This window comes from Temnothorax nylanderi, unplaced genomic scaffold, assembly GCF_030848795.1.
Source record: "Temnothorax nylanderi isolate EJ_2023f unplaced genomic scaffold, tnyl_v1.0 TNYL_tig0223_pilon, whole genome shotgun sequence".
NCBI classification, from domain to species: Eukaryota; Metazoa; Arthropoda; class Insecta; order Hymenoptera; family Formicidae; genus Temnothorax; species Temnothorax nylanderi.
Window position 1 is genome coordinate 29,997 of NW_027249285.1, and position 144,179 is coordinate 174,175.

The window sequence follows — 144,179 nt, forward strand, 5'->3', positions numbered from 1 at the left end:
AATTTTGGTTACACTAATTTTTCTCTAGGCCTTAAAGTTTTCACACATAAAATCCACGTAAGAACGTGAACCGTAAGCGTAAGAAAATCGACCAATCCCAATCGAGTATTGTGCTGTCCGTAACCCCAGTAGGAGAAAATACTCGAGTGGGATTGGTCGATTTTCTTACGCTTACGTTTTACGTCCTTACGGAATTTTATGCGTGAAGGCCTTTATAGATTTAAATATATTTAAGGTGCAATGGTAACAGTTATTGCCTCACCCTGTATGTATACAATATGTATACAATATACAGTTGTATTGTAAAATTTTATGTACATAAATACCTAGTTGCGGAAGTTATAAAAAATATGCTTATAAAATTTTCTCTCTATCTCTTCCTAATTGATTACACATAATTGTTATTATTTTAGTACATATTATGAAACATCATTATGTCACATTTTAATTAAAGCTTATGTTTATCGTTTATTTGTTAACATAGCCTCTCGATTACATTGCGCATTTACTTAGACACAAAAGCGAAGGTTTATTATTATCGGCTTTAAAGGCCAGAGGTTGGTGTAACACTATAGTAGCTGGAAATGATTCTGCGGACACAAGCATACATATCTTTAAAGTTATATTTGATCTAACTGAAGAAGGTATTAAGCATGTAGAAGATATTATTCAAATAATGTTCCAATATATCAATATGCTGAAGAAGAATGGACCGATGAAATGGATCTACGATGTAATTAGTGAAAAATAATATAATCTTTCGTAAAATGCTCGGCAGATTGTAGGACTGCAATTTGCAAGACACTTTGTACTTTAATATATTGTATATCAGATATGGAGTTATATGGAACTTTTACATTTATATTTATATTTTGTAGGAACATCTACATATTTGGAATATGTGTAATAGGTACAGAAGCGGGAAAATACACTCTTGGACTCCTAATAACATAGCTACTACAGCCTACCTGCTGCACATATATCCCATGGAAGATATCATTTCGGTGCGACGTGATTTCCCTAAATGGCGACCGGATTTGATCGACGAGCTAATGGAATATTTTACGCCGCAAAATATTAGAGTTCACGTTGCCGCAAAAGCGTACGAAAGTATAGCGAATAAAACCGAGAAATGGTTTGGCACTAAATATATGAAAGAGAAGATATCCGAGAAAACAATGAAAATGTGGAACCACGCTGGCTATAGCATGGGCCTGAAATTGCACCCTAAAAATGAATTTATAGCGACCAAGTTTGATATTAAGACAGAAACTAACGTAAGTGAAATTATCATTTTTCGCAATATTAATCCTTGAGCACCACTTCGTGATACTAACAATAAGCAAAATCTCCATGAAGCATAAACCATGTCATGAAACTTGATATAAAATATAAAATGTTAATGTAGTTTATAATAAATTCTATTCTTATGCATATTTCTTATATAATAAAAATAATTATGGTGTACTATTTAAATATATATTTGCATTAACTTTATAAAAATATACGTTAAGATTTAGATTATTAAGATTTAATTTATATAATACAGAGCCGAAAGATTGTAATATAAGTAAAAAAATTGTAATGCAAAGAATGTTTTACACACGCTCATTTTTGCATACGGAATTGTCCTTTGCTCTAATAAATCACCAATTTTGATGTCATTTGTGTATTTTCTACATATATTGACAAGTAAAATTTTACAGGACCAAGAGTTTCCTCCAAGAGTTGTAAAGGATACGTCGTTTGTAAGAGTTTGGTATAAAAAAGATAATGTATTTCGTGTGCCGAAAGCGACGATGATCTTCCACTTCGTTAGGTATGAGATAAGTGTTGTAAAAAATACATTGTTGTTCTAATCAAATATGGAATATTGAGATGATTTTAAATTAGAATTTGAGATATTCTAACAACTTATACAAATTGTAATTGTGAATTAATTTATTTAATTATCATAATAATGAGATTAGTATACATATATATTAAATATACGTACTAAATAAAATTAAAATAATAAATTGATTATCTCTGAAATGTTATCAATACTAAAATAAATCTAAATTTGTACATTTATATATTTCTGAAAGCCGTAATTTCAAAATGCCTCCTTAATTAAAGAATATAAATTAAAATGGTGCTATATAATCTCAGGGAGAAATAGAAAATGTTTTTTTTTATAATTATATATAACGTTCGTGTTTAATTTATAGTCCGTTCGCCTATATGGATCCTCTCCATTGCAATTTAACTGATATGTTTGTCAACCTACTTCGTGATTTCCTTGATGAATATGCATGTATAGTTAATATACGTAAAAATGAATATATACATACAGTTGATATAACTTCTTTAGAATGGAAAATTACTACTACGAAATATGGAATAACAGTAAGCATATATATAATAACATTAATAAAATATTGTATATTATTTAAATAGATTTATTCCAATAAATTATTCAACTTGTTAATATTATTAGTAACGTTTAAGTATATGCTTCTTCATGTACATCAAATATTACTTATTATTTAGAAATCGGATTTTATTTCTTATTAATAATTATTGTTATTCGTAAATATGACCAGTTATGCTTTTTAATGTTCTAATAAAGTTTATGGAATGTTTTATAAATAAGCATTAATTTAATGTTTTATGTAAAAGCATATATAATATTATAATAAAGAAAAAACGGATTATTCTATTAGCTGAAAATAGATGGTTTCGACGACAAGCAACGTGTTTTGTTAGAAAAAATCATGGACCAAATGACAAATTTTAAACTTAATCCGAAGAGGTTTGAAGTCCTGAAGGAAAAGGTATGTATAATTAATAATGCAGTCAATTTCATTAATTTAATTACATATCAAATTTATGTGGAATGGCTTACAGCATATCAAGCACTTAAAAAATTTCGCTGCAATACTGCAAACTCCTAAACATGCAAAGGATTATCTTCATATACTGTTGTCAGAACGACATTGGTCTAACGATGAATTATTGGAATCTACTGCTCGTAAGTGTAAGAAAGAACTAATGTTTATTGTTAAAAACCATTTTCTTTTCTTTTTCGAAAATTCTTTTTAGTCCTTAGTATGCTTATTGTACTTATTAATAATATATGTATGTATATATATATATCATTTCTATAATATATAGATCTAAGTGTCGATAGACTCGAGCTCTTTATACCAAAGTTATTCAGCAAAATGCATGTAGAGTGCTTAATATATGGTAACGTGACTGAAATGGAAGCTACAGATATAGGTGAACTAATTGAGTCTAATTTAAAAACTAGAATGCCTCACATAGTACCCTTGTTGCAAGAGCAATTAGTATTGTATCGTCAAATTAAAGTAGAAGATGGTAAGCTCATGACACGATCAAATCTTATTTATGATAATTTAAAAGAATTTATATGCTTAAAGGATTTCAGTTTATATTATGAAACATTTCAATATAAATATTTTAGTGTATATTCAAATAATCTTATGTTGCCATTAGTATTGTTATGGAGATAAAGAAAAAAAAAACTAATAAAAGTAAAAAAAACAATTTATTTAAATCCATATAGAAAATAGATTTTTAAAAATATAAGAAAACATTACAGATCGCTACCATTGCTCCTATTTCGCTCACAAAGCTCCTCTTATGAGGAAGTTTGTATTTTATTTGATGCATAATTATTAGTATTTATTAGTTTGGCTTCCTCATAGAGGGAGCTTTATGAGCGAAATAAAATAGGAGCAATGGTAGCGATCTGTAATGATGAGGAAGCAATGTGCAAGTTTCTAATTTGCACATTTTTTCAAATTTTAAATTTAACCTTTTTATGAATTGAAAGAGGGTCAGCTTAGTAGCATAAGTGCGGTTTTACAATCGACGCAATATCAAATCGATGTTGACTTTGGGAATTCAGACTACATATATGGTCCATATATGGACTTCGCATATGGACCTTTGATCTTGTATAAAGCTGGGTCTAATCAATCAAATCTTAAAGAATTATATATAGAATAGAGGTAGAAAAGATTGAAGGATAAAAGAATTAGAAATAGCCCGATGTCTCAAAATTTGTGGAAGTTAGAGCTATACTACAGACATTTCTAAAAAAATTATGGAATTTGAAATGTTATGGTAGCTCTAACTTCCGTAATAACTCGAAAAGTACTTAATAAAAAATAATTTTTATAGTGTTTTGAAAAGCTCTCGAAGTAAGCTTTAAGAATATGTAATAAAAAATGGGAGAGTTTAATTGTTTTAAAGGTGTGTGTGTGTGTGTGTGTAAGTGTATGGTATTTGAAGTGTTGTGGTTGCTCTAACTTCCGTAATTTTTTAGATATCGGGCTCAATTTTTTTTTAAATGTAGAGTATCATTAAAAGAATATTGGTAGTGAATTTGGCGATGATCGGTAAAGGAGGTCATTTTTTATAAAAGTTTGAATTTTTTGAGAAATGTCTGTGGTAGCTTTAAAACCTTTAAAACAATTAAAATCCCATTTTTTATCGCATATTTTTAAAGCTTACTTCGAGAGCTTTCCAAAACACTATATAAAAATATTTTTTTATTAAGTTACTTTTCGAGTTATAAGTGTGTATTACATACATAAAGACATTTCTTTTAATGCGATTTTCCGACGTTTTAGAACATTCAAAACACATTGGCATCAAAAAATAAAAAAAAACAATTTTTTCTTCGGTCTTTTCTACCCCTATTTCATATACATATAATTCTTTAACATTTGGTTGATTAGACCTAGCTTTATACGCGATCAAAGGTTCATACATGAGGTTTATGAAAACAAAGCTTCCTCTATGAGAAAGCAATATTTATTATTAATGTTATTTTATCAGCATTACAATTTGTTCTATAAATTTTAATAAGTTAATATTTTTTATATGATAGTACGTAAAGTGTTGTGTATCGATATAATCACTGTAGGTTGCCGTATTCTATATGAAGAGGAAAATAAAGTGCATGAAAATTCTTGTACCATGGTGTACTACGCAACTGGTCTACGATCAACAGAGTCGAATATGCTCTTATCGCTTTTAGCACAAATTATTGGTGGGCCTTGCTATGATATCTTAAGAACCACGGAGGAATTAGGCTATATGTTGGCTAGTGATGTATGTACAATAAACGAAACACAATATTTGACAGTCGTTGTACAAGGTGACCGTAACCCGCAAAATGTCGAAGAACGAATCGATTCATTTATAAACTTTATGTTTGTAAGTATAATAAGATCTTATATAACAACATGTCTTTTTTTAATTTCTCAGGCAATAATCTAATATTATGATTATATGAATCAATTTATCACACCAATTATTATGTGACGTAGTAATTGGAGTATATTTCTATTAAAATATCGTTAATATCACTATAACAACATTTCAGGAACATATAACTAATATGCCAGGAGAGCAATTTAACAACTACAAGGAAGGTCTAGTTTTACGTTTAAAGGCATTCAATAAAGGCAATACGATAACTAATCAATGCTCTTTATATTGGAAAGAAATTGAAAGCCAAGAATATAATTTCGATCGAGTAAATATTGAAGTACCTTACTTAAGGACAATAACGCAGCAACGATTACTGCAATTCTTTGAGGTAACCACTTATTTTTATATGCGGACTATAGTATTATTCAACCAAAAAAAAAAGGTTTTATAGAGAAAAACAAATAGAAAATATAATTCTTTTTATATGACGTACAATTTGTGAGAGAAGTGATTTTGATAGATAATAAATTAATTATATTTTTTAAACATAATTTCCATTAGGAAAATATACGTAGCAAGTTGACTCGTCGTAAGTTGTCGGTACATGTGATGCCTACGGCTATGGCAGTGGAAAGGAATTTGCCTGATACATCTAGAAGAATTACCGTTACTTCATCTGATAATAAAATTAAGAAATTTGACAATTTAATGTCATTTAAGCTAACAATAAGTCAAAGTTTATATCCTTTACTAGAACCGATCGACAAAAATTTTGTCAGAAAGGGCATAAGATGCTCTTTTAAGAAGTAAGAAGAAATGATACAATAATAGTTTTAGTTTGTTATACATTTCGTTATTTCTTCAAAGAGAAGCTAGTTTTTAATTCTTTCGCTTTCTTTCTCTCTCTTATAGTATTACGATATATTTCTGTATCAAATCTTGTTCACGCATAACAGTAAAATAATTTTCTATTTCTATAAAATTGAAATCATTGTACATTAGATAAATAAGTAATAACGTATAATTTATACACATTATAAAATACCGCGTGATACATGCAGAAAGTAATTTTTTAAGCTATATCATTGTTCGTTATATCATTATCTTTATTTTATCTTTGTTGTATTAATATTTTCGAATCTATTATCTTTTTATGAAATGTTATAATTTAACCATTTGATGTTTTATAACTTTTAAATTGCGCAATAAAGATATTTCGATATCAAATAACCTTATTAATAACTTTATTTACATTTGAGATATCCAGAGAGAATATAATCCTCAAATGTAATAAAATTGTGCTACGTCCCTCATATTTGAACAAAATACATAAGTTATTAACGTATGTATACAAATATATAATACCTCTTTTTATTAATTACACATTACACTATTATCAGATTTAAATTGTTGTTGTATGTGAAGGTATTATATATATTCTTATACAACATCAAAAACATGCACGATAAAAATCGCTGGCCGTAGCAAGGCTACGCAATCGATCTCATGTGAAAAAAATGAATTATCATCTCCTAGTTAGAGCTGTCAGAGTTCTACATTAATCGAAATAGAAAGGAGGAGGGAAAGAAAAAGGGGGAAAGAGAGGGAAGAAGAGGGAGACATGGGAATAAAGAGCACAAAGTGTCGGACGTAGGTGATTTTATTAAAAATACATGCATTTGAGAACTACTGTCGGAACCGGACTTGCTAGACAAGAGTTTAAGCTGTCAACCTTCTTGTTTCTATATTACATGTTACATATCTTATTTATTTCTGTATTTTCAAACAAAACTGTATTTTAATACAGTATGTAATTAGTGCAAAATATTAATTTTTTCTATTTAAATTGAACCTATTGCATAATTATATATGCCATCATTAATCTCTTTCCTGAGTTATCCAAATTTACAATTTGGATTTCAAGCATTGTTTGAAAAGCCGGGAACAAATGTGTCTGATTAATATTCTATTAAAAATTAATAACTGTCAACCTCATTCTTGGTAAGTTCCCCGTTCTCATTCAGAATTAGCGCGTCACTGCAGATCGCACTAAGCCGTGCACACGCCAATTAGCGAATCGCGAGGCACAAAATACATCGGCCGCACAGGTAAATTCTTTGCCTTGAGCCTAATATCGGCAACTCATTATTGAGAATCCTCTGGAAGGTCGAGTAAATAAAAGCGCTCGGGAGGGTCGCGACCCGCAATTTACAGTCACGTAGTAACGACTCTTGTCTAGCAAGTCCGGTTCCGACAGTAGCGCGTAACAGTTCGCAGCAGAGAATCTTTTTCCACTCCGCTTTCGCTGATTGTGCGCCTACAGAGTCCGTGTGGTTCGTACGTTCGATCTGACAGATCTTCCGATTGAACTATTATTGCTCTGATAATTCCACCGGTCTTCGAAATCCAGCCACCGCTCAGTATAGTGTACCGCGAATAGACCGTAAGTTTTAACAAATTTTTCTTCTTATTTACTTCTGCACTTGCACTTCATATCCATCACCGCAAAATCGCGCGCGATCTTATTCGCACATGCAATAATAAAAATCAAATATTAAAGTTCAGGAACCATTAATGAAGGTGCTTGCCGTTAGCGTTTATTTTTATAAAAAACAAAAAGTATTACTCGGTTGAAACTGTTGAAACGTCCCAGATAAAACCTTCTTTATTTTCAGAAAGATCGGCCAATGTGAAACTTGCTGGCATTACTGTGCAACATTTTAATTCCTTTAATTCCGCACCCCTCTGACTTCCTTCTTTCTGTCGCTGCTCTTCCCTTTTCTTTCCGGCTCTCTCCCTCCTCGTGTTCGACGCCTTCCTTCTTTCTTATTCTACCTTCACTCTGAAAATAACTGTATTAAAGATTATTCTTACAGTCTTACAATCTTACCTCCTTTTCCTTCTCCCCTTCCTCTCCCTTAACGCTTCTCTCTTTATCTCCTTTCATCTCTCCTTTCCATCCTAAATTTCTCCTATTCTTTTTTCTTCCTATCTGCTTCGTCCTCATCCGTATCCATAAGGAGATTCTCCTCCATCCTTTTCGCTCTCTCTTCCTCCGCGGTTCTCTTTGGCCTCCCGCTTTTCTCTCCTCTCCTCTCTTTTTTCCTTTCTTTCTCCTCTCTTTCTTTTACCCTCGTTTCCACTGATTTGTCCTCATCCATTTTCACCCTCAATCTGCTCTCTTCCTTTCTCCTTGCATCCAATACCTTCCACTTATCCTCCTCAACAAAAATCATCTGTATTATTCTCTAATCTTTCTGACTAACTTACCGCTGTATTGGCCTGCCTTCTTCTTCTCTCCAGCTCTGCCATCCATTTCTCTCCCTCTCCTTTACTATTCAGTATCCTTATGATTTTCTCGCCAATTCCTTCTGGCTTCTCCTCCTCCTCTCCTCTTGTGCACCGCTCTAACACATGCTCCCATGTCTCTGGTTCTGCACCACATATTCTACAGCTTCTTTTCTCTATTGGTTCCCAATATCTTCCACCTCTCATCTCATTATCTAGCCTAAATCTCGCTATCCTGATCATGGACTTCTCTTTCCCTTTTTTCTCTAGGTATTCTGGCCTTCTGATTTCTGCTATCTCCCTGTACCACCTGTTATATCTATAGACTCTCTTACTCTTTCATCTCTCTCTTGACTCTGAATGTCTTTGTCTCTTCTTGTTAACTCCTCTATACTGCTCCAGCCATCTCCTCTTTTCCTTTCTATCTCCTCAGTTGCATATCCTCTTTTTTCATAGAAGCTCCTTCTCTCTTCTTCCCATTTTGCCTTTTCCTTCCTGACATTCCCTTTTATTTCTTTCCAGCATTCTCTTGCAATCTCATTTCCCTATCCCCTTTCCAGTTTTTCCTCGTATTTCATCGCCCTTTTACCAGCACTTACTCTCATTCTGTCCCTCTTGGTTTCCTCCCTTATCTTATAGTGAAAAACAAATAGAAAATATAATTCTTTTTATATGACGCACAATTTTAATGTGTTAAAACACATAATCTCCATTAGGAAAATATACGTAGCAATGCTCGACGTAAATTGTCGGTACATGTGATGCCTACGGCTATGTTAGTGGAAAGGAATTTGCCTGATACGTCTAGAAGAATTACCGTTGTTTCATCTGATAATGAAATTAAGAACGTTAAGAAATACGTTCGTATCGGCGGGGAGTCGTAGTGATTTTCAATGCGAGGGCGTTATTAGTTTGATGCCCCGTTAAAGATCAAAGAGCCTTGTTGCAGAACCAGAATTAATCCCTGGTTTTCTTATATCTCGGATCCTCGGAAGCAATGGTTTCGGCACGAGTACGCGACATCGATTCGCGAAATTAATTAAGAACATTATAAAAGAAGATTTTGTTCTTCTCAATAAAATGTTCTTCCATTATCGCTAGTATTAATCATGTTTCTGTCTTGCTGATAACAGACAGTAAAGTGGATATGGATAAAATAACTATTTATGAAATAGAAAAAAGAAGAATAAAAAATGATAGTGAAAGAGAAAAAAAGAGAAAAATAAAAAAATAAGGAATGGGTTTAAGGTAAAAAAATAAAAAACCAGAATACAATGATACATTTTTTATGTAATGTACATAGTTACAAACAAATATATTTTATTTTTAATTTTTTGTTTCTTATAAGAAACCATTTCTAGACACTAGATTCTACCAGCCTAGAATATAAATATTACTTAAAGAACGCATATGACTCATGCATTTTATTATTAAATATACTTGTTTGTAACTATTTCTCGATAACAATTATTCTATCCATTTACTTTTTTAATGAGAGAAATATATATCGTAATGTATATATATTTTAATTATAAAAAAGAAATATATTTTAATAATGGAAGAATATTTCAATACGTAAATATAGATGAGATGCAATAATTTGAAAAACGATCGTCGTTAACTCGCTGCCAAAATGACCGCTATCGGAGACAATCCGGAAGATCTGGGATTTATTCCTTCCTGCAGCGGAGCCCTCGACGTTTAACGGATTGTTAATTAACTTAATTTTCTATTTTATTTTATTTTATAGGGCTCGAAAAATCAAGGTATATTGAGCTCACTTTCCATCTTAAGAATCGTTCTTCTCTACGTCGACAACTGACGTGCGTATCACCCGGCGGAGGAACTGCGATTTTTGAAGACTAAAATAAAACATAAGACCTTAGAAGATAGAACTTTTTATTTAGTCGTTGACTCGTACCTTGAAATTTAATAATAAAAAATTGATTGTTTTTGAAATATTTACAATAATTAAATACCTAAAATACCTGATCTAAAATAGTAAATTTTTGTATTATTATATTTATTTTGAGCGTTTTCGTGTAATCTCTCTCTGGCATTAGTAAAAAAAATGCAAATATATGTATTTATAATATAATTGTATATCTATGTATATAAATATCTGAAAAGCAATTCTTTATAATGAACAATGTTACAATTCCGTATACTTTCTACTTTTTGATGTAAAATGGATTGTAAATTATAAATTATGTTAAATAAATTGTAATTATACATTGTTTTCTGTATTGCAAATTCTATAACAAGAAAAAAATTATAAATAATAAAAAAGCACTTATTATTCAAAGAAAAGAGAACCGCCGATTAAAGTTGGCGGGGGTGGTGGAAGGCCTCTACAGGTTGATCTGTTTTTACTGGATAAAATTTTAATTAAATTTCAAAATAAAATAGCAATATTTATTGGGTACGTAAAATTACCGCCGTAGTGTATATTCTATTTCAGAAAAGTATATGTTTGTTCCGCCAATAGGTGATTAACAAGAAAAACTCTATTTTTAATCGACACATTTGGCAATGTCGTGACAATTCGACCATTGGTTTTGGTCGGATTAATCGTCACGTTTCGACCATGGGTTTTGGTCTTTTCTAAATTGAGCTAATTTGGTTAATGTTAACAAATTTGGTTAACATTAACCAAATATTTTGTCATAATCACTGAACCTTTTAGTTGAAGCTATTTCACCAAGCCTTGGTTATTATAACCAAAACCTTTTTTCAATGTATCAACAGCATTAGAGCTTATTGGAAATTATCTTGTTAATTCAATTGTCATGCTTTTTTTTTCAATAAAATAAGTATTTTTTTAATAAAATAAGTATTGTTTCATTAATACTCTTTGTTATTGAATTAACAAAATTATTTCTAATTAACTCTAATGCTGTTAATACAACATCATTTTTTTCTCTGTACACTAATATAAAAATATTATTTACGCTAATCTGATTTGTTAATTTTTCATGGCATGCTAAAAATTGTGCCTAAACTAAATAATAGTAACTAAAAATTAAATTGCAAACAAAATATAAATTTCCGATATTTCGAAACTTGAATGTTCGATGTTCTATGGATTACTCAATGTTTACATGATTACGTTCAACAATTTACATTGTATACATGTAGATGTAGATTATTTATATTTTACGCGTAAACGCCCAACCCTCTGCTATTAAAGACCGACAATATCTTATTGAATTTCACGTGACTGTTAAAATTTAGATAGCTTATAATATAATCTTATAATTTATTATTATCCTGTTGTTTCGGAAACTTACAGCCCGATAATATTCAATTTTTATTTAAAACTACAATTTTAATATTATCACCCGAGTTTGATTATCCATCGAATGGTAACTGCGTAGAAAAAAAATAGTTTCGTGATAATATATGATATTATTGTACAAATATACATTCTTATTTATAAAAGCATATGTACAATAATAAATCACGAATTTAAAACTGCGTTAAAAACTATTTATTCAGTTATAGTTGTTACTCGAAAAATTTATATCTATAGTCGGCAATATATCGATACTTTTCGCCTAGATAGAACAGCAAGTCACAATGAAGTCAAAATAATGTCACAATGACGGCAAAATGACGATTTTTAGATTATTTTACTATCATTTTGACTTCATTATGTAACATTTTATTTTAATTAAATTTAACATTATCCTATAAATATGTTAATTTAACATAACCTTTGTTTCCAGATAACGTCCCTATGATACAATTTTGTGTTAATTTTTCACATATTATTTGTATTATTTATTTACATATAATTACCTTTTGTTAAATTAACATAAAAATCGGAGTGAATAAATTAGGACCTGTAAAATATGTTAAATTTAGTACAAAATTTTTCGTTGTGTATAATTAGACTGCTTACTGTGATTATTTCACACGTGATAGAAAGAATAAAACCGATATATGTAATATGTATAAAACTGTTTAAATTTTAACAGTCTTGCATAAGAACTTCCGTAAGATTATTGATTTTCAAATAGTACCTTGCCGATACTAAAACCTCTTATTAAATTTCAACATTATCCACCGTTAATAACAAGATCTCGATCGTAACATATATACTTCATATCTGTCGAAAAAGTTTATATATTCTCCCGGTAAATTTACAACAATATACTTGATGTGGGGGTCATTCATACGTAGAATAATTTTTTAGAATATACTGATAAAGAATTAATTATATATATAATTATTTATGAATATTCGAATCTCTTATTAGAAATTCTGCGTATGTTAATTTGAATTATAATTTGAGAGTTTACTGATAAAGTTACTTGATTAATATTTATACCAAAATGACATTCGTAAAAATATAAACATGGGATGGATATAATCAGATAGCCTAATAGGGATTTTGAAACCTAATGGCGGGCGGTTCTGACCGTTTCTAAAAATAATATGGTAACACGTATAGCACTTTCGCGCAATTTTCGTCCAAGTGGAAGCTTTTACCGCTTCGTTGGCAAAGTTTTCTATCGATTTTTAGAAAGGTTAAGTGTTTAACCTCGATAGAGCCTGCGTCGCGACGTTTGGCGCTGCGAAAAGGGCGACGACCAGAATATCACAAGCTTTACGATTCAAAATTCATTGTAAAACGCATTTCCGTCGTGGAACTTCAGCAATGACAGTGCGCGATACATCAAGCAGTAATATTTCTGATTTTTAATTAATGTGCGTTATCGGCGTATTAATCTTTGACAGTTTTCAAAATTAATAGATGACGCAACAGAATTAACAATCATCATCGATATCGAGGAATAAACTTCGCGACAATTTTGGCTGAAAATGATAAAAGAAATGAGAAAATGTAAAATATGAAAATGTAAAAATGAAAGTCAGTCGAAAAGAAATGATGAAAGCCAAGTCATAATTACGCCTTGACATGCGGTCTCTTGTATCAAGAATTTGCATGTGATAGCCACACGTGTATCACGTGTGTCACGTCGTTTCCCTTGTTTCTGCACATACACGTCGCGTGCATCATAATTTTATACGGCACATAGAGTGTACGACAAATTACAATGCAATAATGAAATATTCCATCCTACCGCACGTGGCCCCGTACGGCCACGTGGACCGCACTCTGAATGCAAAGACGAAATGGAGCCAAAACGCAATTACGATTCCCTCCCGCATTGTTCCGAATGATTGTTTCATTAACGCGGCAATTTCGCGGAAAGGAAACCGCCAACGACGTTTTGGCACACCCTCTATCCTTCCACTCGCGTTTAACGATTAAACAAACACACGGTGAACCAACAACAACTAAGTAGTAAACAACAAATAGCTAAACCGGTGAATAAAGGAACAGCATCGTTATGGTTCAGTCGTCACGTTTAGCTCTAAATTTGAGATTTGTGTACGGATCGCGAAATGCCAAGGAGGAATTCGTCGTAAAGATGAATTTTTCTTGGCCACGCATCGCGCGAGCAATCGTTATTGTTGATTTCAATCCTAACGAAAGATTGGGTTCTTGTAAACAGGAAAAGGAAAACTGTTCTTGGAATCGATCTCATCCGGCGATCGTATAACGTTCATTTATCACGCGTGTGTCATCAGCCGTGCTCGTCGACCGTCGCTCGCGTAACGAAAAGAGATCCTCTTTGCGAGCCAGCCGCCCGACGATCTTTGCCCGTGCGTGAAATGTCCGAATGCGTGCGCGATCCATGAAAGGCCAATCGCGATTGTAAACCGAGAGTCTCGTTTTACCTCGACAATGCGTTTACGAATCGCTGTCCGTCACGCGTTGCTTTCATTAATTAGGTAAGCATGTCTATCCGCCGCTACCGCCGATCCTTGCCCGAAATGCGCATACAACGGTTTATCGATTTTACCACGTGCGACAAACGCGTTCCGATCCTTTAATTTGATTTGCGAGTCAGGAGTCAAGCCACATGCATTTCAATCGATATCGTAATATTAAAAGCGTACGATGCATAATAGCGCCTGCAAACCTGCAGCTTTCATTCTTTGTTTCTTTTTTTTTGTTTGGAACTACAGACTTGCTAGATGATTTACTGTTTGCTCGATATTGAATATTAATGTCCATTTCTATCAATGCCGATTAACTTTAATCTCGGTTTAACTTACTTTTTATCTTTTTCTAGTTCTGAGAATTAGACATAAATGTTTCAAGCCTTATAATATTTGTTAAATAAAGTTCACAAATTAAATTAATAATTTTATTAATATTTTTGTTAAATCAAGTAAAAAAATGTGAAATTAAAAGGCAAAGCTTATTACCTACTCTTTATGTTTCATTTTCTCCAAACTTTCAAATAATTTTTTTCGAGATTTTTTTAGTTCTTTTCTCATATGACTGACTATATTTTGATCGATGCTTTGTTATAAATAACTTCTTTCTAGATTTTAATTATTGTTTGAAAAAGAAATTAGTTCTTTATTCTCTTAAGTTATTTGAATGAAAATTCGTCAAAAGAACTTAAGCATTTGTTCTTCTCTATGAAGAGATTAACAAACTATTGGCTCCCATCATTATCATATATGACGCAAGTTTCGTTTGTATAAGAAAACTCTTTAACCTCGCTTGTCAATGAATAGTAATGAGATTGCCTTTTGTGATGTTTATATGGTGCAACTTGCTGACTACGTTGTTTTAAATAGTGAGTCATTTTGAGTAACAATTCAATAATTAAAAGTATTTCGTTAATTTATATTAAAATATTCTTTGATTTGCTACATTTGAAAATGTATCAATATCATCGATCAATTTTTTTATCTATACAAGGCTAGAATGATAGTAAATAGTTTCATAAAGAAAAATACTCCCGATTGATTTTTCTATATATACAACGTTCAATTAATTCCAAACATCATAAATAAAGATCGATTTGATTTCATTTGGTTTCATATCAGAGTACTTGATACACTAGTATCAAGTACACTGTTAAATAAGTTATTACATTTTTGAACTGCGATTAAATACATTTTGATATAAGATAGCAATATTTTTTTAGAAGAATCCCGATGATATACTTTTAACGTTTTGTCAAAGTTTCAATTTTTAATTGCGTATAATCCAACCATTGAATTCGTGATGTTAAATTAGAATCATCGTTATTTTTATCATTTGCCATCAAATGTGTGTCTTCGGAATTAATTGCGACAATTCTGGGACACCCAACAGGGATTACGCGTTTTACGAAGAAACGACTCGTTTGTCCGTAAGAACGGGGACAGCTGACGGTCAATAAATACCGATGAGTCTACCGAGAGATTATTTGGCAGCGGGACACACGCGAACCCTCGACTCTGAATCACGCGCGGGCCCCGAAAATTCGAACGACCCGTACCGAAAACTGAGCGAAGCTGAGGGAAATTCGGCCGCGCGCCAAAAACTCTCTTCTGCGAAGAGAGCGGTGACAAACAACGGCGTCGTCGTCGCGAACCTTGCACCCGAAAGGACCGCGTCGGGTGCAACGACCCGATGCAACGATTAATATACAGCGCGACAGTAGCAATAAAGTAACGAAAAACCGTTATCGATTCGCGTCCCGTCACCTGATACGAACGACACCGTCAAATTCTATTTCAGTTTCCGAAACGAATCAGCGAGCGGGATACCTAATCCGATTTCGCAACTTCGTTTCGTACAATAAATTTTCCCGATAACATGTGCGACATGGACGATCGAAATGCGTGCCACAATTAGAGATTTCGATCGTGTCCGTCTATTGTCCAACGGAAACGTTGATCGCGTATTGCAGTTGGTGTGCCCAGAATAGCCGCCAGGACGACGGAAAAACTGTAACTTAATAATAGCTTGATAAACCGGTTCTAATCGTGACAGAGGATCGATTATCTTATCGTCTCCCCATTGCGCTAATTGAATGCCGGATCGGAAGGTAGTATATATATGTATTGGTTTTATCCCCTGTTTGAACAGGAGAGACTAATTAATTGTCAATTGAAATTTTCACGAGCAGACAGGTGCTTTATATAAAATATAAAAGGTGCGGCTGAGTGCTCAAATAATCTAACAATAGATTGTCAAATTAATTTTTTAACAGGCGAGACACAATCTGTTTCCAATATAAATGGTTTATAAAATAACAAAAAGGATTATCTTTAAATATTTCCCTTTTGCTTTATCTCAATGAATAAAATTAGCGTGCTACAAGATAACATTTGCCTTTATGACATATATAAAGTTTTTTAACGCGCGTATCGAGTTTAAATACGGATACCTATATACCTACCTATCGCTATACGGTTCCTATCCGTAACGATGATTGAATGCTCAAATAATAGATTATTCAATTAAACGCTCAAATAAACGGAGCAAAATCTAGTTTCAAATAGTTTACAAAATAAAAGAAAAAATTAGTTTTATACCTATAATTCTTTTTTTATTTATCTCAATAAGTAAAACCAACGCTTATTCAGAAAAGAAATTTTTCACTTTTAAAATTTAACGCGAATCGCGTAAAAATGCGGAAGTAACTCCAATATCCAGAAGAAACGTGTGTCACACGCACGTACATACGCACTGTTTCTATAAATAGCCGTTAACTAAATGCAGTACTTGAGAAACCTATTACGTGAGATAATACGTAAATTAATCCTACATAATAGATGGAACGGAAATAGTTTTCTAAGAAAAGAAAAGCGTTTTATTCTACTGATTTATTTTTATCAAAGTCTAAGACTATATCCTATTGTGATTCACATGAAGCGAGAAACATTTAATCTTACATAGTTTGATGTTATGTATATTATCAGGCTTAATGAGGTGAGGGAGAGATTATCATATTATCACGATTCAATGATCTGAAAAAAGTTCGGTAGGTAGATACTTCCGTTACACATTTCTTATCTTCCTTGATGTCATTATTTGTCGATCGATTTTATTCAACATTCCTGTGATAATATATAATAAGTACACGCATACACGCGCGCATGTGATATCACTTTGAGGAAGGAAATAGATGATCATAGAAACTTCCGTTTTGCGCTGGATATTTGAAATGTATCCATAGTTAAATAATTCTATATCATAGGAAATTTGATGAAATAGAAAATTGTAAACATTTTTGCAAGTGTGTTTATTTTAACGTCAGTCACAAACTTTTCGATAATCACGAACGAATAATTTCTAATATATGCATATAACTTGACTACATCAAAACGGATTCCGTCAATGCATTCACGTGCATTGTGAGTCCCTTTAAGACTTTAAGAGAGCGGTATATTGATAAATTGATGAATGCTTCGCGGGATCTTTTCAATATAATATAATTGTTCTCGTCTACGTCGTCATTTAATATCTCGTCAACTACCTTTTGACATTTTTGTAATGTTGCTGTATAAAATCTGATTACAAGTGATACATGAAATATCGTTTTTAAATAAAAAGATTATGTTATAAAGTAAATTTTTTTTTAATGAGTTTATATTTGCTCATAGTCTTCATGGAGAAACGAAAGGAGGGGAAGGAGGAGGGAGAGCAGAATGAAAAACTATTTTTAGGAGCCCGGACTCGCTCTTAACGGCCCTGCATATTATATCGGTTAAGTTTGCCTTGCTCGCTTTTGCGCTAAAAGCGCTCACAAGCATTGCTATCATCGGTTGACGTAACGCTTCGAAGCGCTTTCATAAAGCAATGACGTCATAGTTTCCTAGCTTATAAATACGTCATTATTTTCCACATTCATTCACTTTCTCAAAAGAAGTAGTGCAGCGTAAGGGCTTTTAATTAATTGTAAGACGAACGTGACACTACTAGTTAAGGTGTTTCGAACGAAAAAGAAAAAAGAGAGAAATTCAAAAACAGAAAATATTTTATTTAATATAAACATATGAAACATGTCATAAATAAATGATTCACTTAATAATAAAAATTGTAATTAAAGAGTAATAAAGAAAAGTGGACGTTGAGAGTCAAGTGCGGCTTGTCATGCGTGAGTTGGCGTTATGTAACATTGAATTAATAATTTAATACAGATTATAAATTACGTTTCGGCTCTATTTTAAGCCATCTTCAGCGACCCGGTAATAAATAAATTAAATAATTTCAAGCTCTCTGATAATCATAAGGAGAGTATTTAAAAATTGAATGTACAAAAATAGTGTAATTTTTAAGAGAAAATACCAAAAAAAATTCTACCAATACTGATAGTCTGCAAAATATTCGAACTAGAAATGAAAATTGGGACTAACTGGCAAAGAAAAGTGAAATCCTCTCACTAAACCAAGTCCAGAGAACGTGAGATTGACAAAAACGAAATTCAATGGATAATCATTGTCTAGCAGAATATCTACTATTAGCTCAATGTTTCTTTATGGAATTTTAAGTGTGACAGTAAAAATGTTTTATCTACTATATGCTCATTATTGTGCCTCTTTTTAAGAAAGTGGATCCTGAGATATAAAATTTAAATATTTTTCCGAAAATATGAGTTTGAGATACGAAATTTTGCGATACGAGTGAGTTTGTGATCCGAATTCTAAATTGTTGCTTTTAATAATCGTAACGTCTAGAAAATTTAGCTTCACCTATTTTAATAGTAAATTAAATCCGAGGATGGAAGCAATTGATCGAAGATATTAAGTATATTATTGATTAAGCTAGAGGGACCTGCTTTAACAATATCAACATATTTAAAGTAAAACGGTAAAAAAACCTTAATAATCTCCAACACCTTTCTCTTCAAATCTTGTAAAGCGATGTCAGCAATGATAGGGGACAATGAAGAGCGTGAGAGTCTTAAATTTTTGTTTATATATGTATACTATTGTCAAAGGTAAAATGTGTAGGTGCAGAATTAAATATTAATTGTAAAATTTTTAAAAGTCCTTTCTCAGGGATATCGCAAAGTTTAAAAATAATAACCATCTATTGAAAACATTTTTAAGTGCCATCAATGGGGATATTAGTAAGGAGAGAAATATCATCAAGGATAAAATTGCTTTCTACATGTGTTTCAGTTAATTTTTGGACTAATTTGAAGCTTATCAATGTGACTAAAGAGTATAGATATGTTTTTTTAAATAATATTATATCTTCTTTTTCATCTTCTTCCAATAAAAATAAAAATATAATAATATAAAATTCAATCATTATTAAAGTGAATAATTGACGCTAAATACAGCTGTTTTAAAAAATATTTTTGTCACACTAGACATGTTAATTGCCGTGCGACTTGCAAATTACGTTTATACGTTAGCTGAATGAACAAAACGCTACTTCTGAATGTCAATACTGACAGCGAGCTATACTAAAAGCGAACAAAATGTACTTAGCCATTGTACAAGAAGGAAACGAAGTGGGAAAAATAGCATTTTAAGAAATACAACGTAAGGAACGCGAGTGTCATGTTGCGACGCCACGTTTATCTTTCCATCGACAATGGATGAATTATCGCTACACGATATTGTCATTTTACTTGCAATGCGTTTCAACGAAGCGACACAACGTGTCTCACGTTGTATGTAACAAGAACCACAACGAAATGCACACATTTCATACCATATTTCGTAACGCGTAATCATGCATAGCCATCTTTTATCCGACATCATGCGATGCCGAAATTTAAATGCACATATTGCTCTCGCAATCCAGTTTTCTTATTATTTATCAAATTATGAAACAAACAGAAGTCAAAACAGTTAAAGTAAATATATATTAATAAAACGGCATAATTACAGTTTATAAATAAAGGAAACAGAGCAAATCATAAATCAGAAAAACTATAATAATAATTAAGTAATTCCATTAAGATTGGTATCATCTGCAATATATAGATACAGACTCATTAAATTAGATTTTAAAGTATTTAAAATAATTATTTGTACAAGAAAAATAGTACAAGTAATATTAGAACTTAAATAAATTATTTATTATTTATAATATATATTTTTAATAAATAACAAGTAAAAAGGTGGGTTTTAAAAGTTCAACGCGGTTAACAGTGCATAATTATATCAATCTTTAATTATTAATAAAATATTTATATATCGGACATTTTTATTGTGCTTTGAGTCATCTTCAGCGATGCGGTAACAATGAAAATTAAAATAATCTCACGTTCTCGGGCGAACATTAAGTACTTCTAGATTGAATGATCTAAAAGCAGTGTAACTTTTCATGTAGAAAAATTTAAATAAAATTTGGCTAATAATTAGTTGTAATATAATTGAAACAGAAATGACAGTCAGAATGATAAAGGGAAGTAAAGTCTGTACTCACTCAACTAGTCCAGAGAACAAGAGAATAAAAATTTGAGACAATGATACAGTCAAAGAATAGCCATGATTTTAAAATGACAACTGACTCGTCAGGTTGTCAGTGACTTTTTTACTTGTTTTTTTTTTGTTAATTTTATTATCGAGAGTCTTTAGTTATTTATCCATTTATTTGATACATATTTTTATCGAATCTTATTGTAAATTTTCGAGATCCAAACACATTCAGTTTTTAGTTATAAATTACGGAGCAAGAGACTTATGTAAATGTATCTATGGCCGGTATTCATAGTCAAATCTTATATTTAAGACCGTCTTAGGTACGATCTTAAAATGTTATGAACCAATCGCGGAGCCGTATTTGCATCTTAAGACATTATTTAAGACGGTCTTAAAATAAGAACCGACTATGAATACCGGCCTTATGTGAACCTCGATCTCGTTAGTCTCAAAACCAATTCAAGACTGAATTATGGAAACGAAGCAACGGACCGGGCGAGAGTGTTACATCTCTCCTTCCAGAAAGACGACCCGGAGTTTTTCCGTCGCGGAAGCGCGCTATTCGAGAAATTCGAAGGAAAAGTTGCGACACCGCGTTTTCCACCGGCGCCACTTGCTACGGCTCTGATTTACGACGTGTAGCGCGTATTACAGGATAACGTCTCGGGGGGGCTTGCGCGTGGCGACGATACCCCTCGGAGCAGACCAGCGAGTTTGCTGCGCAAACGCGCGTCATCGGCCGCGCGCCTCTATAAATAGCGGCTGTGAAAGTTTCCACGGACAGTACTTTGCGCGCGATTGACTGGTGAGTTTCGTAGCGTTCGTTGTGTACGAGGAACGAGACACACATCGCGCTTCTCGAAAAGCTCCCCTTTCATTTCCGCCGACACAGCTTCACTATTGTGAGATCTCATTCGTGTGGCTCACGCAGGGAACGTTCAGCGGCTCGACCACCGTCCACGGTCATTGGCGAAATCGTCGTCAAGGCGAGCGAGCGTGAAAGAGGGAGAAAGAGAGGATAAGAGATAAGAAGCGAGCAAGCAGGAGTAAGGGAGCCAGGATGCCGGCCGATATATCGCACACCAACTTCCTGCGGTACAACCAGTCGAGTCTGAAGAACTCGAACGTGGACTCCTGCTGGAACACCGAGAACATGAGCGGCTACATGACCTTGATCGGGCCGAACGGTCATCGGCAGCGTGTGCAGGTGAAGGTCTATCGCACCAGCGTGGAGCACTTCGCCGTGATCTATCCGCAGAAGAAGATCTGCCAGCCGCTCGGCGTGCTGAATCTCAGGAACACGACGGTCGAGCGTTACGAGGACGAGGGTTTCCTCGTGAGGCAGAAGGGCGGCGACCTGCCGGTCGCCCTGACCTTCCTCATGGAGAAGAGGAGCGAGCTGGATTACTGGATCCTCGCGTTCACCGCTAGGACCAGCCCGTTGGTGCACCACAGCAGCCTGCCGATCGTCGAGGAGGAGGAGATCTAAAGGGATCTCCGTCGCGTACCGCAGTTATGCAGTCGTGTCGGCATGACGGACGGCCGAAAGCCAAATCGACCGAGTGCGAGAAGAAGAGGATCGTCACCGGTTCTCCTTTCCGCAAGGACTTCTCGAAGCCTCCCGAAATGTTCCCGGAACGCGAGGATTCTCGTAGGAGAGGGCGAGACGGGAGAGACACATCACCGTGTGCGAATTCCGGCGAATTACCAAGTGCGGATGCATGCACCGGTGCATTTATATTCTTCTCTTCCTCCAGAAACGTGCTCTTCCGGGCTCCTCAAAGTGCGTTCCTAGAACCGGTACGCGCGAAGCCGGTAAGACCTTGAGACGAACCTGAAGTCTGAAAGATCAGATCTGAAGTCGATCGGATCGGTCAGACGCGAGCGTTCGGACGAAAAGCGATCGATCGAGAGATCCCGGGAGATCGCTTGGGCTCTCGATCATTATCGTCATCGCGCACGCTATTCACCGCATTCGCGCGACGGTCATGTCGCGAGGCCATGTTGGCATTAAACCCTAGCAGCTAGCATCATCGATCGCAGCCAGCTGTGGCCAATCGTGGCGTACGTTCCAACCGGAGCCGGAATGCTGCGAGGAGAAGTGGAGGAAGAGGAGGAAGAAGAGTGGAAGAAGGAAGAGGAAGAGGAGGAGGAGGAGGAGGACAGGGAGAAGGACGACGGAGTAGGGAAGAGAAGGACCAGGCACAACCGGCATTTTTCCTGCGGGACTGCCTACGCGTCGTTGTCATGGTCGTCATCGTCGACAGCACCGCGACCCCGGCGTCGCTCGTCCCCTTTTCACGCGGGGGAACAAACCGTTAACTTCGACCTGGCAACCGCCATGTTCCCGATCCGCACCCGGCCGGCCGGGACAGGACGCGGCCTTTCCCGCGAAGCCTCGAGACTTCGAGACACGGTCTCCGGTGTCAGGGACCGCGGAGGGAGCGCCTTCGTTTCCTTTCGTTCGCGCTTCGCTTCCTCCGAGCGCCTTGACGCGAGGCCTCGGAGCACTCAATTATTATCTGCAACCGGATCGAGAGGCTCTCGGGCCTGATCTCGTTGAATGTTTAATGAGCGCCGGCCACGCTTCCTTTCCGCGCGCGTCCACGACCCCGTGACGATGCGGCATTGTCCCTTTTTTCCGAACGAAAACAGCGACACTGTTTGTATACCATCAATATAATTTATATGACAAATTCGTCATCAATTTTCTTTTAAAAAGCAGCGCCGACTTGTTTGGTCTTAAATTTTAATTTTAATCACATTCTAACGCATTGTCTTTCGAGATGCAAATTGGATCGATAAAATGATAAAAATTTTGCTTTTTTTACAACCATTTATTTGGCTCCCAAAAAGAATATCGACAAATATATTCATTTGATATGATTTATATGGAAGAATTCTTTGCGGAACATGGTCTTAACACTAAACAAACGGTTAGAATCGGAGAGCCACGTTTGGACTTGAAGAGCTGCGGGAGTACAACTTAGGGACTGTAACTTTTGAATTCACACGAAGCGCAGGTGGACGACGTCGTAACGGAACCGTTTCGTAAAGATAGCCGTTTGTAAAATCAATGTAGCCGCTGTCCGTCACAAGTACCCGTCGTCGTGAGATAACTTTACGATTGTCTGTGATATTACGTAGGCGATGACGCTGTCGTTGCGATGGGCATCAGATATCCCATTAACGTATAGGTATAGAGTAGCGAATCGTCCGCGAAGCCGCTGCGCATCCGCTCCGGGCGGATTTCTTTGTAATGCGAAATTACGCCGGACTTAAACGTACCGTAACGAAGTGACTGAGGTCCTCCGAAGAGGCCAGAGGTGGAAGTCTGAATACAGAGATCACACCCGTCCTCTCGTTGCGTTCGATTGTCGTTTTCTCTTACACCGGTATGACGTCATTCGCCCGACGTCCCACGCAATCTCGTAGATGCCGATTGTCGTTTGAAAAGGTAAATAGTTCAGTGAGATTTCGCGGACGATCCCTTGTAAATAGTAGCTGAATGATGAGCGCGTGATTGCGAAATTGCGAGCGTTACATAGAAGAGTTTCGACTTCCTTATATAATTTCCTACTAGATTTACCCGTAGCCTACTCTAGTTAATCTTTTGAACTTTTTATAAGAGCATGACCATTGAGCTACTTCCAAGTTCTTCCGTCTAGCTTGACTTCCCTGACTAGGATCCGTAGTAGATAACATCCGTAAAACACGCAACGAACAATTTACATACACGTACATGCATACGTATATATGTATACATATATGAGAGATTACAACTCTGTACATAAAATATATATACTACGAAAATAAATGTAGTCAATGTGTCTTCAAATTGCTTTGTTTATTTTACATAAACTTGCACACCTATATTTTATTTTGCAGATATTTTTCCATATAATATATATTTCCAAATATAAATAATTATAATGTTCTCCCCCTCTCCTGATAAAATCACATTTTAATCTTTATTATCTACTCCAAGAAATTCTTAACTACAGTGGCAACATTGGTAATTTTGATATAACTATTTTTTATTAGATTCATATAATTTAAATATCTAAATGGTGTTATTAACACGATAGATATGGACTGTAACCGACAGTATCCAGTCGATCGTGACCATCGTATGAAAGGCAAAAGGAAACCTTTCGGTCATTGTGCTACCGTGCACACCGCGCGATTCCTGTTCTAGAACCGGCTCGGTAACGTTACATTTCCGGCTTGCATTAAGCAGGTTTTATGAGCGCGGAAAATAAAAGAGATCACAGTCTCGATGTTACTCGGTCTTACTTGAAGTATCTTATCGCGCTGAAATAAGCGGGATACTCGCAAGAGCGATAAATGAAAATGTTTTTCACTTATTTACAAGTTCTAGCCACTTCTATAAATGAGTCTTCGACACACGATATGTACAACAAAAATATTTAGCTTTAAATACCGATAAATAGCTTTAAACCGATAAATATTTATCAAGTATTTTTATATGTTCCTATAAATTGCATGCGATAATTATGCGGACATATAGACCCTCTTAGAATCTCCATAATTAAAGTATCTTTAAATTTTTAAGATTACATAATTTATATACTTATACACATATTTATTATTGTTTTTTATTTTTATTCCTGATATTATACTTTGTTGTATTATATTTTAGGATTTTAATTACAAAAATTGTTAAATAATTTTATTTTTTTTTCATACATTTCATTTTCGTGGAGCTATATATTTTTTTTATTTTTTTGTTGAGCATATTGTTCTTAATTTATAAAAAATATGTTTTTGTTTCTATTTTGACTTTATCTCACAATTAGCCAATTGATACATCACGCGATTATTGTATGATATATATGTATATATCTCGTATTATCATATATTACACCGCCTTGACCGAGACCGATCGATGCTTAATTTCTCGCTTCTGCGTATGTTTTCGTAGAAATCACGTGTAAACACATGTGACATTTGCAAAGATGATTTATTATTGCCAAGTGAAGTCGTGCGATCGAAAAACGTGCAATCATGCCGGAACTTTTACTCGATCCCGCATAAACAACCATGTTTATTAGTCGATAAATATCGCACATGATATTATTTCTAGAAATAATATCTTAAGGGGTGTCTGCTGAATCCCGCTCCTGCGTATTTCTGAAGGATGGCGAGTATCTTTCCTTTGTACAAGATGCCAACGGTTTCTGCGCATCTGCGTTGCTTTAGGATCGGAAGGTAAGGCTGCTATTATACCTCATATATCGTGCACACCGAAATATATACCATTGCACCTTTCAGAGGAGTAAATCCATTGTGTGAGAGAATCTCGTTGTACCTAAGGGGGCTACGTTGACTAACAGGTCGACACGCGTAATAGTCGAAGGATCGTAAATTTTCATGATCTGGCATTTCACGTTCTGAAAAATCTAATCGTTCGCTTTTCACGAATTTGTTGAGAAAAATCTACAATGCTTAGAACTTACTGCTTTAAATTTAATGATAACATATAGAATTACTTTTTATTCATTATAAAAAATCTTCCTTTTTTTAATATAATAGTTTCAGTTCATAACATCACTTAAAACTGCATTAATTATCATGCATTTTAATGATATGTATATCCATATAAATGGTTTCAAGTAATTTCCGTATTAGAATTATCTTTCCAACTTGGGAGATTTTTTAACTTAGATATTAATTGACGCCTACTAACTTCATTAGACTTCGCAGATCTTCTAAAATTGTTACGCAGAGAAAGAACAGGAAGTGAAGTTCCTGAATATATTTCTCAGCTATCTAGAGAAGTGTTTCGTGCGAAGATAGAATTGTACAATCCTGGGAATTCGTATCACGTACAATGAGTCCGTAACGACTAAAAAAAATAGCTGAACCGAACGTCTTGACAGCAAGTGTCTTTTTTTGGCATGCAGATTTCTTCCGCGGGATATCGAGTATAAATCGCGTGAGTTGTAAATCAGAAGACGAAAATTGTAGTTGCGATTTGTTTGCAAAATGAAACATAATAAAAATTGCACGATATGATATATTTCTTTCGTAGATGCATAGATCACGCGGAGCGTTCCACGAATCGATCCCGACAAATACGAAGTTTTACGCTCGAGCAGTCGAGCAAATACGACTCGATATATACAATAGCATATTTTTCGCAGATTGAACGCGATATATATTTCCGAGAAATGAGATAAGATAACAAAAAATATCAAGTACGGCAAGAATCATACAAGAGTACAATCAGAAATAATACCGTGGAGAATACGTTTTTTTTTTTTCAAATTTCTTATATTTCCTATATATTTTTTTCTGATTGATTTTTAAAGATTTTTATTTTCTTAAAGATGAAATATGAGTTTGTTAAATAATTTTGGTTTATTTTTTCATAAAGAATTATTTTACTTTAGTTGCAAAAAAATAGATTATAGACCATTATAAAAATATCTATTATAATTTATATTAAAGACATTACATATTACAAAAGCTTGCATTTGCGTGGTACTGTCATTTTATTGTGCATTTATGCTTTCAGCATTTACCAGCCATTCAGTAAACTAAATCACCTCATAATTCAGTTTATCGAATGGCTAGGCTAAATTGAAAAAGTTTTGTAGGAGCTTTGCTTTCGAAGAGTTGCGCTACACGAATCGTAGCTTATAGTTAAGAAAATTACTTATACCAGTATATAGCATGCGGGAGTTATATAAAATTTCTGCTTGATTATAGAGGACGAAGACAATTCGCACTTCCGGGAGCCATTACTATGCAACAATTTCTCATGATGAAATAAAATACACCTGTCTCGTTTAATGAATCTCGCCGTAATTCTCTCAGTACAATTAAGCTCATAACTCACCTTCAGAGACACATATAGTAGAAAGATGTTATGTTTCTGATGGATATATTCCTCCACAATCAAATAATTTCCAACAACTTACAAGATATTAAAAATAAGTTTATATTAAATGAAAGACAACCAATCATTCTGTTAGACGCAAAATTATTCTGTTATTTAATTTTTATAATAAAATAATAAGTATAAATATATGATTTTTCGCATATTATATTATTAAAAAAACATTTTTATCACGATTAAAAATATCTCGTTTTTTAAATTTATTGTTAGATAGGTTTCAAGTTTCTTTAAGATTGTAAAATTAAAAGAACATATCATTATTTTAGATTAAAAAATATTATATTATTTATTAAGCGCAAAATCATGTGATTTGTTGATGAAAGCTGCATTCTAAATTAACGAATCGTGAATTACCTGTTTCCTGAATGCATAATCTTTGAAAACCTTTTAACTATGTAGGAACTATTTTATAATATAATTATTCTATCACCTTTCACCTTTAGAACGTAATGCAGCAATTATAGATACTTGCACGCGCAACAGCGCCTTTCAAGCCGCTTTCCTTCATGTACTTTTTAAATTTAATTATGTTCTATCGGCTGCTACTAAAAGCACGGCTAATGCGTTTTCACGCAAATTAGCGGTGAAAGATTTTCATCGACTGAAAAGCGATAACAAAAATAATTTTTAGCGCAGATAGATTATGCGATACGAAATATTCGTAGAACACATTTTACTCTTTCAAATTATAATCATCTGTATGCATACGAGTAAAAGAAAACATAAGAAACTAACATATATTACTTATCTATGCCAAAATTATTATGCAGAAATATCAGATGTATCGTATGTATAGAAATTTTATGGATTTTATATTTTATGATGTCAGAGGAGACAGATTATTTTTATATCCTCTCCTCCTCTTCTAAAGAGGGCATGTCACCGATACTCGAATCTACCGAAATATTATTGTCGCTTTTCCGCGATGCCGATTGGTTCTCTTGTTGCGCTTACTTTATAAGCGGCTGTCATAGCATATTTTGACAGTTGTGTGGTTAATAGTGTAATAGTAACAGTGAAATATTAAAAATAAATAGCGCGCGCGTAGCGTGCGTCTGTGATGATGTCTAGTTATGTAAAATAACAGCTTTTATGGAAAACAATGGTGTTTGGAAAACAACAGCTGGTCAACCTATGAGAGATCGATCAATCTTGCGACTCTTACAACAATTAAGAATATATCAATATAAACAAGAAAACAAAATCAATCTTCTTAATCATTTAATATATTGATGATGAAAAATAATATCTCGATGCACACAAGCGGGATAACCGGCGGTCCGCATTTTACCAAAGAGAGAGATATATTCTCACGTCGGCGTGTCGATTACCAACGTTCTATGTTTGAAAGACTTCGTACATATTGACTATGCGAGCAACGATCTTATCCGTTGCTCGCGCGTCAGAGATTCCAAGATAATATTGCAGAAAGGTGTGTTGTGATCTCACGGATCTCGTATCGAAGAGATCGAGAGGTCGGGGATCCGTGACTCTCTTGTCTGGAAGAAATAGATAAGACGACGAACAACACGCATCAGACAATGAAAAACAATGGTGTTTGGAAAACAACAGCTGGTCAACTTATGAGACGTCGATCAATCTTGCGACTTACAAAATATCTCAATATTCTCAAACCAGGAATAGATTCGGTTAAGAAAAAAAGGACTTGATCGGGTTATTAATATCAAATTACAATACTACATCTATCATATTCTTCTTCAGAACGGCGATATATCTTCGTGCGATTCACTAATGATATATTTATTCTCGTAAAATAATTATTATGGATATAATGGTGAAAATATTATAAAATATGTATTGAAAATAAAATTCTTATCGTAGCCTTCAAAATTGATAAAACTTCTTTGGAGATATTATTACATAAATATTAATAAAAATGAAGAATTCAATGGGAGGATAGATTGTTACATAATCGTCGACGTTATTAGTTTGATTACATAACTACGCCAGTTCATTCAATCTCTCATAGAAGAAACTGAAAACGGTCGGTTAATCGTGTTTACAATTGTTCAAAACGAGCCCGAGTTTTTATCGTGAATATTGTGCAACGCGTTGATAAAAACAGTCGCAGCTTTCAACGATGTTATACAATCGACGGATATAATAAAAATAAAACATGCTCGCCAGATCGATGTAAACCATCTTTTGCTTGAAGCGTAACATCTGCGAACAAATATAAAAGCACGTCTGTAATTACAGTGCTAAATTTTAAAGACGTCACTGCGGAGCATCTCGTTCTCATTACGTAGCCTTATGGAGAAAGGCAAAAATTACATTTACATAATCTTTCTGAAACGCGGAATATTACTTACACATTATTATATGTATGTGCTTTAATTCATGAAATCAATGGAATGTTAAAATATCGTGTTCCTCACCACTATCATATTTTCCTCGACTATCTATTGTTAAAAAAGATCTTGTTTTTATATGACATCGAAGATAATATTTCTATATAATTTAGTAATAATTTTCTATAAAAAATATTAAATCTTTTTCATTCGTATTCTTCTTGGCTTTCGGTCGCATATTATAAATCTCAAATATTATATATACCTATTCACAGAAGTCTCAAGTAACTCCAATATTCCACGAATACGTTATTATTCGACGAGTGTTTCTCCACTTACATGAAAAGCAATATCTCTCCTCTAGACGTCTAGACGTCGCATTTCGCGTCATTGCTAATCGCGAACAAAGGCGAATCGGCACAATGAACCTCTTTTTCTCTTCTTATTGGCTTTATCTATTCCTGAGATGAATTCTCGCATCTATTAAATAACCGTACGTGATCAGTTTAATTTAATTTGATGTTGGACAAGACGCGATGACAAAAAATGATAATATTTATGTAGACATTGTATAAAACAGCAATTTTTGCAAAACAGTACTTTAAGAATATTTCAAAATGTCACAAGCTTCTGCGAATGTCACGAGATATTAATGCAGGCTTTTTGTACTCTCCTCTATGTGCATTCTGACCACCACATGTTACTCTTTAAGCAAGCGCTGCAATAAGACCAGCGCAAAAGCACGTGAAGTATTTTTGGTGCTTAGTGACACGAACGGTGTACAGTGTATTTTTCATTTTTCCTCATCGGATTTACCGTGAGCTACCTTGGAAAGGGTAATGGAGCTGTGACTCACTACTTAAAAACGAGTTTTCTCCGAATTACGTCGTATTCAATAGTCCGTTCCATTCCAGGAGACTGATGTCGAGATGTCACGACAGTGGGCGGATGGTCCGCTGGGATATTCCAATCTTCTGGCAGGTTGCGCAATATTCTTGTTCTGTTTCAAAATTCGACCTCTTTCTTTTACTTCCATCGTAATTTTAAAAAGTCCTTCTGATTCCCTATTTCTGCTTTAATTATAGATAATATCTCGAATCTATTTTTAATAGTTTACTTTCGTGAAAAGTTATAATTATATTATTTTAAATTTCTCACGCTTAGCATAGATTCAATAACTATTTCATACATGGAAAAAACGCTTTTGCTGAAATATTTAAAATTTTAGCTAGATACAGATCTGAAAATAATTTTGTTGCACCATCAAAATAATTATAGTAGGTCGTTAAAGTATGATAATAATGCTGTAAAAAATTTTAACATTTTAGCAATCAGTTAATTAGTTTTAGTAAAAATTTAACTAAATACAGATCTGAAAATTATTTTTAGATCTGTATTCAGCAAAATTTTTAGATACTTCTTGCAAAAACGTTCTTTCCGTATAGTTATTTGCTGGTACGTACGTATCCCATCCTTGCACATCCATTCGTTCGACTTGTTTTCGTAGAAGCCGAAATTATCGACCAACCGCGCCTCAAGTCGGAGACTGGTCCATGAAAACCATTCATTCGAAACGAAGATAAAATGGTAACCATTGCCCAACGTGCTCTTGCCAAACACGACGACCGAGTTTCTTTGCACCAGTTTCCAGGCTTGCACCAGGTCCTCTTTCTAGGCTAAAGAAAGAATAACAGCGATCACGAGAACATTTCCACGATTCTGCTAGCTTCGTATAAAGTAACAGATACTCTATCTGGTTCCCAGAAAGAAAAATGGAGCTGCATCATGTGTATTAACAAAAGAAACTGAAAAATATTATACCAAATATATTTACTTACATATAGTAATAATAGTGTCCATATAAAGGTTATTCATTATAGCTTATTATATCAATATTAAATTACAACATTGCGTTCCTTTTATATACAAATGTGACTTTAATAACTTCGGTATAAAAGTCAATGTATTAAAAAGAAGAATTTTTTCACTACATGTGTAACAAGATACTACGTTCACTATCATTAATTCTTTAATACGAGAAAGATAAATGCGAATCTGCGCAGATCAACGTAGAACAGTATTGACCAACGAGATTTTAAAGGCAAATTAATCTATGCGAGAAAGAATGTTAGAATCGACATCGAAAGTAGTTCGTGCGCGTCCTTGCCGACCTTAGGAGATTACGAGAGAGGATAGACCCTCCAGGTCGTCATAGCGACGAGCCAACGACCCCGAAGAGACCGCCAAGGGGCGACGGCCTCGTGCTCCTCTATCTCAATTAATTCCCAACTCATCCTCCCAGATTTCACGCATCGAAGAAAGATCAAGAACCTGGACGTCTGACCCAGTTCGCTCACAGCATATTGTCGTTGCGACAATAAGCATGAGATTTTTTAAACGTAGGATCCGAAATGTGGATTAATTCCATAAAAAATAAAATTTTGTTGTGATGTCAACGACACCACTTGATAAATGCATATTTTCTCTTTTGCCATGCTCACAGAATCAAATAGTTTCTGATATACCATTTTAATTTGACAACGATTAATTTGACATACTTTTTTCGTAGAGACTAACAATGAGGATTTTACGTGAATAAGTTTTAATTTCATCCATTTATCACATTAATCTCTTAAAATAAGCGTTAAATACTCATAAATTACAATTCTTAAATTGTCAAAGGAGTAACGTAACATCTTTTGAAATACCCATTCCGCGAGATAATTGTACATTGAACTTGTTTTCGAAAGCGGGCAGACAAATCGGCGGAGTGAATGGAGATAAAACCGATTATCCGGTTGTTCCTTCAGCGCTTGAAAAAACTCAATTAAAATTTAGGGCAAGATGCAGAGAAAACTCTTTTTTTTTTACAACGAGGATCTTTTTAAGCAAATATTGTTGTAACATTTCCAATTACTGCAAGTGAAAAACCACACATTTCTCTATTGGTTCCAATTCAAAGACATGCATACTTATCGTTAATATTCTTTTTATCATTATTTAATTAGCCATTAAAAATTATCTTAACATTTGATATTGTATATAAAATATTTGCTTTAAAATTCCTCAAGACAGTCCATCTGTCAAATTATCGTCGAACGATTGGCGTTGATAATAATCGGCACAGACATGTAAAAAATTCCAGACAATGAAATTTTTAATCGTCATCGATATCGCGATACGTCGTAATCGCGAAGTTGTATTTCCCACCTATTTCCAGTTAACGATCGATCGCGATTAAGTTTATGCATTTAGCATATCTGTATCGCGCGCATCGTTAATCCCGAGATATGAGAATGACAGAAATAACACGCGCTCGATGCTTCGAAGTCATATTTGGACACGGTTGTTTTCAGCGATATCTTTTTTTTTTTTTTGCCAAGCACAATCTTTATCCCGTGACTGGTTGATTGTTATCGCGAAGCGTGATTATCGGCCTTGGATAAAATTTTTACAACGGCAGTTTCTATTAGAGAAACTTTTCTCGTCGTGATCCCGCATGCCGTTGGGACCGCGTGACTCACATTTCGCGAGAAGCTTTTCGATTCTCCTCCCGAGAGAGCTGCGGCAAGTCAATGTGACAAGCGTGGTATCAAGCGGGACGAGTGCACGCGATCGGAGCATCAAGATTAATTAATTTGACACCGCAAACGAGTGACGCGTGAGTCACGAGGAAACTCGCGGTAGCCGGAACGATCCGGGTTTAATCAATCAATTAAAAGCACATACGTACATGACGCGATGGATTAGCCCTCAGACAGTGATTAAACTATAAATAATAGAAACTCATGTTTCTATAATTCCCTATGGTTGAATATATTATAATTATAACAAACGAGGCTTAATATGTATTAAATTTCTTTCTCTCAATCGTTTTGCTTGACTTTCGAAAATAGATAGCTTTAAGTTATACAATTGTAAGAGGTTCTCTCGCAACCGTATAGTTTCAGATTGATTATTTCGCTTGTCGCAAATCTCGCGGTCCTTACATAATGAGGTTCATTATTACGAAAGTCAGCTCGCAATGCTGTCTCGCGAATGCAATAAACCGCAGTGATGAACCAATATTTCATAACACCGATTGAAATTCCAACGACAAAAAAGTAAGTACTTGTACTGAGAGAAAAACAGATTAGTAGTTAGCAAACTCGTTAAGATGTCCGAGATATTATCGAGCACGTGTCTAGTACAAGTGCTTAATCTGATCGGTCAATACTATTAGTGTCGCGGAAATATACAAGGTGTCCCGATTGCCTACGAATCTTGCAAAATCAAAATTCGTCTGTTTTAATAAAAATACCGCAACATCGACAAATTAAACGACAGTTTCGCATGTGAACAGACGTATGATAATCCTGGGATACTTTGTGCATCGTCTGGTATACGTAATATGTAATATCTGCTTGATGACGTAACGTGCTTAATTATCAGGACAGAATATAACTCGTATGTGGTTGCGTACAAGTTCACGTGTACCCTCGTACAACTTCGATGACGGCGTCTATTTGATTTTACTCGTGTATCGATAAACATTCCTCATAGGGGGGTCCGTTTGGTTCATGCGGGGTTAATTGACTAAATGCTCCCCATATAGATACGCGCAGCCACTTGTGTCAGTCTCCTTTGCTATGTGAGCCCGACATTGAGACAAATAACGTTTATTTTATTATTATGAAGATGTGTTTTATGACGCCTTCCACGAGTCACAATTCGAGTGTCTATAATTGATCCATTGTTATGTAAGATCTTGCTTACGCTGAATTCAAAAATTTTGCTCTTACATTACTCGTTCTTAGATTTATTTGATCTCGCTCGTGAATACCGATTGCGCAAGAATTGAAAACGCATCATATGACGTAGTTCTCAATGGCACGGGATGGTATCGTTTGAAGCGACGTGGGATGGAATAAATATTGAACAGTTCATATAGTTAACGCCGTCGCGAAACAAAGACACTTATCGAGGAAACGTCGACTCGTGACGTAATAATCGTGACGTAAACGCGAAAGACCAGCGGATCGCGTACGCGTCGACTTGCACGGAATGACTCGATCTAATTTATTAACACGTCCACTCGCTAATAAGTCCCGTGCTGCGCGTGCTTCATGTATGTACATATGCACAATGCACGGGATGGCATAGCCTGACGCACATACGTGCACGAAACCGTCATTCCACTGAATGGTCTGCTGCTCGTTTCTCACACGTGATTCCGGTGCTGTGTTACTATGCGCGATTACAGTCCGGGTTAATATCATTATGCAGCAATTGCGAATTTTTCCATTTACGTTGTTTGAAATCTGAAAGATATAAAGAGAATAGAATTATTTGAGCAAATGGTAAATTTGCGATTTATATTATTATCATAAATTATATTATTGTTATAAGTAACATTTATGTAAAATATTCACATTTTCATCGAAAACAGGAAATTATTATATACTTTATCATTTTTTTAATAGCTTAACAGTTTCGTGGTTGTACGATCATCGCGTACGTTGACATTTATCGCGAGCGTGACATTCATTAGAACATTTATTATCGAGTCAACAAGATGATTAGCACCGACTAGAAGATTCGAATATCATATATGCGAACTACATAATATTTTCTACGGTAATAATACGTGTAAATTAAGTTTTTCTTTTAATTAGTTTTAAAATTTCTCTTAGAAAAAATTTTAAAATTTTTAAATGTCTAATTTGTCTAATTAAGAAGTCCAATTTCAGTATAAGGAAAATTTTAACATAATACTTAATACAATTACAATGTATTTATTAAGCATTATAAATGTGCAAATTATTTTTGTTTGCATTTAAACTCACTTTCACATCTTTATTAAAACTGTCATGTTTTCCTTTGGAACGTATTTTTTCGAAACAACACTTTTGACTTCCGTCGTTGCTATATATAGCTCTTTAATCATTTCTAATTAGATAACTGTACGCAGTCATGGCAAATTAGCGATTCGTTTGTACTAATATATAGGCATAACGCATAATGTAGGATTTTTAAATACGTTTCCGGCATAATATGTTTGCTCGTAAGTTACTTATATGCAGATACACGAAATGCGTTAATCCTATCCTGATTATTATCGTCTCGCTTCGCGAAATTTTAAACTTTCACTACTAGAGAAGTAAAGTCGAACCAGCGAAGATTTGCCGTGCCAAATCTTCACTGTCAGGGACTGTTATTAGACAGATGCTATTTATCGGTGTCTTGCTTCGCAGAAGCATTACACGTTCATATTCTTCGAGGAACTCGTGAATAATGTAGCACAACTATAATGAAACCAATTATGCGTGTCAAGGTTTTCTTCAAAATTAGTGGATGTTAGAATCTAGATTACGCAAGTGTCATAAAGATTCACAGAAAACGCAGAGCGTGAAAGTGCAAGGTCTACGGGGATATAATATTTCACGCATGGATTCTTCGATCAATCTTTTTATATCAACAAGAAATACAATTTTGAAATTACCAATTGATGTGTTAATGTAAGAATTTTCAAGAAGAAATACAATTAATATATAGTTGTTTTTATATATTCTATATAATTTTTTCATTCATTAGATTCAACATTAAAATCGATGGTTTTCATACACATTCTTGAGTTCTTGATGTTAACGAGAAATAATTTTCCTGTTTGTCGATCGAGAAGCTTTTAATCTCTCAAAGAAGCATGCTGATAGCGGGGCATGATCACGCCTCGACATGCAAGTTACCTCTCGAATGCTCTTTTTGCATCTTAATACTGCGTTCTGCTCTCCTCTATCTTTAGAACGGAGCTACCCCTTGATAATCAAGTTTTAGCTGCACGGTCGCCTCGATAATGACCGTGACATATGACGACGATCGATTATCGAATTAACGAGTACGTAGGCGGCTATTCCAACCTGTTTCATTTAAGGCTTTAAGGGAACGATATACTCGGAAGACAAAATTGTTGCGACGCAATTTGTCTGATAAATCGTTGGAATTGCGTTCTGCAACAATTGTATGCTTGAACATAGTACCTTCTAACGCCAAAAGTTGAATCTGCAATTAAATTCAATCCACTTTTTGCAATAAGATTTAGATAACATTATTTTATTATTTTATTAAAATAGACTGTGTCTGTTGAAAGTAACAATTTTAGTCAATATAATGAGCTATTGTTTATCTTATCATCTTACTATTCGAGAAATTCTCTGGCACAAGTACTTATTGAATTTCGAAGATGCAGTCCATTGAAAAATGCATAATTGATATCACGTGAATTTTGCAATAAATTTACAAAAGCCTAACTAAAATTATATGCTTAACTAATAATGTATGTATGTGATGCGATTAATAAAAACAAATTTTTGGCACATTAACTTGTTGCTATTGCTTGTTTTCTATCGTACTATATGCTTTTATTTTATTATTTTATTTTTATATATTATGTAGGTGAAACCATTTCATGCTAAGATTAAAAAAAAAGAAAAAAAATTGTGACCACTTAACCTATATTCATGCCATGGAAGGGCAAAGAATACTGGCATCGGAAAATCGGTCCGAAAAAGTCGTTTATATTAGTCTCATTTGACAACCGTGTGTCGAATGTAGACACACACGGATAACACTTTGAGACTGGAGGAAGAAAAGGAAATCGGGGCTGGACTGTCTTGAACTCGAGATTTGAGAACGCTAGACTGAATCGCTACCTGCGTGGCTACATAGCGTCGACATACTTATTGGCTTCTATATCCTACACGAGACAGAAATTTAAGAGTTTAAAATTCTATTTTATATTTTATATTTAGCGCATGGCTAATTTTGTTTATAAAATTAAAGAAGCTTTGTATAATGTTGAACAAATAGAAAACGAGATAGTCATGTTTAAAAATATTAAAAATAATTTATTCAAATTTCTATTTTATGTCCTAATACAGAGTAATTATAAAATCCTTGTGTAGCAAAATTAACACATAAAAAGGTTGAAGGAATGTATTTCAGTTTTATATATATTTATTCTTCAACTAATTATTTCTCAACATTGTCATTACGTATATAAATCGAGATACGATTGTGAAGTTCTACAAATATTTTTTGCAGTTTATTTATAGTAATATTTCGAATTATATTAGTTATTCTAGTCCGTATAAATCATGTAAAGAACAAGAGATTTTGAATAAACAATAGTCTTAACATATTCTTGTAGAAAGAAATCTAATGGGTTCTAATCTGGTAAACGTGGTAGCCAAAGAATCGGTCTACCTCTTCCAAATCATTTGTTATGAAAGTTTTCATAAATAATTCACCCTTAATACTACTTTATTAAACTACAATTCTAATGTTCTTTACAAATTAATTTTATTATATATATAGAATGGAAATTATGAAAATTTAAAGCTGCATAAGGACTTCATATGTATTTATATCAGTATGTATTTACAGCATATTACACTCTATATCTATGTTAATAGGACAACAATTATAGAGAAGTAAAACTAAATAAATAAAATCAATATCTTTAATACTTTTGGCAATAAGAACCAGACGCAGTAGTTTGTGCGCAATATAAATAAATAAGCTAAATAAATAAGCTTCAAAATCAGACAGTCATATCTAAGCCTGCGTTCGTTTATTCATATTATAAACACGTAACGTGTATTATAGATTTTATTTTCCCAATAGCTCCTAATGGGAATAAACAAACGCAGGCAATGAATGTTAAAAACAAAAGACAGAGATAGATGCGGACTCTTTAGAGCAATCGACAGTTATTCGATATTAAATAAAAGAACGAGACAAACTGAGAAAAAAATAAGAAAACAATAAGAAAACAAGCTTGATTTGTGAAATTTACACTGCTGTTAATGTCAAATTACTACCAGTACAGTATTCCACGCGAAGCGTCGTCAAAGCAAACTTTCCGGCAGTTCTGTACAATGTACATATATGTATATACACACGAGGCAAATTGTTTAGGTAACTATTTTTCGTCAACAACCGCGCACGTGAAAGTCCCGAGTTCTAGTGTGATAAGCGTAATATACACGCGACAATTGGTTAAGATAAGATATTTTTTACATTATTACGCTTTATCGCGAAACTTCGGGGAGCTCGTTGTCTTTTTCGTTCATAAGGTAAAGTCCACCGTAAAGTTCGCCGTAGGCATCTCTGCCCTTCGGTGATTTGATTCGCGTCGTAGAAAATTGCGTTCGATGACGAGGTGAGGCACCGTGCTGACCTTTACGTTCCCCTTTCCACTCGATTTAACAAAGCGGTTATCTGCATGCATACACGTACGCCGTAATGTAGGGAGATGCCTTGCGTCACCGTCCGGTAATCCGCCAGCTCGAATATCAGGCAATGCGATTGGGGAGCTACACGAATGCAGGCTCGTCTTGCAGGCGCTACCATAAATCACACCTCAATCGAGCAATTCGGTTTGACTTGTTACGCGGTCGCAACGTAGGATGTCGAACACGCGTTCCTCTCTGGATGTATTATTTAAGAGCTTAAGGGGGATAATAACCTGTGTGCTAAGCCGCGTCGATCCGCGTTGACTAAACAAGGTGGAAGCTGTAAATAGTGTAAATAATATTCTTCCCGTGTGTCCCTGCCTTTTATATAACGGCTCCGAATGGTTGCATCTTCGAATACACACTCCTACTATTATACATTTAAAGATTTTATTTTCCTATTCCATAAATGTAGAGATTTTATTTTCCGCATTTATTTCACACTTAAATTTCATTTTTCTCATTTTTCGCATTTATTCACCCGTCAACAGTACGCGCGTGAAAAGTATTTAATATTACAATATAAGTAGATATTTTTAATACGCGTAATTTTTGAAGCTATTGTGCGTTTGCCGCTGCACGGCTTGCCTCTCGAGCGAACTATCACCGCATACAGGCGATAGGCACATTCACGTAAATAGCGAGCGGAATGAACTGATTGTGAGCGAAAGGCAAGTTCTGTATTTACAACGGATAGCCTTGCCGTGCCTAAAACGGATATTTATTCCTATTAATACCTCCAATATGCCTCAAGATACACGTGTTCTGTTGCGCGTATGTATGTCAAAGTAACGAACCTCTCAGGAGCCAAACTGATCAACTCCACTTCATATCTTGTAAATTTCATAATTTCAGTATCGAGGCGTACGATTAATTTGTATAATAGCTTTGCCAAGTTTCTCTAGTTATCACTTTGGAGTGGAGCTGCTCAGTTCAACTCCTGAGAGTTCCGAGCAGCTTGCACATACCGGGACTCCGAGAGACACGCAGCAGAGAGATTGTGCGCAGCACGGATGGAGAAGATAAAGGCACGGTGACGCGATCGTGCGGGATTCCGGCTCGCATTTCGTCCGCGAGATCTCCGAATAACTCCGCCGCTAGAAAGTGAATCTTGCTGCACTTTCAACGCCGTGTGCGCATTCGGGCCGACGCTTAGGGACGCTGTGACGCATAGGTACAGCGCGACGCAACTCAAGGATGAGCTCACGAAATGCCGCGACCCTCCTCGACGCCGAAATAGGATTTTATGACTGCCCCGCAGGTGCCGTCTATTCCAGTTCTAAGGCAAACGCGTCGTATCTATTACGGTCGACACTGCGACCACGTATGAGAGAGGACAAGCACAGAGAATAAGATGCGCGTAGAATGATTTTGAATTCCACCGACAGCTTTCATCCACTTTTATCTTTAGCGAGTTCAAATCTTCCTCATGAGATTGAATGACAATCTAATTGCAACGGTCAATCAGATATAATTAAAATTAATTGCAGATATTCTTTAAGATAAACGAGATCAAATGCAATACAAATGCAAGGTAGTAACATCTTCTTCATGAGATATTATTCATATGAGAAGAAACGCAAACACGACAACACTAACATTTTAGCGCGAGTGCGCGAATATATCTCCATTACCATAAGAAAAGGAGGAAACTTACTAGTTGAAACTTACTACTAGCACGTAAATATTTTTCCACTTACGATTCCGCTTAGTTTTCAACTTTGTCCCTCATCCATTTCGTTATTGTGGTTCTATATTATTATCTTCTTTTCGTTTATTCTTATTAACATTCGTGCATTATCTCTCTGTCGCGTCGAGGAAACGGTTCTGTAGAAGCGCGTGACAAAAATTTAGCGACGAACATCTCGGTAAGAGTTATGTAAAATTTTCATACGCATGCTTGCGAGCACGTTCGACGCACGTGATTCGAAACGGGTATAGCGCGCTGCGCGTACACGTGTATATATTTAATCATCCGACGCGATCACGCAGGTTTCTAATATGTCGATAGTCTAATATGTGTCGACTTTGTTAGTCAGCGGTGAGGTTCCGCCGGGATATTGCGAAATAAACGTAAGCTCAATCTTGGATAACATTAGAATGGAAAAACACACATTTCCTATTCATTTATCATTTTATCATCACAGAAGTACAGATGTAAAGATCGTTTTCCGCATGTTCGTAACATTGAAATCTCGACTCGTATGCCAAAATCACGGCGTCGGCTTCGAATCTTCGTTCAACGGAGAGCAAAGTGAATGACGCATCGTAATCGCGCCGCTAATTGGAACGAGACTATCGCATATTAATTGTTTGCCGACGAGCGTGTTATCGCCGTACGTAGACCCGTGTGTTTTCTCAGCGTCACCACGAGAACCACGTGAGCAAATCGACACTCGATGCCGTGTGGTTACCGGAAGACAGCCTCTCGATTATTTGATACCTGTCGCATAGCTGGTAATACGCTTCCATTAAAGTGCAGTACGGTAAAAGGAAGACAGACACTTTTTTATTCGCACGTGGCGCTAAAGGAGCCCGCACGCTTAACGTAACGTGACGAGGCAAATTGAGGGCTGACTCATACTTGATTCGGTCGTAATTTGCATTGATCCATGCTGAACGCATACAAAGTACGTGCGATATGATGCGATCGCGATGAGTTTATACTGAGTCAGAGTCATGAAATAACACAGATTGTCACGTTGGGGGGACTAAAAATAAAAATTGATATTCTCTTCTTACCTACATAATACGCAATAATTTTGCACCAGGCATTTTATACAAAATCAAATAATTATTCGCTACACGGTATAATGTATACATATACAGGGTGGGAGAAAAGTATGGAAACCCTGCAAAATCTCGAAAACTATAAGTTTTACAGAAAAATGTTTCACACAAAAGTTGTTTGGTTTCGAGGGGGCCATAAGATGGTACCATTGGTTTGACTTTGGATGGTCGTTTAAAGCTCACGTAAACAACACCTTTAATTTCTTAAATGGAAACCCCTATTTTTCAATGCATATTCTTGTAGCGAATCTCGAGAGCTTTTCAAAACACTATAATAAAGTATTTTTTCATTAAGAACTTTTGGAATTATGAGGCTTGGAAGTTCTAGTATTTTGACATAAAATACAAAATATCTTGTAAAACATTAAGTTTTCGGTAATGTTACCTTAATACTTTTATGCACAGAATAATGAGACGAATCAATTGATATAAAAAAAAGACATAGTTGCTTTTAAGAAAAAGTATGCAGATGCGTGTTGCAAATTACATATTTTTTCTTAAAGGAACTGTGCCTTTTTTTCATACCAATTGATTCGTTATTCTCATTATTCTGTGCATAAAAGTATTAAGGTAACATTACCGAAAACTTAATGTTTTACAAGATATTTTGTATTTTATGTCAAAATACTAGAACTTTCAAGCCTCATAATTCCAAAAGTTCTTAATGAAAAAATACTTTATTATAGTGTTTTGAAAAGCTCTCGAGATTAGCTACAAGAATATGCATTGAAAAATAGGGGTTTCCATTTAAGAAATTAAAGGTGTCGTTTACGTGAGCTTTAAACGACCATCCAAGGTCAAATTAATGATACCATCTTATGGCCCCCTCGAAACCAAACAACTTTTGTCTGAAACATTTTTCTGTAAAACTTATAGTTTTCGAGATTTTTCAGGGTTTCCATACTTTTCTCCCACCCCGTATATGTATATATATTTAATATTATATATATATATATATATATGTTAGGTAACTATAATATACAATATTTATATATTATAGTTATTATATATATTTAAAAAATATATAATATGTATATTTTTTTAAAATATATATTTAAAATAAACATTTACATCAGATATACTTGTATATTCTTTTCAAATTATATATTGAAACATTCAAAAAGTTTAATGTTTGTATTTATAAATTATTTGTTTCTTCTTATACTTATAATGCGATACACTAAAATTTTTAAACAGCGGTTCCTCTTCGAATTGATCATAAAAAATTCTCATCAAAAGATAATGCACTATAATTATAATAAAAAAGTTTGTGTGCATACATATTTTATCTATTTTTAGACGATATATCGGCTGTATCAAAAGTGTGTCCATTGATAATTAATTGGAACGAGAACTGAGAACGAGAAAAGATAATATTGATACCTTATTTATTCATTTCTCACGGCACGTGGACTACATTAAGAAGCGTTTATTATCTAGCAACAACGATTATGTGAAACGTCGAGGATCATTCATTCGCGTTCGGGATGTGTCTCAGTGTCTGTTCACACGAGGCACGTACATTAATACTACAGAAATTTATGTAGGACAGATCGGAATCTTTGTAGCTGTTGAGAACTGTCACAATTAGTCTTGGAAGCGTTGGCTTCAATAGACGCGGGACGTTACCACAACACAACGCATTGAAACTCAAGTGTTACAGAAAGTTGTCCCAAAAAAATTAGAGGAAAGTTTATTAAGAATTAACACAGATAATTAAGCAAACTTATATAATGATAAATTCTTTTAATTACATTAAATTTAATTACATTATCACGTGTAAAACAGAAATTAGCTATATAACTTATTAACCATATTGATTATACTAACATAAACCAAACAATAATATAATAATATTATTAGCAATGGGATTAAACCTTATAAATAGATTCGAATCTATTGGCGTAGTTTTAAACTTTCTATGATTATCTCGAAAAATAAAAGCATTACTTTCAAGTAGACTCAAATCTGGACGAAATGAATTAGAACTTTCTATGAGTATCAAAAAACAAGAGTATTACTTCCAAGTGGACTCAAACCTGGATCAAATATGTTCGAATCTTTTATGAGTGCTTTATTAAAAATTGTACGTCTCTTCAAATCAAAACATTTGTTTCAAAGCGATAATTATTTTAATCTATTACTTTTTGATAATTACAAATATTACGTTATCAATTGCAGATTCTTACTCTAAAATTCGAAACTAATTAATTGGGATTGATTACTTTGCAAGGGTAATGTATGAAATATTATTTCTTATAAATATAATCTTATAAATATTTCTTATAAATATTACTCGAATCCTAGAAAATAAAACTTGATTATTAAAAACTTGAAAAAGATGTATACGTAAAAATATTATTGTTAAAGCCCAACTGTTAAAGGCACATTTCTACTATTTGATTATTAGATTTGATTCGGATTTTTAAGTACATATTAAACTTAATCCTATTCCTAAATATTATATAATGATAGAAATAACAACCTCAGTCAACACCGAGCATCAGTTACATTACATCTTTGTTATAATTTCACACTCACTGATATAACTGATACTCGATATTGACTGGGAAAATAATAAATATACTGTTTATACGAAAATTATTCATACTTTTGTAATTATATTTATTATTCATACGCATCAAGTCGATTTATATAAAATTATAATTTTAAATGCATTGTGTTAAGCAGAAAGATCGAGATAACAAGAAATTTTTCTTAATTAGCGAATTATGAGCGAAATTTCCCAAGCCGCAATATTTCCGCTCGAGACAGGAAACTCATCGTTCGTGCTGATAAAAAGCTCACATTATACATGATGCCACATAAATTCGCTTCCAGCGAATTGCCAGTGAGTTCGCACTGATTCACGTGTATAATTTACTGCCAAAGCGAGATGCATTATCATTATGCAAATAGTTACGCTCGCGCGATAAGACGCGCGCTACTTATCGTAAAGTCAGCGCGTCTAAAAGGAGAGTCGGCGGGTGCCTTATAATTACAATATTCAATGCTGCACGCAAAACGGAAACTGTTACGCTAAAAATCGTGTGTCCTTAAGGCAGAGTATGCGGACCGATATTTTTACATATGCATTATCATAATTTTATAAATGTTATACATAAATTCGTAGATAACGACGATCGAGGGCTCGGACGATCTCTCTCTAGTTTATTCGTCGTAAATAATCGTACCGCGCACGAATTCTGCATCGGTCGCTAACCGGATTCGATGCCGTTGACCGCTGGTACGTAATATCGATTTACATGTAATCATAGCTCGCGAAAACTGCGGTGGCCACTCCGATAACCCGTCGCGTCAACGGATAATTCGCGTGTTTTCATCCATTCTATTCCGTATAGTTCGCATACGTGGCTGAGGACGGTCGCTCTGATAAAGCACTTTTGCGTTGCCACGCGGCGCGATAGCAGTAAATATTGACCGCGGAGATGTCGGCATCGAGACAATTCGTAAAAACAGGATGACGTAAGAACGTGGCGAGACATGAACTCATTGTGTTTCCCTCGCGCGAGAAATCTTTTCCAAAATTTTTTTGAAAAATTTTGAAGTCTCGTACAACACCGAATTTACAATATTCTATTTTATTTATTTCCTTATAAAAGTAGACTTGAACAAAAAAATTAGCGAGCAAAAGATATTTTATATAGTAGTCATTTTTTATCAATTGTTACTTAATATTCTAAATTATTATATATAAAATAATGAACGTGACATAGAAAACTCTCCTTCTTGTATTATTTATACTTTCCCGCATAATACAAGATTGTAAAATGCTTTCTCGCACACGTTTACATTATCGATCACGGAAGAAAGTTCTTTATAAATAATCGCGACATTAAACCGTTTTCTTCGCAGTGAATTGTTCAGTTCAAAGTGAAGCGAAGAAAAATCTGTCGACGCATGAAGAAGCTCCGTCATAGAGTTAACTATTATTAGACACGCATCGGTTAATGTTGTAGAAAATAAATGACGTAAGAGTGGGCAGAGTGTCAGGAGATTTCCATGCGATAAATGTATAACTTTCTTTTCGTGAGCTATTATATTAGATTTTTCCTCGACGACAATTTAATCGAAAGCTTTATTCGAGAGTGAAGCATGTCATATTAACAATCCTAAATTTACGATAATGATGAATATCATACTTTCGAATCTAATATGCATTTTATATAATAATCATGTATAACTCTAATGATGCGTATGTGTATGTGTCTGTAAGTAATTATCTAAATGACTGATTAGATAAGTTTTATCGAGTATATCAAAGACGTATTACTTCGCATTCGAACATTTTTTACGTTGAAGATCAATAGCCGTTCAATGCAATCTCCATGTTTGTGATATGGAAACAATAGATGCAATGCATTTATTCATGATATCACCTCATGGAAAAATTTTCCATTTATGAGTTTTAATATGCGACATTCTTCATGTTAAGTAGTTAATTGACTCAGGGTAAACGAATAGAGTGATGTCAATTGCCAAGATTTAAGAGTTTTCCAAGCAGCAGGGGGTCTTGTTACTGTTATTCTCAGCATCAATGGCTAAAACATATATCTCAATATATGCACACAGATTTGTTTATTTCCGCATTCAAAACGCTGAGAATGATGTAAACGTTAAAAACAGTAGCCAGAAAATTTTGACGAATTTATTATGTATAAAACTAATATTACGTTTACGCGAGCGTTACTTCTGTAGTAACTTACGATAATTCACTCGTTTACACGGAGTAAATTATCGTAAGTTACTACAAAATCCCGTTTACGCGAAGGAATTATCGTAAGTTACAGAAGTAACGCTCGCGTAAACGTAGTATAAGTGAATAATTTATATACGTCAGCTATATGTATAATGCGTCACAATGAATAAATTCAGATCTACACATCGAGCCTCCTGTAATGTAATTAAAGACACGTTTTCGCCGCCGGCAACAAATTGCAATTTATATAACGATACTCGATACTCGTGTTGAGAGCGAGTCGCAGAACGCGGCTCTATCGCGTGTGCAGTAATCGCCGCTAATTAAGAGCCCGTGTCCGCCGTTCACGCAAATGAGGGAAGAAGAACAACACAATTATTTATGAGGCTGTTCTACGATTACGAAGTGGAGTCGTGTGGACGCGGCGACTAGCTGTCTGGCAGTAGTAAATCGTACTGGCTCCATTCCAAAGAGCGTTACGGCAAACGGAACGCGCACGAGGCCGATCGTGACCGTCACGTCGCGATTCGAAAGTCCGAGAAAATCACTTCGGGCCGAAGATAAAGAACCTAGAATCGGGAGCACATTGTCGTTGCTCGACCGATCCCCCGCGCCCGTCACGCTCAATGGAGGTACAGGTACAGGTGACGAATAACAAAACGGAAAGTTTAAACGTCACTGTTACTTGGCAAACACGACCATGGAAATTTTGGTGTCGTTGAAACGGGAAATTCTAGTATGTTATCGTTACTTGGCAAGGACTGTTTATCGCAGTAATAATGGAAAACGTCACCTCAAATATATCTTGACATAAAGATAGGCGTAGGTATCGTTTAAAATATAATTTTATAATATTCCGTTGTACACGATTCACGTGTGTACACAGATATCAATAATAGAAGAGATTTCGTATATAACGTTCGGCAATAAATAATATTTTTATTTTTATCGGCCGCAAACGAATTTTATCTCCATTTCCAATATATATTGGAATTGTTTTTTATTTCAACTATAAATTTGATATGGAAATAACGTGCGTTTGTTAAAGGAAACCCTTTACTGTTTTATTTAATTAAAATGAAAATTGTTGAAAATCCACGCTCTGTCGAAAAATAAGAAATGTAAAATATAACAGTGTAAAATTTTTGCTGTTCAAAATGAAAAACTTCAGTTGCAGAAACGAGGCGTGGCGTGTCCCTTTCTAATTAATCTCTTTTTACCCACTTCGTTCCCTGCTCTTTACGCTCGAAGACCTCCTTTGCTCCAGAATTATTTTCGCTTCGAGAAATCGAACAAAACTAAAACACTGTTAGCAGTTGGTGCAATCAAAGTAAAGCGCCTCTCAGTGAGAGGCAAAGAAGAGAGGCGTTTCCGTAAATAAACCGACGGGGTGCCGTCTCTCTCTCGGTGACCAAAAGGGGATGCCCGTGAGCTTCTCGGAGGAGCAAATCTGGACAGGCCCAGAAAGCGGAGAGTTTCGTGTGTCATCCCTTAATGAGGTACCGAGTATTTATGGATGATCAAATACTGGATGTATGCTAAAATATCGCCGTTTATCTTCGTCCCCGAATTCCTTGAATATAACACATCTCTCCTGTATTCCTTCTTCAATAAGATTACCGAGATATTTTAAATATGATATTCTCAGAAAGCAGAAACATTAATATTTGACATTATTTATATCTAATATCGTAAGCGAATTTTCTGATAATCTAGCGAGATATTTGATTTCATATTATACGGACGTTCGAACGTTCCGTACCAATGTTTGTGTTTCTTCACGCGGAGAAACAACAGCTGATGATTGGGCTACGTAAGAATTTGGAATAGAATCGTTTGCCCTACCGATAGATAGAGATAAGCCGAAGTCGACAGTTCGCGGGTCAATGCTTTCGTGCGCGTATGAGCTACATGCACTGCGATCCTGTTAATAAAAAGCATCAATGAAGATGAGTTCCTATTCATTCTCTCGGCCTATAATATACAAATATGTATTTTAATCCGAAGGCTCTAATCGTGAGTAAAATATTTATAGGTGTCTCGAATGAATGGTGCGCTCGACTCCCTTCCGATAAATGCACGTAAGCTAAAATCGAACCTAATTCTTTCAAGATAACGTCATTGACGTCATTAACGTAATCTCACGGCGACGGTTAACGTCTATTAAAATACTTTAGTAAAAAAAAAAGTATCTTTCGTTTATAATAGGCTTATAGATTTTTAGTCTTTTCCTGTTTATTTACATGACGTTTAAGAGGCACACTTACGCGACGTCATAAAGTTTAAAAAACTTAAAACCAACGTACTAGAAGAACGAAATGTTCATGCAATTGTTTTTTTGAATATTGTATCTTTATCAAAGCGATAATATCCTGAACGAGTTACAAAATTCAAGGAGAGACGACAAAAGCGATAATAATATCGGCTCGACAATTAAGACGTTTTCGCCATTATAGCTTCCAATTGTTTTCACAATTTGAGCGATAATGTAAATGACAAATGAGCAAAAAAAAATAATTACAAACGGTTTTTCAATTCCGCTCGCGTTTCATCCCTGGTGGGGATCGAACCCACGACCTTTGGATTAGAAGTCCAACGCGCTATCCTCTGCGCCACAGGGACTCGGTAAGCTCAGCGCCTTGATTGCTACAATAGGAGGACGCACGTCTTTCGTCTTTTCTTTCATAGATGCCACTAGTGCGCGTGGCAATTAAAACGTCCAGTAACGCGCACACGAAAATTTTTTGGTGGACGCAAATCAGTCATTCAAGAAATATCTGCGTAATAGTATTTAAAGAGACTAAAAAGACTCATTATCACAATGACATATTATTATTTATCATCGTTTACTGTCAAGACTGACTTCCACACTTATTATTTATTTAAATATGAACCACTACAAATCAAAGCGAGTGCGGAAATGACGTCAGGAGCACTGTGCAATTACGAGTACAATCATACGTCGATCAGCTGATTCCACGGAGCTGAAATTTGGCAAAAGATGACGAAACAACGCGACCGGTTGTAGTTTTTGGAAAATCTACATCGCGCGGGGCGACGGGCGATCTCGCGTCGTCCCTGCGAGGTCGCGACGATCGGTGGGTGGCGAGACAAAAGGGTTGACCGCGTGGTAGGGGGCCTCGACGGGAAATATGGCCGTCGCGGAACATATGACAAAGAACGGCGGGCTCCTGTCGCGACCGACGACGGCGACATCCTCGCGACGACGACGACGAGGAGGACGCGACCGCTGATCGCCGTCGTTAACCGTCAGCCGCCAGCCGCCCGAGCCGCCGGCGGCGTCGCGTCGCGTTGCGTCACGTCACGTCGCGTCGCGTCGCGTTGCCTCGCGTCAGCATCACGTCGCGTCGCCTCGCGTCGCGCCGCGTCGCGTCGCGGCGTCGTCCCTCCCGTCGTGCAGCGTGCGGCGTGCGGCGACGGAGGTGCGAGCGACGGGCAGTGGAGAGCTCCGCGCGGGCGTTCAGCGCGGGCAGCGAGCGAGGGTCGAGGTCGTGGACGAGGATCGACGTCGCCGCCCCCGCGGTGCCGCCGGCTCCGTGTGCAGCAGAGCCGTCGCAGCCGCCACCGCCGCCGTCGTCGCCGTCGTCGCTGGCCGCCGTTGACGCCGCCGTCGACACCGTCGACACCGTCGTGTCCGTGGTCGCGCGACAGTGGTGATATAGAGCGGCGCAGCGGGGGAGCCATGACTACGCGTGGAGAATGGGCTCGATCGCGTCGGTGCTGCAGTGGCATTGCTCGGAGTGCGCCCTGATAAATCCGACGGAGAGCGCGAGATGCGCCAGGTGCGGGCTGACGCGGCTCAGGAGCGACGAGAGGGCCAGCCTCGATCGCAGGCAGGACCGTGCCACGAGCGTAGCCGCGGAGCGTAGCGGCAGCGTGTGCCAGGGGGGAGGGAGAGCGGTGGTCGCGGCGCACGCGGGGGATCGCGCGCGACGCTCGACCAGGTGCCGCGAGGACGGAGAGGTTCCCGCGAGGGGGGAGGCCTCCTCCGGGGAATCGACGCCGCCGACGCCACCGCCAAGGGCAGACAGATTGGCGCGCAACCCGACGGAGACGGTCGGCCAGTCCCGACGTCCCGCTTCTCACGGGTGAGGATCCTCACTTCGTCCTCCCTTCTCCTCGTCCTCCTAGCTCTCTTTCCCATGTGTTTTGCCCGTGCTCCAAAACTATCCTATCTGCATGGATAGTCACGAGTTGTTTGGAGATACCTGAAACATACACTGTATCACAGAGTATGACACCTGATTCCCTTATGTCATGTTTATGTTGTTTACAAGAAGTAGAACTGAATTTTTGGCACTTAATCCTAAATAAAGCTCCCCTTTATGTGAGCATGTCTATATTGAACAAAGAAATCTCAAATTTAAAACAAGAGTTTGCAGACTTTTAAATTAATGTTTCATCAATAATTAATATTGTTTGTTATATTTTGCAATAAACATAGATTGAGATTCTTCGATTAATTTTCTTTTCAAATGCCCCAAACAAACATATTCTCATTCTGAAAGATAAATTTTACACATTCTTACGGTATGTGTTCCTATAAATTTGCAGTTTTGAGAGGCACTTGTCTGCAGCCGACGTTAGGAAGAATTCTCACTGCGGCTTGTTGGGTGGTAATTCATCCGACAGGAAACCACTGAAGCGTTTTTCGTCCTTACCTTCTTTAGTCACACAGTGGACTTGTATTCGATGTCTATTGGACAATAATTGCAGCTCACCGATTTGTGCGGCTTGCGATGCTAGTGCGTCGATAGCTCAAATCGACGGAAAGCAGATTGGCGCACGCAAGAGTAGAAAGATTAATCTGTACAAAGAAAATCGTCTTAAAGTCACGTCTGGACTTTTGGCCAACGACCTAGATGGGGGTGTTAGCAAGAGTGGCTCCGGTAACGATGGTAAAATTAATATTACAGGTGAGTGTCACACAATACAATCGTTGTAGGAATCGTCAGAAAACGTTCTAGATAATTGAAAGTTGTTGCTCGCAAAATTTTTCAGGCATGGCACAGTTGACAAGCATAAGCCGAAGCCAAAGAGGAAGAGGGCACCATAAAGACTGGATCTTGCCGTCAATCGGAGCAATGGAGTCCACTACGCTTCCGTTCACAGATAACAGCGATACCTCGCAACGTTCTCCAAAACGACATAGTCCTTCTATGTACGAGCGGGTCAAGTCTAAAGTCAGCCGTTCGCTGTCGAACGGTTCCGTTGTTCAAAAATTATCGGAACACATGGTACAACGACCTACGAGCCTGGTGGTGCCGGAAGCGCGTCAAGATGACGGCTTGTGGAGCTGCGACAATTGTACGCTGGACAATGCGCCCGGTTTGGAGCAATGCGAGGCGTGTGACGCCCCTAGGAGTCCCGCGCCTTGCAGCGGAGTGGTTATCAGTGTGCCGGCTTGGGTACCGCGCGCGTTATCATCCGCCGGACCCCTGTCCTACAGAAGATCCTTCTCGGACGCCGATTCGGTCGCGAATGTGACGCAGAAGAAGACTGTTAACCGTAGGAGTTTGAACGACGAGGAACCGCCTGCGGTGCCGCCGCATTCCATTGGCTTCAACTCGAGACCAAAGTATTCCTATATTGGGATTACGGATCCCGACATACCGCCGCCATTGCCAAAGAAACAGAGCAGTAAGTTAGGTCTGGTGCCAACGAAGGCGCACAGCGAGGCGACCAGTCCGGTGGGCGAGGTATCGAATGTGAGCCCGCTAAAGCGTATGTGGACCTGCAGAAAGTGTTCTTACGCGTATAACCCACTGTGGTCAAGCGGTTGTGACATCTGCGGTTCGTCCCGATCACCCCCGTCGTTAACGCAGCCCAGTTTGATAACTGTCACGAAGGACACGAGTAGCTACCCGACGCATGCACAATCCCCGATCGTGGTGTCGAGGGATAGCGTCAGATATATACCACCGAAGGCGGCCACTCTAGCCACAGCGGAATCCGATCTGGACGATCAGATCGATCCGCCGTCACCGGTGTGGACGTGTAAAAAGTGCACTCTGCTGAACGCCGCGTCGAGAACGACGTGCGAGGCTTGCTGCGGCTCGAAGTTGAAAAGCATCATGCATCTGGAGGATGCCACTCTACGAAAGGGTGAGAGTTGGGTGTGCCCATCGTGCACGCTGAGGAATCCGCTTTCCGCGCAAAACTGCAACGCCTGCAAGACGTTAGCGGACTTCCTAGAGGTCCCGAAAGACAATAGGGCTCTTGGCCAACGGAGTCCAAGCCCAAGACTCTGTTCAACCCCGACGAATTCCAAAGCAGTTACTCCGAGGCATAGAAATTCTGTAAGAAGAAACGGTTCGTCGGTAGGTGATAAAAGGCACTCGAGGACTAGAGATCCTTCACACACTCAAGTTAGTACTTATCTTCTTCTTAGAACTCTTAGAAATAAGTTATTGGTACGAGCATAATAATTCTTGATTGGTTCGCTCGTACCGAAATTTTCAATTTACCCTACTCTTGGTTTTTATTATTTATTTTGCAAATTGATATTTGCGCAATAAATTAGAGGATTGTTACTATTTTTATCTCTAATGTTTTCTTTTAATATCTAGTGGCAATGTAAATTGTGCACGTATGAGAACAAGAGTACAACTGTTATCTGCGAAATGTGCCAAAGCTCGAAGTCGCTGTCCCAAGTATCTGGAGACAGAGGGATACCTAGGCTTCTCGAGTCGGGCACTAGTACTCTTAGAATACAGCGGCAAGAGAGCGTGGTGATGGAAAATCTTAGACAGCTGGAGGAAAGAGACGCGCTGGAGAAATGGGAGCGTATTGTACGATATTGCAAGGAGGTAGGAGCATAAGTTTAAACCATATTGTAGGTGCCTAGGATGCTAAATTATTAATCAGATTTAATACTTTTCTCATTTGTCTTGCAGACAAACGAGCCATTCGTCGATGATTCGTTTCCGCCTGCTCCGAAATCCCTGTACTATAATCCCGCGGATACGAAAGATAATCATGTCGTCCAGTGGAGAAGACCACACCAAATTAACGTGGACTCAAGTGTCGATTCTAAACTGCCTTGGGCTGTCTTTAGGACACCCCTACCTTCTGATATCTCGCAAGGTGTCTTAGGAAATTGTTGGTTACTGTCGGCTCTGGCTGTTTTGGCCGAGAGTGACGAGCTCGTGAGAAGAGTTTTGGTCATGAAAGAGACATGCCCCGAAGGTGCTTACCAAGTTAGACTGTGTAAAGATGGAAAATGGACGACGGTGCTCGTTGATGATCTATTACCCTGTGATAAGAGAGGCCACTTAGTATACTCTCAGGTATGTGTCCATACGCTACATAAAGATATGTTATATTAAAATTAGAATAAAATTTACGCCATTTACATTATTAGGCTACTAAGATCCAAGCTCGACCGTAAACGGCGTAAATTTTATTCTAATTGAATTGTCTCATAACGGTCGTATATTTCTCTTATTATTGTTATATTGGGTTAACCCTTAGCTGGCACTGTGGGGTATTAAACGCCCCAGCCTAGTTTAGCTCTAATTTAAGCCCCCCTATAGTACGAAAATGGTACTAAAAATGGAAGAGTTAAAATAGAAGAGTTATGAATTTTTGAGTGAAAATAGTCATTTTTTCGTTTTCTTTTACGTTCTCCAATTTTTTTCATACTTAATATTACATTTTATTAAAATAACCTATGATATCTGTTAAAACAACATTCGAAGACTTTGGAATTTTTTTAAGTGAAAAAAATCAATAGCTTCCTCGCAGCAAGCATTTTAGTGGTGGGGTCTGAAACGGCCCAGTGTGCCAGCTATGTGATTCTGGTGAAGTGTACCAGCTAAGGGTTAAATATTATTATATTCCCCGACACGCGTATATATTATTAGTGACACGTACATCTTATATTAAAGGCAAAAAGAAAACAGCTTTGGGTGCCGTTAATTGAGAAAGCAGTTGCTAAAATACATGGCTGTTACGAGGCCTTAGTGTCCGGCCGTGCTATAGAAGGTCTAGCGACATTAACTGGTGCCCCGTGTGAGAGCGTGCCTTTACAACCTTCAGCATTGCCAAGCGAAGATGAACTCGATAGGGACCTAATATGGGCACAACTCTTGTCCTCGAGGCAAGCTATGTTTTTAATGGGTGCTAGCTGCGGAGGCGGTAATATGAAGGTTGACGAGGAGGAATATCAACGCAAAGGTTTAAGGCCGAGGTAAAATGGAAATTTAATTATTTTATATTATATATCTAAATTCGATTTTCGTTCCTTTCATATTTTTTTGTTGATTGTTTTTAATCAAAATGTCTATTCCAGACATGCATATTCTGTCCTCGATGTCCGTGATGTACAGGTAGGTGTCACAGATGATGTACACACCTAGCTTGACGTTTTACTTGACTTAACTTGAAACACGTGTGGTGAAACAAGTGAACATGTCACGCGATTGTTACGCAGGGAATACGGTTATTACGACTACGCAATCCTTGGGGTCATTATAGTTGGAAAGGGGATTGGTCGGACGACAGTCCTATATGGACTCCGCAACTACGAGAGATGCTTATGCCGCATGGTGCTTCAGATGGCGTCTTTTGGATATCCTTTGACGACGTTCTAAAGTACTTCGATTGCATTGACATCTGCAAGACGAGAGTCGGATGGAGCGAAGTGAGATTGCGCGGCACTCTCCCTCCATTGTCGTCCCTCAGACATTTGTCGTGTGTCCTTTTGACAGTATTAGAACCCACCGAAACGGAATTTACGCTATTCCAAGAGGGCCAAAGGTGAGACGATTAAACCGCGCGGTTCGCGCGTGAATATAACATAATAACGAATATATAATTTTCTAGAAATTCAGAAAAATCGCAACGTTCTCAACTGGACTTATGCGTAGTAGTTTTTCGCACGCGATCTCCAGCCGCTCCAGAAGTCGGTAGATTAGTGGAACACAGTAAGCGGCAGGTACGCGGCTTTGTCGGCTGTCACAAGATGTTGGAGAGAGATCTATATATCGTCGTATGCCTAGCCTTTAATCATTGGCACACTGGAATGGAAGATACTTCTAGTTATCCGGAATACGTTCTTGCTATTCACAGCTCAAAGAGACTTCTCGTCGAGCAAATATCACCACCTGCTTTTGTCTTAGCCGATGCCATTATAAGTCTAACATTGGCTAAAGGACAACGGCATGAAGTAAGCCATTACATCGTATTTTGAATAATGCGTAAAGTAATTATTTCTAAAATTTATATCAATATACATCTTACAGGGCAGAGAAGGCATGACTGCTTATTATTTAACTAAAGGGTGGGCCGGTTTAGTGGTAATGGTTGAAAATCGTCACGTAAACAAGTGGATTCACGTAAAATGTGACTGCCATGAAAGCTATAACGTCGTGTCCACGAGAGGACAACTCAGAACTGCCGATAGTGTTCCTCCCCTTCACAGGTAAAATTTAATTAAGCTTCTGCTCACAGCACGACCAAATTTTACATTAATACTTTGATTTCAGACAAGTCATCATAGTTCTAACGCAGTTGGAAGGTAGCGGAGGTTTCTCAATAGCACATCGACTTACGCACAGATTAGCTAACAGTGGAAATTTGCACGATTGGGGACCGCCTGATACACAACATTGTCCTCAAATTGATACTCAGGTAGAAGGTTTGCACAGTCCTCGCTTAATAACGTGAAGAAAGGAACACAAAACGAACAGAGGCCGTTGCTCGAGGAAAGGGTTGCCGACTGTATTCAGTAACGATTTTCGTAACGTCGAGAAATTGACTGGAAAGAAACCAAAGCAAGCTACAAACATTTCAGCGTACTATCAAACGTTCTGAAGAACATTAGAATATTTCTTGTGCTTTCTAGCCGATGATACTCCACGGATGCTCTTAGCGTTACAACATGCTCAGCATTGGACGTAATACAATAAATAACAATTAACGCGTACAATGGTTCTGGACTCAGTGAAAAAAATACTTTTTTTCGAATAAATAGTGAATCATGCACTTCGCGCGCGCTAACGGGAGAAAGGATGAACCTAAAATATATGAAAAAAAAAATAAAATAAAACTTACGTGCAAATTAAGTGTTTCTGCTGGAACCATTGAGCCCCGTAAAGAAGACTTATGGAAAATTGAATATTTATGAAGAAACGAGTTGAACATTTTGCTTGTTATATAAACGAAAAAAAATTATTTTCTCAACTTAACATTTAAGCATCGTAAGAGAAATGACAAAACCTAAAAGATTACATAATAATATAATATAAAATGAAATTATTAGGAGACATTAAAAGAACAAAAGGATGTGTGTGGAACACCGTACACATTGTTTTTTGGAATTGCTTAGAATGTAGTACGATTACGCGGATCGTGACATTTCCAATTTAACCAATGTTTACATGCCGATCCGATTGCTGTAAGGCCGTATTTGAAACCCGCATTTAAGAGAACTTGGATTCTTAGTTCCATTTAATATATGCACGATGTAAAAAGAGAAGTGGCTGGAATCTCAACCAATCTCAACACGAGGATATGTATCGACTGTAGGGTAGAATGTTTATTTAGACTTTGTTGTTTCCATCTCGCAACTGAATGGAGAGCTTGTGCTGAAACGGATGTAGCGTGTAGTTACGGAAAGAAAGAAAGAGAGAGAGAGAGAGAGAGAGAGAGAACCAAAAGTCTCTCTTGAAACTTTTAAAAGTATCTCAACGCGTTCACTGCCATTCTATGCAATGTATGTATAAAGCCTACTTTCGCTTCTACTGTAAAATCGCTTACTTAGTTGAGGGCAGAATTAGAGAATCGTCGATAATACTCCGTGCACACTGATTACATTCTTTTGCCTCAGTAAATATGTTGCAAGATATGCGCAAGCATGGCAGTCAGCGGGTTAGACATCGTTAATCCTACTTTTACGTGAATCTCAAAAAGAAATTTTCAAAGTGTTTTTTATCGTTCGTCCATCCAGTCGATATCGAGGTCATGATATCAGTTTCTTGAGGGAAAACCTGATATTTCCGTTTTAATGTCAAACTGCCATATTCCATGTTTTTAGACAATGATCGATTGACACACGCGATTGACATACGTCTTTGAAATGCAATATATCGAATCAAAAAATTATCTGGCGCTCTCTATATACATTGAATGTGGTGATGCGACAATACGCGATGCTGTGATCAGCCATTGATGCTTCGATCTGAAACCGGAAACTGTATTAAGAGATCTTTTATTTAACTGACTGAAGCTACATAATGAATCAATAGTACTTCAATTAATAGTACAAAATTCCCATACACCTCGAATTTGTTTGAATTGTTCAAATGAATGGGCTACATAGTTATATAAGTTCTATTTTGAAGAATATTTTTAAAATGTGAATTACAACGTCACTATCACTTAAATGTCGTGAGTATAGTTCTTGCCGAGTCAAACGATTAGTAAAGATTCACATATTGATACACTTTTACATGTACTTTTTTTTAGTTTCGCCTTATATCGCAAATCGCGATTCGACTCATACGACTGTCTCCGATAAGGTAAAGCGCAAACGAGACATTCATTCCCCTAACGTTGATCTCATAACAGCAGGCCGAATTGTCTTAGCGAGGCCTAAGTGTTAGTAACTAGTTTTAAGGGTTTAAACGAAGAGCATAGTTTCGGGAAATGTCCGTTTGAAAAATTTGTATTGACGCACGTTGACTGAAATACGTCCACATAATCAGTCTTTACAGTGATGCGCTCAGACAGAGTTCAGTAAACTGTTCGTTAATAAAATCGATTCCCTCGTGATGGTTCGCGACTTAAACGGCTGTTTTAATACCGGTCAAATAATTAAACATTGGAACCTACGAACCTTTGTCTACGAACGTCATTTAACTCGTCGAGACATTCGAGGGATTTATTCTTTACGTGTACTCTTAGTATCTGCAGTAGATTCTTGCATTTGAGTGGCCTTTGTTTACAAGCAGAGATAATAGTTTCGTAAATATAAGACGCGGACTACCAGAGTTGTGCGCTTCATGAAATTGGGCGATAAAATGTTCTTTAAGTACCAACGATAGCGTGAGTGTGAGAAAAAGAAGCTAAGAGAGAGGGAGAGAGACTCCCTCCTCTCGACATTGTCATACGACACCCATGGTGAGATCGCATTCTTGAACACACGCAGAAAAACTAGAGGATTCTCGGTTTTTTTTATACCAAGTACGAGATGCATTTACGCGAGAATAGTACCACGCTGATATATACAGTGCCATACGACGTCGATAACGGCGAGGTATACCCCGTGTGAACGGACGGCGAGCGTTTCCCGACGATGACCGTACATTCGCATGTCGCAATGTAACATTGCAAGAGCGTTTCTCCCCGCGGAATGAGCAAACACAAATGATCTATTTTACATATTGCATAATCACCGAGGCTAAAGCGTTCAGGCGTTCCCGTTTTGCGGCGCTGTAGAACCGCGTGTACGGCGCTGTTTGCCGAAGCGGTGAATGAATATTAATTTATTAGCGGATGCGCGCGGTGTCCGAGAGGCATGCGTGTTTTATTTTTACTATACGCACTCGTAGGGGCAAAACCGATGCAATTCCGCGCGACGAAGGGAAATCCGCGGGATCTCGTCGACACGTCTTGTTGGGAAATCACGTGTAGTATCCTTGAGATATATTGCGTGTAAAAGAGATATCTTGGTAATATTTTTAAAATATACTCATGTAACTATCGTATACACACGTCTACTGAGTATACATATATTTTCACTATATAGGGCCCAAGATATTCTCAGAATGCAGCTTGAATTTCCTCTTCGTGATTGCTATGTACATTTTATTGAGATATCTCCCGGTGCAAGAGAGAGAGAGAGAGACAGAGAGAAAGAACATTTTAGTAATTTACATGTTCGGTAATATTTTAAGAAAATCGACTTGCATATATCTAAATACATTCAGGAAGACTTTAACGCATCCCGCAGATTTTCATTGTCGCGCAGAATAATATCCGTACATACAGAAACTACGACGACCGACGTTGCTCTGCGGCTTGAGAAAATAGGGAACGCCATCGGTTGTTCTAGTTTCGCGATTTTGATATATTTTGATACAATGGAGAAGGCAAAGTTCGATCATCGCCGTTCTGTCAAACAATCGCCGCGAAAGATCTGCAGTATCTGCACAAGCTAGAAGCGGACAAGATGTATTGTACATTTATAAGAACAGTAGCTCATCGTGCGTTTAGCGCTACGTTTTTCTTTCGCAATCTTTTTTTATAAATAAGATTGAGAAAATCGTACGTTTATATACGTTCGAAAGCCCGTTGCGCCACCGATCTTGGTACCGTTCGCGTCAAAGAGCTTATCGAAATTTCCTTGTCAACATTTCCGTAATACGGAAGCAAGGCATAAAATTCGGCGCGACCGAGCGTTATCGGCATAATTGATTCCTAACGCTAAACGCGCGGCGAGAGTGCAGGCCTACGTAAGCACAAACACCCAAGAGGAAGTACCATTTGTACATAAAGAGGAATAATTTATTCTATTTATGGTAGAGAGAGAGAGAGAGAGAGAGAGAGAGAGAGAGAGAGAGAGAGAGAGAGAGAGAGAGAGAGAGAGAGAGAGAGAGAGAGAGAGAGAGAGAGAGAGAGAGAGAGAGAGAGAGAGAGAGAGAGAGAGGAGAGAGTGGAGAGAAAAGAGGAGCCGGCGAGGAATCGCGCACTGTTATGTTACATTTTTGAGTTGTTTTGCATGTGCTTCGGTGTCTCTGTCACACGCGGCTGCAAGTCGCGCGGTGAGTTCGTAATGCATTCTATATAAATAAATAAATATATATAAATATATATATAGCGCAGTTAGAGAGTGATATACCGAGATCGAGATACGACGATGACGTGCGAGGCGTAAATGTCCGTTTGGGTGGTCCCGCGCGTCGGCGGCACGCGAATCCTCTCCGGGGAGGGAATTTCGCGTTCGCCAATTATCACTTAATTAAGTTAATTAAGTTTGCTTTGAGCACGGCTCATTCGCGTGCCGCCGCCCCGCGAGCGCCGACGGATCGCTTTACGGACGGTTGCACGTCCTCGCAGAGTACCTAGGAATATATTCTTAATATGTGAAGAAGATATAAGAATTACACGGTGTCTCGTTGTATTTGTATAATAAGGTGTAAAGAGAGAAAGAGAAAAAAAGAAAGGAAAAAAACGGAAAAAGTGTCATTCTCATGGTCATTGAGCGACTCGTACTTCTTAAATGATGCTACACGTACAGGGTGCATTCTAAATTGCGTTAACGCGGCGTCAACTGCGTATCCGTATTTTCTATCTCGACATGATGGAATTGGAACGATCGACTCCGTGACTCTGTGATTCGGTAAAAAAGGAGAAAGGAAAACGACGTCGAGAATTTTTTAAGGATCAACCTCGTAAGAACCGGAATGTCTCCGATTAAAATTGAGATTTATGGGATCTGAGAGTTCGCTTCGGGCTATAAATTTTGATACGTGGTCGATACTCACATCTCAAGCGTGTCGATATATTCTAATGTCAAGCCGACAGCACGATAGCACTGATTTTCCGAGTTCCAGCGTATCGATCTTCGCGGTGGAATTGAAAATCGATGTTCGCGCGAGATAAGTTAAGCGAGAGAACAGAGCGGACTCGCGGAAATAAGGGTGGAAAAAATGTGACGGATTTAAATCACGTTTCACGCGTATCGCGGATTATCGACGGCGTTTTCCAAGGGAGATACGATCGCTATAGAGAATATTGTAAAGAATCGGGCACGGTGATGTACGTGGAGGTAAAAAAGTTGCTTTTGGACGTGTTACTTTTTATGTCGTTCAGCTCGCGGCTGTGATCATTTTAGAAACACCCATGTACGAACCCGAACCAGCAATCAACTTTGTGATAGTCTGTGTACCGAATCTGATGAACATCGTTAAATTAATCCCATCTCCTATAGGTAAGGTGTAATAATTATTAGACTCTCATCACGTACACGCAAAGGACAAAACATATTTACTACGTCATAAAGTGATAACGAGATTGTGTTGTTCCCTGATTTGTATCATGTAGGCACGTTTAATAATAAATCGAAATATTATCTACATTGCCTTCGTTATTTCCATTTTCCATATGGATTTTCCTTGAGAGGGATCTGATGATCAATTCCACCATTGGAAAAAAATTTACATATGTAAAATGGCTTTATTTCCTCTATTAGAAAAAATTCAAAAATATAAGACATATATCGGATCTAAAAACGTTCCATCGCGAAATATAATTACTAGTGTTGATCTGCCATATGCAGTGTTTGCCTTAAATGATTTCAAAATCATCAAAAGATAAGATAAAAATTCGTAAATTTATCATATGTGAGATGATTTTGCTTTTAATTAATCTAGATGAGAGATAAGATGATTATTGCGATTTATCTAAATAATTTTTTAAACACACAAATATTTATAAAATTATAAAAATTTATAAAAATAATTATAAAAGGGATATTAAAATAGTACTCGTAATTTTAAATTTTTATTTCTCAAAAATAAATTTTTTTAATGTTTTGTATTTCTAAGATGAAGATGAATGTACTTTGTATATTTTTCATTTAGATTTCTAATTATCAATTTATTTTTTATTTAAATTTTGCAATGGTAACTATTGTAGTCGATGTAATGGTGTTGGATGAACGATATATGATTGGATGTAGTGTGAGATGGGATGTCGATAAAAGGGCAATGAGTATTGTTGAATTTGTTTATATATTTAATCGGCGCAGCCAGACGCTCGCGAGAAAGCGCGTTTGCCCGCGCGCGGCTAAAGCCCCTTGCACAATGCCAGGCAACAGGCAATAGGAACAGGGAATAGAAATCAGAAATCATGTATAAATGCAGAATAAACAGTGACACAGGCAATAGACACAGAGTTTCCATCATGTTGGAAATTCTGTGCCTATTGCCTGTTGCCAACCAATCATAGTATTCGAATTTTTTAGGTTGTAATTAACGATTTTTTGGTTATTTCCTGTTCCTATTGCCTGTTGCCTGGCATTGTGCAAGGGGCTTAATTAATGCGGTGCCGGACTGCCATCTTGGTAGGGCCACCACAAGATAAAGATAAAGATAATTCCATTTCTTCGTGGATGATATAGATAATTATATCTAGATACAGGCAAATTCCTAATCATATGTATGTAAGATTGTTCTACATTTTATGTAATTTAGGCAATTTTAAGATTAGATTCAGACGTAGGACTATAAATTCCATAAATTTGTTGGATGTGCTGGCATGCTCACTAGCACGTACGATCCATGTGTGCGTCAGTAGAAAAATCTTCATTCCCTTCATTTTACGTACGAAAATAGTAGCATGGCCGTCCGACCTATAATTAAACGTGGCCGCCGCGTTAGCAAATGTCGGTTTGTTCAGTATAATAAAGTTAGCGGCCGATGAACGATGTTCTCGCAATAAGTCTGACCTAGTTATATCGCCAGGGAGAATTAAATAAACTTAATAAAATGTAATAAACATACCATTTTGATTGTGCGTCTGATGTTACTTCATTTTCGGCTGCCGAATCAATTAATGTACCGTAAGTATGAAATACATTACATAAAGTTTGAGGGAAGAACTTTTTGATGGTGTAAAAGTACAATGCTAAACTTTCAATTCGCACTTACTCAGCTCGTTCTCCTCGCAGCTAAATTAATTAAATTAATGGTCGGACTTCAGAGACCTAGGTAAGTGATCAAAGTTTAAATCCGATTTCGGCGATGATCTTGGAAATTAATTGATCATGGAGAGTGCTCCGAAGTACGGTGCGTGCCCGGTGTGCGGCGAAAACGCCACGTTGAAGTGCGGCAGCTGCAAACGGGAATTTTACTGCGACAAGTCGCACCAATCTCAAGACTGGCCGCGTCATAAGTCCACGTGTGGCGGTTGGGAGATAGGTCGCGACCCTGCACTCGGACGGCATTTGCTGGCGACCAGGGACTTGGCGCCGGCAGACGTGATCCTCTCGGAGGTGCCTTTGGTCTGGGGACCATTGACTCACGCGAATCAACGGGTCTGCGTCGGTTGCGGTAAACGGTGCGACGACGTCGACGCGAGATGCGGCGGGTGTTGCTGGCCGGTGTGCAGACCCGATTGCGGAGGATTGTCCGATAAGAAGAGGCACCAGCTCGAGTGCGCTTTCCTTGCGCGCGCTAGCATTGTTCCCAGGTACCTCTATCCGGCGCAAGTTGGATAGTAATAAAGTATCCACCTTGAGATACCATTAAATTAGTGAGATATTTAACAAAGGGAGAGGAGAATTTGTTTAATCGCGACTTGAGTCGTACCTACATCCGGAAAGTTAATTGTCTAAAAATGTTTCTAAAGAAGCAGTTTTTCGTTCGCGTCATTAATTTCGCGCTACGCCCGCAGATGTGAGGTGCTTCTGGTGATTCGTATACTGATATTGTGGCGCACGAAATCGCGACGTTGGACGTCTTTGGCCAAACTGCAGAATCACGTGGAGTCGCGTGGACCCGGCACGGAGGCTCACGATGAGGTGTTGAGTGTGAGCCAGCATCTCGGGCCACTTTTATCGATGGCGTCTGATTGCAAAGACATTCTGCCGATTATTTGTGGCCTGATCGACGTGAACGCGTTGGAGACCGCGCCGCCGGAAGGCTCGGTGGCGATTTACGAGAACGCGTCTCTTCTAGAGCACTGCTGCATCGCGAACACGCGACACAGCTTTCGCGTCGACGACAAAGGCAGGCCGCGGATTACCGTATACGCGGTCACGTCAATTAAAAAGTACGTATGTAGCTTCATTTATCTCTCTTATAAAAAAATTATTCATCTATCTTGTGAGAGATCTATTGTCGCTAAATAAAAAAAAAGAATATTCTTAATTTAAAAATATCTTTAGTTTTGACGTGAAAATCTTGAAATAAGATTATATCGCGTTAAACGAAGAAAACTTGCTAGAGTGAAGTCATTTTATATAGTTCAAGAAAAAAAGTTGAAATAAAAAGTTAAAATTCTTAACTCTATAAGAAGATCATATATTGTTCAGTATGTACAAAACAATGAACGCGTTAATTTGAGTATACATATAAGTTTTGATTTGTCACTTCTTTTTTTTCTGTGTACGCATTTGCAATTGATATTTTCAGGGGAGAACACTTGAGCACCATGTACACGCACGCGCTTTGGTCCACCAGGGCCAGGAGGGAGCATCTCCTTGCCACGAAATACTTCGCTTGTCGATGCAAGCGTTGCGCCGATCCCACGGAATTGGGCACGCATTTAGGCACCTTGAATTGTCCCTGCAAAAACGGACTCATGTTGCCAAACGATCCCCTAAACCTGAATACCGATTGGTCCTGTGACGCGTGTCCGGGAATAGTGACGTCCACGGAGGTCGCGGAGTTGATGGATAGACTGGAGCAAGAAGTCACGGAGGTCATGAAGCAGGCGACCGAACACACCTTATCTGATCTTCTTTCACGGTAGAGCCTTGTGCCTCTTTCTCCGATCCTGTCCACGACGACTTTATTTACATTAATTCCTAATTGATGATACATTGTTGAGTAGGAAGTCTAGTTTGTATGTAATTTGCATGTTACTTCGTGTTCGCTGAGAACAATGTTAAATATTAGACAGTCGCGATGAACGTTCATATTTTCTGCGCTATTACTTGGGAACTCAACAAATCGTCCGTTTAGGCTTACGGTGCTGCTGCATCCTGGTCATCAGCATTGCATATCCGTCAGCCACTCACTGATGCAGCTGCTACCGGCGACCGATCCACGGAAATCGGAATTATGTAAGCGCGTCATGGACACGGTAAGTCGATTGGATCCGTACGGCGCTCGTTTGGCGCTTTACACGGCGGTCACCCTGCGGGAGCTCGCGACATGTCCCGGCGAGGATAAGCGAGCCCATCTCGCCAGAGCGGCTTCGTTGCTGAAAGCGGAACCGCCGAATTCGCCCGGTGAAAGGCTCCTCAGACTCATCGAAGTGGAACTTTGATCTTAGCCCGTCGTGACACGTAACAGTAGCTATATATTTTTGTTATTATACAAGTCGATATGTAAAACAGGGAAGGACCTCTAGAGTTCTTACTTACAAATGAGAAAGTACACGCCAGACTCGCCAATGAACACCAATTACTTGTTTGTCTGTCTAAATTTTTGTTTATTTGTTTTTTTTTTCGATTTCATGTGTAATCTCTATTCGTAACTACAGATGGCCGTAAAAATGGCAAAATTATTGTACTTATTTAGGGTGAGAGGAGTACGTATAAAAAAACTTATAACTATATGAAGAATGTATACACATACATGTTATACAAATATCAAAATACGTTGATGTACGTTTGTTGTCGATCCGCATTTACCACGGATGTCGCGCGCGCGCGCGCGCGCGCGCGCGTGTGTGTGTGTGTGTGTGTGTATGTGTGTGTGTGTGTGTGTACTTGTATGGTTGTACGTGTCGTAAAATCTAGACTAGATGACTGTGCCTCTGCGACTGAACGTAATCCTTAAATCCGGAAATAACTTCTCGTTGCGCTTTTATTGTTTTCACATCGATTCGCGCACAGTGTCGACGCGATTGGTTGGCAAGTAAACTTAATAGCGAGATAAAATAGTTCACATGCGAAAATAAAACGGGAGTTATTTATCGAGTCCAATAAGATCCAATAGATAATCACCGTTTATACTTACCTGAATAAAATTTTAAAACACAGCGAAAATTTATATAAAATATTAATATCAATTTGCGTGTACCTACTTCAATAGATTTCTAAAACTCGCGTCATTGTCGCGATAGATATACGGATTTTGCACGTCTGATCCTCGAAACCTCGTAGATCGTTTCTTTCCCGGTATGCAAGGTGTTCGAAAAGTTTCTTAAGTGACAATGAAAACACCATATTTTTGAGTTTACAAGTCTATGTGCCCTTTTTCCATCAATGGCCTCAATTACATGAAAAGTCACGACATCCATATATCACTTGAGAAACTTTTCGAACAACGCTCGTACATTATTTGATGAGAAGACAGGTGGGTCTATATAGGAGTCACCAACGGTGCCCCTATCGTCGCGTCGGTCTTACAGTTCGCTTAATAGGAATCATACGGATTACGTTACGCAGGAACGTCGTGTGCGCACACCTAGCAGCGGGTAGGACAAGGACTGGCCGTTCATCTGCGCCGTGATCTGCAAGAGGTAAGCCTTGCCGGGCTGCAGCCTCCTCAGAGTGAACGGCAGCGCCCGATCGTTCGGTGGGTTACGCTTCTCCTCGCAAACCTCGAACGTGTATTCGGACCGCCTACGCCGATGGAGCCCGCACTGATCCGGCACGGTCGTGACACTCGCCAAGGACGACGAACTCCGCAGTTCCTTCACCAGGATGCAGTATTTCGCGGCGCCGGCCGGCTCCACGCCTATCGTCACTTCGTGGCATGTCCTAAGGGATCGGTACTCCCGCGGCGGGTTCTTGGACGGTATCTGCGCCAAAAAGTGCGACGTCCAATTCACTTCTCGAACAAGACAAAGCTCTGGTTAATCGGAATTTATTATCGACGACGGGAGAGCCAATCGATGATGATTTTACGCGACTACGGGTGCTATATTCTTGTAAATTCTCAAAGAATGTTAGTATGGTATAACTAGATGTGAGTTTATCTATATTTCTCCTTACTATGAGGAAGTGTCAGAAGATAGAATAGAGTGTAACGGAATCTCTCGCGGTAGTTGTATGAAGGAAATATATATTAGTTTGCACAAAGTCCGACACACACACACACACACACACACACACACATACTTGCGGATAAATGGTGGACGATTCCTGCGTAGCGAGGACTTTTATGGTGGATACTCGAACTAGCTCCTGCGGTGTGGTCGATATACGCAGGGTGTACGTCTTACCGGTGGGTAGAGGAGGTACGCGCAACGAGGCGTATCCGACCACCTCTTTTTCCTGCTGATCACACGAGACACGTTTTACATGCATATACGTGTATCGACGCTGTCACGAAAGCCGTATTCCGATTAATGACAGGACGGCCGGTGGCTTTGCGATAGCGTCAATTGTTAATAGACTCTTTCGTGAATTTGCGGTCGGCACGCATCCGATCGCTTTTCTGTAAATACTCGATGTTTTACCCGCAGTATTCCTTGTCCGCTTAATTTCGCCTTCACGATGCCTCCACCGCAGGGAAGTATGTGAAAGGTGCTCGAGGTGTTGTCCGGCGGACGATAACGGAAATTGACGAAACCGTCGGTCTTCCGCAGATTGGCCGTGGTGTAACGACCGGTACGCAACGTCAGCTCCGGCGTCTGCTTGAACCTGATAGCGTCGGTGGCGACCCGATTGGAGACGTTGTTCCGCGTGTTCACCTGTTGAATCAGCGTCGGTCATTTCGATAGTTTAACAACAAGCAAATTCACGAGGTATTCAGCGTAGCACAGCTGAATCTGTAATTTGTAATGAAACACGTAAATAAACATATCGCGCAAGAGAGTTACAGAAATTGTATGCAGTTATGTAATAAGAAACCAAGCGCCATTTCCGTGATTTTTAGTTCTCCTATTGTAAAGTGATACTTCGTGGACAGAAAATTTTCTAATAAAACATATGGAAGTGTATTTAGGATTATAATTCGGTCATTATATTTCGGATAACATTGACGCAGAATTTTATTTCTAATGTTTCGCGAAATTTGTTCTAGCGGAAAAGTAAAGGTTTCGGAGTTGGCTCCGCATTGCAGAAACTGCCTCCAATTAATAATCTTTATACGCTCTGTGTACAAGACTGTGTATGCGATTCTCGCGTGAAGATGAACACGGCGCAAAAACTAAACGGAAGAGCGTCTATCAGCCTTCTTTTTAAACTGAGCGTATGATCCGTGCGGTTTTACGAGCGATCGATTCGATTAACGTGTGACGAGAGAGATGACCGACCACGTATAGGGTAAAGTTGTACGTAGTGTCGTATCTCATCCTGTGAAGCGTCAGCTTGGTCTGCCGCACGCAGTGCAGACCTTCCGGTACGTCCCGATGATGGTGCTCCTTCGGGGAAGAGCCGGTTCTCGCCGACGAGTGCGAGAACGTTCTGCCCGGCGCAGCTTTCAGAACGTTCTGCGCGGCGCAGAGCGTCGATGGGTGCGGCTGCGTACCCGAAGTGACAGCTAAACAGTAGTTGGAGAGGTGAGGATCCACATGACTGGAAAAACAAACGTTCCATTTTGAAATTGCGACTCCAACGAAATCGACGTAGACGCGCATTAACGCGCGGGCCTCGTGTTACGTTCGTGTGCGCAATAACAGACCTCGGAAAGAAGAGAATTACGGCAATATCGCGTAAAAGTCCACAGATGACGATCGTGCTAAGAATAGATTTCGCGTTCCCGATAATTCGATTTATATCGCTTCTAGGGAAATTTTTCCCTTGGCAGTAAAGTCGCGCCAACTCGTTCGCGTCATGATCCTGATCCTGAAGCTACTCGCGAAATGCTTAGCAAATTACTGTATTTGCATCAACATATTCAAACATACTCGAGAAAAGCCTGATTCCAAACTTGTAGAAAGCAGTTTACTTCAAAAGACAAATCGTCTTCTAATACATCCCATACGTTCGGAATGCAAAGCGAGCGTAAGACGCGGTAAACGCAGCGATACCTTTTGCCCCAGGATATCGTCAGCCGGCGTTTGCTTCGTCGCTGTTGAAATCTCAGCGTACGATGGCGATGTTCCTTTCCGTTCGCATATATGCCCGACACGTGATCCAGGGCGCTGGAGGTCGCATACAGAAGCACCGTGCCGGGCGACCGTTCCGCGGGCTCCGTGGACTTGATCTCGAACCAGTAGAGACCGGACCGCGTCTTTGGTATCGTGAAATTTTGGTCCTCCGCGCCCTCGTACGTGAAGAGAGGAGATCCCGGCTTCAGGGTCTTCACAGGCCAACGCGTTTGCGCTAAATTGATTCGGAAATCATTCTAGCGACTTGACAACTCGAGGGATACCCCGATCACCCTTCGTCACACTCGAGGTGACTCCAAATATTATTTTGTTAAGTATATCACGTTTCTTTTTCTCGATCGCGCCTTCTAATCGTCAATCTTCAAGTTATACATTAATCTTCAACAACTTAGTATCGAGATAGTTATAAATACATTGTAAATATAGCAGAAATATAGGAAAAATACAAAAAGAAAGGCCGATTATTATTATTGACATAAAATGGAAAGTAAATAAATAGTAACTTTTTATTCCTAGCATCAAATTATACTCAATTTGAATAATTTTTAACCATTCCCATACATCGTTTCTACTCAATATGGCGTTAATTTAGTAATGTTAATTTAACTAAACCAATGGAATTAAAATAATACTGTTTTGTACTAAAATAAATTAAAATTAAAATTTGGACACACATATGGTAATTAAAAATAACAAAATGTTATTTAACTTAAGGTATTGGTTTAAATTTCATCCTTTAATATTTAGCAGGATCGAATTGTAAATTGCGTTAAGAATCAAAGCGTTTAAATCACTCGCATTGACAAGACGGTAAAACCGCATCTTTCTGTTAAGAGTTGAGCAGAATTTCACATACACTTTTTACCTTCTGCTTCCTGATCGTTTTCGGGCGGCTCTACGTAACTGACCGTCCAGAATATCGGGCCGCTGCACGGGCTAACGAGTAACGTGAGAGGCGGGCCTTCCCGTGGGCTCAGGTAATAGAACCTGCAAGAATTTCATCTGCATCCAGTTTGATATTGGTGCTCGCGGCACGTCGAACGTACGCAAACGAATAAAAATGCGTATTCGATTTCAAATGTCTTCATTGACCACCCTACGGTCGAGGAAATCGTTTCCTGTACTGATCGATAGCGATTTCGTTCCGTTTTCGACGGTTTCCCCGCATCGTCGAGCGCACTGTCGCAAAAATCACCGCCGCGCCTGTCGACTTAACCCGGCGCGCGAGCATCGCTTCGCAAGCCCCTCGTTAACATAATCGGCGTGGATCGGCAATGTTAATCCGCTGGAGAACACCGCGCCGCGCGGCGGATGTTGCATATCGTAATTGAAATAATTACCCGGTAGTCGCCGCAATCTCGTAGTCACGCAATACGCATACGTGTGCTACGCACGCATACATATATAACCACTGGATTCCACCGTCGTTATATTTAGTCACAATGTTGATCGGTTCGATACAATTCTTTTTTTTTCTCCTCCTTATCCCCCTGTCTCCTTCGCTTTCTTTCTTCTTTTCGAAAATTACACTGGTTAACTTTACGCCTCGACGATGCTGCTCATCCTATACCGCCCCCGCTCTTCTTCGTGCCCTTCCTCACGCCGTTGGGGGCACTCTTTTTTCCTCTATTTTGCGTCGATGTCTACAACGCGCGCGGCTCAACCCGTTAGCTTCCGAGCGTCACCGTCACCGCCGCCGCCGCCGCCGCCACCGCCGCCACCGCCGCCACCGCCGCCACCGCCGCCACCGCCGCCACCGCCGCCACCGCCACCGCCACCGCCACCGCCACCGCCACCGTCGTCGTCGTCGTCGTCGTCGTCGTCGTCGTCGTCGTTTGCAAGAAACGTCGAGACGCCGCCGTCGGTGCAGCCGCCACACGTGCTCCTCTCGTTCGCGTCTGGCGCTGAGACAGCTATTGTAAAATTAGCGTCGGGGCACAATGCCGGCGTCGCGGCGTCTGGGGTCGCGCAGCCACGACCCCCGTGGTCTAAATCCGGCATCCGTGAAGTCATCCTGAACACGAAGAAGAGAAAGAGAGAGAGAGAAGGGGGCGGGGGGAGGGAGGCAGAGACGAGGAGAACCCCGAATTGATTCTGTTAGACGGTCTGTTCTCTCCCTCTCTTTTGTCGCGAGTCTGGCGCAAGTTTCGTGGAAAGTCGCGACCGAGATAGGTAGGCAGGGCGCTTTTACGCGGCGCGTGGCATCACTCGTCCTCTTCATCCTGGCGCGCGATCCGCGAGGGGAGCGACCCTGCGGAAGGTGCTACTGGACGCGCCGCGAGAAAGATGGTAACGTCGATACGGACGGTGGAGTCCAAAGGGTGGTTTTAGATTACGCGTTTTAATTTCCCGATTATTAAGTCATAGTATAAAGAAAACCTCTAATGGCAGAGTGACAGATAATTTTGTCAATTTCGAGTTCTTAATTAAAATATCGAAGTACAGATTGTAAGCGATTGAAAACAAAGCTCAAAAGAGAAAAAGGCTTGAAGTATTCCAAACTTAATACTTTCAAAAATCGTCTAGTAATATTTGCAAGTAGACAAGAGAGAGAAGATTGACTTCGGAATTTCTACTTCCGACAGACGGATGTAAAAACATCATTTAACAATAGGATTCGGAGCTCGTGTGGTATCAGCGACGAAAGAAGTGTCATGGCCTTTGCGTAGCAGGCGTGAAGACATCCGAGGTACGAGGAAGTAGAATAATCTATTAATGATTATCACGCTCGAAATTCGACAGATGTAATTTTGCTACATTGTCGGGAGAAAATTGTTATGCAAATGCTCACTAAATAATCGTAATTTACGTTCTAAGCATTACGAAATTTTACGATTTTTTCGAAACGAGACGCACGAGCATTCATTGCCCTCCTTAAACCTCTGTCTCGGTTGGAGGCCGACTTTACAGGAGATGTTACCGCGCGTTATTCTGCACAAATCTTTGATTTTATACGATCGTGATACGTCAAGGCTCTTCAACGGGGCGAACGTACCAAATCGAATCGAAAACGCCGTGTCCCATTGTCTTTTATAGTACGTTCTCGGTTTGCAAGGATTTCTCTTGTAAGCGGTAAGTCAGGTATATAAATATCTGCTCGCAGCAAAATCGAAAATCTCCCAAGCCGAGAGAGAAGCGTGTAATTCTGTACTTCGACTTCAGTCAGAGTTTCGCGGAAACCATCCGATAGAAGGACTTTATGACGCGTGGCGTCGCGACGGATCGGACCATTAGACACCGGGTGAACATTGTGAGGGTGTAAAGGAGCACGTGGACAATAACGGAGCGACCAAATTTTATCGTCCGTCTCCATCGCGTATGCAACAGTCGGCGGCGCGCAGTCTCCGTTTTCTCTTATCGTCGGGAAACTTGAAGCGACTACCTTGGCCACATAAGCAAATATGTATACGGCGTACCTTCTTTGATGATCACGAGGCTATGAAGCATGATAAATTAAAACAAATAAAAGTGAATCAAGCGAGTCTAACGAGTTATCGGAGTTATTCGCTCCGTTATCCCCCAGTTCGTTTTCCATCTATCGTCTGTCTCATTCGTCGGTTAATTAATAAAGCATTATTGCGAGGAATTTGTCATTTAATAGTCGCGTATTTATCGCAGAAGATAGCTGTACTTAATTTATTTAAAAAAAAAAGAAAAAGTTTCGTTGCACATTACTTTCGGTAAAAGTAGCAACAGCGTGACTTTTACGACGCAACAGGCCTTCATCTGTTCTTCCCGTGTACGTCGACATAACATATCTCGCTATATTCGCTACAAGTGATGAAGCTGTGAACCATCGATATGAGTCGAATGTATCGAATCGACTCATGCCTACGCAAAATGTGCGTCGAATTGCGTGCACAAACGTCTCGTGGTTGACGAAACGCGGCACGGGGTGCGTGACGTTGCTGTAAACGTTCGCGGTGCCGTCGTTGCGCGTATCGAGCAAACAATTTACGCACGTAAAAATAGTTGCTTAAATATTTCTCGCCGACTTGAGGTATACACGTGTACACTCGCGCCGTGCTAAGATTGCGCGCGCTAATTTTGCTGCATTAAAAGAGAAAAAAATTGCTACGCTAGATCTTGTTGCGAACGCGCAATAGTCGTGATAGAAAATTGTTTAAAATGTTCTCGATTTTAAACGTCGATCACTTCTAATCTCTGATTGATAGCTTGAACGCGTCTTAATCGAATCAGAATTAGTTACTAATAATGTTATATTAATAAAATAAATTGGAAAAGTGCTCCAAAACTCGAAATAATTCTTAAGTAAAACTAGAGAAAGAGAGTTTAAACAATTTTAACAAATTCTATCATATTTAAACAACATTCCATACAAGAATATGCGAAATGTTAATAGAGCGAATTTTGAATTAAAAACCGAAAGAATATAGAAGGTAAATTGACGAATTATTTACAGCAATGTTTAAAATTTCATCGATGAGAAATTAATTCCAAGCTAGAGTTCCTTCCCGCGATTTCGGTAAACTTGGTCCTTCCGAAAACACAAGAGATCTATCAGATTTCTAATAGAGATCACGCGTCGTATTCAAGCTAACGATCGATCGAGTATTTCTGCGGATATGATTGTGACCGTGCAGTGTCATAATTATCCGAACTAATCATACCAGCGGTCTCTTCTCGGATAATTAAACGGCGACGAACGAGGAATCGACACCGCGGCCAATGTAACGTAGTGCGGTATCGGACTTTCTCGCTGCCGTCAGACATAAATCTCCCGTCAGACGATGTCACGGGAAAAGAAGCCTCGCGACAACAGTGTAACAAAATAAGTTTATCGAATACTCACTGAGACACGTTGCCGGGTCTGATGGTCGCCGGTATCTGGTACTCGGGGTGCAACACGCCTGTCCGGTTGAACTCCTGGACGCGGGTCGGCCGGTCGGCGCCGAACGGTCTCGGACTGCCGATTGTCCGGTAAAGTTGCTGTTGCTGCGGCTGCGGCTGCGAGCGTTGCTGCAATTGCTGCAACTGCTGCCTGGCGCAAAACGGGCAACCGGTGCAACTGCGGGCGATCGACGCGAGTATCATCAGGACGCCGATCATGATGCACGACATGATGATCGCGTTAAGAGATGGTTCCCGGTCTCTCGTAAGTAATGACGACGACGGCGACGACGACGTCCGTCGTTCAGTAGCGAAGGAGTTCGACTGTGTGCCGAACGAGCGAGCAAACTGCCGTCGCCACCACCGCCACCGCCGCCACCACCGCCGCCGCTGCGGTCTAAGAAACCACGTCGTCGGCGGCCGACGAAACGAAGTAACCCCTCTCGGTTCCTAATCGGACGACTCCCGCGTTCGTCCCCCGTGTTCTGATAGAAACCCTCCTTCTCCCTGTCCTTCACCTTTCTGTCCTCGCGTAAGTCTGTTAGGGCCTTAGCACATAGAAAAACTTAAGCAGTAAAACGTTAGCAGTAAAAAAATCAACAGTTTGGATTTGCTACCGTTTATGTTATGCCTTAAGTTCTTGACTGTGATTGGCTGATTTGCTTACTGCTTAAGTTTTTTGTGTACCATGGCCCTTATCCTTTCGCAGGCTTATGTGCCCATTAATCCGATCCGCAACTTTGCGAGAAATGTTAATAAAAACAATTAACAATCGTCTATCGTTGTTGCAAGTAGCGTCTTCGATTATCGATCGAAGATGCGCGAATTGAACAAATTCCATCTCTTGTTTCTTGTTCTTCACGATTGAATCTATGCCAATCTATGGTGCATTACGAGAATTAAAATATTTAGTCACCGAATTCTGATTCTTATAAAATATTTTTTTATTAAAGCAACTATATATACGCGTTTCCCTTGTATGCGATGGCTTCGAACTTAAAATAAACGTCTTCTTTCGTCTTCCCAGTTTGATTTCTTTTCACGTTTGTCTTTTTAATCTTCGCGAATGCATTACTTCTCCAGGATAATCTTTCCGTCTTCCCAGTTTGATTTCTTTCCACGGTTGACTTTTAATCTTCACGAATACTTTCTCGAGGAGAATAAGATTGATCGTAAACCTCGGGAATAACGCGCGATAACGATATCCAGATCGAGTTTGCGAAATTCGCACCTCCCACCCACATCGGGGCAACATCTTCTCGATGAGAAGGAAGGTGATTGTCGGCTTCTCGTACGGCGGTGGGTATCGGCTGGTTAAGGTAAAACAAGGTGGACGGTGCTAGAGGGGAGCTGGCGAGAGGCGCGGTGCGGCGCAGCGAACGGCCTTCCTGTATCAACGGGGCGCGAGGAAAGAAGGAGCCGATATGACGCGAAGAGATCGTGCATAGAGGGAAGTTATATACGGCACGGCGCGCTGTATCATGGACCAACCATGGGACGATGATGACAGCAGGTCTGGCGAGTGGCAGGCCAATAAATCATGGCCTGCGGTGTGGGAACCTCTGCCTACATGCTACGTGCGTATGGGCGTACGCCATCGGTAAAACCTTTACTCCCGTGCGGGGTAGACCCGATCGCGGGATGTGCCGGTGTTGGCGACCTGACGCCGCGCGTATACGTACACGCGCGCGCCCACCACGTGCTCGCCCTCGCCTCTCGTCCACCGGTCGTCCACGCGCACGTTTGTGTTCGTGCGGGGCATCGTTATGCACACATCGTGTTACATTGTTGCGCTGTGGAAGCCAATTCGCCACGATGAGTGACGGTCCGACTTCATGAAGCCTGGGCCTTTTTTGGCAGTCATTTTTGCGGGCCCGCCGCGCCGCCCGGGCCCGGGCCCGGGCCCGGGCCCGGGTCCGGACCCGCGGGACGCCGCCGTCGCCGCCGCGGCGGCGAAAAGGCGTGCAACGATGGCCGTTTCGTACTCAAACGGTTTGCTTCCAAAAACGGCGTTGATTATCGATTCCGAAATGATAGTGAGAGGAGAGATCTTTCATTTCTCATACGACCAAGGGTTAATAGAGTCAGTGCTCGTTATCCCGAGTTAACGAAATATTGTCTTCGCAAACGCTATTGATTACCGTTCTAAAATACGATGCTAGCTTGCAACATATTTTTTTTGTTGCGATGTGTTTGATAGTAATAATGTTCACTATAACATCCTTTATTCCAATCTCTATTTTTTTAAACTTGAGATTTTTTATTCTTATTTTATTACTTTATGTAAATACTCAAATAAATAATGAAAACCTGATAAAATTGATAAAATAAATCTGAAATATTTTAAAGCAAAATTATTCGAATTTTACCAACAAACTGATAATCCAAGCTGTTTCGTAAATCGATCAGTTTTAGCACTCTTTTTTCTCTCTCTCTCTCTCTCTCTCTCCTCTCCTCTCCTATTTTAAAAGTCTCTAAGATCATGTACACTTTGGTGTTGATTTCTGTGCGCCCAGCAACCTACGATTTTTGTATACCGTTGTCGACTTGGACGAAAGGGAGGCAATTGGACGCTCGTAAAAGGCCCAGATAGAGTCTGCGAAGCTGGCGCCCGTATCCATCGACCGAGTTCTCTCGGCCTCTGCGAGAAAGAGGGGGCGGGGCCCTCGCATAAATTTCCATTGAATGTGCGGCCCTACGCTAGCCCGCTAGTCGATTCAGCGTCAAATAAAAAATACGTTTACGAGCAAAAATGTCGGGCATTACGCCAAAAATACGGTTCTTATAATCGTTATTGTTAAGTACCTCAAAATGTGATACCAAATTATTATACACAGTAGTATCTTCTAACATACAAGTTTGACAAATTTTTTCTCATGATAATAATGTTGCCTTTTAATTCATTAAAATTATTGTAATTTATATGTTGAGATATTGCATATAAAACTAACTGAATAACCGCATAGTAGTTGCTCATAAAATTGTGAAATTAATTTCCCTTTAAACTTTATACCGCAATAAATTTGCAGAATAAAATTTAATGAATGACTTGCGCCTTATATGCTATAATCAGTAAAACTGAAATGACCGCGGATTTTTCAATACGTAGCTAGAGAAAATCAAAGACTACCCCGCAGGTCAGAAAACGGTGAAATGCGAGACTTCTAACCGCAAAACAAAGAACAAAGATCGCAGTGGCTAATGCTGTCGTGCGAAATTTCTAAATTTAACACCGTCTGCAACATTTCGCGTGTGTGTTTTCTAAACTACAGCAAAAATTGACTGATCGATCGAATTTAATGAAATATGGCTTCTCATTTAAAAAAAAAGATTGAATAAATATAATTATTCAAGCATTTATAAAATATATTAACGCATTAATATCTTTATAAAATATATAGATAATTATAGTTTATGAACGCATTTATAAAATATATAATTATAGTTTAGTGCGTATATAAATTTTCGGTATAAACTATATATTACTAAAATTTTATTGAAAAATATATTCTCGCATTATTTACAAGAGTATTCCCCATTCTTCATTGGCTCCTTCGAATAAAAGAGTTGAAAATGCGTTTGTCGGAAGTAACCTACATGAAAAATTTTCCCTTACTTCGAGGCTTGTGTGTGTTATTCGCTTCATCGCTCGATTGGAAGAGCCTCGAATGTCGGCTTCGATGATCCACCTGTTTATCGAGCCTAACTTGCTCGAATAGCTCGCTCCCCCCTTCTCGGTTCCCTTCCTGCTCTCTGCGGCGTGAAGACCTACCCCGCTTTAGGTGTTCCCTACCTCGTAATACCGACTCTGACAGAGGACTCGCCGACACCTTCCAAGTGTTACATGTGTTCAAGGGTGTCGAGCATCGTATATTGACACCCTTAGATCTTATTTAGAATACGTTTGTATGCGTATACGCGCGGCGAACACGTTGGAGTACGAGAATTTAGACAATGGAACGATCTTGTGGTCGAAATAAGGAATAAAATAGGTAATAAATTGCAACTTTTGCGCGACTTTAAATATACAAGATATGACAAGAGCAGATTATATCTAGAAAATCTTAATAGACGTAAGAAAAAAGTAATAAGACCAAACGAGTAGTCCTTTTTTCTAATTCTATCAAAAAACCGTACGTTTAACTCTACTTGCTAGTCAATTAATCTAAGTAGTAGTTATACAGTACATATATTTTTTAACTCAATGCTTATTATACATTTTTAGTACAAATTTAAGTCTTTCTTTCTTATTGCCGATTCTCTTTCGATAAATGTTTCTGCAATACTTATTTTACGCTTTTTGTTAATTACCGTGAGCACTGAACTGTTAAGAGCAACGTCTGCGTTATGCACCGTGATAATTATTGTTTTTGTGGCTCCGAGACAGTGACTCAGTCAGCCTTTTAGAGAACGGTTCTCGTAATATATATAAATGCAATTCTCTCTAATTCATCTGTTTAACTAAGAATAACACGCGAAACATTTCTTTACATCAGAGGAGCATAATTGGGAAAGCATTAGCAAGCGAGGACATAGATACATTTTTCGATCAGAAGAAGTCGCAGGTAAATTCATCAATAGATTTTATCCTCGCGACAGGAAAATAAAAACACTCCCACGCGACGAATTCGAGTGGGCGACTTGGCTTTTCTCCCCGGCCATGTGGAACTGTTTTAAAAATTTGTCGCGGCGACGCGACGGACCACGCGCGCATATTATTCGCGTAATTAAACATTCAATTTAAACCTCGCGCACCGTGGGATATATCCTTCTACAGCGGCCTTGAACGCAATGCGTTCCTCCGTGTGTACGCATGTGTGTGTGTATATGCGCAATGGATTGCGATTAATAATTTCTCGTTGCGACTGATTTTACTTAAGCGGTAGGCCAGATACGGCATGTTTGCCGTCTGCGGGAGCACTTGTCGTATATTGCGCACGGTATGCACGTATTTATAGGTGTCTTCAAAATAGTTCGAGAGCAAAGTGTTGCAAAGACCGTAGAAATTCGAGCGAATACACGCGCGCGTGATATGTCACATCGCTCCCCCCCTCGGCCCGTCCGCTTTCTGCAGGACGTTATTATCCCCGCGTTTCCGTCGGTATCGGCCCCCCCCCCCCCCCCCGATATGTGAAAGTTACCTGGCAACGAATCAATCAGGATTTCCCAACGAGGTTCCGAATCTCTACCGATTGTTGTTTCGCTAATCGCACGGTCGTTTCTAACGAAATTACTGGCTCATGTCGTATGTCTGAACTATATTCATCTATTAACGCAATCTATATTGTGAGTGAAAATAACAAAAATATACACACAGCGATGTGTTCGTCAATGAAACTATTTTATTCCGTTAGGAAACTCGCGTCAAAAATATAATTACCGTTTTAATTAAGTAATAAATAAATGCATAATTCAAAGCTTCTCAATCTTTAATGATAATTCCAAAATGCGGCGCATCTCGATAGGATCGGCGAGACTGTCGCAAGGGCGCATAGTGCACGCTTCGTTTCGGGCAGCGCATCAGTCAAAAGTGGGCCCGATGAAAGTGTGTGTGCGTGCGGCGTGCACGTTTGTGTGAGTGAGCGAGAGAGCGAGGGAGAGAGATTTCGCGCGCGCGCTTATGCTACGTAACAAACGTTAACAATGCATACCGGGACCCGCGCGCCTCCCTCCGGGAATCCCGATCTTTCGGTTCACAACCGACGTATTACTTATTTATTAGGACCGTGCCCGGGTGGTCCGCGACATGACGGAATCGATTACGCGAATTCGCGGAACCGGCCCTTCCTGGCTCGAGCCCCCTCGGAATTATGCTTCCACTCCTTTCAGATTCGGCCTCTCTATTCCCGTCTCTTTCCATCTCCTCTCCTCTCTCTCTTTCTTTCTCTCTCCTTCTTTCGCTCCACTCTCTCTCCTTCTTTATTCGCACTCCACGCTCTCTGTCCGTCCTTCTTTAAACTTATACACCCTCTCTTGTCCTTCCTCGAGCAACCAAGGGCTACTCTCGTTCTATCGCGTCAATCCTCCTTCTCCTTCTTCTTCCCCTACCTTTCCCTCATATTCTTACTCTCCGAGCTTGTTATGTAATCAGAATAACAATAATTTGCTTCGAAACTGCTTCGATTGCTCATCAATCTGAGTGACAACCGGTTACCCGCGGTTATGCGTAGGTATCGACCATTTAGCGATCCATCGAAAGAGAAGCTTATCTCCGTTGCAGCCTTCGCATACGCTCTATGGGTGATCCCATTGCCGACTCGACCGATATCATCGAATATCTCGACAATTAATCGGCATCGGAGGAGGTATTAAATCATATAACATAAAATTAGGACAAATATATTTAGCACCTCTGACGTTAGTTGTGACCTAGACAATACAGAGTGCATTACAAGACATTAAGAACTGAGAAAAATTAACGTGAGGTATCTTCCGGAACAATGGGGATGGAAAAAAGTACAACGAGTATTGCAATGGTATGTACAGATTTTATTAGGGTTTAGAGTGAATACGATTGGATCTGTCTGTGTGTCTGCGTATGAATCTATGCATGTGTGTGTGTGTGTGTGTGTGTGTGTGTGTATGTGTGTAATCCACATGTTACATGTAATCCGAAGAATGAACGTGGGGTTTAGGTAGCTAGCCTCGTCCTAGCCTCGTGTGCGCATTCACACCAATATAATTGATTCGCAATTGTAACTGTTTTTTTTTTCACATTGTAGTCTCCCCGTTTAAGTATATCTCACCTAATTTAATTACCGTTATACACAATAATTCGATATTAATCAATAAATATGTAATAATAAATCCGTATAAACGTTGAGTCGTGTGCGTGAGTGAACTAGTGGTGCCGAGCCTGTCGTAGGATCGGCTAGGAAGTCTCTGTAGTAACCAGCGGTAAACGTATCACAAGTTATGTAGCGTTCATTTATCCATTATCGGGACGGGTGTTGGGAGCTCGAGGCCAATCGCGTGTAACGTGTATCCATTAGCGTTCCTTTTAAAGCTCACATATCTCTTTAAAGTTTCTTTCCACGGAAGAAGGAAACTCCGTTTATTCGTAAAAGGCCAGCTAACAAGAACAGATTCTCCCGGACTGTCTTCCAAACAAACGATTTGTGCTTTCTGAAATTAATGGCCGTTAATTGATGCATACATTTTGCTGAAGGAAAAGCCTCATTCTGACAGATACTGTCAGAACGCCTTACATTCGGCCGAATAAACCGATTATCTCGACAACGTATCACGATTTATCATCGCGCATCTCTTTCGTGGCGTCGATCTTCCAACACTCGGAAGTATTGTAGTTATAGCGTGACGCAGTGCGCGCCGCGGCGTCTTAATCGTTCGGCTGTTTCCCACCCTATAAATAGACGGGACGCGCCGGCTGCCGCCGCGGGCGCGCGCTGCGCTTAGGTAATCGTTCCTTTTTTTTATTGTATATCAAACTTTATAAACTGTAATACAATGTAAACCTGTAAAAAATATACTGGGTGGCGGCGGCTCTGTATAATATAATAAGTAGTATTATAATCGTTATGGTACAATTGTAATTAGTATAAATATATCGTTATATTATAATCTGCGATGTGCTGCTTCTGTAATCGAGATCCCGTTTTCTCTTTCCTCCCTCGTTTTCTATAATTTCTCATTCGCATCGTATTGCACACACCGAACTATAAGCTATCACGCGCTCTATCCACTTTTTCACGGCTCTCAATGCACACCCGTATCACACACCGCTCTTTCGCTCTCTCTCTCTCTCTCTCTCTCTCTCTCTCTCCTCTCTCTCTCTCTCTCTCTCTCTCTCTCTCTCTCTCTCTCTCTCTCTCTCTCTCTCTCTCTCTCTCTCTCTCTCTCTCTCTCTCTCTCACTCTTTCACACACCCTCGATCTCTTCGTCTCACTTACTTCTCTTTCGTCGTACGGTAAAATACGATCCACCGGTATCTACATATTCCGCTTCTTACGAGAAACGGTATATATAGTTGTGTACAAATGCGTCGCTCTTTACGTCGGTTATACCACGCTTTTGGGGAGACGGCTTTAGCTAAAAGCGTCCTCCCGACACGTTAATTCGCGTATGACAGACGCTTTTACTTAAATCGCGCCTAAAAGCGAGGTAAGAATACCAGTCTTTGTTCTTCCCTTTTCATTCTCACGAACGTGCCAAATACGACATATTCATAAGCGCATCTGCATCAAAAGATGCATGCACAGTTATCGAAATTACGACTTTAAATACGATCGCGCGCTAACAAACATTCTTTTGTTAATATCGCGTAGTCGGATTCTTTTCTTTTTTACGAAATGTGATAAATATTTGCCACGTACGTTTCCTAAAAATGGATCCTCAAAAGCTTAATCTTAAATAATACTTCGAAGATTCGATTAATTATCAATGAAGATATAAAATAACTAGTATATATAAAAGAGTGCAACTACTGACAAGAGACAGGACAACAAATTCAACAAGTAAATTCTGTTTAAAAAATAATAATAATATATTGAAAATATTCACGTCTTATAACAGGAAGCTAAAAAATTGATGGGATTTGTTACATTCGATTCTAGGTTTTCCAAATGGGAAACCTAGGAAAGGTCGATGATAATCATTATGTCAACAAGCATTTACGCGGAAATAAAAAGAACCGAGCGGTGTGCCGTTTATATACCGTACTCCGAAATAACAAATCTCATACGCGTTCGTTCATTCACTCGTTCGTTCGTATATGTTATTTTATCATGCGCTCGGGGCGAGGCTAGGGCGATTTAGGAACTACGTGACAGCACAACCGATGCAAGTAACTATTTCATCTGTTCTCGTTTTTCCGGTTTTTCTTTTCTGTTTCTTTATACAATATGGAGTCCTTGATGAGATTTCGAAACGGCGATTTCTGCGTCGGTGATATCGGCGATGACGCGTCGTCACTCATCGAATGGAAAATGATAAACGCGCTAGAGGAAGAAATAATCATCTGGGAAAGGTAATATATCTTTCCTGTGCGCGAAAGTAACGGCCGGCGAAAAGGCGACGATGGGAAACAAGTTTTCGTTACGGACCATCGGTAACTCGACAACTTCAAGCTGTTCGGACGTGCCGCCGGTTGGTAAATCCCTTCCGGCGGAGAAGTCCACGGGATTCCCCCGCGAGCGTGGTTCAACGCCATCTTCCAACGACCGCGTGCACAACACAATGCACTTTCCATTCGATTTGTATTCGGCGGGAAAATCCGTGGCTATCAAGAGCGAATCAAATTTCAGCTAAAGCTTGCGTGTGGTACTTTGATCGTTGATGACCCACTTAGCAACAATAACGTCACTATGTAAGAATATCGAGTGTGTTACATGTGTCACATATGCATTTTTACGTAATCGCGACGCAGAAACCGCGCGTTCTTACAATGTGCTCGCCTATTTCGTCGTTTGTGTTTTTGTTTCTCGCCTCTCAATGCTCATTCGATCAAAGATTGTATTCGAAGAACAATGCTCGCGACGCACAATTATCGATAAATATACGTATATGTATAATATGTATATATATAAGTATGTATACCTATATATTACGCATAAATAATCGACAGCGCGTTTATCTCTGATCTTATGTACAGTTGTAAATTACACGAAATTAAAAATAATATTTTGCGGAGGCATATCCTCTTGTTTTTCACTGTCTCTCGTATTTCTCTCTTTCTCTCCTACAATTTCTCCCATTCTCTCCTTCGCTTTCACTCTGTCTCTTTTTTTTTCTTTCTCTCTCTCTCTCTCTCTCTCTCTTTTTATCACTTTCCCTTATGCAATAAGTAAGATAATACTATTCCTGTTTCTTTTTTAGTTACTGGAAAGTTGTATTAGTTATCGTCGTACTGTACGGTAGGAACTTAAAATGGTGACTTCGCTGAGCGAAGTTCCAGAAAAATAAAACATTATTCTCCATTCGTCAGTCAGTATCGGTGCCTATCCGGTAGCTTTTTTTATAAATAACCTAATCTTTTTTTTTATAAAATACCGTATTTTCACGGAACAGCTGTTGATGCTTAAAAAGATTAGAGTGTTTATAAAAGAGTTGAATTTACAAATATCCTGCGACGCAATAAAAAATTATAGCAAAAATTAGCATACGTTAGAAGATGGAAAATTTAGAAAGCACGTAGTACTCACTAAACCAAGTAAGAGATGCTTAATCAATGTAGTTGAGAAAATTGGATAGAAGTAGGAGCTCTTTCTTATGTTGAGTGAACACTACCTGCGTTTTATTATTATCCCATTTTTTTTCTAACATACAATGAAAATAATGGCACAGAGTTATATAAAAAAAATGTCCAATAAAAAACATATAATCCCAATGTTCGGATAATAAACCTTCTTGTTCTTTTATATTTCTTTGCATCTGTGCCTGCGTTTGATTTTATATTTTAATAATGATCTGTATAGTATACCATTGCAATGTTGCATGATAAATAAGAACTGAAATCACTGTTAGCGCGGATATTGGCGCCGATTTTGTCAATGTATCTGTGTGAGCGAATAAACAGCGAACAAAAAAGCAAAACCAAATTTATTAAAAAACTCGTTTCACATTCGCTGTTCAGTCACTGCAGTTAATACCGACCTTAACACGACACCACAACACAAGTAAAACAATATGACAATTTAAAATCAATTAATAATGAGTTAACATGTATTATCCTTTCGCTATAATAAAGTAACCAATCGATACGCGTCTCTCTATCCACACCCTATGCGACATTGATAATGCTCCTTTTTCTCCGTGCCTGTGTGTGCCTATATGTCCCCCTGCTATCTTCTCTTTCTCTTACACGCACTCTCTCTGTCTTTCTCTCTCTCCCTTTCTTTCCCTTTCTCTCACTCTTTCACCCTTAGGATACTCTCTCTCCTTCAAAGCTTTGCGCGTCGCCTCTCGCGAGAGAGGCGAGAGACGATAAACAACGCGATCGGAGAAAGTTCTCTTAATATTTAATATGCTAAAGGGGTGCCTACGAACAACAAAAACGTTAAGTGAAAAAGAAAACCGACCGTTTCTTTTTCCAATCATCTGCAAAATAATACTGAATTCTGCACATGTGGTGCCTATCACAAATAGACCTATAAGATAATATTTATGTACGCTCTCGCACGCATTCCTTTATGCATACGAACAGTCATTTAACTGTATTTCAACTCTGCGCGATTTGTCGCATACAGTTAAGATATAATCCTACTTCTCTGTTACTCCATCCCTTCTCTCTCTCTCTCTCTCTCTCTCTCTCTCTCTCTCTCTCTCTCTCTCTCTCTTCTCTTTCACACATACACACATACACACTCCTCTCATTCTCTCTTGTCAACAGAGTGGATAAAAAATTGTTAAAACCATTTTCAACGCACTGTACCATCTTAAACGTCCGAATGTAATTTTATGATGCTCGAATGAAACATAAATTAATTACGAAAACAAAAACGAGATATTTACAATAACGGTCGTTTAATTTTTTATCAAAATAATTTCAGTTTGAATAGTAAGAAACCAGAAAAGCTGTAGGTTGCTTTCTTCTATACAAATTTCGTCATTTTTTAAGGAAATATTTGCAAATAAATATTCATAATAAGACATCTCAAAAACAACTATTTCTAACAAATTCAATTAGATGCACTTTAATTGGTGCAAATTAAAGCCTTTCGCGTGCTAATTTGTCTCAATGCAAGAAGATGATGTAACGTGACAATTTATGAGCATCTCGTTAGACTAACTATTTATATATCTGTATACATACGCGCTTATGTCAAGCGAGACGAGAACCGACGGTACAGCCCGCTGGAGCAGTTATAAACTCTTTTGAAACACCCTGTATATATAATATATATAATATATAGTATTAATAATCAATAATAATATCAGTTTGTATTGTACAGGTTGTTTTTTGGGGGGTGGAGTGGGGTCCGAAAACCTCTGTGGTCTCTCTAATATTCACTTCAAACCCCGTGTCGCACCTATATACGCTCCGTCCGTCGTTTACGCTCTACTTAAATCGCTATTATTATTATTATTATTATTCGTTATTTTATTATTATTATTTTCTCATAATATATCTTATCCTGTTTCTCTCTAGGAGTAGTAAAGAGTGTGACATAACGGATTCTATCATATGATTCTTATTTCTGTCATTCATTCACTTTTTGTCTCTCTTTTCCCACAACTCCCCCTCTTTTCTCACCTTAATCTCTTTAACGAAATAATCATATCGTTATTATAACTTTAATAATTACCTAAGTAATCATTTACCATTACCTTTACAATTTAATATGTAGCATTTTCTTTATCTATCGTAGATTTGTCTGTGGCTATCCCTGATGTGTTAGTTACCCTGCGCTTCCGTCTGGTTGTCGAAATATTGTTGTGAAATTGTGGTCTACGATTAAAAGTATGTTCAACGTTTGTTCCGTATTTATATTCTTTCTCTTTCTTTTCTTGCCTCCGGATATTCATCAGATCAGTATGATTTCGGTGAATTTCAGTGCTGCAGACATCGCGCGCGAACGCATTTTTTTTCCTGTCTCTTTCGTGCGATCGAGAATTGAACTCTCCGAAATTATACCGTTGTTGATCCTCGATTTCCCTTGAAAAGGATTTCGCGTCTCGGCATTCGCCAACGGAACGGCGATTGCGCGTGCTTGTCTCGTTCCTCGTCGAATTATTCCATTCGCAACGAGTCAAACCAGAGATAGTCGTTCGCGTCTCGACAGATCGCGCGATTTTTCGTTCTGCTCGTGTTGTCGGATTCTTCAAAACGTATCGCGAAAGAACTCGAACAGAAAGAAGCGAGCAGAATAAAACGGTCAACAATTAAAAATATTTATTTACAGACGTAACGGTGTAGCTACCGAGTAAACGAATTAGTCCCTAAAAATTATGCGCACCGGAGCATGCTGACAACGAGTAAGATTCTCGGGGGATTGGCAAACAGGAAATCTTGGCAAGTTGTCGCTGTTATTGCCTCATCCACGTTCGTCGCGCAATTCGGCAAGATTGTTTTTTTTTTATTATTAGAAATGAGAAAAGGGTTGCGGACGACTCGCGCGAAAGTGACGTTCGATTTTGTGCCAATGATATTCTCGTCACCTTATTCAATTGCATTCGAGAAGCTCCTTTTAAAAACCGTATCAATAACTGCGTAAAAAATACATTTCTATTAAAATAGAAATTGTTCATTTAACTGAGTTAACTAAAGAACCATCGAATCGTAACTAAAACAAATCTACAAGTTGAGACTGAAAGCATTAAATTAAATTAAAAGAACTTTTTAGAAAATTTAGTTGAAAAGATTAAAAGATTTATCGTATGATATTACGACAATGCATAATGTCCGTTGATTTCGAATTTAATTCAGAAATTTCGAATCATAGTTGTATAATGATATGTAATTGAATCTAAAATATAAAATACGCATATTATACGTAATATTATACGTCATAACTTAATCTAAAATGATTTATCAAATGCTAAGTTTTATTTGTTAAATGCTGAAGAAATACTTCTTCATTGTCCAATTTAATGTTAATTTAAAATTTAGATATAATACTAATAATAATTTATGTAATACGTATATATGTGTATATATACATGTAATAAATATATAATAACTGAAACTGTAAATTAATTTATAATTAACATATGTTGCAATAATAAAAAAGAATATAAAAATTATGTAATTGGATTTTTATTTTCATTTAGAAGAATGGAAGAAAAAATATTGTTAGATATTATAGTTAATATCTATTATTGAAGTCTTATGTATTGAAACATCCAATTACTGTTCAACAAAAAAATATATTTTTCGAACACACAAAAACGAAAATAATCGTTTTCTTTTTTCGTAGCTTTTTTAACGCTAAATATGATTTCATTTATCAAATGGTTCTATCGCATCACAATTTTAAGAAATTTGCAGTTAAAAGACTATTGCAAAAAAGGACTATTTTAGTGTATTTTGTCATATTATAATTATGATATGTGACATATTGAAGAAGTTTTATTACAATCAAAATTAAGTATGTTGTTAGGATTTTCAGTCCTCAAAAGGAATTTGTGTCGATTACGGTTAAAAAGATATTAGGGTCTATTGTGTCAAAGCAGCTTATATAAACCCCCCATTAAGGATCTATTAAATATTTTTTAATTATGTTATTCAAATTTAGGAGTTTTTCAGGTCACTGAATACTAATCTGATGTCAAAGTTGATAAATTCAAAATGGCGGAGCTAATGTAGGGAATGTAAAAATTCGACTGTTTCTTTATTTTGACATTCACAACATTAGCTCCGCCATTTTGAATTTATCAACTTTAACATCACATTCACCTGAAAAATTCCTAAATTTGAATAACATAATTAAAAATTGTTTGATAAACCCTTAATGGTCTATGTAAGTCACAATTTTGACGCAATAGATCCTATGTTAATCATCAGTTTTTTAAACCATAATTGGTACAACAGATTTCTTTTAAAAGCCTAACAACATACTTAATTTTCATTATAATAAAACTTTTCCAACATGTCACATATTGCAGTTATAATATGGCAATATGCTATACAATAAATACAGTAAAATAGCCCTTTTTGCAACTTTAATTTCAAATTTCTCAAAATTGTGACATGATAGAGCGATTTGGTAAAGGAGATCGTATTTAATGTCCAAAAAACTGCGGAAAACGATTATTTTTGTTCTTGTACATTTTTTGTTGAACGGTGTTATAATATCTAGTGTATATTTATTTGATCTATATTTTGTATAATTGTTCCAACTGTTAATATCTTTTTTTCTTTCTTCTTTCTCAAGTTAAAGACGGTTTGAAACGAGCTTCTCGACATACTACCGTTAATTACTCGTCATATATCTCGCCACTAGAAAAAGTTTCGTTCCATCTCACCTCAGATTCTATCGTAAACATAATTGTCATTTTCCGTTCGAGGCGCCCGTTATACTGACAACGGGCCGTGCGAGCTTTCCCCGACGATCGTAAGTCCATCGTAGCAGACATCGTACTTTATTCAGCCGTTATAGCAAATACTATTTGGTATATGATCGCTTTTGCAGCAGGAACTATTTTGTAGCAGCGCCGAGAGTCATTCGCGAAAGCGTGTCGGCAATGTTTTCGATGCCGTTTCATTATCGCGAGAAGATTCGACAATCTTCAATTCGCAACTCCCGAGAGAGAATCAGTGACTGAGAACGACGCTAAAACAAGACGACGATCTGCGGTGTCGTCGGCGAGTTCGATTGAAACGAGCCCGAACGTCGAAGGCGGAATGTATGCTCGAAGATTATGCTATCAAGATTCAATTTTGATAAACTGAAGTTTTACTTTTAATTTCATCTTCACTTAAAAGATGTTTTCGGGAAACAAATCTGTCGATTAGACATCTACTAATTGTAAGAGTCAATTTCCAAATTATATTCACCGGGTATATCAAACTATACGTACTATACGAAGGACTCTTGTGTGAGTATTGTTCTTGACAACGGTAAAAATCTCGCTACACGCGGCCCAACCACCGACGGAGGAAAGACACAACAACGAAACCCAAGTGGCAAGCACAGAAACGAGCGGAGAGCAGTTAATGGCGCTTAAGCGTGGATTGAGCAAAGCTCGAATGTTCATCGAGAGTGTACCCTGCGGAGAGCTGCGAGTCGGTTGGTAAAAGTCAGTCTTGTGAAGGATAGTGTCTTGTGTTGAATCGCGCGCGTGTAAATCTATATAACCCCCGTGCGATGAGGAGCCTCACGGAGGGAGTCGCTTAATTAACTATCGTGCGATTAACCCTCTGGCTGCGACATGTGAAACGGCTTTCACAAAATATCCAAGATCCACAGATGGATCCGTCAATTATAGCTAGACGTATATTGCTGCATTCGAGACAAAGATGTTTTACAAGGAACATGTCACAATTGTCCGGAACCGATTTGATGAAATATGTCGTTATGTATAAATATCTAAGAGAATTACAGAGTTATAAATTATACATAAAAAAATCATAAAAGTTTTGTCTAAAACATTTTTTATATAGACAAGAATAAAGCTCTTAAGATGTACAATCAAACTTGAATCATAAGACAAATAAAAGCAAACACCGATAAAAATTATAATATACAAATTATATTATTTTTTATACAAATTATTGTTTCGACGAATAATTGCTTAGAATATGATATAAGCGTTAGTTTTCAGGGGGAATTGTTTCGTTCTTTAAATTAAATATCAAAATGGACACGTATCAGAATATATGTCTCCTAGATTTTCGTGTTTAACAATATATTAACCGAAGAACGAGCGCCTCATTTTTTGCATCACCTGGGACTATTTTTACATCCCAATTTAAAGTCATTGTTATTAATTACATATTGCATATTGTAGATTGTTCTATAATTTATCAGTATTTGAGGACAATATGTATATACAATAGATTTACTCAACATTTTCCGAGAAAAGTAAGAACAAACTAAAAAAATATTTAAAAAACGAAAGAAGCATATTAAAATTACTGTGACGAGAGGTTCATTTTTTCGACACTTTATATAGTGTTTTGTTAACTTTAGCGCCCGTTCTCGGATTAAAGAAGAATCAGATCGAATTCTAAACAGTTGTGATTAATGTCCTTTGTCAGTTGAAGAGTATACTGAAAACTTTATAGGTTTTTGAGTTTACATGCGAGTATGTGGCATGAAGGCGAATCTTGAAAATGTCAGCCGACATTTTAGAAAAGTTCGATCAATCTCAAATCTGCTAAAATATTTCAAGATAATTAGCTAATTTATCGCATTTTGGCGATATATGTTTATCGGATTTCTTTATAACAATCAATGACGGACCGCATATATGTACGATATGCGCAGCCAGAGGGACTAATCGACCATCCGCCCAGCCCTTGGTGGGCAAAGGTAACAAATCACAAATCATCAATCATCAATCATCAATCATCGCTTAACATCAACATACAAGAACGTACCGTTTCAGCCAAACAGTTCCACGCAATCCTAATCGGAACCGTTCTGCTGTAGTAACGCGGGCGCCGATTGCGTTGGTTGCGGTTGCATCGACGGTTCCTGATGATGGTGATGGTCAACAATGGGGGATGGTGTCTCGCTGGTCTGCGAGTTCGTCAAATCGCCACCACCGCCACTGCTGCCGGTTCCGTCCCCTCCCCCACTTCCTAGGCACGCACCCCCGCCCCCGTCGCCGCCCGGGTTCGCGGACGATTCGAACGCCTTCTGCTCGCTCGGAGGTAGCATATGCACCATATTCACTGCTAGAGGAAACGATGCAGCAGCATATTCGGCCGGATAAAAGCTCTGCGGCTGCGGTATATTACTGCCAAGTAGACCGCGATGGGGATATCCGCCGTTGTCCCCCGGATGCTGCAGCGGCAATCCGGTGAGCCCATGGCTCATCTGCGCGGACTGCTGGACGGGCTTGATGTTATTGTTATTCATGATTTCGGGGGTGCTGGCGCCGGTACAGTTCCTACGTAATTGCTCGAGCTTTAGACTCTTTCCGTATTTACCACGCACGTACATCAGTAAGCTGTTGTAGGGAATGCCAAACATACGACTAGCCTGCGACGTGGTTAGTTTCTTTTCCCAAACATGTTGCAAGGCGAGTGTTAGTTCGTTATTCGTCCAGGACCTTGGTGGTCCTCCTCGCGGAGCGCTGTGTTGCCCCTTGGGTCTGTTAACTGCTAGTGCCCGAGGATTATGATCGGTCCATCTACGTGGCGCGTCACTATCACTTCGATGCTTTTTTGTCTTTTTGGTGGATGGAGGGCCGAGATTGGGCGTACCGAAGAGATTTTGCAGCGCCTCCGGCTTGAAATTATCCGTGAGAATCGAATCCGCGAGGAGGTTGCCTCTGTCGTACGTAGCAGCATGGTGTGAGAAAAGTCCGCCACCCAGAGCCGTTACGCCGTCCAAGGTCGGCGTGAACATCGCCATGGCGCTACGTCGCGGCAACGCCGATTCCTGTTGCTGCTGCTGCTGATACGGATGAGATCTCCCGGAACCGTGCGGACTGTCCTCGCGTGGATGGTGACTCTGGGCCGACGGCGGCGGCGGCGGCAGTTGACTCTGCGGATGCCCGGGCAACCATTGGTTCGTCAGCTGGCCGAGGCTTGTCAGGTACTCGGTAGGATGCGGCTGCGACAGCGACAACGTCGGCATCGTCGGTAGCGACAATGTTACAGTCGCCGCTACGGCCGCCGCCACGGCCGCCGGAATGTCCGGTATAGGACCATCCGGATGATGCAACAGACTGGTTCCCGTGAGCGGCGAACCGCGAGGACTACTCGTTGCCTCGCTGCCCTCCGTCTTCACGTGATGCTGATCCAGTCCGCTCGGCGATATGGGTTTCTTCATCGAGAGATTCTCCGCCATGTCCTCCTGCTGTTGCTGCTGGTTCTGCGCGTTGTTAATCGATTGTTGCTGATGATATTGAGATTGCTGCAGCAACAGCTGCTGCTGCTGCGCCTGGTGCTGACCACCGCTGAGATTAAGGACGCTCGTCAACGGACTCGAGCTGACCGGCGGGGTCGAGCGCCTGCTCAGATCTTGCGGCAGCAATTCGCCGGATCGTCGGCGCGGACGCGCCTGTTTCCGGCGTGGCATCGACGGCGAGCCGCAGCTCTCGCGGATACCGAAGTTCATGTGGCCAATGAGCGGCTTGGCCGGGTGGTCCCTCGTTGGTTGAAACAGAATGGGTTTCATCTCCCTCGTGCTCTCCAGCTGGTTCTCGTCCTCTTCGGGTGTGCCGTGTCGCGCGACTTCCGGCGTCGGTAACTCGGCCAGGATAAGATCGCGCGTCGGCGTTGATGCCAACGACGACGGCCTGGGCTCCGTCGACACCGGCCTCGGCTCCGATGACGACAGCCCACGCACCTGCAGACACTCCGCGGCCTTCATCAGTCCCGGTAACTCCTCCTGGGCGATTTGCACCTCGCCGCGATATATGAAATGTACCAAAGTGGACAGCTCATGATGCGAGAAGTCCTTCAGCACGATCACGGGGTGCTTGCATGGATTTTCTGCGAATATCCTCTCGAAGAAAGGACTGTAACATAGGAAAAACGACTCCATACGATTAGGATTAGGTCACCCCTTTCTAAGTTCGATTGGGGATCATTCCAAAGAAGCCATACGTTTTTCCAATTTTGATTGATTTACATTGATCGATTTACGCTAACTACGTTACAGCAAAATCGATCAGAAAAATTTTGCACCGCGCTGTTCGTAGCGTTACATGCGTCTCGGCGTGAAACGTTGCGTGTCTTCGCTCAGTAAGACAGAACGACGCGGCCAGAAACCGCGGGCAAAAAGTTACCGCAAGGATTAGCGCTCCTTCCTCGATCGAGCGACGGCTCGAATCAATCAGATGGTACAAGACTTTCGCTCGTTGTCAACTTTACGTCACACGTTCCCGCGCGAAGTGAGAAGAGCGTTGCGGTACCGCGTAGACGGTGCGAGGCGGCACTTAGTCGCCCGGTAAACCACGAAGGTAAGACGCGACGAAGAAATTTTTCTTCGGATAAGAGAGAGACCCGCCGAGCGCAAGAACCACTCTCAGTTTCAGTGCGCGTCGCTTCTTTAAGATACACTATACACTTCCGCCGATCAATAAAACTCGACTGATCATTTTCAATCAAGGCGAGGAACTGCTAAAGGGGTAAGTAGTGTAGGAAGTTACTGTCACGAGATACATGGGCAAAGACGGAGAGTTTAGAAAGCTTTAAACCTTTGCCGTCGAACTAATATTTCTTATCCTGCAAACATTTTTTTTTATCGCGATACCGAGACGAAGCATTTCACTCACTAAGGCGTGAATATAGTGTATCATTATTCATCTCATAAATCTGTTGCGTAAAAATTTTTCTTCCTTATTTATTAATACAAAAGCAACTCGTGGGTGTTAAATTCTACAGAATTGAAACAAGCATAAAAATAATTATTTCAAATACTAACTATAATATAAATCTAAATATATATATATATAATAACTAAATATAAATCAGTTTCTCGTTAATTTTATTTAGTCTAAAAATAAAAATTTAGCTGATTGCGTTAAAAACACAAGAAGAGCAAAAGATCAGAATAAGATTCAGCACCTGGAAAATTCAAGCGAAGAAAAATTCTTTTACGGAGTATCTATATCTAGGACTTACCTGCAGGCGCTCAGGACGACTTTGTGTGCCTTGACGCTGCTGTCGGCGCAGATCAGGGTCACGTCGACGAGCGTCTCCGCGTGCAGCAGCTCCTCGAACGCCCGTTGTATATGGGCGAGATGGTTGTGCCATCGTAAGGAATAGTGCGATTGCAGAGCCATTCTGTTAGGACTGTTCCCGACGCTCGACATTTTTCTTCCGCCGCTGCCGCCGGAAGATGGTGACTTAGCAAAGCCGCCACCTTGTCCCGCCGCCTTTTCGCTGGTGCCGCGTGGTCTTTGTATTTCGGTTTACCTTTCCCATGCACGCACGCACGTGACCACGTACGTCCTACAACTTCTTTGTCCGCCCGCTTTTCTTGCCGCCTTGACGCTAATCTTGCCGGTTTCCTAAAATCGGAATATGCGAAATGGTTAAAATGGGGGTCACAAACCTCGTTCTCCAAGGAGATGAAAGAGAGTGAGAAAGATCAAAGAAGGAAGAAGGAAATATATAGCGACGCGTTGTCCCGAAGATCATATATAGAGGTAGTAAGTAGATGCGTTCTTCAACTTTTCTCGCCATATTTCTTGAAGTTCCGGAGGATCCACGGATGATGCGCGCTCGCGTCGATATCAAGCCGGCCAATTAGAAAGTTTTTACAATAACGTACTCGAGATAAATGTCGAAGTCAACGTTTTCCCTACGGACGCTGTTGATTGCCGCGTGACAATTTTAATCTGGGATTGCACCTTCCATTTGCATTATTTTTCTATTTCACGCATTCCATAGTTATCCTAACAGATTAGCGTCAAAATTTTAGAGATTTTTCATCGCCTGTGTAATCCGTAACTGGCCATTCCCATATATTCTTGATCGGCTATTTTGGTTATCATAAATATGGCTTTTGTTACCTTTTTCTTTAAAAAATTATGTATAATGCAAGTAAAGACAGAATAAAATAATAAAGTGATTTATTGCAGAAAATTGTTTCAATCTAAATTTTGTACAGATTATGTTACAGGTGACAGACCTGATAGACACAAGAAGGCACCTCTTCGAAGAAACCTCTTTCAGGTAAGAAAAGTAAGGCTAACGGCCGTGTCGGAAATGTGATTTTGCAAAGATTGCAAGCTGCGTTACGCTATGCATTATTGTCGCTGATTGCGAGACAAACGATCATCAGATACGTGCTGTTCCCGAGATAGCATACGCGTTAATTATTTATTCGGTCGAATACGCGATAATTACGGATAATTATCGCACTACGGGCGATTCACCCGCCAAGTATTTAAGCAGCATCGGCACTCGCTTCATCGACGATCGGGTGTGTTTGGCTATGAATAATTTCGCGCCTGGTAAAAAGGGGGGTAACCGGAAGAGGGAGATGAGTGGCGGCCACGGTTAATTTTCACGCTTTCTGTAGCGCCGCCCAAAATTCAAAGTGTTACGAGAGAAGTTTTCCATGTGAAAACCCGTCCCGGTATGCCGCACAGATACAAGGTATACTTATGCAGAGTTAAAAAGTTATGCCTGGCAATCGCATCGAAACCAACCACCTACCTGCGATTTTCCAAACGAGTGAGAATGACAAAGAATAAACTCCGAAAGATTTTCTTGGACGATTAATCAAGTATATTTGTGCGTTGTGTCTGATCGCTGACTGACAATATATCCGTCCAATTCTTGGAGAGTTGCTAGAAGACACTATCCGCGAGAGTAACCCGTCTCTATCAATCATCCGTTAAATTGCAGCGATTCGTAAACTTGTCGAGGAGGCACGTTACACAGATACGAGTGAGGTTTTCGTTTTATTCCCTTTATTCGTAACGCTTTTATATAAATGTACGACTTTAAATTAGGTCGATGAGGTGCCCATAATGTGAACCGTACTTAACAAAATTGCAAATTCATTTTTAATTAGTTCCTGCACTGATTCCTTTCTCTCTCTTCCTCTCTCTCTCTCTCTCTCTTTCTCTCTCGCCCTCTACGTCAATAAAATACACTATTTAACATACGGGTAAGCATGCACGCAATTCTAACGGAATGGATGACCCTTGAGTTTCTATACGTTTCTCTAGTTGTCTGTACGCGACGCGAATTGAAACGAATGTTGTAGCGTTCGTGCGTTTATTTTATAATTAAAACGTAATTAATGCAAAAGGCGGCACACGTGCGTAGGCGCACGACGTGACCTGGAACGAGCGTACACCTCTTCAACGTCACGTCATTCGCACATATGCGACAGCTTCGATTATAAATTGCATCCGGTTAAAAACCCACCTGCAGATACGCGCTCGATAAACCATTTCGGTCGCAATTACGCTAGCGATAATACAATAACGATAAAAATAATATAAAATCGCGCGAGGGGAGGGGGGGGGTGTGAAGAAAACGCGAGCACGCCGCATGTGAAATAGGAGAATTCTCCCGCTCAATTTGCGTTCGAAAGAGCTTCTACGTGAAACGAATATCCCGGCAGCAACGCGCGACTTTAGAAAATCTCGGAAAATAGAATCGCGGTATCGAACGGAGTAGAGAAGTTTCACTTACACTCTGCGTTGTCAATCATCTACTGTCGCCGTCACTATCGGCGTTAAACGAGCAATTAATATAAAATCTCTATCAGCCATCGGATAATTAATTGCCAAGCTGACGGCACCCTTGCGATCGTAAACAGTCCCCCCAGTCTCGTAGAAGAGACGGACATACAACAAACTGATGATAAACAACAACGGAGTGCAAATGAATGATCTTAATGTCGCGGCTAAATAATCGAGCTGGCTTTTCAACCTCCTTCGGTGTCTTTTAACTCACAACGGGCGAGCGTAAAATTGGCGCTCAAAAACCCGTCGTTTCGCTTTGACGAGAAGTGCCTCGCGCGAGAGGAGGAATACTTTTTTCCTCTCTGCGGTGCTCGCGATTCACATGGAGCTCGGGGGGACCGCCGGCTCGGGATACGCCACTGGGCACAGTCGAAAACTCCCCGCAAGTTTGTTGTCAAACTCGCACGTGTTCGGAAAAAGCGCGGATTTACGTCAACCAGTTACTCTCCCGCGTCCTCCTCTGTTTGCCCGCGCTTTATTTTCCTTTTTCATTTCCGCATCCGCGTCTCGAGGAGGCGCCGCGTTGTACGTTGCACGCGGGCAAACTATTAGTCATAGCGGTGCATAACACATCCGAAAACTTCTCGTCAAACGAGGCGACGATTTATACGGAAAAGAGCCGGAATTAACGTCGATGCCTGTGCGAGTCTCGCGAACAACAAGAATTATGACCAATGGCACGTACGGAAATTCGAAATTTTCGTAATAGAAATATACGATGATCCCGTAGCCAGTCGAGAAGATCGGATTCCCACCCTCAAGTCGTAACTTCGCTAGTCAAGAGATACATATGTGAGAAAACTAGTTGCTGCACCTCATATTACTCTATCGTTCCTGAGCGAATCATTATCCAACTGTAGACTTGGCAAAACACGAAGAAAGTAACGGGTCTACATTGGGGAAACTATCATTACTGGAGTTTAGAGAATTTATGATATCTACTTATATATATCCTCTACAAACGTAAGGATTTTTTCTCGTATTTCTCGTTTGTATTTTTAAAGTTTTCCCTCGGAATTCTTTTGTTTCAAATGTACAGGGTACATTTTCTTTACGTTTTCTATATGATTAAAATGTGTCTTTGTCATATAACCGCCGAAAAATATTTTTCAATGTATCGCAGATTGTAATTTCGTTGAATTGACAAGAACATAAAGCGTAAGAATATAATGTTAACTATTTATGTTTCTGTCATGCGTTTCCCGAGAAGCGACAAAATGTGCAAATTTATTATAAGAATGTATTATAAGCAAAATGTATTATACGCACAAAAATGTATTATAAGTACAAGTCCATTCAACTATTATTGAATAAAGAGGAAAACGACATAAACGATTGAATAGTCTTTTTTTTGTCAGAGCTCGCATACGCATTACGCCCGGAAATTTATGTGGAAGACTTACTTAACAATTTACCGATAGCATCTTAAACGTCCATTTAAAATTGACTCATGGCTCGCAATCATAAATACCAGGTATGCAACGAAGCTCGGATGCGATCATCACACAAATTCAAACAATGGATGCTGGTAGTTGAGGGTTAGCACCGGTCTCGCATGACTGATCCGATCGAACTCTTACAAATCTCCACGATTGGATCTCATGAGTTCCGATTCCTCTCGGCGTGTAGGGCACAATTCCTCCTTCGTTAATACAACCCGTCCGACTCCAAATTAGAATCGTCCAAGCCAATGAGGGGGCATAGAAAAATGCGAAAAGCCTCGTCCTTCCGAGGCATCAGCAACATCGACATTCGTGAGGCCTCATCGAAATCATCGAGCTCACACGTACGCCGATTTTATTCGTCGCGCAGAGAGAACGTAATTTCAAAGCCGGAAAATAAAACACATACGGAAGGACAATGCACAGTCGGTGCAATCTACGTTTTAGTGGACACTCGCGTCACAAACAATGCGGAGCGCGCAGGAACATCATACGATGGATGGGATCGGCACACTGCACACCGAACAATACCTTCGAAGGTCATCTTCGAAGCCTCGTGCATTCTTGCAAGATGCCGGGGAGGGACCACCGGCCTGCAGACCCGTCGACTGCCAATGATTACTCCGACGACGCGGGAAATTTTGCGCGGGAAGACCATGTGTGTGGCCAGAACACTTTTGCGCGCGGAGAGACTGTATCTCCAGGAGGAGTGAACGCGTCTCTATTGTGTGACTACACGCACGTTAGAGCAAAAGGTGAAACGAAGAAAAGGGAAGAATAATGAATGAGCAAAAACGAGGAAAACAGGAATTTTCCTCATTTGCTCCGACACGTTCTCCGTTTAGGAATTAATTAAAGAGAATATCAAGAAAAAGTTGCGGAAGAAACATATCACGATGTAATAGAGACGAGTACGTGTAACAAGAAAAATATGTAATAATAGACAAAATTCTTTATCTGATAGAAATTTAGATCTAGATTATGATCTTTGTGCCATACGGAAAGATAGCAAAATTTGAACTTGCAAAAGTCCATTCCACTAATATCACACTGTCACATATCATATCTCACGCACACAACCGGTAAGCAAAGACACTGTTTCAACTCTTAAAAGGAATTCTAAACATTACGGAGAGAACGAGGCGCAAAGGGGGAAAAAATACAAAAAGCCTACGGAGAGCACTGCGCCTTTAAACGATCAGCTGATTCCTCACTATTGTCACCCACCGTATAGCGAAGAGATCACAAAAGAGTACGACCTAACCACCGACCGGCGTCGGCGTCGGCGTCGGCGTCTCACGTGGGTTGCTTTCCCAAAAGTATTTCGGTGCGCACACGTGCGCGACACGTTTTTAGGACACCACACCAAAACAATTGGCAAATGCAAATTGCGAGCACTTTCGGCGAGCGAGAGATCCCCCCCGCGTTAACTTCCGCAGCGTGTACCGCCGAGTAAATACGCGGGTAAACACTGGGCTTCCGAGTTTCACAAAGTCGCTCCGAGACACCACCGAGCGAGGGGGGGACGGAAAATTCACTTCGTGGCGCGCGGAGGGTACACCGGGGGGGAGGGAGGAGAAGGATTGTGGATGCAGCGTGCGAGAGTTAACGCGTATCCTCGCGGCCGAGAGAGAGAGAGAGAGAGAGAGAGAGAGAGTCACGCAGGAGAACGGCAGGAGGAAGCGCGTGGGTGCGCGCCGCAGCGCGCGAGGGGGTGGTCGAGAGAGAACTGACCGTGTCGTGCGGGTTGCGTGTGCGACACACAGAGCGGCGTCGGCGACGGCCGGTGAGTGAATGCGCCGTGACGTTAGGCGCCCCTCCTAAGATTCCCGCCCCTCTCTTAAGCCTCCATACATATCCCCCCATCCGCCCCCTCCTCGCTCGGCTTCTTCGTCCAAGTTAGCGCGCGCCTCTTTCTTCGCGGGGTGCTCGCTCGCTCGCACACGCCGGTTTAACCCGCCTTCCCTCTCGCTCTATTTCTCCCTCTTTCGCTCTCTCACTCATGTGCGAATCACTCTCCTTCCTTTCCCCACTCTTCCGTCTCGGTTTCTCCACCGGAGTCATCCCCTCCTCTATGTACTGTTCCATCCTCGCGAGTACAACTCGAACTTGTTTGCTCTCGCTCTCTCGCTCTCTTTATCTTCACCCCCAACATTTGTCCCGCTCGCGAACCACGAACTACCCTTTCCTTGCTTTCGACTTTAGGAAAAACCGCGTCCAATGCAAAATATGTATTCTTCATGCTATAAGCAGTCCTATTGGTTTTCCTTGCAGTACCTGATATCCATTGAGATCGTTACAATCTTGGTGAAAAGTTCATACTATACGAGTAATGTTATTTCTTTCAAACGTGCTCTTCAACCGATATTCGTGAATTGATATGCGATGTGTAGAGGTTCTTTCAATAGGATAAACGTCTAATTCTCGCAAGAAAGTTAGGTTCATTTAGAAGTTTGAAGATATCGCTCATTTATTGCAACAATGACATAACTCAAAGGAAAAAGTTTTCCAGAAGAAAAGCTGGAATTTTTTGAGTCATTAAAATTCTGTGATATTATTTGTAAATATGGTAGAGAAATAAATCTAGCAATATATTATCTAGCAATATATTAGCTCTTCATTCACTGTATTGAACTCTCACTATTTTTTTGCAAACAACTAAAAAAATGACAATTTTTTAGTTATATCGTTGTTGTAGCAAATGAGCGATATATGCGTTAAATAATCAATATAAATCCATACAAATGAAATATAAAAAAACCTTTGGTAACTATGATAACTTTTCAATATTTTTGATACTTTTGCATTTATCTCTGATACACATACATGTAAACATTTATAATTAAATGGATTCATTAGTAAATAGCTCTATAATTAAACATATTTATTTATAAATAGCTTAAATAGATTCATTCATAATTTTAATTTCATGATTTCCAAAATCATCAAAGGCATCGGTCCTTGCTCGTTAAAAAGAATTGCTTAAAATTTCTCGTTTCTTCGAAAAAAGATTAACTCTTTCCGCGGCTTATAGCTATTGAAAATGATCAATTCAAATGCGGTAGTTCATATTCATACACAATTAATGATATAAAATATAAATAATTTGTAAACATATTTTATTATGACGATATACTTTTTTTTACTTCAAATAATTAAATATAATTCTGAATCTTTGTTATATGTCAAGACATTAAACATATGAAGGGTAAAAGCCATAGTGGTGTAAGATGACACTTACACCACTATGGCTTTTACTTCTCCATATGAAAGTTAAGCTTGAGTACTCGATACGGTTTTATCACTGAAGCTCAAATTGTTAGTTAATTCAAATTAATTCACATAAGAATAGCATCAGTATGTTACGCGTATGCTTCTCAGATATTTATAGAAAATAAAAATTTTTTTGCGTACAGTGTATTATTAAATATAAATGGTACATAAATTACACCTCATTTACGTCATAAAAAATTGGAGGGGTGATTAAAAAACCACAGTGATGTAAGTCAAATTTTTTTAAATATTTTCTCGTGTGCATAGATGCAATTTATATATTGTACAGATTGTAAAATATTTTGAAAAATTTGACTTACACCACTGTGATTTTTTCCCCTCCAATTGTATGTATAATTATTTTCTCGATTTAAAATTTGAAATCCTCTCTTTGAAATTCCATCGGGATACGTTCTATCCCCTGATATATTAAACGATAATTGATTTATTAATATTCTATTAAAGCAGTCCCAAGAATTTAATCTGCTGTTAATTGAATGGCTATTTTCGTGATTATGCTGCGGTCCATTTGGTGTTACAAATGCTTCGAAGTGTAGATTTCTTCGTCCTAATTCAATCGAACGCTACGAAGCATTCATAGCGTTAATCACCGGGGGCAGTCATAGTCACATAATTTTACGAATTGGTCTTATTCGAAATGTAGAAAAATTTACTACACTTCGAAGCATTTGTAACGCCAAATGGACCGCAGCATAGTCAAGAAAATATCAATTTAATTAATAGCAGATTCTTCGGACTGCGTTGTAATAGAACAGAAATAAATCAGTTATCGTTTAACATTCAAGAAATAATTATCCAAGATATATTCTTATGATTTAACGTGGGATTTTATCGAACATCCCCTATTATAACACACAGTAAAAATTTACCTATTAAATATGTCGATACTTTTACAGGGTGTCTGGTAATTACTGTGCCACATCTTCTGGCAGGTAAAGCGAGTTAAACTGAAAAAGATCTTAAAAAGTTTTTTACCGAGGTTCTTTACCAGCGTCACAGTGACGATTGTGATTGCTACACGGCGAGAAACATCTTTATTAATTAATTTCTTTATTAATTATTGAGAAATTTGCAAAATGACAAAGGCCTTTTTTTATTCAGTTTAACCTGTTCTACCTGTCCACGAGAAATGACATAGTAATTATCAGATACCCTGTAGAAAACGCTAAATAATAATCAGGCAAATACAGAAAACAACTCGATTTGTCACTCATTGATTTTGCCGATATTAAATAATTTCATAGCTTATACTTAAAATATCTTTAAACAATTTGCAAAATATGCATATGCGAAAAGATCCCGAGTTACAATAATCAGAATAACAAATTGAAAATCATCATGCAAAAAGATACCTGAAAGAGAGTTCTAAAAATCCCACTTCTGGACCGGTCGTGTTGCTAACAGTGCCGTCAATCTTTTTCTTTCACCGACTCTCTTCAGTGTAGGTTATAAGAGTTTATACAGATTTCGTGTTTAATGAACACTTGGCATCGCCGAACTGATTGAAGATGAGTCGATGGCGAGGCTGCTAAAACGCCAAGAAACAATGGAAAGTATGACGAGGAGCTCGACAACAAGGTCGAGCCATTCAATGCTGTTGGTGAACCAGGTTCGTATTGATATCAGCTTCGGAATAAATTCCGCAAAATATTTATATGTGTCGACAGTAGCGTAACTATTTTTATAAATTTATAAAATTTTTATTCGATTTTCATAAATTTTAAACAAAACAGTCCCTCCTATTCCATTTTATTTGTAAAATTAATAGAAAGATTGAGATAAACATTTTTTACAGTTTATTTTGACGACTATTAAAATAATGACTATAAAAATTGTTTTTATTATATTCGATTTTACATTTTTAAAGTTTTTTCTATTGATTTTATATTTTTAATTTTATTCGTTAGAAATGTTTTATCTTTTTTTTTTTTAATATTACGGGCCTTCCATTGCTCACCTACAGTTAAAATTATAACAGTATTTCGTAGTTTTTCATAGTTTTATGACGAAGAACCGATTCAAAGGAGTAATTTCGAAGACTGGCGATAAGAATCACTACTTAATATAGATAATGCTGAGGTGAGTTTTCAAAATGGAGGTTGACTCTTTCGGCGAATGTGTACTGGCCCGCTCTGACAAAGCCGTTTCTACGAAATTGTTACTTTGTTCCAGATGTTTTCGCAGAGTTCTTGGTGGCAGAGGTTACAATCGGAATAAATCATCAGGAGCAAACACACACGCGCACGTGACACAATTACCACGAAGAAACACACATACGCGCTCACGCGCCTTAATTATTTGCCAGCCGATATCTCGGTTGATGTTTCGTCTACGGGACAGTCGCGCGAAGATGCGTCTCTATCAACGTCATCGTCGTCCACGTATGGCCTTTCCTCTATAATGGTCGCGCACCCTCTCGCACGTGTGCCAACAATTCACTTACAGAAGCGTATCCTGACTCACAGCTCGCGATATGGAGAACGCGTGCACCCCGAATTCTGCGCGCGTTATTCCGCAGGTGGCAGCCGTGACGCGTGTGTGTATGTGTGTGCGAGCGGTCGTGTGCGCATACGTTGGATACACGCGGCGGGAAAGTGTGCGAACGGTGACCGGACAGACCGACTCTCAAAGCGGCCGAGTTGTGACTGCTCCACTGAAAGAGGAGAACGAGACGAAGAGTCCCACCTCCTTGTGCCACCTCCAGTCGGATGGGTACCAGCCCATCGGACCCTCCTTCGCTCGCTGGCTCTCTCTCCCTCCTCTCTCTCTCTCTCTCTCTCTCTCTCTCTATCTCTCCGGTTTGTCCAATGTACCTGCTACTATGCGTTTTTCCAGCGCGGGAACAACCGGTTGAGTGCAGTGTGCGAAAATATGCGTGTGTTTCTCCGTCTTCCTTTCTCTTGACCGTTTTCCTCTCTCTGTTATGTCTTCCTCTTCCTTTATTTTTCTTTTATCTTCTTTCATCGCCTCTCCACCCCCCCCCTCTTTCTCTCTCTTTCCTCTTTCGTTCAATCCCTTCAGTCCTACTCTCTTCCTTTGTTGTAAGAAAATAGTTTTCCTCCCGCTTTTACGGTCGCACATAACAATTAGCTATGCACTGGCAGGTATCCGTTATGGAATTTTCCACGATACGTGACAGCATGCAACCCTCGTTCACGGTTTAGGCCTCGCTCGGCTGATTCTTTCTTACTCCATATGGTGAAATCTTCGAGGGAGGCTCGGCGCGCGTACTTTCAGACGGACACCTGTGTCACGCGGATTGTGTTCGAATCATGCTCCTCGTGTCTCGAGAAGCTATAGTTGGCAGCGGGAGACCGTTATAGGAGGCCCTTAAGTTACTACTGGCTATAATCAGTCCCTCGTTAAGCTGCTGCTCCAAGGTCGCATGACAGATAACGTACCACCGCAAACGACTACGGTAAACTTTCGGACTAAGTTCGTCTTACAGTGGATGTTGCTTAGCGAGCGAGAAGCTAAGACGAATCTTAGGGACGTTTGCATTCGGTTATTCGTGTTATATGTATACGCGCGCACGTATGTCTGTGTGTGTGTGTATGTGTGCGTATCCTTGGTTTTTTTATGTTTCGACACCTGCATGTGGTCAAAATCAACGGTTCGATGCACACAAAGCAAAAAATATCGGAGGATTTAAGATCACGATTGTAAGTTTTGTCGTAAAAGTTGATTTTCAATAAAGAAGATAAAAATAAAAGAAAAAAAGAGGTATATTCTTGGCGAACCGTTATCTATTAAGATAAAATAAGTTTTTTTTTTCACAGCAATTTATATCCTCCACTGGGAAATATTTTTAATCCTAACTATTTCGATTCATATCGCTTGATTTTTGCTACATTTAAATGGTAGCACAAAGGTAAAAGAACGGATAGGCATGCCGATTCCTCTTCCGACCGAACAGTGGCGGGTGTTCTCGTTAATATAGCGATTACCAACTTTTCTAAACGCCACTGCTGCACTGGAACGAACCAAAAGCTAATAAAATTCCGTTCGCTGTGGCATTAGCAGGAAAATTTCCGTTCTGATCATCAGCTATATCAGCGTCCGTTACGAGTTTAGTTTAGGAATTGAATTTTGCCACATTGAATTAGGTCGTAAATATGAATATTATGTTATGATACCGTGTGTGTATAATACGGTAAGATTGCCCTCACTGTTAGCTGCTCAACGGAGTGGAAAAGGGTTTCAGATATGTGAGCAGGTAATCGAGAAAGGATTGTTCCAATATATCCATGGGGTCCCTCTCTTGCATGCTGATAATCGTATAAGTCCAAGAAGTCCATCGGTTCGGAAGAAAAAATGTCTTTCAGTATGTTGGGAGACCTCGTAGGGGAATGCCGATACTTTCGATCGCATAGAATGCAGATTCTTATTGCAGTCTTTCTTATAAAAATACTCTCCGAATTGCAGTTAAACATTTGTTATTTAAGTAATTAAGTAAATCACGATTTTTGCAGATACGAACGATGCTTGACGTGTGAAGTTTACATTCCGCAGGATTGTATTGCGTACGCGTATTTATGTTGTATTTATGTTCTTCCGACAATAGAAATGACTAGCGAATAATTTTCTCCTTGACTATTTTCTTATTCTGTTAATTATTTGTACTTGCGAACTCTTAAATAACACTATAGTATAGTCGAAATACTTAGAAACGGATAGAAGGGACTCATTACCGAGAATAATAACGGAACGAACATATATTTTGACGACAGACTCGATTGAGTCGAAGACAAAGAGGCTAGCCCCCTCTCCCTCGAGACAGGTGGGCTGTAGCGCGACAAGTGCGAATCCGCGGTGAGGATGGACAGTCGTTGTCTCACTGGTCAACCAGAAAGATTCGAATGACGCTTTTCGTGATTTATGCACGCCGATGCACGCCGATCATTATTTTGTTAAATACATGTACATATACTTAAGAGAACTGTAATTATATCCTGACACATTTCGAATCCAAAAGAACTACCTTACAAACTTCCCCTTAAATAGATAATCTCGAAAAGGTTGCGATAGCAATTTAATTACTAATTAGCGATTTATTGGACGCACAGATAAAAATTTCGTTCCATCAGAACTCACTATTAAAATGAAATACGCACATTTCTTGTTGTAATTGTCTTGTTGTAAAAAATTACTAAAACTATTCTTTATATAGGACTTATATAGAAAAAGTCTGTCAAAAATATAAACTATTCAAACGGCTCAATTTATAGCGTTATCGCTAGCTCATTGGTATATTAATAGTCAATATAGCAAAGGTACACTAAAATAAGAATATTGATTAATAAGTAAATGTCGGAGTTATATCACGATACATCTCAAAGGGCGATTATTTCGATAGATTACGCTCGCGTTGTTAACGCAACTGAATAAAATCCCACAAATGTACAACTCCCACGAGTGTATTCTACGTGGCTGCGAGTGGCACTTCCTTAACTGTCCCTAAAACCGATTGTATATTATCACTGCTTTTTATTGCTCACAATACATGACGTCACTGCATTTTGCACGGGAGAAAGTCGCCGGAACGATATTTCTTCGTAACGATCTCAATGCACGGATGTTTTTCAGCGCGGACGTAATACCGGTAAGAACATTAAGAGTTGATGAAAATTAGCGAGAATTATTATAAATACACGCACACAGTAATATCTTCCGGAGTCCGCGCATAAGCCGCTTATTGCACAAACAATTGCAAAGGCGGGATTCGTATTGTTAACAAATTCTCTTTTACCGGATGGTTCATAATGACGCGAAAGCGCTTTTTAACTGAGATGCGAAACGCAATGTAAGGAAATTTTGCCGACTGGCGTGATTTTTCGCCGACATCGAGCATATCGTCTCTGCTTATAAGCAAAAAAAATTTTTTTTATTATGTTATTGTGAAAAATGAAGAAGCATAAAAAAACGAGCTAATTTTTAGATTAGGTTAAGTTAGGTTTCCTAAACATATGTTTAGAATTCTTAAACATATGTTTAGAATTAGATACATAACCTAATTCTAAACATATATGTTATGTAGCCTAACTAAAAGATGTGATTTTTGTTACAACATTACGATTGGTGTAATTTGAGAAAAGTACACAAGGTCTGTTCAAAAAGTTCGTTGAAAGGCTAAACGATTCAATACTTGAAAATATCAAGGAAAATTTTCAGACGGATTTACCTTAGGGACGCAACCCCGAAAATGTGTACCTGGACCCAGGAATGCTTCCAAAAATTGCGATTTCGAAGAATGTGCCGGATGTGAGTCCTCATCACTTGGCTGGGACGCCACTACACATGCATGCATGACATATCGGTGTAGCAGAAGCCGAAATTTTGGCTTCTGCTATAGGCTACACCGATATGTTATGCATGGGGTAGTGGCGTCCCATGCCAAGTGGTGGGGCTCTCACATCCGGCACATCCCTCAAAATTGCAACTTCTGGAAGCAGTCCTGGGTCTCTCACGTCCCACGAAATCGGCCTGTCTAGAAGTGATAATGGCGTTGAGAATGTATCAATCGAGAGGGAACATTACTTCGAAGATAGGACTGAATAAATTGTAAGTAAATCCCTAAAAATTATAAAGACAAAATTCAGGAATTTTTTTAATAGATCTCGTGCTTTATTGGATATTACTGTAATAATATTTACACACTGTAGAGACACCTGCAAAATGCGACATATTTTTTTAACGCATATTTTATGTATTTAACGCACACATAAAAATATAAAATATTACGAAGAAAATACACTTTTACTACTACGTTTGTAGTAGTATTACATTGGTAGTAGTAGAAGTATATCTTTTTTCGTAACATTTGACATTTATATATATATATATATATATATATATATATATAAATGTAAAATGTTACGAAAAAAGATATACTTCTACTACAATTTATATATATATATATATATATATATATATATATAGTGCACATCACATAGGTTCTTTGTTAATGGACTTACTGAACAAGCAACCTTTTCTGGGAAAAGAGTGTAAAAGTAAATAAATATAAGTATAAGATGATAAGACATATAAAGAAGTAATCCATATGTTAATCACATGTTGACTCTAAAGGCCCCCACACAATGAAAAATATAAGGAACAAGGAACAGATATTAGCGATTTAGCGAATATTAGGACTAAAGAATCGAGAATAGTGTAGCATTGACACACGGCTTCAGGTCGTCCCCTGTTTCTGTTGCCTGTGTTATTGTGCATCCAGTTTTATTCTTGATTCTTATGCTTTCTTAAATCATCCGCGAGAAATTATTCACGAAATAATAAACCCATTAAGCATTATTTTTGTAACGGTCTAACATGTGAAAAGTTTGTTAAAGTGATTGTTAGAACTATTATTTGTCGTAGGACATAATTGTCAAGCCGTAAATGAAACCGTTGAAGATGTATGTCAATTCTTTTGATAAACTTTCGGTGAAAATATATGAAAGAATATATGAAACATGTGTCAGTTACGTGTGGTAAACTTTAACACTTATACATATGAGTACACTTTTGAATTGTGAATTAGAAATCAATTAATATAGATAAAATTTTACATTCAATTCTAAAAACTGGAAATTATTTAAGTAATATATCATGTATTCTTAGTACATTCATCATTCTTTGATATCATTGCAAAAAAGGAAATATATTTAAAACATTTATTTCATACTTGATCTCCATTGAGCTTCGCCGCTTTTAAATATTCTACTAATTTTTTAGTTCAATTGGGAAAATCAATTTAAAACTAATTAATTGTAACTAAGAAACTGTTTTGATTCAAGTTTCACCAAAAATTCCGCTTCTTCTTCCAGTCATCGTGACCACGCCGAGAACGTTCCACGGTTCTTTCTCAAGAACTCCATCGCGCACTCTCGAGGAACTACGGGCAGGATGGAAAAGCCGGTCTCGTAAAATTTTTCGCGAGCGGCGGGAAACTTCGGCTCGTGTCCGTTCGCGCTCGTTGCCTCTCACGCTCGACCCAACCGGAATTAATTAGTATTCCATAGCGCGATAATAATCGCGGTAATTAAAAGACTCCGAAAATCCAGTTCGCCGGTAAGTTTCGAATGCCGCGCAGGTAGGGCGGTGGGGGACGGGAAAAGATCGGGGGAGTTGGGCGGGGGATGCACGCGTGAGACGACGACGTCGGGGGTACAAGGTGGTCGTAGAGAAGTACCTACTTCCCGTAGCCATCCGCCCGTCCTTGTGTCCCTGTTTAAGGGTTTCGCCGGTGCCAGAGCCTGGTACCACTAGCACACCCCTCCCCCATGGCCCCCCCGGTTACCCGGTCGCCCCCGCTTGCCCTCAACACGCTCCGCGCGCGGAGGCACCCCACTCTCCTTTCGTTCTCCTCACTCGCGAGAGGAGTCGCGAGGAGGAAACGGTCCGCCAGAGGTGCTCATTCTGCGCGTCGCGCCCGCCGCGCCGACACACGTGCGCGGCGGCGCGCGCGCGTACGCGCGTACTCGCGAGGGCGGGTGGCGGCGGGCGCGCGTCACGAGACGCTAGAAAAGCGAAGGTGCCCACGGATGTATTTTTTAATTATTGATTTTAATGACGAGGGGAGCCGCTGCCAACGCCATCTTGGATGCTGGGCGGAGTAAGAAGCGTTCTCTCCCTTTTCCTCTCTGTCCACGCGCTCTCACTCTCTTGCTCGCTCCCTCCCATCTATTCCTCCCTCTTTGTCTCTTTTTCGCGCTCTTTTCCTCTCGCTCGCCTGCGACTCTTTCGGGGGGGCCCCTCTCCCTCTCTTTCTTTCTTTCTCCTCGGGCCAGCTCCTTCTTTTTCCACCGTCCTAGCTCGCTTCTTCCTCGGTACCCTCCCGACCCCACCATTCCGCCGCCGCTCGCCGCGTGGTTTCCCTCTTTCTTCTCTACTAATGCCGAGAGATAGACAGATGATGATTAAGAAAGCGCCGGTACGTGTGAGGACAACGCCGCGACGCCCGGTACCTCCGCCCGCCTCGCTCCTCGTTCTCCACCATCTCCTCCTCCTCCTCCTTTTCCTCCTCCTTCTCTTCCCCCTCCCCCTTCTCCACCTCCGACAATTCTTCTTCTTCCCCTTTTCCTCTCTCGATTCTCTCCGCTGCACTTCGCTCCCCCTCCTCCCCGACTCGGTCTTTCTCTCTTTTTTTTTCCGTCGCTTGATTTCCGCTCGTTCGTTCCCTCTTTCCTCGTCTGTCCCCCCCGAAACTTTTTTCTCTCTCTCCGCGAGCCTTCCTTCCCTTGCGGTTACACGTTTGTCGCGTGCATCATGGTCCGCGGAGAATGCTTTCGAACGGCTTGCCCGCTATTTGTTACTGATGGTTTCGCGGAAGGACGTTACTGGTGCCACCATTATCAAGCAACTATGGCCGATCGACGATGGTGAACGCAAATTATCGGCTGCTCCAGCGAAAAATATCGATCGACATTGAGATGTGAGCAACGAACTTAGCGATCTAGCACGCATTTCCTCGAAAGTCACTTGCTCACAGACGTCGCTGTGCAGTGATTGATTTCCGTTAATTCTTTCCTTGAAATCGACTTGATCGCTAATTAGTTGCACTTCATCAAATACAAAATGATACAAAAGCATCGAGGGAGGTTAGATTTATTGATACAGTTAGGTTTTTCTGCTTCGGTACTGTGAGAAATCACGACTTTCACGGCAGAATTCTTGGATTTCACCTTCGAGCGTATCGGATCAATGTAGAATACAGACACGCACACAAAAAAATTCTTCAATCAACGCTAAAAATATAAATTTGTAAAAGCGTGATCGCGAGCGTTGCTTGTGCAATAACATTCCGTGCATAAGATATATTCTGACGTGCTTTTCGTTTTATTGTTCACAAGTGGACTAATTATGTCCAGTAAGTCATTGAGAAGGGGAGACCTCAAGAAATTATTCGCGCGCCCGAATTTTCTATCAAGCGGCCGGCTTTGCTTTTCTTATACTATTCTATGTTTTTGCGCGATAAAATTTACATTCCTTGTTAGATCTTAACATGCAAACGTAGATACGTAGATTCATTCGCGAGAAAGAAAATGACGTAGCATATTTTACATTGTCTTAATTTTTTCAGTCATCATAATTATTGTTATACAGTTAAAAGACTTATCAAGAACGCTGATCTTAATTGTCGACAAGAGTTTCCAGAACATGCAATTTTACCTTATATGATAAAATTTTATCTTATATAATAAAATTCATTTATTCAAAGCAATGTTAGACAGTAACAGCAAAATATATTTGCCAAGGACTAGACTATATCGCTTTAGCAAATTCTTGTTTCTATAAGCAAACTTATTCGATTATCTATTTTACCAACAACAAAAAATAGATTTTATTGTAATGTGATATTTTTTTTATTGATTACAGTAGCGAAGTTTTTCGCTTTCACATTGAATATGCAGCAGCGGCGATGCCGTTTTGCCGCTACAGCAAAATTCTTTCTCTCTGTGTTGTAATAACTAAGTACATACATTCGGAGCGCATATATGCGTATACAGCGAATGAAAACTGAGATTCTAGTACGTGTCGTACGTGAAGACCATTCTGCAATAAGGTCAGTTCGAGCATTGTTATCGAGGTGCCACGTGCTTCTCGTGACCTCGCAGATGTGTCTCATACCGTAGCGTGAAAAATCAGGAATTCACAATTATATATCAGTAATGTTCCGCAATTAACGGGACATGTGCATAGGTTCACTTAACACGTTGTCTGCAGTGAGTTTTGTATGCCTTATCGTGTAGGCCACACTAGAATTTTTATTATAATATGATTATTATAATGAAAAGATTATATAATTTTATAATTATAAGCCTATGATAATAAAAATATAATATAATATGAAAATAAATAAGAATAAATAGGTAGTGTGTTGAATTATGCATTTTACACTTTACGTTATCTACCTAATTATGTCACTTAAAAGTTTATATTAAATGGCATTTATTCTTTCACAAGTGTTTCAAAAGAATTCTATGACGTCGTTCACTAGTGACCATCAGGGCGTTATTGAAAAGTCAGGCATCGGAGTGATGACTACCATCAATCAACTATATTAAACTGGATGCATTTGATTATGCAAAAACTTCTAAGATAGAAGTAATTATGTAAGAAATTTATCCGTTGTATTTTATTAAATTTTCAAAATAAATATTCGTCGTGACGTGACCACGATATAAAATAAATAAGTTTGCTGAAATAGAATGTATTTAATTACAAAAAACCAGCGCGTAAATAGAAACTTTCGTTTCACATACAAAATTAATTTTTTTTATTAAATTAAAAATTCAACGCAAAGTAATGTTTCATAATTACATTCTTACATTATAAACGTCACTTGCATTTAAATTAATCGAGATGGATGGTAGTCGTGGAGACTGCTGGAAAAGGTCTTGGAACAACGTCGAATAAATTTTCGCCGCGTAATTAAGCCTTCTTCGGACAACCATACCACTGATTATATATTCGTGAATGTGATAAAATCTTTAAATTTACCTGAATTTCTCCCTGGCATCTCTAATCCACCTGTCAAAGATTATCATCAAGCAATGATGCCAGCGAAAATTCGCTCTCACCTCCGATTGCGAGCAGTGGCGTGTGGTAGTGTGTGTTATGGTCGTTTAGATAACGTTTAAATCCGCTGTTTATCGGCGTGCCTGTGTACCCCGGCGCGGGGGGAGAACCCGTGGGCGAACACTCGCGTACGAAATCGATCCTCGATACTCAATCTTCGCGGAGAGCGACCGCGCGCGTACGTATGCCGAGAGAAGAACGGCTAACTGAACCGTACCCGCGATCGATATCATCAAGAGGGTGAAGAAGATTCGTACATTAGGTATGCCATATGAGAAAGAGGAGAGAGAGAGGGGGGAAGGAGAGGGAGAGAGAAGACGAAACGGTCGGAGGCCGCCCAGCGCCCTATTGTGAATTAATTACCCAGAATCGTCGCGGGGGGCAGCGCCATGGCGCATCGCGTCAACGCCGAGTCACGTTTTCGTTAATTCTCACTCTGGCCTCCGGCCCCGCGCCGGCTGTCGTTCCACCGCGCTTAAATACTTATCGATAATCCGATCGGGTGCGAGCCGAGCCGTGTAGACTCGACTTCGATTGCGCCTGGTCTTTTGAACGAAGTCGACGCGAGTCCGCGATCGAACGGCGTGACGGGCCGAATGTGTGTTCTCCAACGAGACGATCTCCTCACGCGTGCGATCGTATCAACCGGATAGTCGACGCGAGAATTAGAGTACCAGTTTTATTTAGCGAGGAGACCGACATGGTGGCAAATTGGATTTCGCGCGCTTCTCGTGGGGATCTAATTTGATAATTTTATGTCGATAAGGTTTAGGAGACGCGCAGAGAGAGAGAGAGAGAGAGAGAGAGAGAGAGAGAGAGAGAGAGAGAGAGAGAGGGGGGAGGGGGAAGCAAATGCTTTCAGAATAGTTTACAATATTAAGCTGCAATCTAAATAAATTGATATATATTTTATATCATTTAGGGCCGGTTGTTCCAACCTTTTGGTAAACTAACTAATAGTTAAATCATATATGTTTTTGTTTTTCCTTCAAATTAAACAAAGATAGACATTTGATTTAACTATTAGTTAGTTTACCAATAGGTTGGAACAATCGGCCTTTAATGTTACACGTAATTTCAAATAATTTCAACGTTTATTCTAGGATAATTTGATAATTATCGAATCGCGCGATCGTTAAATGTTGACAGACACCGAACGTATTAATCGCAGGAAGACTTAATACTTTATGTGAAGACATGCGAGAGCCGGCTTTTTGCAGGAGTATGTAAGTCCTTGGAGAAGGAAGCGTGTGGACTTCGCCGCTGACGTACAATATATGTAGGCCAATCTCTTTCAGAGCGACAATGCCGCGATGCACGCTTCAAAGACCGCGTATCCTAAGAACACTGTGAAAGCAGACAATGCGCGACGGTCCAGTAAATCCCGATCGATGCTCAGCGTCCGAGGCATGAGAAAAGAGATCGGACCGGAAAGAGTGGATCGCTCGGATTGTAATTTTGTTGACCTTCCCGCTGTTAACCCGTACAAGTGTTCGCGTCGTTGTGCTCGGATGAAAAGTTGTTTTATTCGTACGCAAAGTTTATGCAAATCATCTTCTAAATAAAATTATATCCGTTTTCAATATAGAATAAAATATATTAACGCCTATATGAAAGAATACTGTTGTATTGACTTACCGTTGGGTAACAAATCAAATAAACAGTAAATTATTTTTTATTATAAACAACAAATAAATAAGCTGGGAAAACATGTATTTTTTATTGTAAACAAAAATTCCAATATCTCTGTTAATTTTAATTCAAAATTTGGATTCTTTGAAGAATATAAAATTGAATTTTCTTTTCGCCAAAAAATTTGTCCATTAAAATTTCGTAGCTAGCAGTTGGAGTACTCGCGATTATCGCTTTATCAAAATCGAAATTTGATGTAATTAGAAAAATGGCATCCCGATAATTGACGAAGAGAAGAAATCCTCGTAACGTCAAAATCACTTGCGATCCGTCCCTGTAACTCGGTTGTCCTAACGCAATTTTACACTCAACTATCGGACGAGATAATCCTTTAAGTAGGTCCGGCGACTCAAACGTCTCGTTAATTTAAAACGTCGTGAACATTTGACAACGAACCGTCGAACAAATCATCTTGTCGCGACATGAGAGACACGCGCGCTATTTATCTCCCACACGAAGGAACGATCGAGAATCGATGGTGACCGGCCGTTGATTTGACCGACCGGCACTTACGAGCTCCGTAGTTTTATGGTCCTTACTTTTACGGATGCCGCGACAGAATTCACGATTGGGGACAAGGGTAAGGAGAGGGTGAACGGTGGTGGTCGCGTGATGTGGTATAGTAACTCGGAGAGCGTGTCGGTGCCCGGACGACGCGACGAAGACTCAGAGACGGGGGAGGGCTGGAGGAGGACACGGATATCGGGGTGTGAGAAAAAGCAGAAGAAGAAGCGAAACGAGATCGGATCGCGGCATCCGTTGAGGTTTACACGGAGAACATCCCGAGGCGCGTTATGCTCGCGCGAAGTTCCGGCACGGTGCGGGGCCGCCATAAATTTTGCGACCGTTCTTGACGGCACGCTGCGAAGAATTTTTGTGAGGACAGAGACTTTCCATCTGCAACGCCTTCCTCGAAAATTGGTATTCTTTTCCATACGTTTATTAAGATATTGAACAAATTATTCGGAAACTTCATCGTTATCAATTTTTCTTAATTTTATATTAAAATCAGATAATGAAATTTATGCTAAAAAAGTAGGAGGAAATCTCAGTAAGAGAAATAAAAGTGAATATATATGTATGTAAGAAATTCAAAAACTCGCAATGTTAATTTTAATGACAACCGTACAGCGGAGAGGATCGCCTTTTACGTTTTATGTCTTAAAAATTACATTAGCAATGTAATCTGGCTGAATTATATCAGCAGGATTAATGGTTCTTGAGCTTCCTGATTTTCGGCCCTCGTTTCGGTATCTATCCAACGCAGCGTGTGTCTTGGCGGGTGTCCAGTTTACGGAGGACTCTCGCAATGAAGTCTGCAACTAGCATAGCGCGATCTCTTAATCATGTCTCTCAGGGGGAAAAAAGACAGAAAAGCGCGAATGTCTTGATTACACGGTTACTTAGGCACGGGTAATATTTCATTATCGAACATCGCCAACACCGAAGAATTTATGCATCTGATTTTATTCATAAAATTGAAAGTTCTTACAATTTTGAACACTGAACGAGCAGTATCATATCGCCAGACCATGCGTACGAAATTATGTTACCCATACCCGAACTGTAACTACAATGCATTATTATACCACGTATGAGGGAAGACGGAGGACGAAGCGAACGGAGTCGAGGAAGTTGCGTGCGCGACCGGGTGGCTCGTCAAGAAGAAAGTTGGCGGCGACGACGGTGTCGCGACGTCGTGATAATTATGGGTATCGCGATGCGCTTGTCGATGTTATACGCATATACATATACATATACATATATTAATATGCGCATAAAGATAATAAAGTAAACGTGCGAAATACGAGATGTTTGAAAATTGTTCAACTTTCATGTTTGTTAGAAATATCGATATTATAAATGTAAAAAATAGCGAAGAATATAATCCCTTAAACGCTCTCTAATTCGCTAACAAGGGTAACATAAGATGGAGGTAAAATTTCTATTCTATGCACACTCAGAAGACCTATAGTGTTCTTGTGAATTAGTAGATTTTCTACATAATCTTGAATCTTGAACCGTATTTAACATGCGTCAGAATTCAATACATTCGAAGGACCGGAGGTATAGCTCTTTAAGAGATTTATCTTTGTGAAGTTCATCAGTCGACAATACATATACAACACGCATTTATAAATACAAAATTTCTCTGAAATAAAAATAAAAATAAAATGAAGGTATGCCGACTCAGAATCCGGAAAAGAGAATGTGAAACATATCTTTTCTGAAACAAGGCACCCCCGCGGCGTAAGAAGACCGCCGTCGCATCGTTCTTTTTCATCGTATCCGGCTGCGTGCTCTCATAGGCACCGAGCGTTGATGAGTCGAAGCGGGAAGATGAAGGGAAGGAGAAAGCAGAGTGTGGGCACTGTGGAAGAGCCCGAACGAGCCTGAGGAGAATGGAGGGCACGAGGAAAAGAAGGAGAAGACGCGCAGGAGGAAGCAAAGAGCCGGGGCCTGGCCCTTGCGATGGGCGAGACGGAGCGAGGGTGTGAGCGCGAGAGGAAGACGGACGGAGGTGGCGGAGGTGGAATTAATGCACGCACCGGGCCACGCACCCAAACCCCTTACAGGCAGCCAGCCTACTTCGTTATACGACAAGTATAAGAGGAGAGCACAGAGACTTTTATTGATCGCCTGGCAAAAACTCAGGAACCCTCATTTCGTGCTCCGTACCCCCGACTCTCTTACCGGCGAGCCTCCACCAGCCACACTCTCTCTCTCTCTCTCTCTCTCTCTCTCTCTCTCTCTCTCTCTCTCTCTCTCTCTCTCTCTCTCTCTCTCTCTCTCTCTCTCTCTCTCTCTCTCTCTCTCTCTCTCTCTCTCTCTTTCTTTTTCTCTTCCTCTCACCCATCATGCTTATCCTCCTGTTCGTGGAAAGAGTGACGGGCTGTCGTCGTCGTCGTCGCCGTCGTCTACGGTTCCTTCGATACTAAAGCCGCGCTGCCTCTCGATAATCTTTTACACTTAAGACCGAGGTAACCCTTTCCCTTTCTACGCAACCCACTTCGTGCACGTACTGATCCTCTCCTTTTCTCTCATCCCTCTGTGACGTTCTCTCCCTCCGTAGGGCGTTTCAAGTCTCCCTCGCAACCTCTGAAGGCCGAAGGCACCCGAGGCAATGTAGGTACGTGGTGGAATTACATCGGATACCAAGAGGGTGGAGGTTGGGGGGTTAAAGACGAGATTCCGAATCTTAGAACGTGCGCAAAACGTCCTTTTTCTTCCAACATGTCTTTCGTTTCTTCAGAGAACTCTCTTGTCTTCGGCAGCAGTTGCGAGAAGTCATAACGATTCTCGCAAACATTTACAGCTACTCTTCTCTAATTTTTATAAACGCACATATACTTTTTTCAACATAAGAAACACATTCCTTTTTACTTTGTCACGGATTTATATTTTCGAACAATTAATCCATCAAGACTCAATCAATATTTGATACCGATTGTATATCAATGAAACTATATAACATGTTTTTAAGATGATACGAAATTATCATGTCAGATAGAAATTTTATAATCTTAAAATAATATGTAAAAGACGTGTATCTTACTTTAACCTTATCACAATGCGGAAAAGAATCATTGACAACGTTGCCAGTAAAAGGAAAATAAAGTTCATCGGACTCGACAACCGTGAAAACGGTGAACGGACACGAGACGCTCTTCAGAAAAGTCGAGACAACCGCATGCGTCACGAATTCAGAGAGAAAAAAAAAACAATCTACTCCCGAAATATTCCATACAATACCGTCCGTATCACGAACCGCTCGCAAATGCACTCCCGCATTCTGGATGGAAAAACCGTGGCCGATCGTTGCCGTTATTGCGACGCTCATTCGCGGTTCGCATTGTTCGTCCGCGCACGCATAATGCATAGAAATATTAGAGCTTTTAAGGCTTAAAAACGTAAGCGTGCGCCGCGACGTCCGCATTGCGCGAGGACAGAGAATGCACCCTCTCTCCCCCGACGCTCGCGAGCGCTCTATGTGTCAGCGGACGGCGGAGTGAGAAGGGGGAGGGGCGGGAGGGTAGGCGGAGAAGCGGAGGGTGAGAAACGGGCGAACGGGTAAGATGTGTTTGTTCCACACAAGCTATTGTCCGCGAAGACTACCTTTCCATTGTTTGTCGCAGTCTCGCCCTCTCTCTTTCAACGGCAGCAGCCACCCCTGTCGTTCAGTATCTTACATCGCGCCCAGCTTTATTTCGAGGGTTTTGCGCCACTCGAAAGGAACGTCGGCTGCGCTCTCGCGAGAGAGCGAGAGAGAGACCCTCCATCACACTGCTTTTCTTCGGTTACCTAGCAGAATCGGGACCGATTCCTTTTAGGATCCTAACGAAGATAGTGACTTCTCACTTCGCCTCCCCCCTTCATACACACACACAGTTATACGTATACGCACACATACATTGTACATCGATACATAAATTTACTGTTCCTTGAAAAATTTCCGAGAGGTGATCAGAGATTATATGTAATTTATAATCTATCATAACATTTTTTTAAAAAGAAGGAAAAGTTACTTTATTTGTAATCTTCAGATTTTAGAAGATCTTAGAATCTTCCGACAGTTATGCTTTAGCGTAGATAATTCTGCCGTAGATTAAAACGATATGCGCTAAGGATCGAAGTTCAGGGAGCGAGCAGAGGACCTTCCTTAGTTTTCCGAAGGCGTTAGATAAAGGTAAGAAACGCGAGGAACGAGCACACCTCGCGTTTCCTACGACCATAAATTAGTGTGTGAAGTTTTTGCGCTGCTATAGTTGCGCACGGATGCAATGCGCTTCGCAAGTCACATCCATCATCGAGATTTCGCAAGTCATGCGACTGCCGTAGTTGTCTTCTGGCGGGCAGTCGGGGAAGAATGGCGTCATTATCAGAGAAATGTTGACGCGTTTGTTGCGCGATTCGCTAGTTATTTGTTATTATCGTTAAAAATAAAAACATGATGTCTTACAGCATGTTATGAGAATTATTACGCAAGGCGTGAAATACTAATCATTATTAACAACAACATTTTATTATATAATTTGATAGGGAAATTTATTGCATATTTTAATTACCCCTCTCACTTAGTGTTATTATAACTTGCTCATCCCTACGTAATGCATTGCCTGATTGGCCTTCTGAGAAGGACGAGGATAAAGCGGTGATTCTCTCTCTTCAATGGAAGGGATAAAAGGGGGATCCACGTGTTCCCGTGGTGTGGACGAACGAGCGCGAAAAATCTCGATCCGGCTTTGTGCATATCGGGACGAGATCGCGTCGCGCATTTACACGCACACTCGCAGATCTATTTGCATGTGTGCGTAGATCTACTTACACACCTGGCCGAACAAAGTACCTCGGCCACGGTGCGCCTTATTGTCATACGGTCGAGGTCGAACTGCCGCTCGGGGCAGAGGGGTCCCGTCGCGTAATAATAATTAAAGTTACGCGCGCGTACAATCATAGTAATGGCCGCCAACCGGTCGTCCGCCGTGCCGCGGCCAGAAACGAGAGAAGATATCCAACAACACCGACACAGCCCCCCGGTGCCGTCACACTTGAGTGCGCGAACTCTCGCTAAAGACTAAGAGACGGGTGGGAATTGGGGGGTTGGTGGCGAGCAGGTTTGCGGGGGAAAGAGAGCGCCTTCTGGAAATATTCTAATAAGCAAAATTTTCGCTTTTGTATTTAAGAAGAGGGAAAGAAGTGGTGCCGAGCACAGTCGTACGCGAGGGGGACAGGGGTGCGAGGGTTGAGAGGAAATGGGAGGAAGGGTTGGGGGAGGGGGAGGGGAGGGTAGATGATAAGGAAAGAATGAAAGCACCGAAGCAACCCTACCGTATACTCTCTGTTAGTCGCAATGGTGATGGTGGTGGGAGGGTGGTGGCGATGCCGGTTTTCAAGGGGTTAGAGTGACTTGAAGGAGAATGGGTACGTAGGGAGAGGAGTAGTACAGAGTTGCGGGAAGGAAGCGGAAGAAGTGGAAGAAGAAGAAGAAGAAGAAGGAGAAGAAGAAGACGGACAGACGAAGGGGGAGGCAGAGGGTCGAGCTGGTCGTATTGTCTCAGCGGGGTGGTTGCCCGCGGGAGCGCGGATCGAGGGGACATCGCGCGGAGAGAAGGAGATCGTCGAGGGGGATGGCGGATGTCAGAGGATGAGAGGTAGCGAGGGCGGAAAGGGGCCTTGGCGGTTGAAGGAACGAAGCACGGCTGCGGAAGAAGAAGCGAAGTGGCAGAAGAAGAAAGAGAAAAGAAGAAGACGCGAAGGACAAGGAGGTTGCAACGCGCGAGGATGGAGAGAGAGAAAGAGACCGAGGGATGCGAAGGGGGTAAGACGCTGCATGAAGGGTTGGAAATGTAGATAGAATTTCTTCATTTCGCGTCCTTCGCCTCCCCCCTTCGCTCTCCCGCCCGCCCGCCTGCCGACCGCCACCGCGAGTCTTTCCCTTCCCCCCGTCCCGCTCCGTCCTCCTCCTTCTCATCCTCCACCTCGCGTCGTCTTTTCCTTTACCACCCTCTGCCTCCCTTCTCTTCTTTCCGCGCCGTCCCCTGCCCACACCCCATACACCCACACCCCCGAACATCCTCGTCTCTACCCCCGACATTCCCCTCTCATTTCACCCATCCCCGCCATTCTTTCTCTTAAGACTCCGTGGCAGAGGAATCGTTAAAATCTGGCCGTACCCTCGGTGTACCCACCCTACCACCCTTTCGCCACCCACCGGCACCATCACCCGGCCGCGCGAGTCCTCCTACTCTTACTCTCTCTCTTTCTCTCTGCCTGCCGTCGGAGCTACCACCCACCTCCTCCCCCATCTTCCATCCCCGCATCCCTACAGTCACTAACCCTTGAATGCCGCTCACTCACTACTTACTTTCGCGGGTGGTTGCAAGGAAGTAGCCTGGGGGAGTGAGGTGAGAGGGCAAGGGGCACCCGTAGGTATCCGCGAGAAGTAACGTTCGACTATTAATCAGAGGGATGAATGTATATACATTCGCGTCGTGGGGCGCGCGTACTATGAACGCGTCGAAAGTACCCCCGGCACGTTTCGTTGATTAGAGTTTGTTATCAATCTCGTCTGATTCATGTGACAGTTTCTTCTACAGAAACCCGCGTAACTGGATGGCTTGATCCATTAGAGATTATCGCTTCGACTTTTGAGAACAGACTTAAGCCACTACTTATGATATTCAATTAATCCTCTAGTACTACGGATATATACGTATATGCATAACATAATTAATACCAGATCAATTTGATGAATTTGATGAATTTGATCAATTGTAAGTGAAGATACATATACATATAAATTGTACATATATGTATATGTATACATTCTGTGTTAATTCTAACAATAAGATAAACAAAATCTTCTAAGATATATATATCTTAGATATAAATAGTAAAATTTTAATTTAAATGAATAAATAATACATAAAAATCTCTTAATTAACTAATTAACAACAGTGCGTCTATATTGCATCGCAATATCAATCGTATCATATAAATAATCTTATCGTTGAAACTCAGGTGAAAGTTTTGAAGCGTAAGTGGTATCGAGGAATACTGCACGAAGATGGAACAGCCGTGGGATATCGATAGCAGCTGTGATAGTTCTGAAAAGTTTAGGAGCACTTTATGCAACCTAGAACACTGCAATATTTACATTGATCGAGTATTAGTGATTAAAGAGAAACAACAAACGGATCTCTCGGATTTATATAGATTTGGAAATTAATAATTAACATTTCCATTCATTTTTTTTCTTTGTTAAATTTTTTTTCTGGAATTATTACTTCTATAAATTAATTCTTTATACACACACGCACACGCAAGCACGCACACACATAGCTCGAAAAAAGAAAGAAAGATATATACATATACAATATATATACATGTACCAAATTTGATACCTAATTTAAAATATAATTTCTGTTTATTCTCTTCTTTCTTTGCCGCAGTTTAACTCTTATTAATTAACTATTGTTGTTATATGTTAATTAGGTTTTCTAATTAACTTGCATATTACGACTTGCATATTATCGGGTTTTCGCTTGTAATGTGAATTACAACTCGAATTTCTTCTAATCCGTCTTATAAAATTAGTTTGAAATTAAGATGTAGTGAATAAAGCTTAATTATTTGACTTCCAATTATATTAATAACATCTCGTTTTAATGCTATTAATAAAATATTAACGCCATCGTTATGAAGTAACATGTTGTAATATCATATGTTATGTATTATACATTATACAGTCGTCGAGGTCAGGCTAGCCATTCGCTAATGGACGACTCGATGACAAGGATCAAAAGCGATTGCGTCACCGGTTCTTTCCCCCCTTCCCGTCCTATTCCCGATCACAAGGCGGGAGCCAGGCAAGGGTAGAAACTGCAAGAGAGTTTTCGACCGACACTCGAGGGTTATTGTTTCGGGTACCGCGGATTTGCATTTATTTCCTCCGACCGTTCTCATTGTTCGTTCATTTTTGAACGTTGCATTCTCAGTCACGAATTCGTCCTTCTTCTTGCGTATCGCATTGCATTTGTGCAGGCGTAATTAGCGATGCGATCGAGTGCCGCGCTTTTCAGCTTCTAACTTATTCAACGTTTCTCATTCTGCTGGTTCTCTCTCTTCTCTCGCGAGAACGAACGCGTCACGACGCGATATATAGGGTTGGATGCCAGATCTACCCAAAAGTATCTTAAAAGCGAACTCTCTGGCGCATATTCAATTCACGTACAATCAGACTAATCTCGGGAAGTTTCAAAAATTATATATTGTAGATATATTAATATATTACTAACTTAATTTAAAATTAAGTTGTTAACATTTCAACAAGTTGTTAACAAAAATTGTATATTATATATTAATAATTACAATCCAATAATTACTTTTTGATAATATAAAAATATAAATATTTAGTATTTATTTAATAATAATTTATTATTTATTTAAGTCTGAGACATTACATAGTTGTTATTTTTTATATATTTCTGGATGTTTTATAGCTGTACATTTTTTTATGTATCTCGAATTGCTTACTGTTATTAGTGTTACTATATTGTTTTTTTATATTACCTTACTTACATCATATCATTAGCGCAAAAAACTTAATGCTTATTTTACGATGCGCATTTATTACTGCTCGATATAGATTTATCTCGCGTATAGACCGCGCATTCTCCCTTTACATCTTAACAATGTTAGCTCTCATAGCCCCAAGGGCCAATAAGGGATGGACGCCCACGGTTATAAATTCTTTCCATATTATATAAGTGAATATATTTTCATCATCAAAACTTTTAATTAGTAATGTGACGTCATGTACACAACGAGGAAATTTTAAAATATATTTATACGTTACAAACAAGACTGATACGCGGGTAAACAATGCAAAAAAATAAAAAAAAATGTAAGAATATAAACATACAAAATGTCCAGAGACAAAATATGTAGAAGAAAATTTCTATTAAATGTATAATTAGGTTTATGGGTGTGTATAATAATCCTAATATGTAGATCTGACACGGTTTAATATCAAACGCAACAATTACGATTGCAGCTGCGATATTTATTTGATTTTAAAAGGCTAATTAAAGCCAACCTCTTGTATGATAAGACTTAGTAGAAAATTATAATGTGACGCGGAAATGATAATTAAATGAAAATGCGATTGTTTGAGTAATGAGAGTAGCGACTGCTAATAACTGCTTAACATGTTTTTCTTTTTCTTAACGACGCACAGTTCGCTTTAATAAGTTCCGCTGCCATGATTTTCTCGCACACATTAGATAACGTCTAGAGATCGGGGGAAGAAAGGGGGACCGGGAGAACTTGTACGGGATCCAGGGAAGGGGGATGGGGAAGGCGACCGTCCGCCTCGCGTGAAAAATATGTAAAGTATTGATTGCATTTTATAATTACTTGGGAGACGGTCGTCTTAGCTACCCTATCCACTCTCGTGCCACCCTCGCTCACCACCCTCCTCTCTGCTTTCTCGCACCCTCCGCGCTCCCATCGTGCTGGGGTTTCTTCTTTCGTTTTCTCTTTCTCTCTTTCACACTCCTCTCTTTCTCCATCGTACTCTGATTCCCTCGCTCTTGCCCCTTCGCAACTCCGTCGTAGTTATCTCTTCCTCGCACCCTCACACGCGATCTCCGTTTCCTTAGCCACCGAACTGCCAGAGATACATGTGTGTGTGTGTGTGTGTGTGTGTGTGTGTGTGTGTGTGTGTGTGTGTGTGTGTGTGTCCCACCCTCTTGGCGCGCACGTTCTCATGTGTTTATACTTGGACGAGCAAGGAGATAGTCGTTCTCGCTTCCTGTACATCGTACGCCGAATTAAGAAGCTCGGCGATATACTTCGATATTAAAAATAATTGCAGTTTTCAATCCTGATTTTTCCCAGTGCGAATGAAAATTCTTAGAACTATTTATTATGGTCACGTGGCTTTTGATTTTAACGACTTCTTGGCTACACTAAATTTCTCGCGTATTTTGCGAGCTACAGTTTAGAAAATTACTTTTAAATATGCGTTCATCGGAAAGTTTTACGGAGTGTAGCTTTCGCAGAATAAAATGAGACGATGGACACTTCTTAAGGGTCACTCCTAACTTTATATTCACCAGAGAGTTTTGCTACCGAGAGTTGTTCTTCGAGATTGACTACCGAGTGTTCTCTAAGTCTAAGCTTGGATACTTCGTCGAGATCTTAACTATTATTATCTTAACTATTATTATCTAACTATAAGTTAAAATCGTTTTAAATTCTGAAGTCATTTTTTTGATTTTGTAAATCGCAAGTGACGTAATCCTTTCTAACACGTCGAGTAGTACGATTTTCACTTTTATTTCCCACTTACACACCCTCGTACCCGTCGGCTTTCGCGAGGACCTACCGATGATCCTCATTGAACTTTATAATGGACGTATTGTTTACGGCAGCGGCTCTCGAAGGAGTTTGCGTGCGAGCGACTGAAAGCTGAAGGGAGAGGTCTCGCTGCAAAACAGCTCGAAAGATACAATTAAGATTTATCTAGAAGTGCAAAGCGGACTGATTAAAAGCCGGAGCGGTGCTTTGCGAACGATTCATTAATAAACGCAGGTTTAGAAGGGACAACGAGGTAACAATGCCTTTGCGTCATTTGATTAAAGGATTGGAAAATTTTTTTTGCCGCGAGAGTTTCATTGATACAAAATCATTTAAAATATCGTGATTGTTAGAAATAAGATTATGCATAAATGTTAAATTTTTATTATTATTAAGTGACGCTTTTATATAATCATTCTGTGTTTGATTTAATTACAAAATAATTTTAAAACTCCAAATTAAACAGAAGCTAATAAAAGAATGGAAGCTCTAAATAAAAATGTTTCTAGTTAATGCGATGTGATAAGCGCTAATTAGCATTGCAACAGATACAGATAAGTAACTTTTATCATCGCAGCTAATCCTCCTATATAAATATGCAAACATCTGGACTAGCACGCGTTATCAGCCCGACAACCCTTCATCCCTCTAATTTGACTACCCCTAATGGATGGGCGGACAATGTGCATCGATTGTCGTGTCACACGTGCATATGTCACTCCCATATTTTAAATACGCAGACTTCCATCCCGTTGGTTCAGTTAAATAAAAATGAACGATTTTAAATAAAGAATTAATAGCAGATTTTAATATATATTCTATGTATTAATGCATAGCGTAAGTATATAATGTAATATGTATGCGTACGCCGAAATGTAAGAACTTTAATTAAACGTTTCCACACGTGTCTTGAATTAACGCGAACTGCTGCATTAAGTGAACTGAGATCTTAATTATGCAGGATTTCTAGTCTCGTTCAAACGAAGGTGTAGCTGAAAAACAGTTATATGTACTACCGAATGAAGGGACTATCAATTTTTTTATGTGTAGAATAAAGCGTTACCGCGATATTATTTTCGCGAAGATACTTTTAATTACATTAATTATTCGAACATGTTACTCTCTAACTTGGTGACAATTTTTACCGCTGCACTTTATGGTACGCAAAAGCGCCGCCGCCGCGATAGGATTGCCGCGTTTTGCCGCTCGCGCGACCTCGCTTTAGCTCGCGTAATAATTCGTCGCTTCTCTCCGGGATTTAAGACGAATGAGTCTTACGTCTACGCGCGTGCTTGCCGGGAGTGGAATATCGGAAAGGTAAGGAAAACGAGGGAAGAAGCGACGCGCGCGGAAGGGCGCGGGGTAGGACGGGGGGCAGGGGGAAGGGGGGACACGGCGGTTGAGAGTCGCCGGGGGTTTGAGAGTCGCGAGGGGGACGTGTAAGAGGGTAGCTGGAGGACCAGGGGGGCTGGAGGGCTGCGGGGGCGGAAGGAAAGGGTAGGCAAGGAGGGCCACTGTTTTTACCAACCATCCTGCGACTGCCGCGTACTCATTTACTCTCGGTAAACCAAGACACGGACGCACCCCCTCGTGCACACGCACGGCGAGACTCCGTATACGTGAGTGTCGTATACGCGAGCGATGCTCGAGTACACTCGAGCAACGTAGACGAACGCACTCGTCGCGCGTCTCGTGCATCTTCGTATTAGAGAAATTATACGTGTGTATGTATTACATATTCGTGGAAGGGAAAATGAGGCAAATAAAACGAGCGCGCGGCGGTAACAATGAGCCGAACGAAAGATATGAACGCGATAGGAGATAAATTTAAATTGTACGATGTACTGATAACTTTTTAAAGAAAATGAACATTAGCGACTGGAATGCAAAAGTTGGAGTTTTCTCTCTCTCTCTCTCTCTCTCTCTCTCTCTCTCTCTCTCTCTCTCTCTCTCTCTCTCTCTTTATGCTTGAACGTTTTCTTTCTTCCACCTCGCGGGGTGAAAATAGATGCTAATCATAATAATAATAATCATGTTTGGTCCAAGATGTTAATAAATCATTTTCGTGTCATATTAATATACGAATGTTGGAGAGAATTCTGTTTGCCGCAGTGTATGATCCCCTTCGTTCCGCTTTATTATCGGTGACCTAATTGGCAGTCAAACGCATGTCGGTTATTCGTAACTGTCATCCCGGATTGTGCAATATCCTTCGTGACTGCTGCAAGCGAGACGCGCACCAATTATACTAACGATCAATAATACATGCAATTTTATATGGAGTTCCGCGGATCGGCCGCGGGACTTTGTAATATCACTCCTGTTATCACATTGATGCCGATTGCTAATTACTTCGGTGGTGGCGAACGTAAGACCGCGAGGCAATGTGCGCGATACACAGCCGTAACGCATTCAAGGCGTGCGTAAGTAATACGCGAGCAGCAGACGCGGTAATCACGCATACGAGTTCTCTTTATGCGCATACATGCACACGTACGCACATTGGTACACTCAGATATACACACGGACGCGTACGAACTTTGCAGCCTACCCACACTGTCTCCCGACGATGGTACACGGGGGTAGAGAAATTTGAGGTGCGGGCGCGGGTGGGTAGGTAGCGAGAACGTACGTAAGGGTTTTCTCGGTTTCTTACAGCGTAGGAGTGGGAGTTTGGCGGAGGTTGAGGCGGAGGACGGGGCGGGTGGGCGAGGGGGTGAGGGGAATGAAAGGGAAGCACGGGGTTGGGGTAGAGCAGCTCTGCCTAGAAGTTGCGCCCAGCATTTTAATCGATTTCATTTGCGCGCATGTGAGCGAGCGAGCGAGCGAGCGAGCCGCGCCACGGAAAGAGAGAAAGAGTGGAAAGGGGGAGGAAAAGGAGGGTGGGTAGGTAGGATAGAGAGACAGACAGAGGCAATGAGAGGGCGTAGGTGGGACAAGGAGACGGCGTCGAGCGCGAGTGAGCGAAGGAAACCGTAAGGACGAGTTGATGCGTGCGAGTAGGACGAAAGAAATAGCGCGAAAGAGACGGGGGCCCGTCGCGGTGAAGGAAAGGGAGAAAGAGAGAAAGGTAGAAAGAGAAAGGGGTGGAAAGAAGGGAAAGAGAGAGAGAAACGAGAGAGCGTGCGCTCCTCCGGTATATAAACCTTTCTTTGTTTTGCTTTGCTTGCGTCATTAGGGGTTGGGGATGGATGAGGCGAAAGAGCGAGGGAAGGTCCCCTCCCCCCGACGGGTGAGGGCGTGGTTCTTCTGCAATCTACATATAGGCATCCTGTGCAGACGACCTTAGTACCACACGCGAACGTATGTACGTATGTTTGTGGGCATACACGTGTGTTTTCTGTAGGTGCACCCGACCCTGGTGCACCACCCTCGTGTTCCCCACCGTTCTCGTCCTTGTCGTCGTCGTCGTCGTATAGTCGTCGCCCTCGTCGTCGTTCCTCTACTTATAATTCGCATGATGGGCCGACACACGCTCGAGTTAAAACTTCGCGATGTGTCTTCCGCCGGTGAACTCCGCGCGCGTCCACCACCCCGCGTCCCTGTCGTCTCCTCGACGTGCGGAAGAGATCGTACGAGCGAAGGGGGTGGCTTTATATACGCGTCTTCAGCTCGTCGAAAGAGACTGCGAAAATACGTTGGCGGATAATACCGCCGAGAGAATCGGCACGCTCGGGGGAGATTCTGTGTCAGGTTTCGGATACGGGAATTCGGGAAAGTCGTTGCAGATCACGAGCACGTGGTTGGCGGGAAATCGTGCTCCGAGATAACAGATAAAGGCTCGAAAGGTACATTGAGTGATTAGCGAGGCTTTGATCATTGATTTAATTTGAATGTAAATAATTCTAAGAACAAGAAACGTAGAAATTAAATTTTCTTGTTCGGAAATTATTTCTATAAATATCGAGGAAAATACTCTCTCCCTTTCCCTCCCTCTCTTTCTCTTTCTCAAAATCACAGAAAATAAACTTTCTGTTATTGCAGTAATTTAATAGGTACATAATTATTAATTATTTCTTTGGTAATTCAGTCAGATATAATTTCAACAAATGTATTCACGAAGAAGAATCATATTTTGAATAAATTCAAAAAAGTTAATTTTATCGGAAGATAATTTTACAGCGATACATGTATTCCTGATACGTGATTGTACGGTTACGCTGGGCAAAGTTAAGCACCGACGTTAACATCCATTAATTTATCGATAAAAACGCAAGGGCAAGTTGGATATAATACGCGAGATAGATTTAGCGTTCGTGTCAAAACTTCGCGATGTGTTTCTGCATCGTCTCTCGTCCTACAAACTATACAGATGCACCGTTCACGTAACGATGTCACATCACACAGTAAGAACGGAGATACGTAAAGATACTTTCTATAACGATTTTGTCGTTAAGCGCGATTGACGAAAATTTGAATATGAATTTGAGAGACGTCTCGTTTAGAGTTATAGAGTGTCGCGTCAAAATGAAGCACTTTTTACTTTTCCTAAGCAAGAAGAAAATCCAGTCTTCACCGCGGATCCGACGTGACAATATAGGAAATGAATTTTGGAACAATACTCTCGGCGCTCAATTATACTTAATTAACGCATCCATCCGTTAATTAATCCGTTAAATTGGCATCCTATGCCTTTTTCATTTCAAAGCGCGTCAGAATTTCTCGGCAGCGTTCCCGCGCGCTAACCTCCGGGGGTGCGTGCACTCTCTCGCGCTCACCCTCCGTTAAGTGTATCAACCTCTACCATATGGAGCCACGCGTCCGTGTTCCGCGTCAAAAGATACGTTCACGGAATGTTGGAACGTTTGAGATGGCATCATCCCGGATTTGAGTATAAGTACCAAGATTAAGCTTAGATAATTAAACGCGAGTGTATCGTCGCTACCCGTTGCCATAAATCTCAACTCGTAATTAGTCTCTCGGCACATAATAACGTCCCGACGAGATCTAACGTTGAAACTAAAACTCCTCTCAGCCTCGCGCACTTGCGCGCTCGCACGCTTATCATCTGCGCCTATGAGAAAAGCGTTTTTCGCGATTATCATTACACGAGATATCGTTAATCACGACTGTTGATTTCTCATCAAAATGATACGATTGATTTCAATTGAAAAAAAAAAACCGCCTTTATCTTTTATCATCGTCAATCACGGAGGTTTGCGAATTCAAGTACGCGAGAGAGTACGAGAGAGAGAGCTCGTATCAGAGCGCACGATTTCCCAAGGGTGAAATAACAGAAAAAAGAAAGAGCGGAGAACGTAAGCGCGCAAGGGAGTCGAACGGCGACGTTTGGGGTGCGCGTAAAAACAAGCGGGCGGGAGGGGGAAGAAAAAGGAGCATGAACGGGGTGGTCGGTCAGCTGATTCCTCGTACTCGGACAGTAGTCACGTGCCGGCGGTGGCCGGACTGCCGGCCGGTCCGTCGGGTAGCTTATGCCACGTGGCGGCCACGAAAACAAAGCAAAAAGAAGAGCGTGAGAGGGAAAGAGAGAACGAGAGGGAGAGAAAGAACGACGACTCTCAGCGGCGGTGCAACGGCGCAGCATAGGGGGGGGGGGGAGAGGGTGGCGGCGGGTGAATAGCGGCGAGATTTTATTGGTGTCGGTAAAGGATGGTCCATGGTCTGCGTTGGTCAGCTGGCGTCGGCGCGGCTTTAGCCGTGCGAGCCCCGTCCCGAACGGGGGTGGTGGAAAGTGAGTCTGAGGGGGCAGGGGTTGGAAGGAGGTGGTTGGGAGAGAGTGCGAGCGGTCGTCGAGTGTCGAAGGGTGGGGCTCGGTCACCACGTGGCGGAGCACGTGGTCTTTACCCTCCGAGTTTCGCTCTATCTCTCAGCCTTGGTCTCCTTCTACCTGTCTTTTAGTGTTAATATCTTTAGACGGTGGAAATATAAAGCGAATTTTTTTTCGCTTTTACGTTCGGCGAATAACGGCGTGTATTAGGCCTGTAAATGTAATGCGATAGATAATTGGAAACGTGCCCTTTCGAAGTGTTATTATTCTGATTGTGAAACTACTTTCTTATATAATTAAGTATTATCTTGATGGATAATCGTAAGAAGCTGTAAGATTCATTTCTAATTAAATTATTTCACATACGAGAATTTTTAGAATCTTTAGAAATTATATTCTTGATGACTAAGGGTACATTCTGCTCTCATATTTTTATATTATTCATTTTTTTACTTTCTTCTGGTACATACTTATTAATATTTATCTTACTGTGTATTTTATATGCATGGTGAAAGAAGTCAATCTTACGATGTGAAATAAATGCTACTTTTACTTCTCTCTTGGTTTCACACGATCTGTTACTTTTTCTTTCAATCTCTCCCGTCTCTCTGTCTCGCTCCATCTAACTTACGCTCACATCTACTAGCGACCGTTCTTTCATTTTCTTCTGGCACGCATAGGATCGTAGATTGTTCCGAATGTCGTTGTTTTTATGCTCATCGCCGAAGTTCTTCTAATTTTCGTGTCAATCTCAGATCTCAGGTCACTTTATGTAATCGGGATTTGCTCGATGTAACGCGAGATTTGGTGAGAGACGATATGTCTCTCTGTAGTCTGTAGATTAGGTATATAGGAACGCGCGAGGTATGCAGATTGGAAATAGTTCCATGCCGAGAACGGGCGAATCACTCGCAATATTATAGTTACGCATTGTCCTTGCGCAAACAATATTGTAAGAAAATTATAATTAGAATACAATAATACGTATTTTACATATACATAGTGTAATTACAATTTTTTAAATTAATACTATATCTTCTTCTATTTCTTTGTTTCTTGTGTTTGCATATCGCTAACTCTTTTTAATTTTCTAAAAGGAACTTTAATGGATTCTCAGCAATCTGTCGATTCGGCTAGTCTGAGACTGATCACGACGTATACAGTCCTTGAACCGAGAATTAAAGGGAATAAAGTGCGATAGGAAAAAGCGTTGCTATGGGTACCAGGTGTTAACGTCAAAATTGCTTTGGATTAGCGCAGATATTCCGCAGGAGGCGTTCAATATTGGCGGTCTTAGGGACGCATCGCCGCTGTGTGCGTCCGTGTGGAATTTGGCATAAGGGGCGGCACGTCCCTCCGTTCTTGCGGATTAAAGTTAAAAGAACACGAAGACGCACGAATTAAATTATGCGCGGAGCGAGTGGCTCACAAGGAGTCGACACTAGTTACGCGTATATATTGCGCGCAATATACACGTACATACATCTATATATATTTAAGGGTTAAGTTTAAGAATTAACTATAATCACTTTATGATGCTAAAAATATTATACCAAATAACAAAGGAATAATTTAACAGAACTGTTTTTTAACAATTGTAATAATTTATACATAGATTGTAACACATATATATTAAAAGCACATGGTTAAATGCAATTGATTAATATAGGCAGAAAAAAAAGTGAAAATTTATAAACAATTCTGAACTTTACTAACGCCTCATTCTAAATCGTGCGAATCTTTCTCAGTTATTTAATATAATATGCCCTTATGATGCTCTTATGTCAGTGCATGTAATGAAGCGGAAGTCTAATACTTCTCAAGGTTAATATGATTCGCACAAGCGTATGTGTCCGCCAGAACTGACGTCTGCTTTCCAGACACGCGGGCACGAATACCTCATAAGAAGAGGCTGCCGGATAAGAGTAGCGCGTACGTCGGCTTATTAGAGGGCGGACGCGCGAGTATTTTCCATATACATACACGCATCCTCGGCAGGAACGGGGGAGGGGGCGGGAAGAGGAGGTTGTAGCGCGACCGGGGTGTAGGGGACGGCGACGGTGGCGTCGAGACGCGCGAGGGGGGAAGGGGTGAGTCAATGGGAGGGTGGGTACATGACATGTCATGCTGTGCCTGGCTCGCCTCCACCTTCTTCCAACCACCTCAGCCCATCGTCTCTATCTCCCTGCGCCCCTCGTCACCCTCCCGGTACACCTACCGCCGCCGTCGCCTCTCCCCGTCCCGTCGTCGCGGCATCCACTGCCACATCGATCCGCCTTAATGAGTGGAAAGAATAAGACAGCCTCCCCTACTGCGAAAGCGGGAGTCTCGCCCTCCCCTACGACGGCGAACGACGTCGTGTATAGGAAAGAAGGGGGTCGCGGGAATCGGAGACGGGAGAGAAGGAATGGGACTTGAGCGCCGTTCCGAGGTTCCGAGGGAGCGACGGAGCGCGAGATAGAGAAAGAATGAGAGAGTGCGAGGCAGAAAGAGTGAGGGAGAGACAACAGGACGAAGAAAGAGTGCGTGGAACGGGAGAAAGAGAGAAAGGGGGTGAGTTTCGAGAGGTGAGGAGGTGACGGAGTCGGGAGGCAGAGGGGCGGTAATGCTCCCGTTGTTTCGCGAGCGAGGGAGGCACGCACGCACCCCCTTGGGCCCCCCCGCTCGACCTACCATCACCACTACCCCCCCATCCCTCCCCCTGCTCCCGCGACTCGCGTCCCCTCGCAGCCAGTCCCCTCTCGGCTCCGAGGAATGTTAATTCCCGGCGCTTTAATTCTTACGAATATTTCCCTCGTGCCTGGGGACGATCGCGGAGTGTTGGAAAAGACGCAAGGGCGAGGATAAGGAAGCGGAAGAAGAAGAAGAAGAAAAAGAAGAAAATGAAGAGGAACAAGAAGAGTCGTAGGAAGATATAGGAGGGAGAACAGAACCATAAAGGAACGAGAGAATCTCTCAAGATACGTCCGATCTGCTTTTGACTCTCGGTGATGTGATTCGTTTTCTCGCACTGTTCTCACTGTTGTTTACTTATCATTTTACGAGCCTTATAGGTAGTTATCGTAGGTTTTCTTTAGGGCCTACAAGCTTTATTTGCAATTTTGACAGGCTCAAAGAAAAATTAGAACTTGACATACTATACGATTTTAAGGAAAACATGTTACACGTATAATAGCATTAAGAAAATGACGAACGTGCGCGCGCGAAAGACAGCAGGTGGTTACCGGACAAAAGAGGAGAGTACGTATGCCATTACAGACAAAGCTTGGACATAGCTCGAAATACTTCACAAACCGGCGACCGGTTTCAAACGTTCCCGGCTCGTAAACGGGCGGTCATCGCTGCAGTTTTCACGCTCTGTCGTTTGAGAATGATGCATCTTGTCTACTTATAGTTAATGCGGTCTACGCTTTTCTTTCTGAAATTGTATGTTTAATAATGACATTATTATAATCGAAACATGCGTACTAGTTGTGTACTAATTAAAGGTAAGAAGCTGAATGTTTTAATTTTAAATATGAATTATGTATTTTACATTGTTGTTATTATTATAAATTCTTGTACTTCTGTGGAGATAAACGAAAGATTATTTGCAAACGTGCAATTACATGACATTAAGAAAATAAATGTTTTCCTAGTAGTTAATACCGAAACTTTTTCCGCTTTCAATTACGATTTTTGTGATGGAGCGAGCATGAGGTCTGTCTTGCCGCCGATATACCGTTGAAATAAATGCATGCGGTTGCTTTTCTCACACCGGCGAAGAAGCGATATAATATCGATCTGGATCGGGAGCAGGAAGGGGTGGGAACAAAAAAGGAGAGAACAGTGGCAGAAGACACTCGCGAGCTATCGAGATAGGAGGTCGTGGGCGTTGAACGGAGATAGAAATTTATCGGGGAAGAAGCAAAATAGGGAACGAAAAAGAGAAAAAGAGAGAGAGAGAGAGACGAATCCGAAGAGAGGGAAGCGTAACTATTGCGGTTTTTGCCATCTCGTCACATCCGGTCATCCGTCCACTGCGCCGATCATTGTTAGCCGCCTCATGCCTGAGAGCGTATTTATTCGAGTAAATCATTGAAACGTGCATGGAGCCGAAGTCAAGCGATTCGTAACGTTGCGGATCGCAACTTCTTTAGAGAAAAATAAGTTCTTGTTAATAACATAACGATAAGTTTAATTTTCTAAAATGTACAACTGATTTGAAAATATAACAACTAGTTTAACATTTAAAATTAAAAGAGAAGGTTTTTGCAATTTTGAAAGCATGCATTAATTAATGTTCTCTCATTATATACTTATTAAAATGGTCAAAATATTTCGTGTTTTGTAGATAAATTGACGAATGTAAAAGAAAGAAAGAAGAAATGTCATAAAAATTTAGTAACTATTATTATAATCTTTGACTTACATAAATCCTTAATAAATTTTTAGAGATTATCTACTATTAATGAAAAGAGACTATCGTTATCTTAGTTTAAATAAAAGTCTGGTAGAATTTTTTATTGACACAATTTCCTACGTACGTTGATTTTACGCGCCATTCCCTCGAATCCCTCCGCGTTTTGTCCCGTTCCCTTGCCCGATACGTATTCCCGCCAGATGAAACAGGCGCGCAGTTTTGTACGATATTAAATAATCAGACGAGCCTATGCCAGCCCCTTATCCCTCCGGAGGGTTGAATCGCGTGTTACATAACCCTCGTTCGTAATTCTTGAATTGAAAGAATTCGAGATTGCCTCAGCCGCGCTGTTTCGTCTAATTGCGATCTATAGCCGCGAATACGGCTCCTGGTGTTGCCTATAATTTTTTTTATCGCAACTCTGATGTGTAATTTACCGAGAGGAATAGGATGGATTCCTCCGTTATCATTTCAGACACGGACTATCGTGCCTAATCACGATTGCAGAAGTATAATTATATCAATGTCCTTATACATGCAATATGTTAAGTGAGAGTTTAATTTTATTTTTATAAGTTATTTTAAAAATTTTCATTTTTCAATAAAGATCTAATAGGATTTTTTTTTAATATCTTTTGACACAAAATTTGTTATCCCACGTTACGCCATAGCCATAATCACCGACAGGCGAGATCAGCGCGAGATAATCAACGGTCAACGGTCCCATTCGCATTGTCGGTGGTGAAAAAAACAGCATCTTAATCTTCCACATCTCGCCTATAAACAAACCGACCTTCCCTTCCCCCCCCCCATTCCCGATTCCGTTCTCTCCCTTCTGGTGGGATACGCGAACGAAGCACGTTATTGTACACGTATCGGCAGCGGAAAGGGGGGGAGGGGCCGAGGGACGGAGAAGCGGAAAGCCACGAGCAGACTTCTTGCTTGATCTAGAGTCACTACGGGCGATAAATTCCGCTGACGAATAAAGTAGATCCCGACTAATTGTGGGAGATGCACGATTCACTCACTTGCACGCTCGCTCGCCCGTTTGCTCACAGCTCCCCTCCCCTCCACTCCTCCTTTTCTCTTAAGATACTCTTCTCTCCTATCGCGTCTTCGCGTTCTCGTCGCTCCTTCGGTCCGTTTCTCTCCAGGTCTTTCTCCTTCTCTCTCTTTCTCTCTCCTACCATCGAGTCTCTCTTGCTTTCTCTCCTTTTCCCTCTCTTTTCTCGCGCACACATCCTTCCAGCGAGTCGTTCTTCATGCTCCAGAACGTGGCATGCACTTCTTATACCTCGCGACGTCCTGCAACGGGGGTGAATGGCGGCGGGGCGGGGGAAGGGGGCGAGAGAGAGAGAGAGACGCGAAGGAGAAACAAGGGGAGGTAGGCGCACCGGTGCCTGGTTAAACCTCTAGGAGATCGGGTTATGCACACCGCAAGTTCGGATTTAGCGAGTGATGGGTATAAACTTGGACGAGACGTTACGGCCGGAAAACCCACTCGACTTGCGCGGCACTAGCATATTCCGTGATTTATCGGAACCAGCATCCGTCCGTCTCGACTAACTACTTCTCGAGAAACGGGAAGATAATCGATGGCCCCCTGAACTTTGCACGACGAGTGCGACAGTGACCTTTATCGATCTTAATTTTTCGATTCACGCTGATGCCATTCGCAAGATCGATTACGAAATCTCTCGACAACGGTAACGTTAAGAAATGAGAGATCTACCTTTGCTCTAATTCGCCATTCTCGGACTACCGATTCGCGTCCTTCAAAGATTTCGTCGTTTCGATGAAGGAGACACTTGGTAGACATCGCGGCCCTTAATTACCCCGACAATTAATCACTTTCCGGTAAACGGACCGACGCAATCGTGTCAATTTGTCGCGTCAAAATTTCTCGCTTGAATTCTCTCGCCGCCGATCTTCTCTCTCAAACGAGTCATTTATTTTTAAAGTCTCTAAATGCAAATTCGAGAATCCTCTTTTGCAAATGAGTGTCACGAAATACATCTCATATTGTATGCATGCATATGCTTGTATGCATAATTTATTCTTTATCTCATTTTGGAAATTAAGCTCGCATGGATCACGCGTGAGGATATATTTGCTCTTTAATTATCTATTCCGTATGATATCAAGCAAAAGTGAAAAAGCAGAAATCATCGATAGTGAATCTGATGTCTTCGCAGTTTTTTTTTCGTCGATTCTCGTGGTATTTTGACGTGTCAAGTTGGAGTAAGTGAGAGTAAGTGAGAAAAACCGTCCAAATGTGATTTTCACGAACAATATCGTGGTCGCGCCGACACTCGTAGCCTTCGGTAGAGGGGCGCCCCGTGAGGAACGAGCGATCGCACGAGCGCAAAGATCAAGCAGGATCGTGCGACCCGGACCCCTCGACCTGTATGCCAGGAATGAAGGAACGGACGAACGAACGAACGAACGAACGAGCGAACGAATGGGCCCCTTTCGCCCTCTTCTGTCCCTCTTCTGTCCGCATCCGCGCGGCGCATCTACTCTCCTCTCGTACACCCCCTCCTGCGCCTTCACCTTCCCCTCCCCCCTCACTTTGGCCACCTTCCTCGCCGCCCCCGCCTCACGTGGCGGAGATGTGATCCACGCCTGTGATGCAACTCGGATTGTGTTACCTCACCGGCACACCGGAGTCGAATTATGTCGGATACGGTCGCGGCCTCGTATACATTTGTCGGCGATCACGTGTCCGCTCGAAGAAGAAGAGGAGGAGGAGGAGGAGGAGGAGGAAGAAGAAGCGAACCCGGGCGTCTGATCGGGTCGTGGGGATTGGGATCGTCGATAGGGGATCTCGCGAACACGGCTCGACCATGCCCCGTGCTTTACTGCACCGAGCCGTTTATTAATCACAGCCTCTGCATTTTTGCTGCGGCGAATGCGGCCGCGGATGGAAACGAGTGATCCCACCGTGCCCGGACTAGCTTGACACTTCTGCATAACTGTTTGACAATCGGAATAAAATGGAGCACTTGAACAATGGCATGCATTTTTAACAATCCACGAGCATGTTTCGCCAATAATTAATTCCGCGCGGTTTGACTGATTGTTAACCTGTTTCTACAAGGAAATTTTTTTATCGAATTTTATTTTTCTTATTTTGATAACTTTGAACTATTAGATATTGATCTATTCTCAAGTAAAATTAAAAAAAAGGTCGCTATATAAAAATGCTATTACTTCATAAAAGTTACAATTTAGGGAAGATAATATTATTCTTACAACAGTCGCGAGTTCTCGCTTATTTGTGAGCAACAAAATTAAAAACTCTGGAAATTTGCTATCTGTAGCATTCTTATAATGTTAATACTTTGCAGTTACAAAAAATAATTGCTAAAAAGAGCCGTACCATCTACTTATCTTGGGTTTGCAAAGTCGTGATCTATATCGCGCCTAGTGTCGACGGTCTACGTCGCTCCTAAAATAAAATCTACGCGGAAAACGACCGAAACGCAATTAGGCGAGCCGTAGTGGGTCCTCGGGAAATCTCGTCGGCATGGAGTTGCCGAGATCTCGAATCGCATTAATACACGGGCAAATAAAATCGCCGGTGCAATCTCGACGGGGGGATAACGGTGGAAAAAAAGCGCGATTCGCGCCTCGCGATCCCCTTACGGACTTCTGCGCCCAGGTATACTTTATTTACGGCCAACAGCCACCTCGCGCGAGCGGTGTGGCGGGGGGGGGGAGGGGGACAAAGCGGAGGGATGCTCGAGGGGGTGATGTTGGGGGTAGGTAGCTGGAGCTAAGATGGCGTCGTGTTTACTTCGTTAAGGAGTTAATTACTCCTGGAGTCCCGGGTCCTGCCGCTCTGCGAAGGACGATGGACGTGGGAGTGACGGCGGAATTTGATGTAGACGCGGAGGACGTAGGCGGAAGGAGAGCGGCCCCTTTACGCCCTCTACCCCTCTTTTTCTCTCTCTCTCTCTCTCTCTCTCTCTCTCTCTCTTTCTCCCCCTCGCTCTCCCTCTTCTATCTCTCTCTCTTCCGATTCTCTGTCGGCGGCGTCGCGGAAAAGGGTCGCGAGTTAAGTGCCTCGCCGCTCGGCAAATCCGATCGAGGCCTTTCCGCGGAATCTATTTATCTATTTATCTCGGCCTAGAGGTAATGAGCTGATATTAAAATAAATGGTCACTGCCGCGCTGCCGCAGGTCGGCCTGACTCGACCAAATTGCACTCGATCGGTTCATTCATGTGGATCCATGAATCTCACGAGTTTGCAAATCTGTCATTCGCGATTGCACGGGTCTCGATGTTATCATGCGGAATTTATCGTGTAAATTATTTAAAGAAAAAAAATTCTAAAATCGCGGGTAATTTAAGGTTGCTATTCATATGAGTAATAATAGGTATTACGGATATATTGAAATCTTCTCGCGTAGAAATCATTCTGAAATTACATAGAAAGACATTTTCAGATCATATTTATCATAAAGATAACAATGGTTGCTATCATAAAAGCTATCATAAAACCGCGACTTATTCTTCAAGATTTAAAAAAAAAATTAGGAAAGTATTTGCCAAGGAGGTAACGGCGATTTGATTTCTAAAGCGCGCGCTAACAAATACGCGGCACCTTAAGGTATTTGAAATAAGGAGGCGGAATGCAACACCTCGTTCCCGGACGGGTGAATGCGGAGGTAAGCAGGCTATTCGAGGGGGTGTAGAGCGCACCTAGGCACTTCTAGCTTCCATCAGCAAAGTAATTAATTTTTAATGTACTTTGCTTGCTTATTTCTTTCGTATCATGGGTTTTTTCCCCCGCGCCTCCGGCGGCCGGCGGGACAGGGGTGGCAGCGGGGTACGGGAAGGGGGGCAACGGTTATGAATTTCTAATGAGATTCCGTGGGAGATCTGCAAGAGATTAGCGTAGCTGGAAGGTGCGCCGCGGTCGTGCGCCAGAGGTAAAAGTATGTACCTTGCGCGTCTCAGACCACGAGGAGGACACTTTCCGAGGGAGTGACTCATGGACGAAAACAGGATGCTGGGCAGATAACTGTCCCGAGCCGTGTGCACGTACGCTGAACGGAGATACGCGCTCCGATATGCAAAAAATGATTAAAACGGCGCTGAGCGAAGAGGTGATTTTCAGGTCGAAGGATAACGAGCGAAAGATGTAAAATGTAGTAGCAGGTAACGTTAGCATGCATTGAAAAAATGCACTTGACAAAAGATTATCCGAATATCTAAGATATATGCATTACTATTTTTCAAAAAGTCAAATATATTTTGTAATCCGATATTTTACGCTGATAACGGGATGTAAAAAAATGTCATTTTATTGCATTACTTGCTTTCTTCCCATATATTATTTATTTAATTGATTTATATTTCATCTCGGGCAATTGTGCATGTCTACTCATATTTATACAAACAAGTGCAGTAATTCTATTAATCCATATTAATAATCGCGCATAAATGACCAAAATAAAATATAAATAAAGAAGCAACGTAATCACTAATCAATTTCAGGTTTTTTTATCACATTTTGTTATTGGCAGAAAATATATATCAAATGGCGAGATATATTTGATTTTGAAAAATAATGCATCTCAAATATTTGAATAACTTTGTACTAAATGCACTGTTTTTGTTAACATTACTTGCTACTATGCTTTACATTATCATATTTATATATACGCAGTATTATTTGTTTTTTTAAATAACAAACGGTCGAAAGTGTTTTAATGACTGTTCTAACATACAAAACTGGAACAGTTAACTGGCGTACAGTGACATTCGATACAACAAAGATTTATTTTTATAAATTATCTTATTCTAAGATGGACACATTTAAAAGGATCATATTACTTTCAGGAACAAAAGGTTCACAGGTTTTTTGTATTCTCTATACTTCACCCCACGCTCACTTATATTTATATAGGATGTAAGAAAAATGTTAGGCAAAATTTTAGGAATGTGTTCTTTATTATATACACAATGTATATACTCAAAGAACGAAAATTCGTTTTCTTAACATAGTTCTAAAAATGTTTGGTTTTTGAGATATTAGCGCGTATTATCTTTCATGTGATGTACAAATTACACAGCTCTACACTGCAAATCCAAGTGTGTTATTTTAGCTGAAGCTTTTCTTCTTGCCGTTTTAAGTCACGTCATTTAACACGATTAACCTTCAATTTAATAACGATTAAACGTGTTAAATGACGTAATTTAACACGCAAGAAACATATAGAAAGAGCTTCAGTCAAATGTGTCATTGTTAGACGTTTATGCGTGTAAAAATAACACACTTGGATTTGCAGTATATTCACGGTATTTTAAGTTAAATATTCAAAACATCCATCTTCAGTCCTGAAACAAGCCTCTATGCGCTGCTTTAGTGACTCCTGAATATTAATGTGTAAATATTCTCGATATGTTGCAGATTGTTTCACAAACTGCCACAATTCGCTCATGAAGATTTTCTTGAGTTTCCATCTCTGACGAATAAACCATAAACTTTAAATGATCCCATATCTAAAAATCCAAAGAATTTAAATATTTCAGAAACTAAACATTTATAAACTCACGTTAACATAACAAATTTTTTTTCTTTAAGTACAATATAAAGAATATATTCTAAAGTTTTGCCTAACGTTTTTGTACACCTACATGTATCACTTTTTACAACTAGATGGGAGGTATTCCAAGTTCTATACCGTGAAGTTTGTGATTGGCACCCTAGTGAGAATATATATATATATGATGTATTTTAACAATGAGCCTATGTGACCGAAGAAAAAAAATCTATTCCCAAGTTTTCAAAGGTCGCATACTTTTCACGTTTGCCCGTCTCACGTGACATGACATATATGGATATGTATAAAAGATTCTTCGAAATGGTGTTTTTGTGTTTTTGGTTAATTTTACCTGTTTTTACCTGTTCCATTGTGCCGACAACATATCCGTGTCTGTGCATCAGCGTTCCTGTTCTGACTAAAGAATTGTAATGTTCTTTCACAGTATGATCATGTATAATCTATGGAAGGTCCGAAACTTATTTCAAAATCCTAGTACCTATAGGGTATTACCTTGTATTTTCTAAAGCGTGTAAGTAAATGCTTTTTGTCGGCATTTTCGTTGGCATTCCTATATCTCATGTAAGCTCATTCTAGTCTTACATCAGTGTATGTATTTCTAAACCAATAAATTGTAAGATATGTGAGATGTGTGTGTATTGTAGTTTCCAATGTCTCATAAACCCAGTCCCATATTAGTCTTAGTCAACAAATTGTTCCGATTGTAAGGTGTCATTGTAGCCAGATTTCTGAAAGTATTTTAAACGTTTCCAGAGAGCAAGATACGCTCGACAAATTCACACAGCTCTCGAAATTTTACTTAAATCCTTAAAAAAAGACTTATTTTGTGTGTAAAGTTTATTCGAATACAAGTTATTAATAACTGCGCAATCGATCTCACGTTGATATTAACCGAGAGCCATTCGCGATATGTCTCGCGACAATAATTGATTTCTTCCTTGGGGTGGTTCGCGATTCGCGCATTCGTTGCAATACATAATTCAAATATTTGCAGAGCGTTCGCCAGTATTGCGGGTGCAATTACCGGCGATCGGAAAGAAAAGCTCGCGTCATGTCTTAAGTATTTAACTACCCCACGATTGGGTACTCTCTCGCGCACTCTTCTCGCTGCATCGTTTTTCACAATTCAGCAATTTTTCTCAATCGTTGCCTAACGGCCGCATTCTTGAGGAATAAGCTTTCGTGCATTACATGACATTTCATTTCTTTGTATTCTGTCACACAAGACACGCCCCTTTAAACTCCTACTGAGCAGATAGTTTTGTAAAATTAAAGGAGCATTTGGCCTTCGGATAACCGTTCAGCAGGTATTCCTACATCCTACATCGTACACGAATGAAGACAATCTGCTCAGTGTACACTGAGAGAAATGTTTTGTTGAAACTACCAAATTTTGTTACAGTAACAAAAATGTTTTGTTGAAACAA

General features: G+C 40.0%; 5 protein-coding genes, 2 long non-coding RNA genes and 1 other non-coding gene across 12 annotated transcripts in view; 3 read left to right on the forward strand and 5 right to left on the reverse strand.

The window, feature by feature from the left end:
- Positions 1–6,172, forward strand: part of LOC139779392 (insulin-degrading enzyme-like) — a 15,278-nt gene extending 9,106 nt beyond the window's left edge. Inside the window, exons 5-14 of the mRNA XM_071717741.1 lie at positions 485–733; positions 879–1,277; positions 1,707–1,819; positions 2,211–2,388; positions 2,706–2,816; positions 2,890–3,013; positions 3,157–3,363; positions 4,940–5,232; positions 5,402–5,617; positions 5,791–6,172. Of these exons, the coding sequence (XP_071573842.1) occupies positions 485–733; positions 879–1,277; positions 1,707–1,819; positions 2,211–2,388; positions 2,706–2,816; positions 2,890–3,013; positions 3,157–3,363; positions 4,940–5,232; positions 5,402–5,617; positions 5,791–6,039 (2,139 nt within the window). The 3' untranslated portion in view covers positions 6,040–6,172. The remainder of the gene's footprint in view (positions 1–484; positions 734–878; positions 1,278–1,706; positions 1,820–2,210; positions 2,389–2,705; positions 2,817–2,889; positions 3,014–3,156; positions 3,364–4,939; positions 5,233–5,401; positions 5,618–5,790) is intronic.
- Positions 6,173–27,903: 21,731 nt separating this feature from the next.
- Positions 27,904–40,566, reverse strand: LOC139779380 (uncharacterized). The gene is made up of 3 exons (XR_011719879.1): positions 40,241–40,566; positions 31,464–31,676; positions 27,904–31,000 (listed from the first exon to the last, which is right to left on the reverse strand). It is a non-coding gene; the product is annotated as an uncharacterized lncRNA (long non-coding RNA).
- An 8,765-nt stretch (positions 40,567–49,331) lies between these two features.
- On the reverse strand, positions 49,332–49,404 carry Trnar-ucu (transfer RNA arginine (anticodon UCU)). Its single transcript has one exon. It is a non-coding gene; the product is annotated as a tRNA-Arg (tRNA).
- Positions 49,405–49,904: 500 nt separating this feature from the next.
- On the forward strand, positions 49,905–61,883 carry LOC139779389 (calpain-D). Its single transcript, XM_071717735.1, has 11 exons — positions 49,905–50,891; positions 51,358–51,719; positions 51,805–53,171; positions 53,373–53,612; positions 53,700–54,092; positions 54,693–54,994; positions 55,097–55,133; positions 55,238–55,563; positions 55,630–55,972; positions 56,049–56,227; positions 56,292–61,883. Exons 1-11 carry the CDS (start codon positions 50,503–50,505, stop codon positions 56,470–56,472), a joined length of 4,119 nt encoding a protein of 1,372 aa, XP_071573836.1. The 5' UTR covers positions 49,905–50,502; the 3' UTR covers positions 56,473–61,883.
- A 100-nt stretch (positions 61,884–61,983) lies between these two features.
- On the forward strand, positions 61,984–66,145 carry Smyda-5 (SET and MYND domain containing, arthropod-specific, member 5). Of its 2 annotated transcripts, none has more exons than XM_071717739.1 (5): positions 61,984–63,370; positions 63,479–63,999; positions 64,204–64,581; positions 64,944–65,279; positions 65,496–66,145. In XM_071717739.1, exons 2-5 carry the CDS (start codon positions 63,575–63,577, stop codon positions 65,800–65,802), a joined length of 1,446 nt encoding a protein of 481 aa, XP_071573840.1. In that variant the 5' UTR covers positions 61,984–63,370; positions 63,479–63,574; the 3' UTR covers positions 65,803–66,145. The 2 variants fall into 2 exon arrangements, with proteins under 2 accessions (XP_071573840.1, XP_071573841.1); XM_071717740.1 differs by having other exon boundaries at positions 63,511–63,999.
- Nord (neuron derived neurotrophic factor nord) lies at positions 65,944–74,731 on the reverse strand. Of its 2 annotated transcripts, none has more exons than XM_071717738.1 (7): positions 74,354–74,731; positions 70,406–70,527; positions 69,460–69,754; positions 68,743–69,004; positions 67,945–68,178; positions 67,604–67,759; positions 65,944–67,284 (listed from the first exon to the last, which is right to left on the reverse strand). In XM_071717738.1, exons 1-7 carry the CDS (start codon positions 74,620–74,622, stop codon positions 66,916–66,918), a joined length of 1,707 nt encoding a protein of 568 aa, XP_071573839.1. In that variant the 5' UTR covers positions 74,623–74,731; the 3' UTR covers positions 65,944–66,915. The 2 variants fall into 2 exon arrangements, with proteins under 2 accessions (XP_071573839.1, XP_071573837.1); XM_071717736.1 differs by having other exon boundaries at positions 70,397–70,527.
- Positions 74,732–80,859: 6,128 nt separating this feature from the next.
- Positions 80,860–87,795, reverse strand: LOC139779382 (uncharacterized). The gene is made up of 2 exons (XR_011719880.1): positions 82,266–87,795; positions 80,860–82,174 (listed from the first exon to the last, which is right to left on the reverse strand). It is a non-coding gene; the product is annotated as an uncharacterized lncRNA (long non-coding RNA).
- A 3,540-nt stretch (positions 87,796–91,335) lies between these two features.
- Lov (jim lovell) lies at positions 91,336–105,720 on the reverse strand. 3 transcript variants are annotated; one of them, XM_071717729.1, is made up of 3 exons: positions 103,265–105,720; positions 94,592–94,980; positions 91,336–93,483 (listed from the first exon to the last, which is right to left on the reverse strand). In XM_071717729.1, the coding sequence occupies exons 2-3, from the start codon at positions 94,780–94,782 to the stop codon at positions 91,419–91,421; spliced, it is 2,256 nt and encodes a 751-aa protein (XP_071573830.1). In that variant the 5' UTR covers positions 94,783–94,980; positions 103,265–105,720; the 3' UTR covers positions 91,336–91,418. The 3 variants fall into 3 exon arrangements, with proteins under 3 accessions (XP_071573830.1, XP_071573829.1, XP_071573831.1); XM_071717728.1 differs by lacking the exon at positions 103,265–105,720 and adding an exon at positions 99,150–100,469; XM_071717730.1 differs by lacking the exon at positions 103,265–105,720 and adding an exon at positions 100,353–100,404.
- Positions 105,721–144,179: the final 38,459 nt, after the last annotated feature.

Coding starts and splice junctions, on each gene's coding strand:
- LOC139779389 (XM_071717735.1), top strand. CDS start 50,503: ATGGGCTCGATCGCGTCGGTGCTGCAGTGGCATTGCTCGGAGTGCGCC. Junction 50,892..51,357: donor CGACGTCCCGCTTCTCACGG/GTGAGGATCCTC, acceptor ATAAATTTGCAG/TTTTGAGAGGCACTTGTCTG. Junction 54,995..55,096: donor CGCAAAGGTTTAAGGCCGAG/GTAAAATGGAAA, acceptor TGTCTATTCCAG/ACATGCATATTCTGTCCTCG.
- Smyda-5 (XM_071717739.1), top strand. CDS start 63,575: ATGGAGAGTGCTCCGAAGTACGGTGCGTGCCCGGTGTGCGGCGAAAAC. Junction 64,582..64,943: donor GCGGTCACGTCAATTAAAAA/GTACGTATGTAG, acceptor TGATATTTTCAG/GGGAGAACACTTGAGCACCA. Junction 65,280..65,495: donor TTATCTGATCTTCTTTCACG/GTAGAGCCTTGT, acceptor TCGTCCGTTTAG/GCTTACGGTGCTGCTGCATC.
- Nord (XM_071717736.1), bottom strand. CDS start 74,622: ATGTCGTGCATCATGATCGGCGTCCTGATGATACTCGCGTCGATCGCC. Junction 69,005..69,459: donor ACGATATCCTGGGGCAAAAG/GTATCGCTGCGT, acceptor TTGTTTTTCCAG/TCATGTGGATCCTCACCTCT. Junction 67,760..67,944: donor GCGGACAAGGAATACTGCGG/GTAAAACATCGA, acceptor TGTGATCAGCAG/GAAAAAGAGGTGGTCGGATA.
- Lov (XM_071717729.1), bottom strand. CDS start 94,782: ATGTCGAGCGTCGGGAACAGTCCTAACAGAATGGCTCTGCAATCGCAC. Junction 93,484..94,591: donor GTCGTCCTGAGCGCCTGCAG/GTAAGTCCTAGA, acceptor CCTATGTTACAG/TCCTTTCTTCGAGAGGATAT.